At 37.6% G+C, this 144,179-nt stretch overlaps 6 protein-coding genes across 12 annotated transcripts; 2 read left to right on the plus strand and 4 right to left on the minus strand.

Annotated features, from left to right (window-relative positions):
* Positions 1-3,191: 3,191 nt before the first annotated feature.
* On the minus strand, positions 3,192-12,404 carry LOC577231 (sideroflexin-2). The gene is made up of 10 exons (XM_030986257.1): positions 12,327-12,404; positions 11,094-11,318; positions 10,180-10,350; positions 9,286-9,384; positions 8,579-8,654; positions 7,462-7,608; positions 6,943-7,009; positions 6,342-6,441; positions 5,604-5,651; positions 3,192-4,895 (listed from the first exon to the last, which is right to left on the minus strand). The coding sequence occupies exons 2-10, from the start codon at positions 11,270-11,272 to the stop codon at positions 4,796-4,798; spliced, it is 987 nt and encodes a 328-aa protein (XP_030842117.1). The 5' UTR covers positions 11,273-11,318; positions 12,327-12,404; the 3' UTR covers positions 3,192-4,795.
* Positions 12,405-16,082: 3,678 nt separating this feature from the next.
* LOC756804 lies at positions 16,083-25,360 on the plus strand. The gene is made up of 3 exons (XM_030986258.1): positions 16,083-16,535; positions 23,816-24,105; positions 24,357-25,360. Exons 2-3 carry the CDS (start codon positions 23,869-23,871, stop codon positions 24,546-24,548), a joined length of 429 nt encoding a protein of 142 aa, XP_030842118.1. The 5' UTR covers positions 16,083-16,535; positions 23,816-23,868; the 3' UTR covers positions 24,549-25,360.
* Positions 25,361-29,715: 4,355 nt separating this feature from the next.
* On the minus strand, positions 29,716-56,182 carry LOC577168 (acyl-coenzyme A amino acid N-acyltransferase 1). Of its 3 annotated transcripts, none has more exons than XM_030986261.1 (10): positions 55,946-56,182; positions 53,293-53,546; positions 52,301-52,582; positions 51,244-51,407; positions 35,074-35,097; positions 33,820-34,034; positions 33,174-33,279; positions 32,197-32,277; positions 31,330-31,465; positions 29,716-30,625 (listed from the first exon to the last, which is right to left on the minus strand). In XM_030986261.1, the coding sequence occupies exons 2-10, from the start codon at positions 53,495-53,497 to the stop codon at positions 30,456-30,458; spliced, it is 1,383 nt and encodes a 460-aa protein (XP_030842121.1). In that variant the 5' UTR covers positions 53,498-53,546; positions 55,946-56,182; the 3' UTR covers positions 29,716-30,455. The 3 variants fall into 3 exon arrangements, with proteins under 3 accessions (XP_030842121.1, XP_030842120.1, XP_030842122.1); XM_030986260.1 differs by lacking the exon at positions 55,946-56,182 and adding an exon at positions 54,400-54,518; XM_030986262.1 differs by lacking the exon at positions 55,946-56,182 and adding an exon at positions 54,425-54,516.
* LOC115924245 lies at positions 37,289-50,912 on the minus strand. Its single transcript, XM_030986259.1, has 9 exons — positions 50,765-50,912; positions 48,999-49,151; positions 47,239-47,402; positions 46,062-46,192; positions 44,961-45,054; positions 43,704-44,045; positions 42,948-43,122; positions 41,303-41,436; positions 37,289-40,442 (listed from the first exon to the last, which is right to left on the minus strand). The coding sequence occupies exons 1-9, from the start codon at positions 50,856-50,858 to the stop codon at positions 40,119-40,121; spliced, it is 1,611 nt and encodes a 536-aa protein (XP_030842119.1). The 5' UTR covers positions 50,859-50,912; the 3' UTR covers positions 37,289-40,118.
* A 4,645-nt stretch (positions 56,183-60,827) lies between the features above and the next one.
* LOC577105 (T-complex protein 1 subunit eta) lies at positions 60,828-77,787 on the plus strand. 2 transcript variants are annotated; one of them, XM_030986263.1, is made up of 11 exons: positions 60,828-60,905; positions 63,195-63,348; positions 63,902-64,008; positions 64,596-64,774; positions 65,731-65,902; positions 67,794-67,958; positions 68,762-68,895; positions 70,680-70,832; positions 71,328-71,479; positions 72,202-72,390; positions 73,936-77,787. In XM_030986263.1, the coding sequence occupies exons 1-11, from the start codon at positions 60,900-60,902 to the stop codon at positions 74,163-74,165; spliced, it is 1,641 nt and encodes a 546-aa protein (XP_030842123.1). In that variant the 5' UTR covers positions 60,828-60,899; the 3' UTR covers positions 74,166-77,787. The 2 variants fall into 2 exon arrangements, with proteins under 2 accessions (XP_030842123.1, XP_030842124.1); XM_030986264.1 differs by having other exon boundaries at positions 73,939-77,787.
* A 467-nt stretch (positions 77,788-78,254) lies between these two features.
* LOC100889714 (transcription factor COE2-like) lies at positions 78,255-96,840 on the minus strand. Of its 4 annotated transcripts, none has more exons than XM_030986266.1 (9): positions 96,469-96,840; positions 95,911-96,031; positions 94,023-94,153; positions 91,547-91,762; positions 90,602-90,773; positions 88,569-88,748; positions 85,184-85,429; positions 84,504-84,551; positions 78,255-82,897 (listed from the first exon to the last, which is right to left on the minus strand). In XM_030986266.1, the coding sequence occupies exons 1-9, from the start codon at positions 96,481-96,483 to the stop codon at positions 82,785-82,787; spliced, it is 1,242 nt and encodes a 413-aa protein (XP_030842126.1). In that variant the 5' UTR covers positions 96,484-96,840; the 3' UTR covers positions 78,255-82,784. The 4 variants fall into 4 exon arrangements, with proteins under 4 accessions (XP_030842126.1, XP_030842125.1, XP_030842127.1 ...); XM_030986265.1 differs by having other exon boundaries at positions 94,023-94,195; positions 96,469-96,839; XM_030986267.1 differs by lacking the exon at positions 84,504-84,551 and having other exon boundaries at positions 94,023-94,195; positions 96,469-96,838.
* Positions 96,841-144,179: the final 47,339 nt, after the last annotated feature.

A 144,179-nucleotide genomic window follows, 5' to 3' on the forward strand; every position in this document is an offset into this window, starting at 1 on the left:
GAGTTCAAAGTACTTTTTCATCAAAGTCTTGAGAAATGAATTTGCTTTTCACCCAAGTGATCATTTTAGGGCTTTCTTAAGAGGTGAGATTCATCCGAATCCGTGGCAACTTGAATTGCAAAGTTGCAGTTGACCATCTCTCATGTACATTGATTGAGTTGCACTCAAATCAGATCAGTTGCAATCAGTATGAATCAATGGAAACTCGTAATAAGACGACGCCCCTTGTTTTTCTTTCAAAGAAGAATTGTTTATTCATGATATTTGAGGACTTTCTCTCCATTTTGCATTTATCGTATGTTGTAATGTCTAAATACTGCTTTAGCCAGTGACTACTGTTTACAAGATATTTTCATGATGTATAGGGCAAATTAAAAAATAAAACTTGTAACCTAGCTAGATAATTTGTGACAGGTGCACTATAAATTATGTCATTTGAATACTTTCATGCCTTTTATGAATCCATCTTCATGAAATCCCATCTTATTTGATCATGTTCAACCAAAGATACATGGACCGAGATAAGGAATGTTTTTCACAAGATTTTTGTGACGTACTAGGATATTTGTAATAAAAGTCAAGAACTAAGATTATTAAAAGGGTTATAATGTTTTCTTGAATAAATTAAGAGTGGCTCTGGAAAATATTTTCAACAACTAATTATGATATGAATATGACTATTTTACCATCCATGAAAAAGCTTGCTGAACTTTATTATTTTAAGAACCTGAGTAAGAAAGTTATTTAAGCGGATTTTACATGCGTGATTAACAGAAATGTGTTCAATCTTATAATTTGATGAAATGAATACTTACCAAACCATGCACTTACCGTATACCGGTAATCAAAATTTAAAATTTGGAAGGAATTGTTGATACAATGAATCAGAATGTACTGTAACTGTAAGTGAATGTAATTTCCTGTTTATCGTCATGTCGTAAGAAGTAGTACTTCTAGACAAAATTGACAATGAAAAGTAAAAACATGCAACTGATTTGTGCTTCGATAATAATTTGTTTATTTTATTTCATTTTTTCTTTCTATTTGCTCGTTTTCTCATTTTGTGACTCTTTGCAAATCCGTTCAACAGACAGAAGTGACTGTTCATTCAACAAATAACGATTTGTTTCTTTGTTTCTTCAGCTATTGATTGCTTAAACTGATCTTGCATTGCATGTTTATTCAGGTTTGTTAATTTGTTAAATTCATGTTGCTTTTAATTTAGTGACAAAAAAAAATCATTATGCAGCTTACAATTGAAAAAGAATACAAGTGAAAAAAATTGATGTACGGTATGCTGTTTGTTTTGTTTCTAGTTCTAAGATGTTTATCTAAGTTTTTGCTCCCTCCTCTCTGTCTTCACTCTCTCTCTCTCTTCTTCTTCTTCTTTTTTGGGTTAAGTCTGCCTCCTACACAGTTGAAGATTCTTGCAGACTGACTAGTGTGTGACTACTGTATGTGTGTGCTTACGAGAGCCAGGTGTATGGTGCAATGCTATTAATACGGTGCAAGTAAAACTCTTCTCTAATGTGAATCCCTCCATGCAATACATACGTAAGAAATCAAAATAAGAACAATAAGGTCAATGTTTCATTTTACATTTGAAGTTCATTCATACAATTTAATAATCATTATCTGTCCATACTCACGCCCACACACACTTGATCAATGTGACCATTATGAATCAAATTAACTCCCAAGGCTCGTTCAAGTACATTTTTGTATGATGCGGTAAATGTGCTGTGAAACAGCTGCCGCTCTTTTGTTAACATGTGAATGAATGGCAGGCGCAACAAAGGTCCTACTATCCTACGCATATACACTGAGCGGTTTTGCTGCATTATATCTGAACAAGGCTTTACATGTACATGCATAAATCAGATTATAAAACTCATTAACTTGAGCTAAAATTTGCTTACCGGGTAGTTTGCCTATTTTGGAAACAATTTTAGTTATGGTCATGCGATTGCATTGTGAAAGAAACATTGTGAACTCGATCAGAAATGGTTGATCATCTTGCATAGACGTACCCCAGGGTTCTGGAATCATCAAAATGATAAGAAATTTGGCCAAGTCTTCATAAAGTTAGAATCACTGTACACAGAAAGATGTATATGGGACTACACACACGTGCGCGACACGTGCATGTGTATCTCTCAACAGGCAAGAGATACACTAATTCACCAAATATATCAATTAGTAGGCGGTTTCCCATCAAAATTTTTATCATCATGAATTATTCAAAACATATTCTTTCACATGATTGGTAATAAGAGCTTCCATTTCATTTTTTGAAATTGGGGCGTTTTCAATACTGGTCTTTACCTTTAACGTCCAGGTGATGACCCCACAGTCTACATAATCATAGAAACTACCTCTTCATTCGGCAATATAAAGGTGCATTTCTGGATAATTTCACTATTTTTTGTTGATTTTTTTACCATCATAGTCATTTTTAATGATTGAATTCAGCAATAAATTAAGAATACAGTGCAGTTGTGACCAGAAAAGCTATTAACAATGAAGAGTGAAATATGATGACACAATGTGCAGACATGTTTCTCTTTGTCTTTTATAGTATACTCTCACTATCTAAATAGAGAGTATACACATGCACATGAATACCAAGACGTTGTGGGTCAGGACAGGTTGTGCATCCGGACAGTTGATTTAAAACGGTAATTCAAAGAAATTTACACACAATATTTCACCAATCTTTTCAGACATTTGATAGACAATATTGTAAGGGATAAATATTTGTGATGGTTCATGCTATTTGATGCATAGAGATTTTGGATCACTATTGTACCTGATAAATATCTCCGTCCTGTCGCAAATGTATATGGAATTCGTCTGACCATTTTAGTACTTCATTTACTAATGAATTATCTCATTCACATATGCTTTATACACAAACCACTTGCTCCCTGCAGGTAATGGGTAAAATAACAGTTCTTTGAAATGTCCTTGGGCCAACAGGTATGTTATGTTCTATCTGAAGTAGTACTGATTGATGATAGACCTGCTCAAATTTCCTCACAACTTATCAATAATATCTTTAATTAATACATTTGTGTAGATAGCATGGGCAGTGACAACAATGTAACACACTTTCATTCAAATATACATGACATAAATGCTGTTTTGACAGTAAAAATATGGTTATAAACATCATAAAACAAATCAAGTGTTGAGATTTTGTAGTCCAAAAGAGAGATGAATGGTCACATTTTCAATGTAAAACCAAACCTCTTTTTATAGCACACATAGTTTTGAAAGAATAGAATTTTAAGAAATGTATATAATCATTTCTTTCAGGAAGCATACTTTAAAGCAATGGGCGTCATGAATAAAGAAACATATTGTGAGGTACGCTTGCAATTTATTGATTCATAGTCATTGTGGAAGACTTCATAAATGCATCAGCTCTCACAACATTACTCATAAATTAAAACAGCACATTGCGAACATGGTACCCAACTTGAAAATGTTACAGAGATTGTTTTATAATAATTTACTGTAATAACAAAATTTCAATCTTTCATGTTTTGTCCAGTATTACAGATTACAGTCCCATGATCTAAGTTTTAGACAAAATATAACATTAAATGGACATGGTCTCCAAATTAACCATACTTTACTTGTAGGAATAGTTGTGTTGAGGTCAAGGCAGGATAATCTCGTGGAAACTAATCTTGTCAAAATGACAACAGATTATTCACTTTGAAATCTACATTACACAATTTGAGCCAAGTCAATTTTTCTTTTCACATAAAAGAAAAAGAGTTTTGATCATAGTTTCGTTCACATATAAAATAGTAAACTGTAGCTTTCAAAAAAAAAATGACATAAGAGCAATATGCTTCATGTTTCTGTATGTTTTAACCAGGAAGACTGAGTTTTTACTAACATCTCCCTGTTATACCACACATACTGAGTGAATGTTATAACAAACAAATAGTGAATACACATACAGCACCTTAATCTTGATTGTGCAGCTAACTTTTCTTCATCCCCACTTGCCGCAAACACACACAAAAAAACGATGCAGTTTCCCACATTATTTACTCCTTTCAATACACAATACAATAAAGCCATTGTGACAATACTATTTAATGGGTATTGCACTGTGAGGTATTTGTGGCTAATTCCCTGCAATGTGCCCTGTATATTGTGATACATATGATATTTATTTGTATATTCAATGAATAAATGAAACATCTCTTGATATGGCTATGACTGGAGGTATGGATTCTAGACAGCACCATAATTCAATGGTCGCATCAAGAGATTCTGCATTTTTGGTTGAAATATTGAGGGTTCAGTGACACAAAGACGTAACTCCATATTTCTCCACAATGAGTATTTGATATCAAAATGCTCAGAAAATGTGAGCTTTCCAGGAAACACAAAGACTTAACTCCACCTAACATCCCATTGAAGTCAATGGCAAGTGAAACATAGAGTTACTCCTTAAGGCCTAAGAGCTCAGTGACACATAAACCGCTTTTTCTCAAAATGGCCAAAATGGAGTTGCGTCTTTGTGTCACTGGCCCCTCGATATGTATAAAAAAGACAATTGTCATCGGGGATACCTTGCAAGGAATGGCTCATTTGTGCATCATATATTCTTTGATTTTAAAAATCAATTGTAAAATCATGTGGAATGCATGACAGTTTTTTTCATTCGCAGGGATAAATACTTTGCTCCCAGATGTCACAATTGATAAGAGCTTTTAAAAATATAAAATTTGTGAATAATATCTAATTTGACTAACTACATTGGTTGTTTGAATCACAAGCCCTTGTTATAGAAGACATAGGGTAGCGAGTCGCCATATTTGTCTTGTATAGCTTTCCTTGTGTCAGGTTCCAGCTTGGATACAGCGATGGTGCTGCAGAGACAAGTGTGAATCGAGAGAGAGAAGACAGAGAAGAGAGAGAGAGGGAGAGAGAAAGAAAGAGTTAAATAGAGTGTGAGAAGTAGCCGGAAAGTGACAGAAAGGGGGAGGTGGATTGTAAAGTTCGTAAAGAAGTAGAATGTAAGGAGAGAGAGAGTAAAAGCATGAGAAAGAGTGACAAAGATGGATAGAGTAAACATGAATAGTATAAGAAAAAGAAAGTATGAAAGAGAGAGACAGAGACAGAGGGAGAAAGGAAAAGATTACAGGAAAAAAAGAGAAAACAAAATGTGTTATGAATAATATGATTTGATTGATCTACATTTGCCACACTCAACCCAGGTGATGTAAATGGGTACCTGGCAGGAATTAATTCCTTGAAATGCTAGAGTGCCACAGTGGCTGCCTTGCTAAAGCCATGGTAATAATCGGGGCAGCGCCAGGAGCGTCACAACGTGACGGACATGTGCGCTATATAAGAAGCCACCATAATTATTATTATTATTCCCTCCTTTGGAATTGTATTACTCTGATGTATCAATTTGACAGTTATATTAGAGACAATGATACAGTGTACCCAGTCATTTGTTTAGCGGGGCTGATAACTGTCACAGTGATAATCTTGAGATTTCCTAAATTCCATTACAACACACTGCATTAAAAACAAATATCATTCTGTTAGGAACTCAAAAGCTGACTTACCTCTTTTGAGGAAACAAGGCACATGCACATGGTGTCATGAAGACCAGACTGCAAGAAAGAAAAATTGTATAGTTAAAAATAAAGTATGTTTCAGTAATGTATTGTTCCAAAAATGTATTGTTCAAAATATGTATTGTTAAAAGCTTACCAAAGATTTAGTTGTTAAATCGTATCTGTCTCCTAAGACCATGGCAATTAGATTCTTTGAAATCAAGATTAGAGTTCTTCTAACAGATTTGAAACTGGGTATGATTCAAAGTTTAGGTTAAATTGCTATAAATGTTACTTTGGGATTACAGAAAAAACTTGCAACAATTAGAAGTAAGTTCAATGCATAGTGATAGATAACTTGACATTTTTCATTGGTTTTTCCTGCTGCCTAGAACACTTATAAAAAACTATACACATAAAACCTTTGATTCACTTTGGAATACATGGTTCAACAGTGAGGTGTCGACCATAACAATATCATTCTATTTTTACAGATATCTCAATAGAGTAACAAATTCCCAAACACTTTCTCAAACATGAACGTACATGTATTTTGTAGCAAAATATTTAGTAAAGGATCATTAAAAAAGAGAGCCAAATTAAATTCATACACTCTACAAGTCTACAAGATACTTCAATAAAGACAATAAAAATGCCTAGAACCTTCCTGAGGCATTAAATCTTTTGGTATTATTATTTAAAGTTTTGCTTTGGTTAAGGAAAGGCAAGGAAGAGAAAATGACTTACAAGCATCCTACACCCAAGACTTGGAACGGAGCATGCAGTACAGGTACTTTGTTGAACCATGGGTATTTTATCAAGCGTTCCATAATAACTGGTAGCACACCTAAAGGTAAGAGAGAAGATACATTAATACATGTTTGTAAACCTGATCATAATTTTTTTTTCATGGCAGGCATTAGCATAGGCATACAGACAGATAAACTGAAAGAGCAGGCTAGTAGTGAGGCGATATTAATTTTGCGTCAAATACAGCTCCAGCATTTGCACCCCAAATAATTCTGAAATCATAATCCAGAATCTCTTGAGAAAGTACACACAGAAGCAATATCTAACAGGTGTGAACCAAAAATCAACTTACACAATGTCTTACTTCAGATAAATTCTATTTTTGTTGTAGACATTTCAGTAAACATACATGGTCCTCTGTTTACCAAGTCAGGACCGGTGATACCAGAAGGGATGGGGGAATTTCCCTGCAAGTTTTTCATAGTGATCATTGCCCCCCTCCCCCCCCCCCCCTTGTTTGCAAACACTATTTACCTGATACCAAGATAGGAAAGATATAAGATAAATGAACAAGAGAAAACATAATATTTTGACTTACACATGCCAGGAGCTGCCATGAAAATTCTAGAGAAGACTACCTGAGAAATGCCTTTTACTGCTGCTTTCTGTAGAGATTAAAACATATACTGGTATATCAAATGTTTTATTTAGAGCATGGCCAAACACTTAACACAGCAAATGGATAAGCAAAAACATACCTACATATATTAAATCGAATCTTATCAAATAGGTTGAGTAAAACAAGAAGCACTTAACAGCCAAGTGACCATTGTAAACACAAAGCCTTCTTTAATTTCCCTTTCTGTTGAACTTAAATCTTACCCATCACTTACAGGTATAGACCAGTTCTGGTCATGTGATTGCATTGTGAAAGAAACGGTGTGGCTTCCAAACCACAATGCAAATCAGTCGACACATTAGTACAATTAAAAAAAAATTTACCTCAGAGATGTTTTCATCTTCCATTAATTGACAAAGTCAAAGAGATGAAGAAAAAAAAATAATCACAATTATTGAGTGCATTAGTTCCAACTTTGGCAAAAGGGTTGAGACTTACCCTTGATTTTCCGACCTCTTTGCCCTGGTCGTCATAGATGACGATACCGTTGATGAGCTCCTGTTGTCTCATCATGGGAATGTTCACACAGTTAGCTGCAGCTACAGCAGCAAACGGGACATACCTGGCTATCAGAGGAGGCGCAGTCTGAACGGTAGGTAGAGAGAGAATAACTCATACTCATACACATCAATACTTGTGGTAATGCCAAAACAACTTTTGGAGAGGTGTCATGGACGAGTGGATATGTCACCAGACTGTGGATCACAAGGTCCACGGTTCAAGTCCCACTACGTCACAAATGTCCTGTGGCAAGACATTGATCTACATTTGCCACTCTCCACCCAGGTGTTAAATGGGTAACCGGTAGGATGCGAAAGCTAATGTGCTAAGATTAGCAAGTGTGCGCTTGTCAAAATGACGCCTGGCTGGAATGCTCTCCAGGGAGTGGAGAATATGCATACATTGTGTGCGTGTAAGCCTTAATCCGATGAACGGGAAATAATATATACATATATTTGTAAAACGCTTTGAGAGGGTCTTCAGTATATAAGAACTAGCTATTATTATTATTTGTCAGATTTCTTTGAAAAATCTTTCTCACTATAAGACACTTCGTAGATACTGTACGCGCATGGGCAGATAAAGGTCATTTTAACAAAACTGTGAGACCCATCAATACGGGTACCTCTATGAGATCGCATTATGACTGAAATATTGTAGATATGTCATACAAATATTTCAATACAGGTAAACTTGATTGACAGTACACAGGCAAGAGGTTACCGTGTTTGCTTTACAATCACAGCTACGCACCATGATAAAAGAGTTCTACTGATTACGCATGATTCCATTTTTTCCACATGTATACATATTTCATGATACTTTGCACTATGCACTAAAGGAACACTTTAAACCATATAGTCTGTTTAAGCATAACATTATGTAAAACAAAGTAAAGTATTGTCTCTGTTGTGTGTACTGTAAATTAAAATTATACAAAGATCTTCTCTTCTCTTATGATTAATAATTTTGGTAGGTATAACTACTAATAAAATATAATGAATTCCTTAATTTCTCTTGTACAGTCTTGTTAATTTAATGTACATGTACTTACTTTGGTTAATGCATTAAGTCCTATAGCTGTGACCAGAGCACCCCCAGTGGCTGTGGCATAGGCTGTGCCAATTTGCCTGTTTGTAAAGAAATTCATGAAAAATTCAAGGTCAAAATATATCTACATACCTTAATTAAATTTAGGAATTTGATATAAAGGTCGGATGGAGCAATGAATTATAAAAAAGATTATCTGTAACTGATTAATAGACTTGTGGAATTGCATTCATATATGCTTTCCATAGTACATTTAGAGCAATTATACTTAAATAGAAATTGCAAAGATGAAACAAAGTTTCTTTCATTTACAACATACTAGATATATTGAGGTCATTTTCATCATCACTTTTCTATAATGTAAGCTTGCACTTGCATGATACTAAACTATACAATCAGACTTTTAAAGTTACATTTCTGACTCAGACTAGGCTACTGCCTGTACACCCGGAGCAGTACAAGGTGGAAATTAATACAAATACAGGTGTATAGACCTTTAAAGAAAAGAGGATGATCCATAAAACAGGAAGAATACAACTTAAATGTGCTGCAAATTTGCAAAATAGGTTTGAGCACTTGGTAGTTGGTACATTGGTTCACAGAAAGAATATTCTGTCCTATAGTATTGTTTAGGCAGAGTATACAGAAATAATATAGTTAGAGGTTCATTAAATAAAAATACAAGAATGAGTAAATAAAACGAGTAAATACCAATTAGTTGTTGACGATGCTGCATTTCTGTTTGTGTAGTTAACTAGAGCATTGAAGGACTGGTTCACCCATTGCCAGAACACTACAGCAGGTACAGTTCTGATTGAGAGAAAAAGTGACATCAACAGAGGATATAAAAGAGTAGGTTGCAGTCAAACTTGCTTTAGTTACCATCTGTCTACAAAGACCACATTTTTTGTTTCCCTTGAAAATGGTTTCTCATTGAAACATGTACTATTAAAAAGAAACCTGTACATAAAGACCACCTGCCTATAAAGACCACTTTTCTTGTCTCCCTTGGGTGGTCTTTATAGACAAGTTTTACTGTATTAATATCCTTTTGTGTAATTTGCTGGCAATGTATGGTATTTTACAGAGTTAAAATCCTTCTGTTCCTCAACACACATATCATAACAATTTGGCAACCAATTCCCTGTCTTTTACTCCAAAACTTTTCTTGACAAGCTTTAAAAAGACAAAAATGGTAAGCATATTTTCAGGTGCACTTTTGGTTGGAGTTTTAAAGGGGCACATAGTCTTCAGACATAGACTCTACTAGGTTCTTTGACACTTCAAAACAATTCCATAAAGTCTCGAGATGTTCCCCCCCCCCCTGTCTTTCAGATGGTGACGTTAAAGGTCGGTCCCCAAGCGTAAATAATCATATCTGATTGATACACGTCTGTAAAAACCCAATAACACACACACACACACACACACACACACACACCTGCCCCCCCCAAAAAGATACAAAAAAATAATAATAATAATATGATAACAATAATAAGAATGATAATCAAAATATATATTAAATAAATAGATAGAATTAAAAATTAAATTTACAAATGCCTACATGTAAAAGGTGTCCAAAAACAGGGTTGTGAAGGCTCTTACCTATAGAACTGCATCATGGCACCAGTGATGAGCATACCACCTGGAACTTGAAAGGACATCCGACCAATGAAGTTCTGTCTGTCTCCTGTGTCTGGGTGGAAAGCGGACATGTAGAGTCTCTGAGCGTATCGAAGCTGCTCCTCTTTGGTTCCTGGAGGCTCCATTCCAAGTCTGACGAGTGAATGAATTCAGAATGATAAAAGAATATATAATTTTGTATCGGTACCTCTGTTGAACTGCATGTATGCCTGTTGCTATCAGTAAATGTTTGCAGGTCACCAATGTTTCAACTACAGTACGGTACATGATCATAAGAAAAATTGAATCATATATGTTGAATTGAAGTAATAAAGTTGTATATAACATATTATAAGAATATTTATTGACAGCGTCTCTCTACTTATATCATATAATTCATTTTTAATAAATGCTCTTTTCTAATAGATTTCATTTTATACACTTATGATCTAACACATAATGTCATTCTGTTTAACAAATTCTGTTTGGTTGAACAGGTCAACTTAAATGTACATTGTTACCCACAACTTGTCATTTACTTTATGATTTGATTGATACTAAGTAATTGGACATATATCTGATTAATTTGAATTTCATAACACCCACTGTTCCCTAGCTGCTAGCTCATATACATACATGTATATTGCACATTTATGCTAGTAAGTTACTTTCCTAAATATCAAGGCAGCATTTCAAAAAACTGTCATAAGTACAAGTTTGTGGATAACCAACTGAAGTACAAATACTAAATTTTACACCAATTACATGGGATGTCTGTGAACTTGTACTTTTTACGGTTTTGTGAAACTATGCCACGATCTTCTTGCCTAATATAAATTATATAGTTGTACCATAATGCCAGGCCACATCTCTTACATCATCATTAATTTACTCACTTGTAGTTTTGTACCAGATCCTTAGCATCATCTAGCTGTTTATTGGTGCTGATTGCTAGCCTGGAGTCTGTAATACTGAAGAAGTGTTTGAGTCGACCCATGAAGGTAGTCTGATCCCATCTTGGAGAATCCATGTCGAAGCGTGGCTTAGCCACCTCCATCACAGCTGCTGAAGTCATTGTTTGTCTTGTCAGACAAACTCCACAGGCTATCTGAAAGTTTACCCTAAAAATGTTTGGAGAATAAACAAATTAGTTTCATCAACTTAAAAAAAAAGTGAGTAGAATGCATTATCACTTGAAATGTTGGGCAGAATGCACAGAATCTACAGGAGTACACCATTTTCTAAAACTTCAGAGATTGTTACATTTCAAATCAAATAATTATCCAACGAACAATTAGGAAGCAGGAGAGGGAGAAATAGGAAGCAGTTTTACCTGACCTCATAACATCTAATTTTACAATTATGCTTTTTTTCTTCTGCTATTACCATAAAGTATTAAAATATTTAAACCTATGATGAATTACAGGAGTGTTTTTAAGAATTCCTTCTTTAAAATCTGAAGACTTTCTTAGACTTGGCCAATAAAAAGTAACCTGCCATGCCTGTGACTGAACTACCTCCAAGATACTGTTTTGTGAAATAATCTTGGCTCCATTTGCTTAATAAAAAAGTTTTTGATCCTCATAAAATGATAGATAGATTTTGAGGCCTAGATCTAGACTAGTACTAGAAGTTTACTAGATCTAGATCTAGAACTTTGTTAGAATCTTCTTCTATGATTCTTGACTTGTTATGATTTATTTTCATCATCATTATTAGTTACCACTATTATCAACATGACTTCACTATGACACTAGGTCTACATCTAAATAGACCTCTATTATTAATTTGACTAACTAGTGCCTATCATCCTGATTAAGATTATTTATGTATGATAATCATTATCATCAAAAATATTAATTAGGCCTAGAATCTACTATCAACCCAACTCTACTAATCGCTGAGCTGAGCAGGCAAGCCCACGGCCCATCCACAGCGCGGCGGCCTCACTGCTCCGCCCGCTATGAAACCAGTGGCAGTGGCGGGGCGTGTCGAAAAGCGAATACGGTAACCCTAATTCAAGAGCTTAAATATAACTTATATTCGAAGTTTACAATAAACTATTAATACATTTTGTATAAAGGTACAATTATTTCTTGAAATATTAAGAATTTCTATAATTTTCTTACCGTTTCACCACAAAATCAAAAGAAACCTCAAAATTGTCAAGACGGGTCGCGTCGATAGGACCAGCATATATCTGCGTTGTTTTTGTTGTTCGTTTGGTATTATAATGGCTATTAGTCAAATTTGACTATTGTTGCCAATTTCATCGCATCTCTTTCTTTTAATGTCTTGGTAAAATTATTATTTCTTTCTTTCTTTTTCCAATCTCATTTTAATATAATATTAGTCATAGTCTATAAAAAATAAAAACAAAAAATTATTTCAAATTAAACCACGATCCGCACACAGTTCCAACTCACGCTGGCCCTGTCCTTTCATGATGCCTTCTTACCACCCTTACAAAAAAAATCTATGATATTCCTATGGTACGGCTCTATGGTGAATGGTATTTCTATGATATATTATATGGTAGAATATATTTCTATGGTATACCACACAATTGCTGAATGGTGGAGTTCTATGGTCAATGGTATATCATTGATGCCGTCCTATGGTGTATGGTATTTCTATGATATATTATATGGTAGACTATATTTCTATGGTATTTCTGTTGAATGGTATCCCTATGGTGGAGGATATTTCAGTGGTAGCTCTATGGTGGATGATGACTTTATGGTATATCTATGGTGGTTATGTGACTCTATGGTGGCTCTAAAGTGAATGGTAGATCTATGGTAGCTCTATGGTGGCTGTATGGTGTATGGTATTTCTACGGTATGTTATATGGTAGAATATATTTCTATGGTATTTCTGTTGAATGGTATCCCTATGGTGGAGGATATTTCAGTGGTAGCTCTATGGTGGATGATGACTTTATGGTATATCTATGGTGGTTATGTGACTCTATGGTGGCTCTAAAGTGAATGGTAGATCTATGGTAGCTCTATGGTGGCTGTATGGTGTATGGTATTTCTACGGTATGTTATATGGTAGAATATATTTCTATGGTATTTCTGTTGAATGGTATCCCTATGGTGGAGGATATTTCAGTGGTAGCTCTATGGTGGATGATGACTTTATGGTATATCTATGGTGGTTATGTGACTCTATGGTGGCTCTAAAGTGAATGGTAGATCTATGGTAGCTCTATGGTGGCTGTATGGTGTATGGTATTTCTACGGTATGTTATATGGTAGAATATATTTCTATGGTATTTCTGTTGAATGGTATCCCTATGGTGGAGGATATTTCAGTGGTAGCTCTATGGTGGATGATGACTTTATGGTATATCTATGGTGGTTATGTGACTCTATGGTGGCTCTAAAGTGAATGGTAGATCTATGGTAGCTCTATGGTGGCTGTATGGTGTATGGTATTTCTACGGTATGTTATATGGTAAAATATATTTCTATGGTATTTCTGTTGAATGGTATCCCTATGGTGGAGGATATTTCAGTGGTAGCTCTATGGTGGATGATGACTTTATGGTACATTAATGGTGGTTAGTGACTCTATGGTGGCTCTAAAGTGAATGGTAGATCTATGGTAGCTCTATGGTGGCTGTATGGTGTATGGTATTTCTACGGTATGTTATATGGTAGAATATATTTCTATGGTATTTCTGTTGAATGGTATCCCTATGGTGGAGGATATTTCAGTGGTAGCTCTATGGTAGATGATGACTTTATGGTACATTAATGGTGGTTAGTGACTCTATGGTGGCTCTAAAGTGAATGGTAGATCTATGGTGGCTGTATGGTGCGGGGTATGGTGTATGGTATTTCTATGGTATGATATATGGTAGAGTATATTATATGGTATTTCCGTTGAATGGTATATCCCTGTGGTGTAAGATATTTTAGCAGTAGCTCTTTGGTGGATGATGACTTTATGATATATTTCTAGTGGTTAGTGACCCCATGGTGGCGCTAACGTGGCACTTTTTACATAAAAAGGGCCCCTTTACTTTAAAAAGTGCCCCTATTATTTTTTTTAAAGTGCCCCTTTTTCTTCGATAAGTTCCGGTTTTCCTTTGCAATAAGTGCCCTTTTTCCATCTCTAATAAGTGCCCCTTTTCAGATACGAGAAGTGCCCCTTTTCACTTTTGATAAGTGCCCCATTCACCTCTGATAATTTCCCTATTCAAATCTGAGAGGGGCCTTTCCCCTTTTAATAACTACCCCTTGTTTAACTCGGATAAGCGCACCTTATATTTTCACATGTCCCCCCCTATCCTTTCTAACAAGTGCCCCCATTTAAAAGAGAGCCCCTTCCCTTTATCATAAATGCCCCCTTTCCATCTATGAAAACAGTTACTTTTCATTCTTAAGTCCCTCTTCATTCTCATAGTCCCGTTCAATCTCTAGTAAATGACCCTATTAAATTCTGAGAGGTACTCGTTTTATTTTTGACAAGTGTCCCTTTTCCTCCTGATTAGTGCTCTTTTCATCTTCAATAACTGCCCCTTTTATTTTGCCCCATTTAAAAGAGAGCCCCTTCCCTTTATCATAAATGCCCCCTTCCCTTCCTAATAAATGCTCTTTTTCCTTCTTTTATAAGTGCCCCATCCCCTACCCATAATTACCCCCTTTTCATCTCTCATAAGTGCCCCGTTTATCTTGACATGTGCCTCTTTTCTTTTTAATAATAGCCTGCACTTCCCCCTTCTCATAAATCCCCCCCCCCTTCCCCTTGTATTAAATGCCCCTATTAAAAACTGATCGGTGCCCCTTTTCGTACAACAAATCAACATTTCCCCTTATTATTAGTGCCCCTTTTTCATTCTCATAAGTGCCCCTTTTCTTTTCACCTCAGATAATTACCCTTTAACAATGATACGTACGTGCCCCATTTTCACCTTCTGATAATTACCCGTTGTAATTTGACATGTGCTCCTTTTTTTTCTTCTAATAAGTGTCACCCTTTTCGATAAGTGTCCCCTTTTCCTCTCATCACGTGCCCCTAATTTCCAGCTACTAAGAGCAATATCACCCAAACAGGCGCGTACGCAGGATTTTTTCAAGGGGGGGGTTTTAACATTTATATATCGGGCCGAAAATTTCGCAACGACTCAGCCAGCCGCTGAATAAGCGGGGGGGGGGGGGGGGGTAAGAGGTCACTTTTTTTTTGGTCCCCAAAAAATCGCAACGACTCAGCCGACCGCTGAATAAGCGCGGGGGGGGGGGGTAAGAGGACACATTTTTTTTTTTTGTGGTCTCGAAATTTGAAAATTTGACATTTTGCTCTGTTGGGGGGGGGGGGTAAGGTCAGCTTTTTTAGGTCAACCATGGGAATTTTTTTTTTTATTTTTTTTTTTAAATTAAAAAAAAAAAAAAAAAAAAAAAAAAATCCAAAAGGGGGGGGGGGGGGGGTTTTAGAGAAATTTAGGGGGGGTTTACACACTAAAAATTACCAAAGGGGGGGGTTTAACCCCCAAAACACCCCCCCTGTGTACGCGCCTGCACCCAAAGCACACCCGCATTTCTAGATGTTATAATTATGGTACTTATCAAAGGTCTTTTCAGTCTTCTGTTTTGATAATGTAATAAACCCATCAGGATTGGGTTTTTCTTCTTTATAATTGATGTAATTTTTCGCACTGCGACCTCACAAATCTTATTTATAAAGATAAAAAAAATATTGAAATCATCCCTGATAATCTAATCACAATATAGGGGGTATATACAAATGTTTTTTTTTTAAATATATATTTTCGCTGTGAGATTTCCCTTTGTAGGCGCCCTATTTATTTTCTCCAGAAAGTGCCCTTTTTGTTGGTGCCCCCCCCCCCGGCACCCCCCCCCCCCCACTTAGGAAGTCGCTCCACTGCCTCTGTTTGCACTCAATTAGTCTCAATCAATTAAAGAAATCATTAAATAAAAAATTCTAAACCAAATTGTAACAAGTAATGTATATCAGCAGAAAGTAGATAACAAGGGCTGTTTGCTGCCACCTTGTGCCCAAGATTTGAATAACTCTTCTAGCCGTTGGTCTCCAATTTCTACTCACTGAAAATGCTTCGCAAAACTCCAAAATATGTGAGGAAGAGGAAGGTGTTCAAAGGAGATCATTACCAGATATTACAGAAGAGTAACATGAATGCTGGAGAGGTGCCAGAAGAACTAACAGCTAATTCAGAGATCGAGGAAGCTTTCCCTGAATAAGTGTTTGGACAGCCCTATTTTTGGCCCTGGTCCCACATGTGAAGATCCGCGTCATTAGTGGCCCACAACTTGCAGCTGCTTTGCAAAAGGCTCACGTGTGTCTGGGAGGTATGTACTTACTATCAAACAATATCTTTAGTTTGCAAACTGTTACTTCGAGATTGTATTGCATGCTCAAAGGGTGAATGGCTCAAAAAGCCAAATCAAATGATTAAGAATAGAGTAAAGGAGGGGGTAATCGACCATCACCAGTTTTCGGCCGATCCGTTGGATGCATGGTAAAATCCCTGTAAAATCCATCGCATAACAGCATATTGGCTTTCATCGAAAGGGTGCGGTGCGGTGCGGCGCGGTGTGGTGTGCTCAACGCACCCATTCGATAAAAGAGGGGGGCCTTTTCTCGAAAGGGTGCGTTGAGAGCGGAGTACCGTTTTAACACACCCTTTCGATGAAAGCGGGGGGGCTTTTCTCGAAAGGGTGCGTCGACTAGTCTTTCGCATCAGTCGTTTAAAATGAGGATCTCGGACAGAAGGTTTTGTTTTTTTTGTTTGTTTTTTTTTTGTTTTTTAAATAAATCTTTATTCAGGTAAAATCATGGATAACATCATAGTACATAAATATTCATAACAAATCACTGAATCACATGTCTAAATGAGGTCAAATCAAATTATATTTCTATTTACTTAATAGCAGATTTTAAATTAGTTATAGTTTCCTTCCACTTAATAATATTCAAATTTGTTGTTTTAGTTCTGTTTTCCTCAACTTCTATTTTGTATTCTAACATAAACAAAAAATATTTGCTTATTATTCTCGTCACTACATTTTTATTAAATTGATTTCCAACACTCGCTTTATAGATTGCAAATAAACAGAAGGTAATAGTTGCCAATTTAAGTATATCGAAAATGTATTAAATAAAATGGAATGGTCTTGATTACAGAGTGGTCTTTTTCGTTATTACTATGTTGATTGGGGAGACAGAGAGAAGGAAAAAAGGGAAAGGGAAGATAAAAGGAAAGAAAGACGAATAAGAAGAGAAGAGGGAAAGGTGGGGGGGAGCGAAGGACTCTTGCCCCCCCCCCCCCCCCCCGCCAAAAAATAAATCAGAGAGAGAGAGAAGGGAAAGGGAAAGAGAAAATAAAAGAAAAGAAAGAAGAGGAAGAAGAAGAAAAGAGGTAAACGGGGGCAAAGGGCTGTTGCCTCTCCCCGTCAACAAATAAATAGGAGAGAGAGAGAAGGGAAAGGGAAAGGGAAAGAGAAGATAAAAGGAAAGAAAGAAGAGGAAGAAGAAGAAAAGAGGGAAACGTGGGCAAAGGGCTTTTGCCTCCCCCCCCCCCCCCCCCCCCGCCAACAAATAAATAGGAGAGAGAGAGAGAGAGATAGAGAGAAGGGAAAGGGAAAGGGAAAGAATATATAAAAGGAAAGAAAGAAGAAGAAGAAGGAAAGAGGGAAATTGGGGAAGGGCAAAAGGCTCTTGCCTCCTCCCTCCCCCCCCCCCCCCGCCAAAAAAATAAATAAGAGAGAGAGAGAAGGGAAAGGGAAAGAGAAGATAAAAGGAAAGAAAGAAGAGGGAAAAAAAAAGAGGGACACGGGGGCGAAGGGCTCTTGTCCTCCCCCACCCCCCCCCCACCAAAAAAAATAAATAAGAGAGAGAGAGAGAGAGAAGGGAAAGGGAAAGGGAAAGAGAATATAAAAGGAAAGAAAGAAGAATAAGAAGAAAAGAGGGAAACGGGGGCGAAGGGCTCTTGCCTCCTCCCCCCCCCCCCCCGCCAACAAATAAATAGGAGAGAGAGAGAGAGAGAGAGAAGGGAAAGGAAAAGAAAATATAAAAGGAAAGAAAGAAGAAGAAGAAGGAAAGATGGATACGGGGGAAGGGCGAAAGGTTCTTACCTCCCCCCCCCTTCCCGCCAAAAAAATTAATAAGAGAGAGAGAGAGAAGGGAGAGGGAAAGAAAATCTAAAAGGAAAGAAAGAAGAGGAAAAAGAATAAGAAAAGAGGGAAAGGGGGCGAAGGGCTCTTGCCAACAAAATAAATAAGAGAGAGAGAGAGAAGGGAAAGGGAAAGAGAAGATAAAAGGAAAGAAAGAAGAGGAAGAAGAAGAAGAATAGAGGGAAACGGGGGCGAAGGGCTCTAGCCCTCCCCCGGAGCCCCCCCCCCCCCCCCCGCCAAAAATAAATAAGAGAGAGAGAAGGGAGAGGGAAATAAAAATATAAGAGGAAAGAAAGAAGAGGAATAAGAAGGAAAGAGGGAAACGGGGGAAGGGCGAAGGGCTCTTGCCCCCCCCCCCCCGCCAAAAAATAAATAAGAGAGAGAGAGAGAATCTGTTCCGATCCTGGTCCTGATCCTCAAGAGGGATATAAAGATGACCAATAAGAACGTTATCGTTCGAGAGAGAGTGTTTGTTGCTTCTAGAACATTTTAGAATTAAGTCCCATCACATTGCAGTTGTGGGGAGGGACTATGATTATATTACCCCCTTGGATGGCTTCCCAGAGTCTGGCTTTGAAGGTTTCGACTGCGTCGCAGGCAAAGTTGCTTGGGGGGGGGGGAGTAAATTCCAGGCCCGTATGGTTCTTGGAAAGAAGGTGAGTCGATATATATCCGTCTTGCATCTTATGTTGGAGAAGGAGAGGGAAAGAGAAGATAAAAGGAACGAAAGAAGAGGAAGAGGAAGAAGAATTTGTGTTCTGCCAGTGTCACAAATAGATATATAAATATGCTCATCTGACGATAATTTGATGTATAAAACCCCTCACCTTCTTGGGGCTCCGCCCCTTGGATGCAACACCAATTTGTGTCCTTCCAGTGTCACAAATAGATATAAAAATATGCTCATCTGACCGTTATTTATTGCCCAAAACCCCTGAGCTTCCGGGTGCTCCACCCCCTGGACCCCACGCCAATTCGTGACCCCTGTGTCACAAATAAGGTATAAAATAATAATTATTTAATGGACAAAACTCCTGAGCTTCTGGGGGCTCCGCCCCCTGGGCCCAACACCAAATTGTGTCCTGCCACTGTCACAAATAAGGTATAAAATTATGCTCATCCGACGTTAATTTTGATGTTTAATACCCCTGAGCTTCTGAGGGCTCCGCCCTGTGAAAAAAACGTGTAAAAAAACACGTTAATTTTTACCGTTTTTGGGAGATACCCCCCCCCCCTTGGCGTTCAAGGGGGGGGGGGGTACGATTTTTCAAATTTTTGAGGGCCCCAAAAAAGATTAGTGCTCTCTAGTAATTTAGCGACTGCTCCGGAACCGCGGCAGATATAAAGTTTTTCTTTCATGACTTTTTTCTTTCGAGTCTTACGCATCTTTTGAAACATTTTTTTGTTGAAAATCGGACGTCATAATTGCGGAGTCACGTGACCTTTTGTTTTTGCATGTCAGCCCTAAAATCGCTCATTTTTGTGATTTATGTACCAAACATATGGAAATACCATTTATTCTTTTTAAAAAAGAGAAAACATTGGTTATTTGGTCTTGTTTCAGGTAAATGTGTTTGATTTTGGGTAAAAATAGTTGAATTGTGGTTAGAAATGAAATGGAATAACAAAATATAATATAATATAATATAAAATATAATACATAAATACAAATTATCAAAACAAGAGATAACATAGGGATAAACTGGCTCTTCCAACTTTGTTGTCGTATTGTTATTCTAACGAATATATGAAGTGAAAAAGAACGCTCGAATATGAATTATATATGATTTATGGGTAAAAATGTGAATTCTCTGACCTTGTTTGCATAAATTACCATAAATATGCATTTTCGCGGCGATCGGCTGTGAAACGGCCGAGATCTTAGGGGGACCCCCCCCCCCCACCCTCAAGTCCACTCCAATCACATTGAAAAAAAAGTATGACTTAAATCATCTCTCTCATCATTATACCGCTATAGTATTCATGTTTTTAATATTATTTATTGTCCATTAAACGAGTTCATAGAGAAAATACTTATCTCTCTGCAACATTAAAAAAGAATCTTCATTAATATGTCTTAATTTGTATTGATAGCCTTGTGGTCGCCAACAGTGGCGAAGGCAGGGGCGTCTCCAAAGGGGGTGTGGGGTGCGACACCCCCCCACCTGTCAGGATATTGTCGGTAAAATTGCGCTGCCGTCGGGAAAAAAGAGAAAAGGGGGAGGGGAAAAAAGAGAGTAAAAGGGAAAGAAAAGAAAAAAAGAAAAAGAAAAGAAAAAAAGAAAAGAAAGGAAAGAAAAGAGAAGAAAGAAAAGAAAGAAAGAGAAAAACGAAAAAGAGGGAGAATAGGAAAGAAAGGAGGCAAGAGCCCTTTGCCCCCGTTACCCTCTTTTCTTCTTCTTCCTCTCCTTTTTTTCCTTTTATCTTCTCTCTCTCTTATTTATTTTTTGGCGAGGGGGGGGGGAGGGAGGAGGCAAGAGCCCTTCGCCCCCGTTTCCCACTTTTCTTATTCTTTTTCCTCTTCTTTCTTTCCTTTTATATTTTCTTTCCCTCTCCCTTCTTTTCTTATTTTTTTTTGGCGGGAGGGGGGTAAGAGCCTTTCGCCCTTCCCCCGTTTCCCTCTTTCCTTCTTCTTCTTCTTTTTTCCTTTTATATTCCTTTCCTCTTTCCCTTTCCCTTCCCTTCTCTCTCTCTCTCTCTCTCTCTCTCTCTTTTATATTTGGCGGGGGGGGGGGGGGGGGGGCAAGAGCCCTTCGCCCCCGTTTCCCTCTTTTTCCTTTCCTTTTATCTTCTCTTTCCCTTTCCCTTTCCCTTCTCTCTCTCTCTCTCTCTCTCTCTCTTTCTCTCTCTCTCTCTCTCTTATTCATTTTATGCCGGGGGGGAGGAGGCAACAGCCCTTCGCCCCCGTTTCCCTCTTTTCTTCTTATTCTTTTCTTTCTTTCCTTTTATCTTCTCTTTCCCTTTCCCTTCTCTCTCTCTCTTATTTATTTTTTTTGGCGGGGGGGGGGGGAGGGGAAGGAGGGCTAGGAGGCAAGAGCCCTTCGCCCCCGTTTCCTTCTTTTTCCTCTTCTTTCTTTCCTTTTATCTTCTCTTTCCCTTTCCCTTTCCCTTCTCGCTCTTACTTATCTTTTGGCGGGGGGGAGGAGGAGGAGGCAAGAGCCCCTCTTTTCTTCTTATTCTTATTCCTTTCCTTTTTTATTCTCTTTCCCTTTCCCGGTCCCTTCTCTCTTTCTCTCTTATTTATTTTTTGGCGGGGGGGGGGGGGAGGCAAGAGCCTTTCGCCCCCGTTTCCCTCTTTTCTTCTTCTTCTTCCTCTTCTTTCTATCCTTTTATCTTTTCTTTCCCTTTCCCTTCTCTCTCTCTCTCTTATTTATTTTGTTGGCAAGAGCCCTTCGCCCCCTTTCCCTCTTTTCTTATTCTTTTTCCTCTTCTTTCTTTCCTTTTAGATTTTCTTTCCCTCTCCCTTCTCTCTCTCTCTCTCTCTCTCTCTCTCTCTCTCTTATTCATTTATTTGGCGGGAGGGGGGGGGGGTGGGGAGGTAAGAATCTTTCACCCTTCCCCCTATCCATCTTTCCTTCTTCTTCTTCTTTCTTTCCTTTTATATTCCCTTTCCCTTCTCTCTCTCTCTTATTTATTTGTTGGCAGGGGGGAGGCAAGAGCCCTTCGCCCCCTTTCCCTCTTTTCTTATTCTTTTTCCTCTTCTTTCTTTCCTTTTAGATCTTCTTTCCCTCTCCCTTCTCTCTCTCTCTCTCTCTCTCATTTATTTTTTTGGCGGGAGGGGGTGGGGGGGAGGTAAGAACCTTTCGCCCTTCCTCCGTATCCATCTTTCCTTCTTCTTCTTCTTTCTTTCCTTTTATATTTTCTTTCCCTTTCCCTTCTCTCTCTCTCTCTCTCTCTCTCCTATTTATTTGTTGGCGCGGGGGGGGGGGGGGGGAGGAGGCAAGAGCCCTTCGCCCCCGTTTCCCTCTTTTCTTTTTATTCTTCTTCCTCTTCTTTCTTTCCTTCTCTTTCCATTTCCCTTTCCCTTCTCTCTCTCTCTCTCTCTCCCTTTCGCCCTTCCCCCGTTTCCCTCTTTCCTTCTTCTTCTTCTTTCTTTCCTTTTATATTTTCTTTCCCTTTCCCTTTCCCTTTCCCTTCTCTCTCTATCTCTCTCTCTCTCTCTACTATTTATTTGTTGGCGGGGGGGGGGGGGAGGAGGCAAAAGCCCTTTGCCCCCGTTTCCCTCTTTTCTTCTTCTTCCTCTTCTTTCTTTCCTTTTACCTTCTCTTTCCCTTTCCCTTTTTTCCTTCTCTCTGTCTCCCCCATCAAAGAGACCACTCTGTAATCAAGACCATTCCATTTTATTTAATACATTTTCGATATACTTAAATTGGCAACTATTACCTTCTGTCCGAGATCCTCATTTTAAACGACTGGTGCGAAAGACTAGTCGACGCACCCTTTCGAGAAAAGCCCCCCCGCTTTCATCGAAAGGGTGTGTAAAAACGGTACTCCGCTCTCAACGCACCCTTTCGAGAAAAGGCCCCCTCTTTTATCGAATGGGTGCGTTGAGCACACCACACCGCGCCGCACCGCACCGCACCCTTTCGATGAAAGCCCAGCATATCATATATCCCACACATACCATACCATGCCAGAGTCACTGAAGAACCACATTTGCAATGGAAAATATGTCCTAAAATGGCTGCCCCTAAAATATCACATTTTAGCGATGTAATCGGCGGTCCCGCTCCCCGAATCTGAAAAATTAAGTATCTTAAGCGTGTAAGGAATATGGGTACCATAAAATGAGCTTTATTTCAAGTATTTTTCAGATTTAGAGTCCGATTTTGTGTGAGTCGCAAGCTCAAAAGTATCTCATCGCATGTATTTAATCAATGCAGCCGGATACCGCAGCGCACACACGATATCTCTGTCTAATTCAGATTCCAATTTCTGATCACCGCAGAGATAGTTTTCAGCACGGGAAGCTCCGGCTTGGGATACCTGCTCCGGCCGCTAGTGCTATAGATCAGTGGGGAAACGCATGGCGCGCTTGCTTGCTTCCTATTGACTTTGTACATGCGGCCGAAAACTGCCTCGCTAGGCCGAAAACTACCTCCGAAACAGTGAAAATTGAAATGAATGTTGTCATGGCAATTCATGATTTTTTTTCTGGGATTCTTTCTTTGTTTAAATAATAATAGTATTTGCTTCATGATTTGAACAAGAAATGATAATAAATAGGAAGTAAAGAGTCCAAAAAATAGGATTTTGTCTTAAGTGGCCGAAAAACCCCTCCTTTACTCTATGGTGAATCGAAGTGGGGGCATCGGAATTGTCGTGAAATCTGTGAACATGTGTATTTGTGTAATATACTACATGTATGTCATAACTAGCACTTTGTTATTATTTGGGGATTGTGCTTTTCAAAATATTTTCCCTGTTCCATAAAGTGTTTTGGATATCTTTTACAGGGCATCTCATTCCTCTGGAGAATTTGTCAAAGAGGAATGGGTTGAACTGCGCCATGGTCCTTGGTTGCTTCATTTGCAAGAAGGAGAGGACATTCTCTTCATCAGAAAATGAATGCGAAGGACGTGGAAAGTCTGCAGAAATAAACCGCAGAGCTACTCTGGCAGCAACGGAGGTTGGTTTGGCACGGGATAGCTTGTGCGACTTGCTGACCATCCTCGGAACAGCCCCACTAGTCGAAGCCCCTAGCTACAACAGGCACATAGCCACTTTATCTTCCTTATCCCAAGAGGTTAGTCACCAGCCTTGTGTTTTCTTCATTACATTATCTTAGCTGTACGTACATTTAATCCAAACATATTTTTATTTCTTAGTTATGGTCGATAGACAGTATAATACATGTACATCAATATCCCTTCTTGTCAAATCAAGGGATGAAAATTAATCAAATCTAAATATTTGTAATAGGGTCTAATAAGTAAGGGGCCTGAGGGAACTTGAAATTTACTTGTTATTTATTACAAACTCTTTTTTTTTTTGCAGACCAGTAAGGATCAGAAGAAGAAGGTGGCAGCATGCCTACGTCAAAGGGCCATGGACAAGGATCTGACCATCAGGGAAAATGATCATGTGGACGTGGCAGTGCCCTACGATGGAACATGGCATAGACGAGGTTACACATCGAATCATGGGGTGGGGGTAGTGATACCGATCGATACAGGGGAGATTGTTTGACACAGAAGGTCTATCAAAATCATGTAAACAGTTTGAGTATAGAAAGGGTTGGGTCTTCAGTATTCTCAGCCAGAGGGACCTTGATCGCCTTCAGAGACTCCAAAAATGAGCAGCAAGGCTTGTATTTTCTGCTCCTCTTCGAACTCACATATACAACCTCTTTGACTTGAACTTCATTATACATGTTTATACAATGTTTTTGAACATTTCTGTGCTGCAACTCAGTGCCTCAGTTTTTATTGTACATGTTTATATATTTTTAACTTGCCTTTCATTTTAGTCATGTTTACATACACACTATATATGACATTTTAGTTATTTAGAGGAACTAGGGTGATATATATGGGGGTATTTATTACACCTTAGTAGAATAAGTCCAAGTAATATGTGTTGCAATTATGAACTTGCCTTTCATTTGAGTTTTTATTGTACATGTTTATACAATGTTTTAGAACAATCCTGTGCTGCAACTCAGTGCCTTAGTTTTTATTGTACATGTTTATATATTGTTAACTTGCCTTTCATTTTAGTCATGTTTACGTACACACTGTATGTGACATTTCAGTTGTTTCTTTTTAACTTGCCGATTATTTAGAGGAACTAGGGTGATATATATGTGGGTATTTATTACATCTTAGTAGAATAAGTCCAAGTAATATGTGTTGCAATTACGAACTTGCCTTTCATTTTAGTTTGTAGTGTACATGTTTATGTGATATATTTTTTTACTTGCCTTTTATTTTAGTTTTTAGCATATGTACATGCATACAACTTTTGATATAAACCAAATACATCCTGCCACTTTCATTCAATTCATTTTTTTAATAAGCATCATGTGTGTATTGTAAGTTAACATTTAAGTTAAGATTTCTCAAAAATTCAATATATTATAGTCACCATTCTGTGTACTATAGAACGCACTACAGCCACCATTCTGCTAACCATAGATCAAGATCCAAACTACCATTCTGAATATACCATTTCAAAATGCTACAATTAAGCGTAACATTTTGTTGCGTATTTTGAATGGTAGTGAATGGTAGATGAATGGTGGCTCTATGGTAGATGAATGGTGGCTCTATGGTAGATGAATGGTGGCTCTATGGTAGATAAATGGTGGCTCTATGGTAGATGAATGGTGACTCTATGGTAGATGAATGGTGGCTCTATGGTAGATGAATGGTGGCTCTATGGTAGATGAATGGTGGCTCTATGGTAGATGAATGGTGGCTCTATGGTAGATGAGTGGTGGCTCTATGGTAGATGAATGGTGGCTCTATGGTAGATGAGTGGTGACTCTATGGTAGATGAATGGTGGCTCTATGGTAGATGAGTGGTGACTCTATGGTAGATGAATGGTGGCTCTATGGTAGATGAGTGGTGACTCTATGGTAGATGAATGGTGGCTCTATGGTAGATGAATGGTGGCTCTATGGTAGATGAATGGTGGCTCTATGGTAGATGAAGGGTGGCTCTATGGTAGATGAATGGTGCCTTTATGGTAGATGAATGGTGGCTCTATGGTAGATGAATGGTGGCTTTATGGTAGATGAATGGTGGCTCTATGGTAGATGAATGATGGCTATATGGTAGATGAATGGTGGCTCTATGGTAGATGAATGGTGGCTCTATGGTAGATGAAGGGTGGCTCTATGGTAGATGAATGGTGCCTTTATGGTAGATGAATGGTGGCTCTATGGTAGATGAATGGTGGCTTTATGGTAGATGAATGGTGGCTCTATGGTAGATGAATGATGGCTATATGGTAGATGAATGGTGGCTCTATGGTAGATGAATGGTGGCTCTGTGGTAGATGAATGGTGGTTCTATGGTAGATGAATGGTGGCTCTATGGTAGATGAATGATGGCTCTATGGTAAATGAATGATGACTCTATGGTGGCTCTATGGTATATGAATGGTGGCTCTATGGTAGAATATGTAGGTGTGGCCTAATTTGAATAAATGAATAAATTTGTCCCAATTATTTTAATTAGTTCTATGGTAAATGAATGGTAGATCTATGGTAGATTTGCTATGGTGTTTGTATGGTAATCTATGGTAGATTTGCTATGGTGTTTGTATGGTGTACCATAGAGATTTTTTTTGTAAGGGCAGCCCAGCGAGTTATGTTACGCCGTACGCTTCTCGGTTGAAAAACTCAACCTAGGTCACTCTGGCATAGACAAGGGGGCGTCGTGTACCTGTATGTTTAGAGGGTTTATTTATTTATTAGGAGAAAGACAACTGCATAAGCAAAACACTTGTGGGCTTTATTAGTTTATATGAGTTAGTTCATGAGATTATATATTGTGTCTTTCTATGGTATCCACAAACATTCAAATAAAAAATGCAATACCTTGCATGTGTTTGGGGATGGGGAGGGTGAGGGGCGGAACTAAAATTGAAACATAACATATATTATAATATATCATATTATATGCCCTTTTACTGGTCAACGGTTTAAGAGATCGGGATAAACAATTAGTTTCATTGATCCTTTAGCTGGAACTCGTCTATCCCTAATGGTTGTCAATTTCCAAAAGGATAGCTCAGAGCTAGACAGCTAGTTAGTTAAATTCCAAGAATGGACGTGGGTGCGTGGCAGAATTGGACGTTCGTGGATATTACTAGCAATGGCATAGATGGCAAAGAAGTATCGTTTGTTCGGGGAAATTTTACAGAGACAAGAAGTACGATAGGAATAAATTTTTACAGATAAGATTGAGTTCTGATGAAGATAGAAATGTTTGAGCGAGCATTTTCATTCTTTGTGTGCCAGTTTAAGAGAATATTGTTGTAGAAATATCCCAAGAACACTATTTTTCTTCTATTGTTATTTTTAAAGGGCTATGCAGCCTAGCTATTACGAAGATCTGTGTAGCTTACCAGAATTGACCGAGAAATGAAGTGTGTTCCCCTGAATTTTGAGCCTGCATCGAGAATTGATTGTTCTCGGGTGTGGTTGTCCTTGGTTGCCCTTGGTTGTCCTTGGGAGGGGGAGGGTTAAATATCCTAGGGTTATATTAAGGGGGAAATTTCCGGGGGTTATTATCCTTGGGGGGGGGGGGGCTACTTTTCCGGGGGGGGTATTTTTCCGGGTGTTTGTCCAGGGGGTAATTGTCCTGATACGAGGACAAAGTCCACGATTCAAATTTATCTTTTAAATTAATATGTATAATGTAGATGGTACTTTTTAGAGGTAATGTAAAATACATGCCATATTTCGATGATAGCATCGAGATTAGAAATGATTCTCGACTTTTACCCATCATTTTAGAATTTCGAAGCAAATAAGAAAAATCACACAAGACAACATTTTTCAACCCAAATTTTATTCAAAAAGTTAGTTTTACACCTGTGAGGTCTTGAATGAAAAAGACAGTGAAAACATGGTACGTTTTTTAAAGATTGTACTGGTAATTTCTGCGGATATTTTAACAGAATCCAGCAAATTGTCAATAGAATCCATGAGAACTCACTGGCGTGAAGGCTGATTCAGTTTATGATGTAATCAAGTTAGAATATGTTGATTGATGTACTATTACCAGTCTCTTTTTTATGTAACAGATTATATCATGCTTTGTGTGGTTTTGAATGAATAAACTGAACTGAACTGAACTGATACAAACCATTAAAACACAGTAACCATTTCTGAATTGGAGACCATTAACAACAAAAAACAAAAACAAATTCACAAAATTATGGTTTTGGTACAGAAATTAGAGCCAAACCATTTGAAACGAAAAAGTAAACAGAATGTTTTTTTTGGTGTGACATGGGGGTGTCGATCCAGCAGAAACCAATTAGAATCAGTAGATATTAGAAAATTGAAGGACGGTGTCAGAATACCGAGTCAAAGCCAGCCTTTTACTTCTTCAAAAATATAAGATTATGTACGGAAACGTTTTAATAAAAAAACAAAAAGTCATAATAAAATGAGGGGGAAAAAATGAATTTCAATACATAACAAATGTGGTATACAACCTTCATAATTATTACTGAATCTATTCATAGCCATAGCCGTTCATAGTCATGATGACAACCTAGTAAGATTTTCCATTCATTCACCTACACTTGACCGTTACTAATATTTACTCTACATTTGTACAAAAATATCAATTGAAATAACATCTGTCTTCTTTGTGTTCGGCTTTCTTTCTTTTTTTAATTATCGTTTTATATTCATGATTTATTGGAAATCTACGCGTATTAAATTTAAACCTGATCGCTAATACTCTTCACATGTGTATAATTCAAGCATGTAAAGTATCCCTAGAAAAGTTGTGAATGATCTCATCTTAAAGCAACTACATTATACCGGTGTATTGGCTCAGTTAGTAGCGCGTCCGCCTCACAACCGGGAGGTCGTGGATTCGAACCCCGGCCGCGTCATACCAAAAGACGTTAAAAGACGGGAGTTGCTGCTACCTTATTTGGCGTTCAACAATAAGGGGATAGAGCAACGTCGATCTGGCGCTGCTCAGTGGCTGCCGGGCTCACGATCAATTGGGCAAAAAGAATTTCCATTTTCGGTTTAACTTAATAAAATTTGGAGTGAACTTTAAAAGATTATTATTATTATTATTATTATCCACAAAACGAGCATGGTAACAAGTGTTCCAATTCACGTGTGAAATGCATGCTAGTTACAAAGAGACATAATATCGGCATAATGTACACAGGAAAACTAAATACTCCTCTCGTAATGTTGCAATGCATACTTTTATCTTTTTATTGTCAATTCATATGTAATTTTTAATTGTTGGCAAGATCCCCTTTTCTCTCTCCCTTCTTTACCTCTTCTCTCTCTCTCTCTCTCTCTCTCTCTCTCTCTCTCTCCTCTCTCTCTCTCTCTCTCTTTCTTTCTGTCTCCCCTCTCTCTCTCTCTCTCTCTCTCTCTCCTTCCCTCTCTCTCTCTCTCTCATTCCTCTCTCTCTCTCTCTCTTTTTCTCTCTTTCTCCATCTCTCTATCTTTCTCTTTCTTCACTATTATATCTCGGTCTCTTATCCTCTCTTTCTCTTTTTCCCACTTTCCTTTCCCCTCTCCCCTCTCTTTTTTTTCTCTCTCTCTCTCTCTTTTCCCTTTTTAATCTCTTTTCTCTACATCTTTTCCTTCTCTTTCTCACTTTGAATTCATATTTTATTTATGTACATATTCCCTTTTCTCTCTTGTTCGTATGTTTGCTTTTATTTTACATTTGGTACAAAATTTAGGATAAACATGTGACATATACTTGTACTTATAATTATGTAAATGATACTGTTTTAAATTGTACACTCGTTTTTAAAATGTAATGTATATCCATGTGCAATTAACTGCGATGCATGATTCAATAAATACCATACCATATGTCACATTTAGTTGCATAACATAAAGGCTGCCTTTCGAGAGTACATTAAACGGTAATTATTATAAAAATACTGAATAAAAAGACTTTAAATTTCAGTCATGCATAGGTATTCTATAGGAGCATCCATGCAATAAATTAAGCGCGTTTCATCAAGATAAGAGCATGACAATAGAATATACCTGCATCTTAAATTAGTTTCCATTTCCATTACCTTCCGCAATTACAAGGTGGATAATGTCATATCGATACGTGACCTTTACCATTGCGTCAATTTTAGGTATGTGCGAACATCATAATGTCGTATTACGTAATCTGAACATGAATTCTATGAGATATACAAGATTGTATTGAAATTGCCCTTGGTTAGATTTCTCTAAAGTCCTTAGGATCGTGTAGAGCCCCCTTTCCCAGATAAACTTATTCTTATCCAAATCTAAGTGATGTGTGAGTACGTTTGAATGACACCCTGTAAGCAATCACGATCTTCAGGAGCAAAAGCATTTAAAATCATGATATAAACGCATTATGGGTAATAACCTAACATTTAAGTAAATATCAAAGTCTCGATGATACATATGGAGTTGATGAAATTGAATCTAGCCAGTCCAAACGGTAAGTTTCTGTGATGTTCAGTTGACCCCGGAACCAGTTGATCGTCTTCCGCCAAGCCTTGTTGAGCGCGTAGCCATGGAGCCGCGGCTCCCCTCCGTTTACGCCACAAACAGCTAGACGACGAATTGGGGGGGGGGGGGGGAATAAAGGGATCATTGTATGTTAATATAGTCATGAAAGTGAAAGGTTTCACGGCAAAGAGAGTGAGTGAGAAAAAAGAGAGGGAACAGCGAAAACGCGGTAAAAGGAAGTAATGATGATAGAAATAAATATGGGAAAGAAAGAGAAATTATGTTACATAATAAAGAGAAGTCGTGATGAGAGAAAAAAGAAGGAGAAAAGATGTGGGCATCAGGAGCACAAATCAAAAGGTAATCAGTATATGAATTAACAGGCAATCATATCTACAAGAAACTAATAAAATATGTTACATTTGTGATTCTCATCACACATGTGAAACATCTGAAAACATCTAACTCTGCCATTCTTAATTTGTCCTAAAACTATAGGTGACAGCACCTTCTATCCTCTGGAAAAAGGGCTGTATAATCGAGTTATTAATATTATAATGATTTTACTCGCATACAATTTTGTAAAATCTAACATCATTTTTTTTTCATAATTCACGACTGACTCACTCACGACTCAACTCATACACAATTTAATCCTCACTATATTATGTGCATGCCTTAGAAAATGAGTATTTTCATCAAGAGCAGGAAAACTCCAATATCGTGAGAGCCAGTCTACGTATATATTACTTTTGCTAGTTTATAGTTCTATCAATCACATTTGCGCTCGGGAGGTGATGACTTACGATAAGGAAGAGTTGGATCCATGTTGTTTTTTCGACATAGTGGAAGATATGGAGCGTCAATGTAATGACCAGCGCCCTCAAGATGAATTGTTTCTAAGAGATTACCCTTGCCAACTCTCTCTATCCTCTCCTTCATCTGTTATGAAAAATATACAAAGGTACTAGTAAAGAAATCAATACAGAGGTTTAGATTACATGACCGTCGATTAAGGTAGTGAGATAATTCTTACCTCCGCTTCCTCCGTAACTTAGGCCCCATTGCCATTACGTTCATTTTGCTGCAATTTTCAGCTTCGTGCGCAAACAACCATACCCCTTTATCTTTTCTGTCATATAACATTATGACCGGGCATCATGATAAAAATATTCATCAAATTGAGAAGCCTTACAAAAATGTACGCTAATTTCTTTATACCCTCTTATCATTAGTATACGTATTATCGTTTGAATTGTTATTAACAGTGATAAGTAATCTTCACCCAAAAAAATTAATCTAAAGATAAAATATTATACAGTATGCTTGCGGGTGCACCATGTGAGAGAGAGGGAGGATTGAGGAGTCCTGAAAAGGACTTTCGGTAATCTTTCTTGAGGGTTTGTTAGACCTGAAAAGGACTGTTGGTATAGTCTTGAAAAGGACTATTGGTTATCTTTCTTAGCTTATAGTTCAAAGCAGAACTATAGCGCTTGGAGAGAGAGGACGAGTGGCGGGAATGGCTCGACGTTTCGAACAGGTTGACTATCCGTCGTCGTCAGGAGGTAAAATATTGGCATCATCCTTGTCATCATAAGCATCGAAACTCGAAAGTTATTTTCATTATTAAAAGTACATGTATGTGTCAACTTGCCTAACAGTCAAATACTTACGGCGGTCATACGTTTGTATGACGGTATGTGTTGGTCGTCTCCATTCGTGATGAAAAGCATTGGGCAGGATATATCTTCAACCTTCCGTGCGAGAAAATATACAGAATCGAAAAATGTGCTTTTAATGAGACAAGCTTAAAATCTCAAACAGTTTGCAAACGTTGTACTCTGTTGTTAAAATATGGGGTAATTCACCCTAACTCAGAAGAATAAAACTTTGAATGATAGTCACCACAGGCAGTGTTTTCATTGTTTAATGGTTTAATTTCATTTTGATAGCAAAATTTCTTGATTTGACCTTTGATTAACGATACTTTATATATCATCATCTTTAATCAACGATCACACCTGAAGATTGTCCTTGTTTTAAAAAATACAAGAAGAAAAGACCTTTATCAATCAGATGATTGAGATCTGTAAAAGCAAGAACTATTCGCCGCATTAATTCATTAATTCCACTTTCCATAAGAGTTGTTAATGAAATCCAGTAAAGAGAAGAGTTCTGAACGAAGGCGAGAACGGTAGAGAATGTGAAAACAATGCAAAATACCTTGTTGACATGTTACACGAATATAATTTTTGTTTCAGTATACTTACTTTACTGTTGTATCCCTATTGTTATACCATACCAAGGAACAATTTTTAAACAAAATACCTACTCCAGATTAGAGCATATAAGAAAAGGGAGCTGGTATGTAAGAAGAGAGAGAGAAGAAGAAGAAGGAGAAGATAAGAAGAAGAAGAAGAAGAAAGAGTATTAACAAGTATATTCATCATGATCATGTATATTATATCAACTGTATACTAAAACAGGGCCCTATGATTGTCAATTACATGTTGGTTCCTATATGTTCATATGTTAAAGTAAGATTGTTAATGTAAATGTAAACATTTATCCTATATGGACACAATAAAGAAATGAAGATACTGTACGGGAAAATGCTCGGAAAGGCACCGATGATGTAAATACTCCTTACCGGTATTACGAAATCGCCTTGCAGATTATCAAAAGCGTTGAAATCACTCAGTTGCCATATATATCCGCCATCTGTATCCTCGACTACTTCCTCGTGATCAGAATTCCTGTTTTTACGCGGAAATACACGAGATAGAGGGAAAATCGTTATACGGAACTACAAGAACATCATACAATGGATGGAATGAATAATCGTATTTCGTCACTGTTATGGCCTGGCAGCAGCTTGCAGTGTCAGGACACTTCCTAGGCACGAAGAGACAACCCCAACTATATCTACCGATCCACTGACCTGTCCACTGTTGTTCTGTCAAGTATCTGAATGGTATAAGGGTATTTTGGGGGTCTTATACCCCCAAAAGTAAGCATCTGTCTCACTGTCTGTTAACTAAAACGTAATAATATATCGTTGTTTTAGTCTGGTAACTTAAAAGTAATGATATATCGCTGTTTTAGTTTGGTAACTTAAAGGTAACAATATATCGTTGTGGTAACTGAACGTTAAACGATCTATCAACTTTCGTAACTTTCGTGCTAAGAAACTTTATCAATGTTTCGCCTGATAAGATTGGTATTTGTCGTCTCTCATTGTGTTTTTTTTTTTACTGACAAGAACATATAGCGATTTGCTTGGTCTAAAAACTTACTTGTAAGGTTCTATCGTTGTTCCGTCAGGTAACCTGAGACCAATCTCGTAACCGAGGAAGTCCACACATCCGGTAGCCGCCACACATCGGATAGGGACCATATCTTTCAGCCTGGCAGCAGCTTGAAGCGCCAAGACACTTCCTAGGCAAGAAGAGACAATTCCAACTCGACTGCTATCAAGACGAGGATGGTTTGCGATAAACTCGAAGATGTCCTGGAAGAAAATATTAAAATATAGCTTATTTAAGAACCGAACGAGTATACTGTATAAACACTATTAATTCCATAACGAGGTGAAACTTCGGTGCCTGTTTTTAAAGATATTAGAAAGGCATAATTGTCTATTGAAGATTTGATGAGAAACAGAGCTAAATTTAGTTTATTTTACCAGCAATTGCGGATGGAGACATACTTTGAGACTTTATTTCGCCATTAATGTGCAGTAGTGTAGCAACGGGAAAGCCACTGATGGAGTGGGGTGGGGCATTGATCAATTATTATTGTCATCGAGTAAAATTATACAAAACATCAAAACATATTTATTACTATTGAAATATATTTGAGACTTTTCAATAGTAAGTATACCATTTATACTATCTTCGCGGTCAATAATGTCATTCGAAACCGATTATAATTGTTTTGCACTTTAGTCAACACTATATTCAGTTATTATTATGGAATAGAAACTATATAAGCCGAAATTATCTTTGTACTTTCCTGGTTGTGCGATGATGAAATTATTCGGAGCAGAATCGAAAGTATCATGACTATTAAAGGCAGGCTTGATGTATCAAGTATTATAATCTTGCTATATCTTACTGATATATCAAGTGGCAAACTTATTGAAGAGATGAAACTAAAAAAGACTTATTGATTCTCTATTTCCATTTGTTCAATGCTCTTTATTTCAGATTATAAATTAATAGCTAATTGATCACAAAAGAATAGTACTATCACGCTTTAAGTGCTGTCTATTAATCATGAAGTCAACTCTCTTGTTATGTTTTTGATTGAATAATCATTGACCACTAAATCTAATTATACATTAACACATTTACCCTTATGCTTTCATCATTTGCAAAAACCAATTTTGATATCAAGCTTTAGTCTTCATTTTATTATGAACCCATTTTATGCTGAAAGCCCTTTCGAACCAGCACAAAACTGAAAATGTACCAAAAATGTCATGACATATTATGGTAGGAAAGAAATGTGGACTATGCATACAATTAACAAATTGGAAAATCACGTACCAGGAATATCTTCAGATCAAAGTACACTGCAAAAACAGTGGTGTTAAATTCAACACCATAGGTGTTAATATTAACACCATTCCGGTATCTATATCGGAAAACACCAGTTGGTGTTATTTAACACCAAGGTCTGGATTTGAATGATTCAATTCTACTCTTGGTGTTGCAATTCAATTCTATTTTTGGTGTTAATATAAAATCCTACACCATTTTCTGGTGTAACAATGAATCTGATTTCTGGTGTTATTTAACACCACCGCCTGGAATGAAATAATTTTAATTCTACTCTTGGTGTTGCACTTCAATTCTATTGTTGGTGTTATTTTACACCAATTCTAGAATTAAATAGTATAATTCTGCTCTTGGTGTTGCAATCCAATTCTATTTATGGTGTTAATATAAAATCCAGCACCATTCTTCGGTGTTGCAATAAATCCTATTTTTGGTGTTATATAACACTAAAGGTCTACTACTTTTCTACTCTTGGTATTGCAATTCAATGCTAGTCTCAGTGTTTAAAAAACTCAACACACCATTCTTTCAACAACAACAATTCATTCCAGCTCACTCCATCTTAACACATGCACAGAAAATATTCAAATACACACAAGAAGTGAAAAGAAACAATTTTTTTCGTAAACAAAAACACATGGTGCTTGTTTAATCAATAAATTAAACAACTTGTTTTCATTCATGTTGAAATCAATGATGCTTAGCGTTTTTATCTTGTATGGTTCAACATTAAATCCTTTTGTCATGTATTCAAAATCTGTGACTCATTTGTCTGAATACAACAAAACACACTTTTTTAAATCATTCAAAATCTGTTATTATGAATCCACCCTTATAAGTAAAAAAAAAAGGATGAAACAAGTAACTAAAAATCATTCAAAATCTGTTATTATGAATCCACCCTTATAAGTAAAAAAAAAAAAGGATGAAACAAGTAACTAAAAATTTTCCAATATAAAAACTTTAAACAATGTCATAATTCCTTTCAAGGAATGAAAAATCAAAGTCGTTTCTAATAAATAGAAACTAAACAGGATGCAAAATGCATGTATAAATGAAGACAAAACAAAAAAAACAACAAACATTATGCTTCTACATCAGAGTGAATTATGTAGCTAATAAGAATTTTGACACATTTCACCTTGAATCCTAGTACATGCATGCTGAAGGAAAATATCACAGAATCTTTTTCATATGAAATATACAGAGCATGGGTGTCGATCCGTAACTGATACCTATTCATCAGGGGGGGATGATCTATTCATTCATCCCCCCCTGATGAATAGGTATTACGTAAGTATCGACACCCATGATACAGAGTGCCCCCCCCCCCCAAAAAAAAAAACCTTGGAAACTGCTAGTATAATCTGCAGGCAGACTCTCGGCTTCGGTTTTTCGCAAGTTTCGTAGTGCATATTTCAGAGTCTGCAGTCAGAGACTACTTTCACTCATATCATGATCCCTTAAAGGGAGCATAACTGTATGTGTATATGTAGTCTCTAAATGCAGACTCTACATCGTGCACTATGCAAATTGCAAAACCGAAGCCAATGGTCTGTGCCCGCAGACTAATTATAGTATGACTTTAATTTCTTATGCTAGAACAATAGCAACACTAACAAATCTCATCCAGCAGTTTTGTTGAACAAGATTTTTTTACCACAGGCCTGCAACCATTGAGATTCAGGATGATTTAATTATTTCAGGGGATTTTTATCTCCTAGCTTCACTGCTTGTAAAGGGTTAAACAAATGTTTCAAAAACATTGAAAAAACACTATAAATTCTACATTCATTCTAATATAGGTGAACATTCTTTTACAGCTTTCTGTTTACAAACATATTCCATTTTACATCGTGCACTATGCAAATTGCAAAACCGAAGCCAATGGTCTGTGCTCGCAGACTAATTATAGTAAGGCTTTTTAATGTCTTATGCTAGGAAGCAGCCTTCAAGAACAATAGCAAAACTAACAAATCTTATCCAGCAGTTTTGTTTAACAAGATTTTTTTTTACCACAGGCCTGCAACCATTGAGATTCAGGATGATTTAATTATTTCAGGGGATTTTTATCTCCTTCACTGCTTGTAAAGGGTTAAACAAATGTTTCAAAAACATTAAAAAAACACTATAAATTCCACATTCATTCTAATATAGGTGAACATTCTTTTACAGCTTTCTGTTTACAAACATGTATTTCCCATTTTACTCCTGGGAGAAAAAATCAAAAAGTAAAATTATGCATTTCTATATCAACTAATTCGCTGCTCGTTTTTCCAACAGGATATAAACAACAACAACAAAAATCAGTCCATGCACTTCTAGTTCACTGGCTTTCATGCACAAACATCATAGAATTGTTTTTCTTGTAAGAAAAAAAAAGAAAATATACAACAGCTATTTGACTTCAATTTGGTTTCGAATTAACCAATTTAAAGATGTTAACAATTAAGAGTCCAAAATATTATTGATCAAAATTATTTTTAAAACCAATTGATACCACTAAGCAAAACCAGACATTAGCTTGAAAGCTTTAAATTACTTAAAAAGTACATGCCTTGGTGCTACATACTTCCTCGAGTCTGTCTTCGACAAAGTTGTCATCAAATCTAGTGGTTTGTAGTCAACAAGTTCCTTTTGATTCTTCACTACATGACAACGTGGAAAACTAAATTCTACTGCATAGGCATGATAGTGTGAATTGTAATACACTGTATCTAATTGGACAAGTACAAAAAATACAGTGCTATTGTGTACAATGATATGCTCTATTTGACCAAACAGAGGAAGCTCGCTAACATCATGGCAGACCAGAAGTGACAACTGATAATGTGTTCCATGTACTTTAACCCAGTTGGCATCAAATAATTCAGTAGAAAGATCCTCTACTTGGATTTGCTCTTGCACAATCTGTCCAATATTTTCATCTAAATCTGACAAAAGTAGTGAACTACCTGGCCCAACCTCCAGATATTCCAAAGGATGGTTTGACTGAAGATGGAACGTTAGTGCTGTCTGATGTTTTTTGGCAAGTGATTTACAAATGTTTTTGTAATTACGCACAGATTCTGCAACACGGCCAAAATAGTGATGTTTCGCTTCGTACCTCATACACCATACATGTATGAGTGGCCCAACTTCTCTCAAACACGTTGGATAATGCACCATAAAGTGGTGTTTTGGCAACAACCTTCTGTCAGGAAAGGTTTTCTGGAAATGTGTGTGATGTTCTTCAGTAAGAATAGACAATTGGGCTATCAAGCCTGCTGTCAATTGAGGAGCAAAAATAATGTCCATACAATCTAGTAATCTAAGTAGCAATTCCCAGTAGACATTTCCTTCTTCAATGTCTTGAGCAATTATGAATGGCAGATTTCGAATCAAGCACCATGCTTGCATAGCCTTCTGTCCAACATCATTCCTAGCTGACCTAAGTTTAATAAAGGATGGTTTGTTCTTGTTATCTGTACGGTTTAAGCAATGGCTGGCGACTCTCTGATTCAGTTCATCTTGGGACAAGAGGGGCGGTTGCCTTTCATATATGAAATACTCTAGAACAAGTTTCAGCTCATACTGAACTATGCCTTCCAAAAGATCATGCATTATATCTAGTGAAAAGTTTGCCAAGACATGAAAGTAAATACAATCATTCAATACAGTCTTTTGTTTCACTCCAAACACATGTGACTGGGTAGTTTGAGCTTCAGCTTCTTCTAAATGTTGCTCATAAGTCTGCCTGGTGCGCATATCCATTGAAACCTCTTTGAATTTGTTCTGTGCCTCTTCCTTACTTGTAACACATAATCGACAGTAATAATGAGCAGAAAAGCTCTCTACAAATCCCAGTAGGGAATTAGCACCAAGATTATCAGCACTTATTTGAGTAATGGTCCCCTTCTTCACAATTCCATTAGGGAGAGCAATGCCAACTGTTGACAGGATATTAATGTCTTTTACAATGTGCTTGAGAATAGCATTAAATCCATATTTCTTGGCATCTTCAGCATACCATAGAGCTATAAGATTGATATTGGAAAGATTGGAATTATACTTTGGTGGCAGATTTTTCAAAATGAAATATAAAGCACCTATCTTGTGAATTTTTGTTTTTGAACCAATGGGGTTCACAGTCTCGAAATCATCATAAAAACAGTGAATTTGGAGGGCATTCTCATCTTCATGGAAAAGAGGGGTTTTCTCAAATTGTGAACCATCACAATAATCTCTCATTACACCATCTGTGCTCTTATGGTCATGAGTAGCAAAATGCAATATATCTTTATTGCTTAAAAGCTGCTTCAAAGAATCTAAAATGGGAACGTAAACAAATGTATCTTCAATAGCAATCTGTTCATACTGCTTAGTTCTTTTATTGAGACGACTATCATATCGGATGCCTAACTTGATTTCTTGTGGTTCAACAAGTCCAATTGATTCACAATACTTTGTCCGCTTATATTCTGAATTCAAATTTTCAAAGGGCTTTTCAAGCATAGCAAAATGTGTTTGAATCTCCTTATAAGCCTCGGATTCTATAGGCAGCTTATGTTTTAAGAAAGCAGCTGTAACGGCTGCCGATGCACTTTTTACTACATCACCTACAATCGCACTGGTTGTTTCTACTACATCATTTACAACTTTTCCAGAGTTTGCACTATTTGCTGAAAATTTTGAAATTACATTTACACACTGCCTGTTCAAGGTATCTACAGATAAAATGTCATCTTCATATACATCCTGATCTTCAACAATCTCATCATTATTAATATTGTATTCTTGAAGACTTTCAAGACTTTCTTCAGGAAAGTCACTCACTTTATCATTTTCATTAGACTGCTCTTTATTATCTGGAAAATCGGTTTTAAGGTGAGTCTGCAAATGTCCCCGAAATCCTCGAAAAGTATGAAATGTTCTCGCACAAGCTCCCTGCCCACAGGTCAATACTTCTTTACCATCTTCAATAACTCCATGTTTCAATCTCAAATGTTGAACCAATTTGGGTATTGCAAACTGTTTGTGGCATTTGAAGCAAATCATGGTGCTAACAATTTCGATCTAATTTCACGTACTCTTGGTGTTTCCCGGGACACTCCGATATCGATTTCAAAAATGGCAGTCTGGACAAAAGTCCAGAACTGCCGCAGAGACAAGCAGTACTGCAGGCCAAAGACAAAGTGGGTCTTGAAGAGTAAATCTACTGCTGCTTCGACCGTGCGTGCCGAACATGGAATGGCCTTGTGATCCACAATGATCATGTAGTTGGTGATTCGGGCCTTGGAATTGCCAATTGCCAGAAGGAACGGTTGACTCTTGGTCTCTTTTGTGTTGTCGAGGAATGCTTGAATACTCCCTCCTGTCTGTGTTGAAAACAAATTATTTGTATAGAATGTAACTAGCACTCAACGCATTTCAATACTCAACGCATTTCAATGAACAACATATTTCGATCAACATTTTTAAAAGACAGCCTTACATGTAGTACTGGGGGAAATTGTGTTTTTACAAAAGGGTTATTGGACAATAATGTAGGACATAAAACCAAATCAAATTTACATCAAAGAAAAGAATTGGAATTGGTCCATCAAATGATATAACATCAAAATATCAGATGATATTTTTTGTAATGAAATACAATTTTTCTTACCCTGTAGAGGGGTAAAAATGCAAGTACTTTCAAAGCTTGTTTTATGTATATGATTAAAAAGGGTCTTTCTAATGTGGTCAAGACATTTCAACTTCCACAAAAGGAGTACGAAAAATAAAGATACTGCAATTTCTGCACTATTATTAACTTGCAGCAAATTTGTGGCATGAAATATTCCTTTTCATTTATTGATTCTCCATGTAGGGCTGTGAAAATCAAAGGCAACATGCCTGATATATCACACAAGTTGTTACTATGTTTTCATACACAACATGTTCCTAGTATTTGTTTGCAAATCTTGATGTCTACTGTTCTAGTTTATTTTACTCCGACCAATTTCAAGGCGGGTGAAGTTTTTGAATAGGCCTAAATTTCTCGAGCACCTTCTCTGTCCAAATCAGTCTAAGCCTCTTCATGTAAGAGATCATAAACCAATATAATTGTTCTCTTTGAACACACATCACGATGCTTTCTGAAACTTTTTTTTTAATGCAGCAAGAATGTGTTTTATGTGACAGGGTATTACCGGTACTTAATATTTACAGTTCTCTTTCGTAATGAAAAGCTAAATACCTTCTGAAATTGAATAACCCTCGAGAGAGCTGAAGAAATGGACACTTTTGCTGACGCAGCTTTGGACTTCCCTTGGCTTGCAGGAGGCAATAGGCACAAGAGGAGGAGGATAGCAGATGTGCTGGAATTCCATCCTGTGCATTACAAAATGAAAATGGTTATTATTAAACAGGCTTACATGTTGATCAAGGTGAAAAATAGAAGTTAAATGTACCAAAATAATTACAAACTGACCTGCTAAAATTTGAATCAAAATAGCCTGTAACAAGAAACTATTATAAGAAATAAGTATATAGTCGAGGACTTATCAATATTATAGCCAAAGCATGCAAGTGGCTGTTAATGCAGTTTAGGGGTACTAAACCAAAAATCCAATTGATGCCAGCTTGGCACCCTTGGAGAAATTTTACTGACACTTATAGCAACGCCTTCTTCTTCTTTCTTATGAGAATTTATACAAAGGGGGATGGGAAAAAAGAAATCAATAGGAAAATAATAAACGGGATATTTATGCATGGGAGAAGGCAACATTCATGGCAAAGCACCTAACCTAGATTGTTCTCTGTTGACACATATATAACAAACTCTTTAGTAGCATAAGTTCATGTTTTTTTTTTTACAATTTTTTTCTTGTTCTACTGAATTTAACATGCTTCTACCCAATTTGACATCCTTTTCATGATTAAATCACAAAAATTGCATCAATACTGGAATCAAATGTTGCAATTAACAATTTATCAAATATGTCCCCTATGGGCCACCATATTTTTCAAAGTTAACTAATGAAGAAAAACAAAAATATCATGATTTTCTGAATTCTAAAGCATTTATCTTCAAATAAAGACAGAGTAAACACAAGCAAGCTGCTAATATGTAAATGCAGGGTCCTGTGGGGTCGATTCAAGTTCATATTATAAGATAATAAGCCATGCATATCATATCTGAGGAAGAAAAATAACAAAGTGAACATATAAACATGATGCTTTGTTTCAAAACAGAAGCTCATTCTATTTCAAAAGTAATGATTGGCAATGTGATAATCCTTATAAAGATTCCACAATGGGCCATGCAACAAACTTTTTTCTTCATAATTATATAAATTTCTTCTTCATAATTATATAATTAATATAATAAAAGAATTATGGAGAGCATGTTCCAACTACAAATAACTTTGCCAAGTGGGCATGTAATGTAATTTTTTGTAATTCTCATTGCAACAAGAGTCCACATTATTTGAGATGCCCAATAACCCTACTGTATCCCAGCCTTCCAGATAAATATAATTTGTTGGAGGAGTTGACAAAAAAAAGGGGGGGGGGGAATTGTTTTAATTGGGATGGGTCATTTTTTGTGATTTCAGCATACTTGTCCCTTAATATACATTTTTAATGAGACTGCAAGCTCTTTGGTGGAATTCTCAATGGTGGTTTAAGACCAAGGTCTAAACTTGGTTCAAAACCATGGATTGGATTAGATTTGCATGTATTCTAAAACTTGTCCAATGAACATGCTTGTGTGAAGCACATATATGCTCAAATTTAAACTAACCTATCAATGGTTTATCCATGGTCTCAAATAAACCACCATCAAGAATTCCACCCTTTATGACATCGGAGGGTGCATTCAAGGGAATGTGCAAAAATACCTTCTTTATTTTGATCAGAACTGTCATAAGATGACAGAAGCTCCATCACTGTCAAGTTTCCTTTCTGCTTCAGAAGTTGTCTTGCAAGTGTAACAACCTTGGGCTTCAACTCGGGCCATTTGGTCAGGAAACGCGAGTGATTTTCAGGAAAAAGTTTCCGAAAATCTACCTCAATCTGCAAGAATACATGTAAAAGGAAAACGGGGAAAAGAGAGAAAAAATAAACTATGCATAATTTTACAGTACAGATACCCCAGTTAGACTAAATCAGCAATATAATAAGGTACCGTCAAAGCTCAGACCCCCATATATACACACCCCAGATCCAGGAAAAGGGGATTCTTCAAATATTTATCTGAATAGCAACCACTAAGAAGTACTTTTGAAGGTCTCTCTACACAAAATCCATACATGAATGAAACTTGCTGGACCTTTGAAATAGATTAGATTTGCTAGATATCACTCATGTTGATGCTCACTGTCCAAAGGTACATGACAACCAGTAATGGTGATTGTTCACCAACAGACAGTCACATGCGGTAAATACAGATACAGATTGAAGGATAAAACTGGCAGAATCTTCGGACTGATATTTTCAAAATCTCAAACATATATAATAAAACAGAGAAATATGAATTTGATGCCTCAGTGCCAAGTAATAATTCTGATGCTTTAATTCCCATACACATAATTTTGTTGCCTTAGGCCTGAGAGGCTAAATCAAGAATTAGGAGTAAATTTTTTTGTAACACTTACCAAACCTGGAACAGTTTCAAAAGGAAACTGTTCCAAAATATCCGATGCGGAGCGTCCGTCCCTGACCATATGCTGTCTAACAGGAAAAGTGGATTTCATCTTTTCAACAACCAGGGTAGAATCACGTTCTAATGTTGGACAGTGTCGTAACCAGTTGAGGTCTTCATCATAGGTGCAGCCTGGAGCAGATTCTTGGTCACCTTCTCGGACCTTCCCAGGACCACCATCTCTGCTTGATGGCTTGGGTAATGGGTTGGATGTCTTCTCCTCTGTTGTGCGGTTAACATTTTTTATTCTAGCAGCCAGGAATCCCGTGTTACTTCTTGCATCAAAATAAGCTTCCTAAAGTGAAAGAACGAGATGAATCTTTGACCGCGTGGTTGAAAATGTATGTATAAGCTTTTTGTTGATAATATTAACCTTGAAATGATGCACAAAATGATGTGATGAGAAATTGTAGTTTTCAAAGAAATTTTAGCAAAGTAGCATTAGTGTCATATAATGCAAGCATCTTGACTTTGATACAAGGAAGCAGCCATCACTCTGCCCCACTTCAAGAAAAAAAGAGTTTTGAGTGGTTGTGAAGGAGAGTAGAATGGTATCATACATTTCTTATTGGATATTGTGCCAAAGATGGTGGAGTGTGACCTACACAAGATAAAATTTAAAAAAAAAAATTCTTCTCAGAATATAATTTAGAGAGATTTTGAGGGTATTTTTATCTTATCAGAGTATCATAAGTTTTCTTTTGATTAATGGAATGCAATACCTTCTTATCAGAGAGGACCATGCAGGGCCCATATTCAATTAAATACTTCAGTCAGAAAAATAAATATTTTTTCTTAGATTTTTGCTCGGATAAAATACTTTGCAGATTTTGGTATTCAATTCATAAATTTGGCTAAGTATTTTACTTTAAATTTAAGACACCTCTAGAGGAGACTTAAGCCAAAGCATTTACAAATTTAACTGGTAGATGAAGGCTTACATGTATGTGCGCAGTCACTCTCAGCTGCGGAGAATTATGAAGTAGCGCATTTTTGGTGCAATGTGTTGATTGCGCATCATTTGGTCACAAAATCGTGATGTCACAATGCCTCTCAATAAGTATTTTACTTAAATTTTGACTTACTAAAGTAAAATGCTAAGAACTGAATTGAATACAAAATAAGTAAATACCTTAGCCAAAATACTTAGTAAAAAAACTTACTTAGTCAAAGTATTTATTTGAATATGGGCCCAGATTATAATACTTACATGACCTGTGCTAGTAAACGGATCCTTGAGTCTTGGAAACAGATTCACTATCCCCATGGCATATTTGGTTTTCATAGCTGCTTTTGGATGTTTGCTGTGAAATAAGAAAGCACATCTCCTGTATGAGAATTACAGTCATATGGACTCATGACTGGCTCTATTAAAACAGAACTTAGTATGTTGATAACAAGTAGCATACCCCTAGTGGTCTCGTCTGCATCATATAATTTGCTATAGTTTAGTATTTTTTTATTACTTTAAAATCTCAAAATATCACATGGTTAGTTCATAATACATTTATAAAGTGAGGCCTCATGACGATGAGGCCGCTAACATCTACGGCATTAATCTATTTTAACGTAATGACCCAAAAATGTCACTCACAAGACTGGTAATACCTGATAACCATCATGTGCAAATCACATTTAAAACTAGATGAATCTTCGACCACGCACGGTCAAAATTTAAGCCTCTGCCATCATGCGATCAGAAAGATATTATTGCTTGTTCCATGCCATTGGAAATCCGAAACATTTTGGGTGATTTTACAAATTTTGGGCACTATGAACTTTGACCCCGTGAACCCAAAATCTTCTTCCTCCCATGCTAATACATAATTGAGCTAGGTTTGAAAGAAATTAGTTCAATTTGTCTGAAGTTATAGCAATATCGAGCTTTTTTCGGGTAATTTTTTACAATTTTTGTTTGGCCCTGTGACCTTTGCCCTTTGACCCCCTAAACCCCAAATCTAATCAGTTCATCCTCACATGTATATAAATACTTGTGTCAAGTTTGGTAAAAATCCGTCCAGTAGTTCTGAAGTTATCGTGGTAACAAGTTTCCGACGGACGGACGCACGGACGGACACACGGACGCACGGACGGAAGGACGGACGGACAACCCCGAAAACATAATGCCTCCGGCACCACCTGACGGTGGCGGAGGCATAAAAAATGAATATTTTGAAAAATGATTTTGAAGAGACAACAAATTCCTTTAAAGTTGACCATGTTACCTCAGTTTCTTTTCACATAATTGGTAGTACCTGATAATTATTATGTGCATTTACACAATCATAAAAGAAAATTTGCTGGCACTTACCCATAGTGTTCTTGCATGTGGGCTACCAAAAGGTTAATCATCTGCCGTCTAGTTTTATCTTGAAGTGCTCCAGTCAATTCATACTCTCGGAGAATGGCATCACCTCTGTGCCGCAAAATTTCTTGTACAAACTGCAAACAGGTAAATCATCCCATTAAGTCATAAATAAACATATTGAGTTTATAATGCACTTTCAGGCACTTTAATTCATACTGACCTTTCTAAGGGCACGAAATTTTATGAATGACTATGAATTTATATAGGTACATTATGATATTAAAATTGATATATGGCCAATAATCATAAATTCTAAATAATAATATATTTATTTATAGAGCTTGAAATAGTTTAAATATTGTTAAATACACACTCCCACAAACACCCCAAACACACATATGCACACACGCACATACACACACACGAGGGGACACATGAGGCTACAGGTAAATTTGTGTTTATTGTAATGAGAGTTCCTTCTACTTAATATAGACATGCAAGCCCAATGCCATGGGGAGACCGTCTAAAGTGCCCTGAACAGTGTTCATTACTTTCATATCCACAAACAATACAGCAGGAAACTATTCTATGTTTGGGATCATCATGAACACTACAATAAAGGTTATGTAACAATCGATGCATCTCATCTTCAACTTTTTAATTTTGATATTAGTCCTTTTCCTTGATACCCTCAGAGGTCTATATGGAACCAGATCATGAGATGTATTATTCGATGATTATTTACCTCATTTCTCTTTCCCATTTCTAAAACATTTCATAAAATTTGGCAATTCAATTTAAACCTCTAGACATAATATCATTTGTTTGAAATCATACCACCCATTGGAAGAAAATGAAACTGTAAAAGTTTATGGAAAACTTATGACAGATGACGAAGCAAAAAAGATGGCCAATATCTTACAGGAGTCGTCAGCTTAGATGTACCAAAAAAGAAATCAAATTAGTTGCCTAATGTTAACCTATACCATTACAAAAACCTTACTACAGGAAATATTAATTTACAATGTTAGTTCTAACTACACTAGATGTATTTTTTTTCTCCCAATATCATTTTCAATTTTAAATAATATGAAATCCGTATAGGTGATGAGTCCCTTATATTATGTTGATTATGATAGCTGAGATTGAAATGAAGCAAACAATTTTTTCTTAACCTTACCTCACAAGAGTTGTCAGTGATTGCACCTGATTCACTGAGGGCATTTAATCGTGGCCTCTTTCTACTGGAGCAAAAACTTGAATCAGATTCTGAGCTACTCAGGGAAGAGGAGCTGGTATCCACCTTGATAGTGTCTGCACTTGTGATGCTATGTACATCTGAACCTTTAATAAAGAAAAAAAGATATAAAGCCATGAGCACTGTTAAAAAACAATGAATACTGGCATCTTAAACTTTGGTAGAATTGAATACAGTTGGGCCTCCTTTATCCCCACACTTGGGATCAGCACTAACATGCATAAGGGAATCCTATATTCAAAACATGCAGTTGCCGAGTTTGAATGAATGCATGTTTCTGATCATGAAAAATTGAATTGAATGTGTAATAACAATGTTGGGAATAATGTATATAAGTAACCCAAATAGTTTGCGATATTACGAGTATGCTTGAAATCTTTGTTGGTTCCGCTAATTATTTGAGTAAAATAGGCAAATTCTCAAGTGATCTGGATAAAGGAGACTGGATAAGGGAGGTCCAACTGCATATAAATTTCTATTAGTCTAAAACCATCAGAAACCAGCTAAGTTATATTGGTCTGACACATTTGTTAATTTTATAATACTTGAGCATTTTTTAATGGACAATTTGTTAATTGATGCATTCATTCATGTCTAAGTGAATTATAATACTAGCATTTAGAAATGTTCAATTACTTTTCCATTGGACTGTTCCCAATGAAACCAATAGGTCTGTCCAATATAATCCAACAGAATTCTTTCATGATGGTTTTCTATAAGTATAAGACTAACAGAAAGAAATTGTTGGATTCCTATTATTGGATCAGCAAAAATTTTCTGATGGATTTCTAATGGACCAACAGAAGTATGTGTTGGATTTCTATTGGAGCAATATAACCTTTCTGCTGGTTTCTATGGGTCCTTTATTTCCCTTTCCCTATTGAAACCATTAAACTTATTGGTTTCTATGGGTCCAATAGCCCTCACCTCGTGCTATCACACAAAGCAAACAGAATCAAAATCAGATGAGAAATGGCATAGGAGTGGCCTTTTGTAGGATTTTGAAGCAAAAGGTCAAAGATCATACACAGACACGCACAGAAACACACAAGTATGGCGCCCGTTTCACAGTCCCCTCCTCAAATTTGTTCGGTGGGGTCACAATTTAAATTAAAGACATTTTTTTTTTAAATGCAAGTTTGCATTGTTAAAAAATTCAATTTGTAAGAATCTGTAATTTTTATAATCTTTAGACTTCGAATTTAGATCATTGACCGCCCACAAATCACGGCTCTTGTGGCAAGGTTACGTCATCAAAAAAGGGTAGGTTTTTTTTTCCTCCACCAAGTTTTGAGACCTGTGCCTGTAATTTGAACTGCACATTCATTTATTGCTTATGAAAAGCAAAATGTTAATTCCCTAGACTCTATACAGCATACAAGCCTACACTGTACCTGCTACCAGACGAACGCTGACTCATTTTAACATGCATGCACATACAATGATCAGTGGCGGATCCAGCAGGGGGCGCACCCGGCATGTGCCCCCTCTATATTTTGAGAATTACCTCGTGAACATACACATTACTAAGGTTAAATTGTGATCTGCGCCCCCTCTTTATTTTTAATATGCTCTTTGCACCCCTCTAACTCTATTTTAAAATCCTGAATCCGCTACTGATGATATCACATTTAGCAGGGATTTGCAATTTTGTATTATAATGCACTTTATCCAAAACTTACCAGACCATTCTTCATCTTCTTTTAGCACCATGAGGCTGACTGTGGGATTGCTGGTCACCACATCTCCTAGTACGTCATCGTCTATACCAAACCCTTCTTGTTCATCCACAAGTACGAGATCTTCCCCATCCCTTATGTGGAATTTTCTTCTGACTGTAGGAGAGATTAAATAAATGAGAATAAATATCACAGTGCACTTTTCAGTTTCTTACAGATTGATGGCTCAGTCATAATAAACGAATGCTGCAAAAACTGCTGCTACAAGCCCAACTGTGCTATAGTAATTAGTATACAAATAACGCACGTCCCAGAGTGCAATAGCGGTGAATGCAGTACGCGCGAGGTTTCTTTATATTGGTGCCGCTCTGTGCAACAAGCCGCTTGCGGCGAGTTGACAGTGCGAACCATCTGAAGAAACCGAGCGAACACTGCATTTACGTTTCGCACAACAGGGTCAAGTGCGTTATTTGTTTTATAAAATAGCGACACAAACAGCAACAAACAAAAGTTTAGATCTTAAGTATACGAGAGTTCGATCTAGATCTAGAGTTATGTTGGTTCTAGAAATAAAATGAGGGTCTAAGACCTTGCAGGCTTACCAAAAAGTCTACAGGATTCATTGTTTGATTAAAAATAAAATGCATAGGGTGTCTAGAGACGAGTCTACATCAGACAGCTGAAATTCCTGGCTTCATTATAAAATCCAAAAGTCAAAACGGGTCTAAATCCAAGGCAAAAGTAAAACAAAAATTTGCTTTCTAATAATACCCCGCTCTAGCTAGAGCTAACGCGTACGCTGCGCTGGGGATCATGGTGGATCTTGGAGCGTACAATATTAGCTACGCGTAGCCTATAGCCTACAATGCACTCGAGGGAGCGTACTAGTACTACGCGTACGCGCGCGCACTGGATCCCCATGGTCACGCGTACGCACCGTGCAATATAACTTTTTACTGCGCTTTTTCTGCACTCATTTCTGCAAAATCGTGCTTGCATCAAAAATTTGTCAATGCCATGTGACGCGTATTGACCAATCACGATGCTTAAAATACTAGGCTAGATCTAGAGCCATTTTATAATACACCCTAAAACTGTTAAATGGGACATCAAGCTCAACCGGGGGTGGAGTTTGGACTGTTGTGTGCGCTACAATTAGTCTAGATCTAGATCTAGATCTAGAGATTGAATTTCCATGTTTATTATTTTTGCATTTTTTTTATTACATGAATGGGGTAGATCTAGTCTAGATCTAACGTTAGATCTAGATCTAGATATCTAGGCCTAATGTCAATGCAGATCTAACGTTAGAACTCTAGATCTAACTGTTAGGCCTAGAAATCTAGAGTCTAGATCTAGTCTAGACTTCTAGATCTAGATCTAGATCTAGCCTAGACCTGATATTTTTGCAAAAACCCAGGATTAGGCCCTAGACTAGGTCTAGATCTACTGATTTTTCCTTTACATTTTGAAACAAATATGTATTAAATAACAATATATAGACCTAGAATCTAGATCTATCATGAATGTTTGCCCTTTGGAGTATTTATCAATGATAATTTTTCAGAAATCCATAAAATATTAAATGGCATCATGCTGACCGGATACCCAACCCGGCCGGACAGCCAAGGCATAGTAGGCCTAGACCTCTAGGCCTGGGCTACCCAACGACAGGCGCGGCTAGCGCCAGCTGACGAACACGTAATACTATAGGCTAGATCTATAAAAGTTTATAACAAACAAGAACCATGTAGGCCTAGTACACTTACTGAGTTCAAAGAATCCTACTGTGTCTTCTGGATCTATAGGCAGGTATTTTCTAATACTTCGATCCGCTGAACAGACCCTGACGCTTAATGGCATGGTTGCATGCACTTCGATCACTTCACATCTAGAATCTAGGCCTAATTTGAAGAATTACTAGGGCCTACTCCAGAATCAAGACTTCAAGTCAGTGCCAGTGAAATTCTCTAGCCACATGCTCTCGTCTAGCTGTGCGCGCGCAGCTGCAGAGGCGCATATCGGATCATATGACAACTTTCGTCCAATGATTTTCGTCGAATTCTCTAGCTTATGCGCATGTGCGATTTTATAACACCAAATATGACACCATCAGCCTGTAATTGAATATTTTCACACCGTTGGTGTTATTTTTCGCCAATCGGACATGAAATGAACACCAAGGGTGTTGATATTTTTCTATTCCATGCTGGTGTTGAATATTTAACACCCTGGTTTTTGCAGTGTATCTGCATTTTTCATTGAAGATTCTCCTACCAGCCATCATCTTACGAAAGTAATCGATGGAGAAGACAGCAAAGCCATGAGATGCCATCAAGGAGGGTCTGTCTTCTACCAAGAAAGGAACACCACCCCTGATATCAAGAAGCACCGGCATCGGATCAGAGGAACCTTTGATTGTGAATAAAGTGGGAACATCAGTTTTCGAGTGAGTGAAGTTTGCTTACATGGCACTGGGACATTTAAACTTTGCTTTCAGATGAAAATGGTTTTGTTTTTGTATGCAGACAAGCCTGTTTATGAAGGTAACTTTCAGGGAATGCAGAAACAAGTGGCCCTTACAGGAATGTGTCGTTTTTAATTCTAGACAGGTTTTGCAACACTTTGAAGGTAAATTATAATGTGAAAACTAGATACGCATTATATTTGCCCCCCTTCTCTCTCTCTCTCTCTCTCTCTCTCTCTGTTACATCTTTACATTGTTTTAAACCCTATTTCACAATCTTTTAGGTGGCGGGTTCCTCTTTATTTACCTTACTCTTAGTGTTTTTATCTTCAAGTACAAGATTATGCGAGTGTTTGCCCAATTCGTGCTAACTTCGATCTTGTCTAGTTATTATGAGTCATGTCGCTTTAATTTTTAAGTTCGAGTGTTTACCCAATTCATGCTAACTTAAATCTTGTCTATGTTATTATGAATCATGGCGCTTTAATTTTTAAATTCGAGTGTTTACCCAATTCATGCTAACTTAAATCTTGTCTAGTTATTATGAGTCATGGCGCTTTAATTTTTACCCTTTTTAATCCAAGTAATGAGTTGAGAATATCTCGAGGGAACTGTAGACTGGTAAATCTGTCTCTTGTCAACTTGAAATTTACTAATTAAAATATTAATTGAAATACATCAAGCACCCATTAATCATTTAACAAGTACATTATCCCAATTTATGTATTATATTTTACATGAAATTGCATGTTTTTACTTTGTAAAAATGTTTTTAAAGATGGAATTCAATAAACTGAACTGAACTGAATAAAGAATCACAATTTTGTGGGGTACATACCCTTCTTTTTCGGAATATACAAGCACCCATCTGCAATCCCGTGTTGTACCAGATGCCGTTCCACATAGCTGGCTAGATACCATCTTTCAACCGAAGTGGAATGCATCACTACATTGTCTACATCATCTACCAGCTGGAAGGTGTAGATGAAAGGCTTCTGGATGTTGCGCTTGACCAGACGAGGTCTCTTGTGAGCGATCTCTGGTGCTGGTTCTAAGCTCCAGAGCAACCCCATGGGTTCGATACCCTGGTAGCTACCACCGAGTGATGGTGCCTTCTCAACTGAAGGAAGCAAATATTGGTTTAAAATAAGCAAGATGAATAATGAAGAAAAAGAAAGACGTGGATACTATAGTCAGACATTTCAAAGGGATACCAGGAGAGAGGAGATGGGTAAAAGCTTATGATGGGAAGCCAGGTGCCGGGGGTAGATTTAAAAAAGATCAACGAAATACTAAGAACGGATGAGGAAGAGTTGGATAATAAGGAGAATATAATAAAACATTAACCTTGACGTTTTTCATACATTGCACCCCATTTAAATTCCTGGAACATTTTACAGTTAGCATGTCTATTTTTTTCCAACCAGATACCTACTCTAGATGAGTACCAAGGAAGAAAGCTTACAGACGAACCCTATAACCCCCAGAAAAACACACAGTTGAGAGATGTCTCGCCAAACTGTGATCCCCTGACTAACTAAATATAATCTACTTTGAAATTCCAAGATGATATACAAATAATACACAGCTGTGAGGGCATTTAATAGTAAGAATTACCCACACAAGGTACCTTTGAACTGTTTCGAAGGCGCCAAGTGTGGGTAATTTTACTAATGCCCGAACAAAATGATGTGTATTATTTGTTTTCTAAGATGTTTTATTTGTTTTATAACATGATTTTACTAATGACCGGTCATTAGTAAAATAAATTACGTGTTAAATCATTGATTAGGATCCGCTTCATTATCTTATAACTATATCCATAGTCACCTTCCACGATCCCTCTGTCGTCCGCCTCGTACTGAGCATGGGATTCGAACCGATACTTTCCCGATTCTGTGAAGACGTGAGCCCTGAGGGTGACACGCTGACAGGGTCTTAGACCAGTTGCCTTAATGTGAAGATCCTCGTCGTTTAGACTATACTTCGGTAGGACCTGGACATTTGGGACTGGATTTCTCGCATCTAGATCCATTTCACGATTTGTAGACTTGGATTGATTACAGCCTGATGATGGACGTCGACTGGATGAAAGATAAATGAGACGAATTGTGTTGTACATAGTTATCTTTGTTATCTACGGATCATATAGATTGGTTACTATTGAAGAGCATTAAGTCCGGCCGAAATTCAACCTTGGTCCGAAAAATACATATAAATGTATGTAATATGTATTTACATGTGTAAAGTAATACATGTGTAAAGTAATAACAATAACCTCTCACCAATATAAATCAAAAACACCATCCATCCAAAAAACACTGCCAAACTCAAATAAATCCCCTCTCCTAAATCTCAAACTCAAATTAAGTAGCAGGGCCCTAATTCAATGCAACTTACTCAGAAGATGTCCAGTCTGTCTGGGTTTTTGAAAATTATTTTTGTAGGCTGCTATGCAGCATCGTTTGGAACATTTTTAAGCAAAGTATATTCAAATGAAATACAACATAAACCAATAGCAAAATAGGATTTAACAGTAAGATTGAATATTCAAAAGGAATAGGAGAAGAGAACCAATGATAAGTAAGAAGTGGAAATACCTAAGACCATGAATAAAGAATGGAAGAGAACAAAGGAACATATCAGGTGAGATGGGAGAATTGGTATGCAGAGGAGATGAATGGAGGAAGGAAGGTGTAAGCAAATGATGTGAAATGAATATGTATAGGAGAAGAGACAAAAAAAAACAAATAGTAATTGCACCAAATACAAGTATGAAAGGAGTCTAATTTTAACTCTTACACATTGGTGAAGTACAGTAAACCCTGAGTGTACAGTTAACCCTGAGTATACCGACGCAACCGAAACAGAAACAGAAACATGTATAGGCATTTATATTTATAGATATATATATACAAAATAAAGATATATATATACTTAGATTTGGTCTATTCCTCCGTACAGTGCATAATGCTTATGGGCAGAGCAAAATATATATTGGATAAGGCAGACTAATGGAACATGGTTGCAACTCCGAGTTTCACGCCTTGCGAGCGATCATCTACAATACGTTCAAAATAAGGCTTAACTAATACAATACAATACAAAACAATAAGATTTACTCATGGGTGAAGGGGCTATTGTAATTGCTCAGGTACTGCGGTGGAATTTTAAACATGGGAGGGGGTATCGCAAAATAGTCTCCACCAAGGTGCTAGTACATAAATATATATATATTTAATTAAGCATAGTCTCTTTTGAAGTTGCAGAGGTAGAATTTGTTTTCATGGCGGCATTTGGAGATGAGTTCTGGTCTTTTGTTCAGGAGTGTCTGTTTCTCGGCGTTGGTGATGGCAAGCTTCTCAGTTAGGCACAGGTTGCATTTCTATACTTAATTAAATATATATATATATTTATGTACTAGCACCTTGGTGGAGACTATTTTGCGATACCCCCTCCCATGTTTAAAATTCCATCGCAGTACCTGAGCAATTACAATAGCCCCTTCACCCATGAGTAAATCTTATCGTTTTGTATTGTATTGTATTAGTTAAGCCTTATTTTGAACGTATTGTAGATTGTAGAGTAATCCTACCAGTTGCCTGATGATCGCTCGCAAGGCGTGAAGCTCGGAGTTGCAACCATGTTCCATTAGTCTGCCTTATACAAAAGAAATCATGACTCTCCATACAAGAACATATGCAGTGTTTCGACTTGATATATCGTTTGCCATTCTAGTCAATCCAGTGTGCCTACGTGTAAGTGTACACAAAGGATTGGGTGAAGGGTGAAGTTTGTTCAATATTTATTACAAAGAGCCTTTATAAATCATAACAAATGCTTAATTTTGCACGCCTGATGAGGTCTCAGAACATGAAGTATACGCATGATGCGGGGCATGATGAGGAAGTAATATATCGCCAAGAACGCGATGGTAAAATAACTTGAAAATCAACCGAAGGCAATTTCTATATATAGCATTGTCCATCACCTAGTACAGATTAGGTCACAAGATGAGGGTGTCACAATATTTAGGGTGGAGTTTAGCAGGTCTGAGATTTTTTTAAAAATAAATATTAAAAAATGTATGAAATGTATTTAGATGTTAGAAACTTTGAACATTAAAATATGAGTTGTATGCAGCCCTGCACATTAACAATAATCAACTTATATTTGGATGTCACCCCACTTTTTATTTAGATTTATTTCCACATTAACTGCATATGAAAAGAATTTACAAATTAACGCATATAACAAGGTCACAAAACATGAGCATATTGGATAGATGGGTGGTATTACAACAGTAAGAACGATTTTATGCAAGTCATTGAATACAAATGATGAAATGATGCTAAAAATAATCTACATTAATAAGGGAGGAAACCTTGGAAGCATTATGCTTGTGATTAAGGTTCCCTTTACGTGATACGTTTGTCACATAATATATAAAACAAAAACAAATCAAAAGAAGGTTAGTACTCACCAAACAATACAAATATTATTATGCTGTCCTCAATTCCCTCCTTACGCGTCTCAATAATTCATCAAAGTGCTATCAATGAATTCCTGTTGTATTTTCGCGTGGAAACCGTTTCCTGCAATGTACTTGGAAAGACATACAAAATTAATGCTCTGCCGTCTGATGAAATACCGACGATATACAAGATATTATGACATTGGACTTTGTACCCGTATGACTTAATCAATCACGGTCGGTCATTCTTATATATGTGATAACTGTATGTGCGGAGCGGATGGATCAGCGCTGCTAGCGTATCAGCGGACGGCAACATGGGAAGCGTTTCCCTTTCTGACATTAATACGCTAGAGACCTCGTTATGAAATATACCCTGACCGGCTGAACCTCATTACAATGAGTCTGTCTTTAGTAGATCTGCCATGCAAACATGATAATTATAGGACGTCACATGACCTAAAAGATAACGGAGAGGGAGTGATGATGGTACGACTAGATTTGCCAATATATAAGTCCTCTTTTAACAATGTACTTTGCACCTTAATCAATGGCGATCAATAAGTATGGGTCGGAGGCAAGGTCTCTCTGGACGCTGTTTAATTTGTTCATGATTATCCACATCTGATATTTGACATTTTTATACATTTAATATTTGATAATCATGTTGAAAATTGATATGTGTATTTGATACCAGATACTTGATTTATGAAAATGAAATTATGTTCTTCCAATTACTTTGCCAATTCAATCTGCTTATATTATATGAAAAAGCGCCATATAAGAAATAGTTAATATTATTATTATTATGCCCAAATTACCGACCTCATGTTGTATTTTTTCTCTTGTATATATATTTGTAAACTCTTTTTGTTGTTGTTGATAGGCCTATTTTTTTTAGATATATTTTTTTGCCTTTATACATGCATGTTGACTGCCTTATCATATATCTTTTGTTGTATAGATAATTTATGTAAACTAAGCAAATTTCATGTTTGATATGGGAAGTCTGAATGGATTGAACGGTCGAAAGACCGACAACGTACCAAACGAAACGTTACATAATAATAGCACCGAGGTCAGATTATCTTTACTCTTCACATATTATGCAGCAACATTTTCTATTCTTCAATTTCTCTCTTTCCTTGGTTTATTTTCTGTTGTCTTATATATATTTTAAAAATTATTATTATACTTTTGTGTCTTATCTGTCAGTCGTCATTATCTCTATTGACCTTTCCAGTGTTCACGAGACTACACTCTAAAAACTGAAATGTTAAATTTCAGTTTAAAAGGGCCGAGGAGTGAACACTCTTTCAAAATGTCAGATTGTTTCTTTTAACCTGCTAGATTCAACCTTTATAGTGTTGGATCCAGCACGTTCAAAGTGTTAATCTACCATTTTGAAAGAGTGGTCACTCCTCGGCCCTTTCAAATGGTGATTTAACATTTCAGTTTTTAGAGTGTACGTATCGTAACAAGATTTCAAATTACAGATTTATAATTGTAGTATTATTTTGCCACGTTTGGTTAATCTGTATATATTTTGTTCGAGTCAATATTTTGACATGTTACAAAAATTATGTTTATCATTATTTTGAGGCATCCACATTTTACAAGCTCTGCTTTTCAGTGGATCCCTCCATTTCCACAGGTTAATCTTAAAAAACTTAAGCAAACTTTAAAAAAAAACATTATACTGGATATTTATGTATAATTTCTATTTCATAAATTTAAACCATGTAAAATAATTGAATGTTGAATTGTATATCTGATTTCTTGTCAAAATTACTGTTCTGTTGGAAATGAAGAATAACGACTGAAACTGAAACTGAAACTAAATCGGTTTGAAATCAGTTCTGCTGTGTGTCTAGTGTCTGAGTAGTAAGGTCACGCCTTTTGTCCATGATTATTCAGTCTTGTTTGTGCAACGTATAAAGATCGAGCCACATTGTAGGGTAACATATACCAATGAGTTACTAGCTTATATGCCAATCCATCCCGGGGGGGGGGGGGGGAGGGGTCGTTTGACAGCTGTGACATGTAGGCCTTTGAGGGGAAGAGGTAGGATTACGTGCCTGACAAAGCATTTCAATATTAATGTAGCTGAAACGTAACAAGTGAACTGCACTTTAGAACTTAAGATTTGCCTACTATATATTTTGAATTGCCGGGGAATGTACGTCACAACTCGATCCAAGATGAAGATAGATTAAGAAAGAATTAGAAGAAGAAGAAGAAGAACGCCGAGTCTAATTCAAAATTACACACAAGGCACTGCTCCTTCATAATTGTCAGAGTTCATCACTCCTAATTAAACTCATACTTCATCCATTCGTCTTCTCAGTGAGGAGGGGGGGGGGGGGGGAGGTGGGGGGCTGGGGCGGGGCGGGGACGGGGGGGGGGGGGGGGAGGGGGGGCTGGGGCGGGGCGGGGACGGGGGGGGGGGGGAGGTGGGGGGCTGGGGCGGGGCGGGGACGGGGGGGGGGGGCGGGGGTAGTGAGCACTATTTTTTTTTGAGGCCCTCGAATATTTGAAAAATCGCACCCCCCCCCCCTTTGAGCGCCGGGGGGGGGGGGCATCTAAAAAAAAGGTTAATATTAACGTGTTTTTACACGTTTTTTTCCCGAGTGGGGGGGGGGGGGCCTGGATCCGCCACTGGTTCATTGAAAAAACTTCCCATGAAATACGCAAGTCCCCATTTTTAGAAACCTTCAAAAATAAACTTAAAACTTATCTGTTCACTTTGTAATGTAATTTATATTTCGTTTGTTAATTTATAAAGCGCTATGAAAAGATCAGTTATTTATGTTATTATTATATAATTGTTGTTAGGATTTTCTAATATAAAATTATGTATCATATAGTTGTAGGTTAACTTTTTATTTTTGTTAAGCGCCTAGAATGAGTCCAGAGGCGGTTCTCCCGGGGGGGCAGGGGAGGCACAGTGCCCCCCCACTTTTTCAGATACCCCAAAAGTGCCCCTTTTTACATAGGAAAAGTGCCCCTTTTATTTTGTAAGAAGTGCCCCTTTTACATAGGAAAAGTGCCCCTTTTACTTTGACAAGTGCCCCTATTACTAAATAAAAGTGCCCCTTCCCCCCTTTTCACCTCTGACGAGTGCCCTTTTTATTTTTGACACGTGCCCCTTTTCCTTCGACATGTTCCCATTTTCCTTTGCAATAAGTGTCCATTTTCCATTCTCATAAATCTTGAAATTATCTTTAATAAGTGCCCTTTTTAATCTCTAGTAAGTGCCTCTTTTTAGGTACGAGAAGTGCCCCTTTTCATTTTTGATAAGTGCCCCCTTCACCTCTGATAATTGCCCTATTCAAAACTGAGAGGTGCTCCTTTTACTTTGACAACTGCGCCTTTTTTCCTTTGTAAGAAGTGCCCCTTCTCCTTTTAATAACTACCCCTTTTTTAAACTCGGATGAGCACACCTTTAATTTTAACATGTGCCCCTTTTATTTTCTAATAATTGCCCCTTTTCCTTATGATAAGTGCCCCCATTAAAAAGAGAGAGCTCCTTCCCCTTCTCATAACTACCGCTTTCCCTTTCTAATAAGTGCCCCTTTTCCTTATGATAAGTGCCCCCATTAAAAAGAGAGAGCTCCTTCCCCTTCTCATAACTACCGCTTTCCCTTTCTAATAAGTGCCCCTTTTCCTTATGATAAGTGCCCCCATTAAAAAGAAAAAGCTCCCTCCCCTTCTCATAACGGCCCTTTTTTTTAATTTGAACGGTGCCCCCTTTTCATTCAACAAATGCACATTTTCCTTTATTATAAGTGCCCCTTTTACATTTTCATAAGTGCCCCTTTTCATATCTGGTCAGTGCCTCTTTTCACCTCTGATAATTCCCTTTTTAATAATGATACGTGCCCCTTTTCCTTTCTAATAAGGGACCTGTCCCCTTTTCACCTCTTATAAATGCCCCTATCAAAATCTGATGGGTGCCCTTTTTCCGTCAACAAATGCCTATTTCCCATTTTCGTAAACGCCTCTTTTTCATCAGGTGAGTGCCTCTTTTCAGGTGAAAAAATGCCTCATGTTCACCTCTTATAATTATCCTTTGTACTGTGACACGTGCTCCTTTTCTTTTCTAATAAGTGTCTTATCCCTTTCGATAATTGTCCCCTTTTCATGAAATCATTAAACATGCCCCTTATTTAAAGCGACTAAGAGCAATTTCCCCCAAAGTTCGCTCGCTGCGCTCGCTCGCATTTAAAGATGATATAATTATGTTAGTTATCAAAGGTCTTTTCAGTCTTCCGTTATGAGAATGTGCTTATAACCCCATCACGATTGGCTTTTTTCCTCTTTATAAGATGTAATTTTTCGCACTGCGACCTCGCAGATCTTTAACATTTTTCTCGCTCGCTTCGCTCGCTCGTAAATGCATATTCAGACATCCCACCCAACTGTAAAGTATGATGCTTAAGCGATATCTTGTATGATGTATGAAGAGAAACAAATATTGAAATCATCCCTGATAATGTAATCACAATGCAGGGGTATGTACCAATGTCTAAAAATTTGTATATTTTTGCTTTGAGATTTCCCACTGTAGGTGCCCTTTTTTCTTCAGAAAGTGCCCTTTTTTGTTGGTGCCCCCCCCACTTTGGAAGTCGCTCGACCGCCCCTGCTAGAATCATACGTATTAAGCGATTTATAAAGTAATACACCATTATTATTGTTAAGAAGAAGAAGGAGAAAAAGAAAAACAAGAAGAAGAACTGGGTATAGTAGAAAAGGGATAGAGGAGGAGGAGGAGAAGGAGGAAAGAAAAAAGCTCTGGAAGCCGAGCTGGCTGAGCTCTCGCTGATGCGCTGCCAAGATAAAATCGTATACTGGATCGAATCTCTTTGCTGGGTAAAGTATAGAGCGCCAGCTGGCGAAATTTATCGTCCATGGCAACAATTGCATCGCATCTCGAAGATTCTATAGATCCATATCCACCAAGATGATGGTAAGTAATATCAAATCCGAAGCAATCTAGTAAAGTTGGACAAATCTTACATTATTTTCCAAGTATTATGATTTTTGTAAATATGTATTAGCATTCTCTTGGTTCTCAATTGTTTTATAACTTTTAAAAGGTGACTATTTGGGGAGTATTTTCACGTGCGACTTATGATTCTATGGGCGTTTGTGTCCAGTCCGACATATACATGTTTATGTCCTGTTTGTGTAGTAACTGGATCATCGATCTAGCTCGTTCTCGTAGGAGTGTGAGATAATTTCGTATTATTAACGGTATAATTTTATATATTAGAGATCAATCACCGACTACATGTAGTAGGGTGTCTGATTGTGAATTAGTGATAGATCTAGTGTATATGCGAAGAGACGCATCATTAAAAATATGGATGTTCCGCATTTTTGTGGACGATTGTTCATATTCGCGCGTTTGTGATCCTTAAAGTCAAAAACGGATTCTGTGATAATATTCAGGGCTGTCAACTAATTACTGTCAACCCTCTCGCATTTTGAGGGAGTCTCACGACACCGCACTCACTCTACCGCTGTCCCACCCGACCAGCTCGTAGTTGTAGTGGGAGACTCCCGCCACCACGCCCTTCCTCCCGCTAGCTCTCGTGCAATCTCCCAGTTTATGAAAAAACCTCCCACCAAACGTGTAAAATGAACCAGCATATGGTATCGTATGGGGGTAGTGAGCAATTTTTTTTTTCTTCAACCCCCTCCCCCCCCCCCCCCCCCTCCCCTCCTCGTTGAGCCAAAGAGAATTGCATACAATATCCCTCGAAGCAGTTTTCCAAAGTTGACAGCCCTGGATACTCCTTGATGCATTTTACGCTTTGCACAAAGACTTTCACGTCATGAACGATAAATCCTTGTTTGAACTGAGGCTTTGGGTGTATTTTAATACACGGCATCCTTCGCCGAAGACACAAACGCATACAAGCAATTGGAATGCACACGTACACACAAGCAGTGTGTTCAAGGGCTTGCAACACGGGTAGCATGCACAAAGATTGTTTTGCGCCACTGAGCTACTGAGCGTGAAATACATGCATGTGCAGATTCTAGCGCTGTCACCATGGGTTTGGGTAATTCCAGAAAGGCGTCGGAGCTTTTGAGGCTGCATAGGAAAACGATTCAAACAGCGGGTTGGGCGACATTATCTTAAAATATTCAAAGGGAGTAATTACAATTTTGACTTGCTAGGTTGCTTGACTCCTCTGGGCATCTCGCAGGCCACTTGAAATTATAATTTGAAGAAGTCTTCGATGGGAAAAAGGGGATGATTCTTCGGTATCGTTGATTCAACATGGCGAAGAGAAAAAGTATGCATGCGCGGTAGCGGCGCAGCAAATATGAATGCGTGCGTACTTTCTCTTTGCCATGTTGAATCGACGATACAACATGGAAGACTCGTGGGGATATATATATTTCTTTAATACGACTGGGCCTACTTATTTCGTGGGGCGTTATTTCTCAAAAGTGGGAAATCTCGAAGCTACGATGGAAACGATGTTGATGTTTAAATGGCCGTTTGACCAAAATATCTTTAGAATTTAGAAAAAAACCTGCTCTTTCATATGGCACCTCATTTATTAAGTATCACCTTCAGGATCAGGAGCAATAAAGGTTAAATCTCGATTTGGTAATAAAATCATTGACCAATTTTGCATGATCACGCAATGCACGTAGACTGCATAGGAATTCGTGCAATATCTATGGGAAGGATTTTAGCACCAAAAAATTGAGTGCGCAACACCCTACTACGTGCATTGCGTGCTCATGCAAAATTGGTCAATGTTTTTATTACCGAATTGAGATTCAAACTTTATTCTCTTTGATCCTGAAGGCGATGCACAGCAAATGAGGTGTCTATGAAAGCACTGTCACCATGGATTTGCGCCGAGCAGAGTCATGCCTCCCCATTTTGCTGATTCAAAAAGTGGGGGAAAGGGTATTTTCAAACTGTAATCGCATGTAATCCCTTTGGGCTAGCGAAAAAATAAGCGCATAGACATCTTCCGTACGTTTGGAACTTCTTATCCCGGGGGGGGGGGGGGGGAGTCAGTCAGTTCAAGAAAGTGGGAAATCTTGGAGCTACGACGGAACCAATGTTTTAATCAGTGTTTTGATCAAGATATTATTAGAGTTCTGAGTCGACCTTTTATGGGCATATGGAGCAAAACCCTCTCTTACATATAACAGCTCATTTGGCCTTCAGGATCACAAGCTATTCCAGCAAACCTAATCATTGAAACTGTACCTCTCATTACAGCAACCACAGATAATCGTGTTGAAGGAAGGGACGGAGGCTTCCCAGGGAAGATCACAAGTGGTAAGCAACATCAATGCTTGCCAGGTTGTAGCTGATGCCGTCCGTACCACCCTGGGCCCAAGGGGTATGGACAAGCTCATCGTTGAGGGAAACGGTATGGACACATTTTCTTTCTCTTTGTACATTACAACATTGGAAAATCTGTTTAGAACATTGATATTTGTTATGAAGAAAATTGACAGAAAATAATTACGAGACACATGTTTGAATATTTTTAGTAAATTTACAAGGAAATGTCAGGTATAAATGTCAGTCATATTTGTGCTGCCCTATTCATACTTTGCAAGGAGTTGCACCTGTAGAAACTCTACCCTTTTCAAATTTATTTTTAGGTTACAGTTATTTAGTTAATCTTTTCTTTTACCAGTATCCATGCGACTATTTTCCAAATGTACTCTTGTTTTGTATTCAATGATTTTTTTTGTTTTTGCCAAATAAATAATAATAATAATAATAATAATTGAGAGGTTTCATCTTTTTCTAGGCAGTATTGAACAAACTCTCTAATGTTTTGTTACAGAGAAAGTTTAAATACTTGATAAATGGTATTTGGCTTTTATCAATAATTATGAACATTAGAAAAGATCTATGATTTCTTCAATCATTCAAGTCTTTTGAGAGTTCCCTTATTGTATGTTTGTATGCAGGCCGGGTAACAATATCCAATGATGGAGCCACAATAGTCAAACTGCTTGACATCGTTCATCCAGCTGCCAAGACCTTAGTAGAAATCTCCAAGTCACAAGATGCAGAGGTATGTCAAAGAAACATTTCTGAAAAAAGAGAAAGGGCTGTTGCCGAAAAGACTTTGGGACAATTTTTTAAAGTACTATTAGTTTCAGAACATGACTGCAGAGGCCAGTTGGTTTCTGCATATAACATCTGCAAATAACACTTATTCTATGCTGCTGGGATTCATTTATAAGTGTTCATGTAGGAGGCTGCTTATGAACACACGACTTGCCCTGTTGTCAGTTTTATTGACAGCCTCTTTGGATAGTCAAGGGGGAGGGGGGTGCACGAATGCCAACCTAAATAATTGTAGAAGGGCATGGGTAATGTGACCCTAAGCTTTATCACTTTGAAAGGGGTATTGCAGCAAAAGAGGAATTCTGCACTTTGTAACAGAGGGAATCTGTAACCCCAGCAGTTAACTTCCATTGAACCATTCAACTCTGTATTTTAATGTTTCAATGACCTGGTAGTTGGAGCCCCTGCCTCTGATCAGCCATAATCTGTACGTCTCTCTAGTCGAGTTGTATAGAGGAGGATTATTTGATAGTAGGAGGAGAAAGCCAAGGAAACCTTAGGATAGTTGATTCACTTGTCCTTTATCCACAGGTCGGTGATGGAACTACCACAGTGACCCTGCTAGCAGCTGAATTCCTGAAGCAGGTGAAGACCTTTGTAGAAGACGATGTCCACCCTCAGGTGATCATCAGGGCCTACAGGAAGGCCACTCAACTAGCTATGGACAAGATCAAGGAGATAGCAGTCAGAGTACCCAAGGAAGATGTAGAGTAAGTTGCGCCCATGTGTGTGTTTGAGAAAGGTCAAGGTAACGGGGAAAAAATACACTGGGGCTTGTGCAAATTTGCCCCTGAAATGCCAAGAAGAGCCCCCAAAAGTCTTAAAAGAGCCCCCCACCCCCAAAAAAAATATTTAAAAAATAATAATTTGCATATAGTTGCAAAACGAATTAAAGAGTGTTATTTTCGTGCAAGCAAGCTTGAAAAGTAGCCCTCAAAATGTTATAAATATTTTTTCCCTGCAAGGTAACTTGTCCCAAATTGCACATACTACAGTGATGACATGATTGAAGAAAACAAATTATTTTCATGGTTCACCTGGTATTATTATTAGGTGGATAGAATCTTCTAAGAAATAAGTAAAATAAGGCCCTTTAAAAACAGGGTGTGGCGTTATTGTCCCCCTAAACTCTTTAGATGAGACGAAGTAAAATGATAACAAGAATGTAGAAAGCAGTGTTAAAATGCAAATTTTAGTTGTATTTATTGTGCTCAAAATCTGTAAACCTAGCATTTTTACTTTTATTAGCCCTTACAAATGTAATCTTTGTCTTTGCTTGAATGAAGTTGATAACATAAACTGTTAGACTATTAACTATAACTATTTGAGTATCCTGCCATGGGTGCTGAGCGCACACGTTTATTTAAAGCCCCACTGTCCTACTTGTAGCTTCTTGCTCCCTCTATATAGAAAACAATGCCTTATCAGTGACCATTGGTCTCCCATTATCCTCTTTTTCTTATGTTAATTGAGAGCTGAGTTGATGAGATAACCACCTGTCCAGTGACCTTGCAGTGTGGTCTAATCCCTCCTATAAAGTATTACTGATAAGCTCATGTAGCTGACATTTGTGAGAATTTCATATCTAGCCTTTTCAATGTTCTCCAAGAACTTTTTTCACATTCTGGAATGTCCATCACATTCAATCCATCATTTTTTTTTACAGAGAGCACAGGAGTCTCCTCAGGAAGTGCGCTGCCACAACCCTTAGTTCCAAACTGGTCGCTAGCCAGAAAGATTTCTTTGCTAACATGGTGGTGGAAGCGGTCAGCTGTCTGGATGACCTACTGCCCATGGACATGATCGGTATCAAGAAGATCCAGGGTGGATCACTAGAGGTAGGCTTCTGGCTATTTTTGAAGGGGTTAGAGTAAAGTTAAGGTTGCTCAGTCTGCACATATGAACACTATATTTTATTTGTGTTCCAGGAACATACTTTTGTCATATCACACAGATTTTAGGTATGGCATAGCATGTTTTATAAAGTGAAAGGCTTATATTCCACTAAAATATAAACTCACACTGGGTTAAGGCTTGTGTTCAAAATCTGGCTCGACAAGGGAACTTAGACTGAGATCTAACTTTTCTTTTTTCGTTAATTGTTATTTTAGACTCATTCAGGTTTAACTGAATTAGCAGAATTGTCTCATTCTGTGTGCAAGACTTAATTCCAGAGTATGGTTTATTGAGTCATGAACATAAAGTTATGTCTTTAATTTAATTCCAAAGAATCATATATATGTCAATAGAAATTAAATGAATTTGTAACTATTACTTTAATTGCATAGGGAAACAGATAACAGATATTCAGCTTCGTTCCATATCAAAACTTTAATTTGAAAATATAAAACTTTGCGTTCTCCAATATTGTGAAACAATCTGTGAGAGGGTTGACCACATTTAAGTCAGCTGAAGAGATCTGTTCGGTATCTCTCTCGGCGTTACTAATGTGGGATATTAAACAGACCAATGTTCTACCAAGGCTCGCAGTGGACTGTTCTAGTCTCTGCTCTCTTGGACCAGGCGTTGGTCTATAAGTCTCTTGAGAGTTGACCTTTGACCCCTTTGTGGCTGAATGTCAAAGGTCATAGTTTTAGAGACTGACATTTTGTTTTTGGTATCTAAGTGTAGCATGAAATTTTAAAACTTGATATTAGAGGTTAAAGTGTGATACATTCATTCTGAACAGCTCCACATTGTGATTGCTTTCAATTAGGACAGATCTATGTTTTTCTTGTGACCCAACATTTGCTTCTTTAACCCTTACTGTACTGGGGGGGGGGGGCCTGGGAGGCCTGGGAGGCCCCCCCCCCCCCTTGACATTTTCGGAGATTGTCTTACGCACATTTTGATACCATTTTTCGTCGGAATCGGAAATACCTGTAACGTGTTACATAACAATTAGTATGCGCATGTCATCAAAAATATGCTATAATTTATGCAAATTTATGCAAATTTATGCAAATTAACCTATGTATTTTCAAATATAAAAATAATGTAACCTCATGAATTTGAGATGAAGGAAACATTTATTCAATACATTTTCAACATTCTTCACAAGTCTACAGACAAATATGTAGAGTTTTCTGTAAAATGCATAAAATTAGCTTTTTGCATAATTAATTAGGCTATAACAACAAAAATGTGCATATTAGGAAAAAACTAATTATACCATCTTGTCCCTTACGTAAATATCTACAAACATGCAAATTTTCACGTTCATCGGACTTTCGACGGCCGAGATCACGAGGTGCTAAAAATAGCCCAGTACAGTAAGGGTTAAACATTTACTCCAGGGTTATTTTTGTCAAAGGTGCAGTGTTAAGGTCACAATGGTTTTTAAAATCTATTTTTAGAGTTGAGATTCAGTGTAGCGCTGAGTCTAGGGTTGATGTTAGGAGTTTATGTAGTGTAGGATTTTGACCACAGAGCAAGAGATGGCTCAGTGGTAGAGCAGTGGTTTCTAAACCGGGAGGTCCAAGGTTTGAACCAAAGTCGATGCGCTAGTGCCCTTTGGTAAGGCATTAATCCTCATTACCAAGTCCCTTCAAGAGGACTTAAAGCCGTCAGTCCCCTAGGTGCTTACTTACAAGCTCACACTTTCTTAATAGCAGGCAGGTTAAACAAACCAACCAACCAATAGTCAATGGAACATGTGTCATAGAACCACCTTTTCTTACTTTCATCAGGTTTATCACTGTCTCCTGTTTTTCTTCCTCTCCATCCCAGGATTCCATACTGGTAGCAGGTGTAGCCTTCAAGAAGACGTTCTCCTATGCAGGGTTTGAGATGCAACGCAAGAAGTATGCCTTACCCAAGATTGCCCTCCTCAACGTCGAGTTGGAGCTCAAGTCAGAGAAGGAGAATGCTGAAATCAGGGTAGAGAGTGTTGACGTAAGTATTACAACACAAAAGTCTTTAGCATCTTGAAATATCGTTTTTTATGTTTCAGTTTAACTGCTGGTAGTTGTGGTATGGAATTTTTGGATTCAACAGTATACAAATATTATCTACTTTGAGTGGGCACAGTTAAACCCATTGATCAAGGTGATCTTGAAACTTAACTGTGCCCATAGACAAAGTCAAGGAGCTATAGTTTAAAAGTATGCTGTCAATATTTGTTTTAAATACCGCAGCCCCCATGTTTTACTTCTCTAAGAGCATTGCGCCTGTCTCACTAAGGGTATCCATTGTTAACTTCATGCTCAACCATTCCGTTCTTGCTTTCATGCACAAATAGAACTATGCCCGGTCTAGATTTTTGTTCTACTGCCCAGCAGTTGGTAGCAAATATCATGCCTGCAGATTCGACAAATAAGAGGTTTTGAATCTTCAAAGTGGGTATAGAATTTGTGATATTTTTTATTAAAAACTCTTCAAGCAGTAAGTCATTAACGAGTATAATTGTAAAAGACAACAATAAGAACACTGATAAGAATGAAATGCAGCTTTGATTGTACATCGCTTGTGCTGCATATGATACAGGTTGATATTACAAATATGACCGCTTTCTTGTCCTGATATCTTATCTCCCCCTCCCCCTCATGTCAGTTTATCATATTTTTATTGTAGTAGTACATTAGTATATAGTATTTTTTTATGTTTGAAATTGGTGCTTCAATTGTCACAGTTAGTTCATAGAGATCTGTCCTAGTTGCATCATAACAATGTCACTTTTTTTGTCTTCATTGCTTTAGGATTACCAAGCAATTGTAGATGCTGAATGGACCATCTTGTACAACAAACTTGAGAAGATCCATCTGAGTGGCGCTAAGGTAGTCCTCTCCAAGCTTCCCATTGGTGATGTAGCCACTCAGTACTTTGCTGATAGGTAAGAAGACACACTTTATATGTACATTTATCCACATCTCCAAGCTTTAACTCTGTCTACATGTATGTATAAGGAACTGTTGGTGGGAAGAACTTTAATATTTGTTTACTAAAAAAGAAATTTACTTATTTGTTCAAATACGACTAACCATTGTTAGTAAGTCATGGTCAGGGATCTAAGTGTTACATGTTAAAACATGGAATATGAAAAGTGCCTTCCTTTTCTACCAAAATTGGGGCTCATACTGTTCATAAAGTTTTAAGGGAGAGGCTGATGATGGCAATTTTCATTCTGTTCCAAAGAGTGAGATGTAATTTAGACTAGATCATAAACTGTAGTAAAAGTGTCGTAGTCTAGTGGTTTAAGCAATTGACTTGAATTTTGAAGGTCGTGGTTCGATCCCCGACACGACACTCCTGTCTTTTGGCGAGGCATTAATCTACATTTGCTACACAACCCAGGCGAGGCAAATGGGTACCTGGCAGGAATTCATTCCTTGAAATGATGGAGCGCGGTAATGGCAGCTAGGCTAAAGCCAGGGTGATAACTAATTTGTGCGCCTTGGAATAGAATTGTCTAGATAGACGGCGCTATATAAATGCCTATTATTATTATTATATCTTCCTATTTGTATAATGTGACTGTTCTTATCTTTCTGTCCCCATTGTTCTCAATAGGCGGTGTCACACAGAAAAATCCCTTAAAAAATCCTTTCAAGGGAGAATTTTCTTGCTTCGTTAGAGGATTTTTATTGGGATAATTGATGACAGACAGCAATTAAGAGGATAACTAAAATCTGGATTTTTGACCTCTGTGTGACACCGCCTACTGAGTACTCTCTAATAATTCCACATGAAAGCTATTCCAAACTTGGGGATAATAGGGGTTAGCCACATTTAAGTCAGCTGAAGAGATCTGTTCGGTATCTCTCTCGGCGTTACTAATGTGGGATATTAAACAGACCAACGTTCTACCAAGGCTCGCAGTGGACTGTTCTAGTCTCTGCTCTCTTGGACCAGGCGTTGGGCTATAAGTCTCTTGAGAGTTGACCCTTGACCCCTTTTGGGCTGAATGTCAAAGGTCATAGTTTTAGAGACTGACAATGGCCCTGCAATGTTACTCCTATATGAACTGTCCATTGTATTTCAACCATTAAAGATAAAGTTGAGTTCTGGTCATGCGATTGCATTGTGAAAGAAACGGTGTGGAATCGACCAGAAAAGGTTGATCATCTAGCATATAAGAATTTGTGTGTATTGTAAGGTTCTGGAATAATCAAAATGATAAGAAATTGGCCAAGTCTTGGTAAAGTTAAAAACACTGTACACAGAAAGATGTGTATGGGACTACACGAACACGTGGCGTAAAAATCCTACCCCCCGAGTTTTACGAGTTACATGACATATTTAGAATATGAAGGCATTTGAAGAGCCATGCTTTTCAGGGAACATGTCTTAACTGATGTTCTTCCACACTTGCATAATAAGAATGAGTAATGCTCACAAATTATTTTTCACCTCTTCCCAGAACTCAACCTTCTCTTTAAAGCTTATGCACTTGGTGTGTTAATGGTCAGAATCCCATGTGCATGTGGACATAATTTCATTAGTATTTGCTGTGCATTTTTAGAATTAGAAGGATGCTTAAAATCAGTTGAGATGATCACTTGCATTAGTTATAGAAGATGACTCCCTTCTGGTTCTAAGCAGACGACATGTCCTTATCCCCTCTTTGGTTGGATCATTAAATATGGAATTCACAGAATATTTTACTTTTTGATTCAGGGACATGTTCTGTGCTGGTCGAGTGGTAGATAATGATCTCAAGCGTACCATGCAGGCCTGTGGAGGCGCCATCCAAACATCTGTACAAAGCCTGACGGATGATGTCCTAGGAACGTGCGAGCAGTTCGAGGAGAATCAAGTTGGTGGGGAAAGGTAAGGTCTTGAGATTGTGAACAGACGGTTCTTTATTTGATACACCGTACTGTGATTATTTTTTTCTTCTCATAAAAGACTTGCCACATTTAAAGTCAGCTGAAGAGATCTGTTCGGTATCTCTCTCGGCGTTACTAATGTGGGATATTAAACAGACCAATGTTCTACCAAGGCTCGCAGTGGACTGTTCTAGTCTCTGCTCTCTTGGACCAGGCGTTGGTCTATAAGTCTCTTGAGAGTTGACCTTTGACCCCTTTGTGGCTGAATGTCAAAGGTCATAGTTTTAGAGACTGGCACTTTATGTCAAATATTTCATTTTGTAGGGGGAATTATATTTCATTTTGTAAGGGAAAAATTTCCTGATTAACAAAGGAAAATTCGAAAATGCTATAAACTTGTGTCTGAAAAAAAGAATAATGTCGTCATATTTTGCTGTAACTAAAAAACAACTTTATATAAAGACATTTTTTGATGTTCATCTCTCTCCTTTCCTAGGTTTAACTTCTTCACAGGCTGCCCCAAGGCCAAGACATGTACTCTGATCCTCCGTGGTGGAGCTGAGCAGTTCATTGAAGAGACGGAGCGTTCCCTTCATGATGCCATCATGATCGTTAGGAGAGCTATCAAGAATGATTCAGTAGTTGCAGGTAGGGAGATTACAATCTTGGAATCATTATGTAAACTCGTGTAAACTTATATTGAGCAGCAATTGTAGGGCAAATTTCAAGAAAGACCCACCACTTTGGTTTTGGTAAAAGCATGATAGGATTAATTTCCAGTCCGTAAGTTTCGTCTTCACGCAGTTCTAGGGCCGTATATGAGATCACGAAGACTAGCAGCAATCACATGCATGCAACATACGCAAAACCGAAGCGTGAAGAGAACTTTGATCTGTTACGCGAAGGCTGACCATTTAGAGATTTAGTCGCTGACTACAGTTAATCAAGTCCGTTCGTTTACGTGCAGTTGTCTAAAATGTGACGTAGATGATTTTTCCCTGTATACATCAGTTTACACCCCCTTTAAGCAAGATGCAATCAATTCAATTTGTAACATGATCCTTGCAGGCTCAGGATAGGACACTTTTTACAGAACCATCTGGGATGTTTATGAGAATAACAGTCTACTTGTTTAAAGAGCCGTTTAAACCGTTTGTGCTCTTTTCATTGGAGGGGAAGTCTCATTCAATCTATTTTCTTTGAATTTATCCCTTTTTATCTTGCAATGTTTGAGATTTTTTTAATAAGAGCTGTTTAACCTGTTTGTGCTCTTCTTATTGGAGATGTAGTCCCATTCAATCTATTTTCTTAGAATTCATCCCTTTTTATCTTGCAATGATTTATCTATTACCTTCTTGTTTTGTGTTTAGGTGGAGGTGCCATCGAGATGGAGCTTAGCAAGTACTTGAGGGATCATTCCCGAACCATCGCCGGCAAGCAGCAGATTCTCATTGGTGCATACGCTAAAGCATTGGAGATCATTCCTAGACAGCTCTGTGATAATGCAGGCTTCGATGCTACCAATGTACTTAACAAGCTCCGTCAGAAGCACGCACAAGGTAAGGCTTCGTTATATCCTCCTCTTGACCCGCAAAGGCTCTTTCACATATAAAGTGGTAAAACGCAGCTTTTAAAAAAATAATTTAAAAACAACTTTTAAATAAATGACAACTGCATGCAACAAAGATCATATGCATATTCACTGAACACTGTGTGTGAAGCGTATAATACAATAATGTCATTTGGTTTTTTTTATGCCTCCGTTACGAAGTAGCCGGAGGCATTATGTTTTCGGGTTGTCCGTCCGTCCGTCCGTACGTCCGTACGTCCGTACGTCCGTCCGTCCGTCCCGTTCTCGTGATCGCGTTAACTGAAGAACCGATTGATGAATTCCTGCCAAACTTAGGTCATGTATGTATCTTGCAGAGCCGATGAACTGATTAGATTTGGGGGTCACGAGGTCAAAGGTCAAAGGTCACAGTGCTCATTATGTATGCAAAAACAGCTCGTGATCGCGTTATCTGAAGAACCCATTGATGGATTCCTGCCAAACTTTGGTCATGTATGTATCTTGCAGAGCCGATGAACTGATTAGATTTTGGGGTCATGAGGTCAAGGTCAAAGGTCATGCGGCTCATTATGTATGCAAAAATAGCTTGTGATCGCATTATCATTAGAACAGATTGATGGATTCCTGCCAAACTTAGATCATGTATGTATCTTGCAGAACCAATGAACTGAGTAGATTCTTGGGTCATGAGGTCAAAGGTCAAAGGTCATGGGCTCATTATGTATGCAAAAATAGCTTGTGAACGCATTCTCATTAGAACTGACAGATGGATTACTGTTTAACTCGGGACATCTTGCGGAGCCAATGAACTGAGTAGATGTTAGGGTCATGAGGTCAAAGATCAAAGGGTCATATATGTATATGAGAAATTGCTTGTAATCACGATATTCTGAGAACCTGTTAATGGATTACAATTGAACTTGAATTTGAAAAATTACTTATGTTTTGGTTTGTAAATTGCTCTATGACGGAGGCATCATTTCGACTGCGCGCAGTCGAAGTTCCATCTAGTTTTTTTAAACGTTGGTGTTTACCTCTTTATATCTAGACAAGGCTAATTGATATGATCAGTCTGAATGCTTTAACCTAGAGTATGTGTTCTGAAGGGGAAAAAAGGGGGGGGGGGGGATTACAGCTTATTTATAGGAAGTTATGGCATAAAATAGTAATTCAAACTCAAAGATTTTGACGATCTGCTTTGAATTAATACTGGAAAAAAAAGAGCTTTTTGAGAAGGATTTGTTAACTTGTAAGGGTATTTTGATATTGGTGAAAGTCATCAAAATAGTATTGTGTTATTGACAGCTAAACCATATTACCTTTGGTATTGAAGGGACTGCTCCTAAATTCTGTAAATTATGAATTACACCCTCCTCAATTAATGAATCTTCACATTTACTGGTATTGGGGATTAAATTGTTATTTGTAAATGCTACATATTTTATACTATCTGAAAGCGTGTTTTGTCCTAATTCTTAAATTTTTAAATGTTGTCAAAATTCTTAAAAATGTTGCGTTGATCTTCCTACACCAGCAGGTGGTACGTGGTACGGAGTGGACATCTACAACGAGGATGTAGCCGACAACTTTGAGGCCTGCGTGTGGGAGCCCTCTATAGTCAAGATCAATGCATTGACGGCGGCTTCGGAGGCTGCCTGTCTTATTCTCTCCGTAGACGAGACCATCAAGAACCCTAAGTCATCCGCACCCTCGGACGACAGACCATACAAACCTATGGGTAGAGGCAGAGGTCGACCACGCTAGTGTATGGTAGACCTTAGAAAATTGTTCAGTTTTTTTGTTGTCAGTAAATATAGCGATCGATGTTGAGTTTTTCACAAGCAAGCAATTTTTGATGTACGGCATTGTTTATGTACAAGCATGATTGGTGTTTGTCATGTAACTTAAATGGAGGAAATGGTCCAAAGTAGAACATCTTATGATAATAATATTAATGAATACTCAGGGAGGGGAGCATGTGCACTATGAGTCCAATGACTGGGTTAATAATAATTCTAAAGTAAAGCACTAACAAACGTGACATTATGTGCTATACAATTGTGACTATTATTGTTGTTGAAGTTTCTTATAAAGCACTTTACTAGTTCACTAACCAATGCGCTTACAGTATTATTATTACCCATTCAATGGATTTAATTACAATTCTGTACTAAACAGTGCACACACTCTCCACTCCATCAGGGAGCATTCCAGCCATTCACCTTCATACATGGGCATTTAGTTCCTTTAGTTAATTGAATATCCACTTTTCACATGATGCATTTTGAGATGCAATTTCATAGCCTCTCTTACTTCCACTGTTTTAATGGTTGCATAAATCAGTTGGTTTAACAACAGTAAAAATACCATTAGGTTTGATTCCGAAAGAGCTTGATGATGAAGAACTTTGCTGTTAATGCACTCTTACAATGTTATGTCTAATCCTGAAGTAGTTTGGAATGCAACTACAAAGATATAGAAATCTCTGATAAATTTGTATCTAAATGCATAGATCTAATCATTACACAATTCATTTTGTGTAAGTTATGTGAGTCTGCTGTGTCACACACTGCTCAAAGGGTGCTAAATGTTCGAAAAATAGTGAATCAATGGGTAACCCTCAGAATCCAGTAGAATTAATCCATTTCACCCAATTTGAATATCAAATAATATTGAGAGGAAGAACAGAGGGTATTTGAGCAAAATATGATATAAATGGGTTAATGTTCAATATATGTATGTTTGCAGAAAGTACAAGTGTCACATGTATTTTGTTTTAAGTGGTCCCTTTTCTACACATGGTGTTCTTTCATAAAAACCATGGGGGAGATCCCTTTTCTCATTTGTTACTGTAGCAACAAATTTCTCTGTTTGTGGTTAAACAAACATGAATGTGGGAAAGCTGTATATCAAGTTTGACCAACTTGCGTTGCTTCAAAACCTCATAAAGGTCTGTCTTCGTGAGGCCTCTAATCCACATGGGACTATGTAAAGATGACACGCCTGAAATATGATACCGTCTTTCCGAGAAGCCTACTCAATGGAAAAGTTTCAGGATTGTCGGGGCAGGGTAGTCAGCCCATAGACTTGGGCCTCCCGAAAAGATTGAAATATGGTTTCCTGACTATCGAGAAACGCACCTGAGCCAAGAACTTGATATTGTTTACTTCATCTCTTTGTGAATCGTCTCAGATTCATCCTGACCAGATATTGTCTCAACTGTCAGCGTTGATTTGCGTGAGTGGGACGGGGGAAGTGACAACCATTCCGAATCATTGGGAGTCAACTCCCGAGGGTGAATGTATGAGAGCTCGGCGTTTCATTCCGATAAAAGAGCGACAACATTCAGTGAAGCAATAAACATGTTTGTTTTGCAATGAAGTTCAACATTCATATTAATGCTGAATCGTTTCCTACAAGTTATATTAAAACATAGTTGAAGCTTTCCATGTTTAAGATTCAATTCAAATTGTTTACTTAATGTTTTTGCTGAACATAAATCTTGATGGAACCTTACAAGTTGAAATTACAAGAGGTACTGCAGCAAGTGTTAATGTGACAAATCAGTTGCTATTACATGTACCTTAAAAAGGTAATGGTGTGATTGCTAAAAAGCAATTGATAATTATAACCTGAAAGGTTGCACTTTTACATTGAAATTTTACCACATTTTATATTTTCAAGTAATAGAAGGGAAAAATTGTTAATGTAAGGATGACACAGCAAAATACTGACACCCCTCTCGCCCACTTTGGTCTTTTGGGAGCTCTTCTTGTTTGTTTAGCTGGGAATGGAACTCTGGTACAGGGAGATATGCTGTTAATACTTGATTAGTGTAAGATTAACATCACTTGCCCTTTCAATAAATTGATCTTTATCTAAACCACGTTATCGCAGCAATGTTTGAGAGACTCATCATGCACTACTGAGAAGCTACGCCTTCTTGAGCCAGCCACTCATCTCAAGATCTGTTTATAACATAGGAGATAGAGGATGAAGAGAAACATATCTGTCATCCTGCTTTGTTCTGCAAACCTCATGCAATGTCCTCAAAAGTGCTGATTAAGTGAAAATCTAGGTGGGTGTCACTGGATGTATCCTTGCTAAGACTTCTTCCCTCCATTAATCACTTCATGGCTGCATGTGGTTTGCGTTTGGCAAGAAGTGCACTTGACGGGGCCGATTAAGGCAGTTTTGACATGTGCCTCTTTCTGTTACTCCTGATTAGGCTGAGCCGCCTCGAGCTGGCGATGAATTGGCACATTAGGCGTTGTGACTATCCTGTTGTCAGTGGAGGCCCATTAGTCGTGGCACTTGCAGGAAATTGAATCAAAGTGCAACCGCCCAGTTGGATACTCGCGAAAATTAAACAGGCTGAGAATTAGCCCCACCGACCATGCCTCTGATCTTCACCAGCCTGCCTCACTCCCTAGCTCTCTGGCTTGTAGGTTGGTTGTGCAGTCAGCTGCAAGGAGATGGGGGAAAGAACACGATCCTTGCTGGCACAGAGGGCTGAATTTGATTTAGGAGTGGCGCACAGGGCTTGTGAAGACCTAGAACCCTTTAACAGGGAGTATTAGACCTGGAGGAATAATGATCAATTTGGAAAAGTCTGCACAGTCATGCTGTCTGGGTTTATGACCATAGCTTTTCTCCCCTAATATTTATGTTCTTTTGTTTGTTATGTCATATAAGAAAATGACTTCACAGTTATGTCCTGTGTTTTGTTTATTTATTTGAAGGTGTTAAGTCGGGCAGGAGAAGAGGGACTTCTCAAAGAAACCCAGTTTAATGTGACCTTCTTTCAAGGTCATTTGCCGGAATGGACCAGACAAAAATAGTCTCAAATGCAGACTTTCCTGATTTCAAATTGTATGAAATAAAACTTCTCTGAATTCATAAAATGTTTCCACATTCAGCTTAAGATTAAAGAGTGAAACCTGGAAATGTTCTGTATGGAGAATCCCTTTGGCTCCTGGCCCACCGTTTGTTCATGGATGAGATAACTCGTTTTTAAAGAGGAATATGTCCAGAGATATCTACCATATATCCGGCTTCTCACCCTGGATAGTCTTTTTGGTCATTGAAGTAAGAGAGTTCCCAGTATAAGCGTTTATTGACTTGAGAGGGAAGACAAAAGTAAATATGCATGTAATTAAAATAATTTATGTAACTTTAAAGAATCATTGTTGCTTGTTCTAAGAAGAAGAAAACAAAAATGTGCAAATTTTTCTTTTATATTTCGTTTTTGTACTATTTACATAAGAATACCCAAGTGTAAGAATTGCAGTGACTGTGTGTACAGTTGTGTGGTTGTGTATGTGTCCAATGCATTTAATCAAATAAATGTGGCTACTACATTGTGTGTAATGCCATATAAGAATAACCCTGACTAATCTGGATTTATTTTATTTTGCTACATTGGCTAAAATTGTGGCAACAAGTTGAAAACCGAAAAATGAGATTGGTGACTAGTTTGATTTATGAATGCTTACCTTTTAGATGTAAACTGCAGACATAAAATACTTTTAATACGTTTAAAGTTGGGTGGGGAAATTATATTTATTTAATTTAAAAAGAGAAATGTTAGGATAGGAGTATGGAAAGATAGAGAGAGAAAGAGATGAAGGGAAAAGGAGGGATAGAGAGCTTGTGTAATCACCCTTAGATTATTACCAGAATATAAAATCCTCATCATCAACCTTATTGTTATTGTCGTTCCCATAATCATCACCATCATTCATCATCATCTTCACCATTTATATCAACCATCAATTCCTAGATATCTTTTTTTGTAATGTAACACTTATTTAAAATGAAGAATTCTTCAACATATGAGCCACACACTTCTAGTTTTGTCTTGATATGTATTCACCATTGAATTTATTCATCATTAAAACACCAAGACATAAAGACACATACAAGTATGCAAAGTGAGAAGCGAGTTTTACATTTCTTTCCTTCCCTTCTCTCAAAACTCATAATTATTAAAGACAGCCATTTTTACAAGCATGATCATATTTTTTCTTAACATAATTCACAATACTTCTCATATCAAAATTGGGAAAATGGTGCAAAAGAAAAGGACTAAACTCTCCACTTTGGCAGCCCAGTAGATCGATAAACCAAGGAGAAAGTGTTATATAAAAAACTATGTACATTACAGTTAAACAGAGTAATCTAAAAGGAATACTGAACATTTCTTGTCATAGTCTGTAACTACTCGTCAAACGCACATAACCCATCTCCTGTATGTGAACGGGTTAAGGCATTCTCCATGACGTGGTCTATTATGGTACACTACAAACTACAAGCTGTCTACAGGTGGTGCGCTCACATATGGTTAATATTTCAAACACGGACACCTACTGCAGCTCTGCTCTACATCATCCAGCGAAGTGTAAACAAATTTGCAATGAAGGTGTCGGTGTTCCGTGCAATTAAAAGTCCCATATGGGAACGCAATCACAGGAGTTGCCACCAATGTAATTTCACTACCGAAGTACCCTGTGTTTATATTAAAACATCAAACATGGAAAATATTGAGACAAATGAAACATCTCACTCACTCTCACTTTCTCTCCTTTCACTTCGTCTCTCTCGTGTTTTAATAAACGAGATAATAGGCGAGGTTCATTTGGTGGGTTAAATCTGTCATATTTGCATCAATATATATGACTATCTACTCATTAATTAAGCATAACAATATGATGTTTGAGTCTATGAAGTATAAAGAAATACAACACACTCAACTCCTTACTATCTTCTACAATTAATCAAGTACATTGACATGCACTTATAGGGCAACAAGGGCTTCACAACATTTCTGACAATTTTAAAAACAATTGCAATTTTCGATACAAATCACATTTTAGACAAACAAAATTTAGAGGAAAATAAGCATACAACCCTTGCTGCCCTAATGTTGAATTTTTGAACTGTTATACAACGACTCTAAGAATGTACAAGTTTTGCCATGGTGACACAACGTTGGCCCTGAGCATGGAATTCAATAGTTTGTTTTTTTGTATTTCATTGACACAATCATCTTGATTCAAACTAGAGCGAAAACACCAGTTTAAATCACTTCTTTAAACAAAAAATAACAACATAGAACACGATTGTCCATTCCAAATGAATGGACGTTAAGTAATACTGAATTCTGTCTGCATTTTAGTTTTATACTTTTGATATATATTCACAAAACTAAACAAAAATGGCAATGAAGTGTGTGACATTACATAAAAAAGCATAGGTTCAAAGTTCATCATACCGGTATCTAAATTTAGGATAACAATTAAACCTGTAATGTGGTGATCAAGGAATTAATGAAAGATTTACTGCTTTGCCTTCCCTCTTTAAATAGAAAACTCCTATCCCTTATGAATGAGTTCTCATGAAATGGGTGAGAAAATTTGATTTGGTTAGTAAGAAAATTTAATAGAACCTTGCATTTAACGAGGTTTCCTTACTTTCTAAGAAATGCCATATCTATATTTCTATTGAGACAAAGGGGTCAATGGGGATTCACAGGTTTAATTTGGGATGTTGTTTATGATAGCGAGCTCTTAAAGTGATGATGAAAACTTTACTTGTGTTTGACATCAATGACACTACAATGAAATTGTCATGTTGGAATGGTTTTATCATGTGATAGAAAGGAAAAAAAAGTTTATCAAAAAATCACATTCCTTTTTAAATTTCCTGTGAAAACTTACCATACATTGCAAATCAGAATAGGTATGCATATGTCAGGGATTGATTTACAAGATTATTAAATACAAAGTGAGAATATAATCTTGAGACTTCAATATGAAAAAATAGTAATAATAGCAATATAAATGTATTGCATAAATTGAAATGAGCAAGTCAATAAATAATGAATACTACATTTATTTCACCATCAAATTATCCTCATTCAAAAGAATAACAAATATTGGATAGTTAGCATGAATACCACAGATTGAATACAGCTTATTTGGGCTATCTATCAATGAATACTGTCAATGGCATTATTCTTTCTTTCTTGTGTTATTTTTACTGCTTTATCACCCTGATTGTTCAAATCGTGTGCAAGATATTCAAAAGAGGAGTTAAAAGATTTATTATAATGCACCTATTTTTACTTATCTAATAATCCTGAATCTATTTATAAGTGTTTAAAATAAGTGGGAAAAAATAGATGATGTAACTTGAATGAAAATGTTGGAATAGAGAACTATGAATTTGGAATAAAATTTGACAAATGTGGACATGAAATATACTGTTGTTATTGAAACGTACAGAAGTGTTTTTTTTTTTAATCTCTGAGTTGATGAACGTCATACCACTGTACGTTAAAAGGAGTTTTGTCACTAAGTACGTTTTTCTCATCTAGTTCATCGATTTTGAGCATCTTTTGGCAGATATCTAATGACAAAAATAATGAAAAGACATAAAATGCAGCACTTTGCTTTGATTTAAGAGGTTGAAATATATATTGGTACGAACTCGGAATGGACTTTAGATATTGAACTCTTCAACACAAATAAAACTGATGCTAAAAAGAGACATATTAAAAAAAAATTGAACCACATGATTTAGAGATTACAGGTTTACAAAGGACAGGTATACATTTATAAATCTTCACAGATTACGAAAGCAAAATAACAGGATTGAACCAACTCGATATATAGAATATATATAAATATAAATATATACAATGATTTTGGTGTGTCTTGTCTCCTTCAGAGTTCTATGAATACACAAATCCTTTCTAAAAAAATTGACTGATTGTGTACATGGACAACACCTATACCCATCTACATGGCAATATTACTACACAGATATAATCGTTACATTTCACAGGTTGATTTTTCTTCCGTCATAACTACAAGATAAAACTTTTCTTTGTACAATTCGGGACAACATTGGGCTAGCTAGAAATGCAGCCTATCGTCTTTCATTTCATTATCATCTATCAAATGCATTTTGCTAAAAATCTTGCGTCACCTCTCTCGCTCTCTCTTTCACACTTGTTTCTATTCATCATGCTTTATGTCCTATTTACAAACATTACCTTACAGTATAAATACCATTTTTGTACATTTTGGCAAGCACCAGTTTTCATGATTTTTTTTTCTGTCCACATTTCCCCTCTTGTAAGCAAAAGCAATGGAGGCAGTATTAATAACAAACATAATAAATAATACAGATGCACATTTGAAACTACAACTATTTTGGTCATATCGTTTTCATTGCCTTCTCTCATCTTGCTGCTTTCAACTTTGCTCCTTAATATTTTGGTCATGACTATCTAATTCCGTTCACAAGGGTAATATAATCAAACAAAAATTACACCTAATCATTTAGATTAGATCATTGAGACACTTCCAACAGGAATCAGATATCAAACTACATTTCCATTTTCAGTCCAAGATGATTCCAATCAATTTAACATTTGCTTTATGACACTCCATCTTCGTTCCCTACGTAAGTTTATTTTGTTATAATATCATCATAAGCAGAATAATGCTTGTGTTTCAATAAATGAGAAGTTCATAATCCCCATAATATGTCTGTTTGGAGCCAGAAGGGTGCTAATTTTGTGTTGAAACTTCGATTAACCCCCTTCTGAATGACTTACATGTACTCTTGACCACAGAGTGACCCCACAAAAACCTGCCATGATTACCATTGCTGCTGAAAATGCCCCTCAATTTGGAACCGGCTCCCAAACTAGCCAGCATTTCCAGCTGGTAATCAGCAGGGTTTGAGGGTTTCGGGCGTGGCCATACCCCCCTTGTACCCCTTGGGATCACCCCTCATCATTCTCGTTAAGCTCGTTCAGCCTTGCCCGCATTACTAAATCACCAACCGGTAAAATGAGAAAACTCTGATCTCAACACAAGCCTCTGCTCTGCTCTGCCAATCTTGCTTCTCAAAAGAACATACTTTAGTTGGTCACATGCAAGTATCTCAGAGTCTTTTTGAGAGACTTGTTTACTTGTTTGTATTGGTGAGTTTAGTTAAGTGCACATTCATGATATAAAGATATGAACAAGAAGCTGGGAATGAGTTGATTCCAGTTGCACTATCATCAGAGGAATATTGACGATAGCCTTATAAAACCTAAAGCTACTTTCTTTTGTAAATTGTTATCAGTTGGAGGTATAAGGTATTTATGGTTGAGAATACCATTTCGTTTCCATTCAAGTATGGAAAAAATGCTTTCCGCTTCATTCTGAGCTGTTAAAATCATCTCCATGATTATCCACCAGTCTCTTTGCAGTTCAAACTTTGTCGTCCGCGCACTGCAGAAAAATGTCAACTAACTGAGTCCTCTCTTTTCTCCTGATAAGTTTGATTGTTCCATTCAGTCTGCCTTGCTGTTTTTATCGGTTCTCATTTGCCTGGACTATCGATGTGACTGCTGTACGCCGATGCGCTACAGGTCGGCAGAGCGAAGGGGCCTCCTACACTGCAGAAAGATGGCGGTGACATCATTGCAGCGTTTCCTAATGCACAGTCAAGAGAAACAAGAAAGCGAACGTTGATAAGTGGGTTGTTGTCCACCAGAACAAAATAATGGTTTAGCAAATAACATTCCACAGATACGAGTAGAATATTGGAAACAGGGTTTGATTTGATCTAAAGTTCAACATGAAATTTCCATTTCTAGAAGGAACATCCTAAACTATAAATTACCAACTGTAATTTGTCAAATGAGCAGGAAAATGAAGTCAATACTTGCATTTGTGCTCAAAAACATTTCAATAAATAAAATAATAGATGTTTTATACGCAGAAGCTATAATGTGTATTTCATATTGAACAATATACCAGTATGTACCGATGATGGAGGGAGAGAATCCCATGGCAAATGAGATGTAGAGTAAATCTTGATTCAGATTTAAGGGGAAATCAGACAAATATTGTGAAAGTTATGAGTTTTTAAAAGTTGTAATCACTATAGGTATGGGCTCTCCAAGTTGGCTGAATCAGTAATGTCTCTGTGATATAGTGGAGGACAACTTTCACATTCGTTCCAACACACAAAATGACTAAAATGTCAATTTCTCAAAAATGAATAATTCTGTAGAATCGATTCTCTTTAGAGTACCTATAATAATATGCTATAAATAATAGATTTTGAGTAGTGCCACAAGGAAGAAGGCATTTAAGAGAAAAACAGAAATTTATATTTTTGTACACGACAAATGGTACAGTTATCCATGACTACATCACAATCCACTGACCGAACTGCCAATTTAAGATTTGCAGAGATTTAGTGATTTCATATTTAGAATATTCATAACTTTCTTATTATTGGTCTGATTTATTTCAAACTTTTGCCATATGTATCATATTTTCAGCTCTCATACAAATGAACTTATTACAAGGGTTGGATTGCCCTTTAAAGTATATGAATGATGTTAGGAGTTCCTTGCTGTGGAAACTAATGTATTATATGATGAAAGAAACAGGAACAAGACAGAGAGAAGGGTGGCTGGAACAATGATGAAAAGCTTCCAACTACTAGCTGCCCGATAACTATTGGACTAGGATTACAGAAGTCTATGAAATGGAAACATAATGGATGAAATATAATATATGGACTTTATCAAAGCAAAGTGATTTGGAGAAAAGGGGAGAATTGAGCACTGAATTGACCATAGCTCGAAATAAAGTGTTTTTGGCAGGGAGAGAGAAAGATACAAAGCAACAAACACATAAATATACATAGAGATAGAGAAAGGCAGTCTTGAAGTTGAGGTTAAAACCAAAGGATGTATTTTCAGACTGAGGTTGAGGAGAGAGATAGAGAGAAAGTTTATATATCTATTGCATGTGTACCGGTACTACATGAACTAAATAAGATATTCCTTTTTTGTATTCTTAATATCTAAGTGCATGATAATGTTAGTAATGCTCTATGTTACTGCTGCTATATGTATACCACATCAACTGTGCCCCTCATGATCTACAGGATATAGAAAACTACCATGTTTCACCAAAAATGACCAAATCTGGGCAAACTGGGTAAGTAAAGAGTATGAAAATACCAATATAGAGAACAATCAAGTTTGAATTCGATTGGCTGAGAGGATAGGAAATAAATTACTTTTCTCTTTGACTTCTTCATCATGGTAAAACCACGCACAGTAGTGTTCTGAGAAAAAGAAGAGAGAATAACAACAATGGAATTGGGACTTAATTGCAATTTTTATGTTTTAAAGAAATAATATTTATCCAAGGTTTATGTGAGTATCGTATCCCTCTTGCATAACTTCATTTGATGGTGCTATGGTGAGGTTAAAAGCTGGCATGCAAAGAATAGTTGGGCTACATGTATACACAATGAGAGAGAGCATTCCACTTGAGAAATGGATGCCTTTTGACGGAAGTTTGCAGTGTTCTTTTCTTTTAATCTAATTTAAATGTAAGTTTGAGATTTATGAAGAAAACAGCATAGCCTAATGACAAATCTCTACTTGAGCCATCCTAAGGTATGTACAGTCAAACCTGCTTTAGTGACCACCTGCCTACAAAGACCACCTGTCTACAAAGGCCACATTTATTGTTATCCCTTGAAAATGAATTCTTATTGAATCATGTACTAAATGAACCTGTCTACAAAGGCCACTTTTTGTGTTTCCCTTGGACGGTCGCTATAGACAGGTTTGACTGTATAAAAAGAGTATTTGAACTCTAAATTTTTACGTGAGAAATGGGTAACAAATAATGGTTAAGAATAGGTGATTTAGGCATGTGAGCTCATAGCTACATCAGCAATACACATACCTTGGTTGATAGCAGGCCCTGCCCCTCCTCCACCGCCCCCAACCCCAATCACACCATTGGTGGAGGGGCTTGAAGGGGAACGAACTACGGGGGCAAAGGCACTCCTCTGCTTAACGGCAGTGATCATGTTGGCGGGAGAGAAGGAGAGGGGGCCAGAGGCAGAGCCCTGGTTGCCCCCTGCCGCGGTACTGGTGGGGTGGTGGGGGGTCGGGAGGGGCGGGGAAGCGGGGATGATGGATACCGGAGCTAAGGGGTGTGGAACATACATGAACAAGCAAAGGGGTGTGGTGATAATGCAGCACATGGGGGGGGGATGATGGGACAGCAAAGGGGTGTGAATATAGTGTTGTTTGAGAAAAGAAATGTTGGTGAGAGAACCATAGTTCAGTAATGATTGTGATTTTTTTTAGTGATGATTAGTGAAGTGCCAAAAGGTGTGACGTCACCATGAATGTTAAGGAGTTTTAATGAAAGCAATGGTACAGATAAGAAAAGTATTATTGAGACCAAAGAAAAGAACATCAAGAGTGAATTGATGAAAGCCATAATTGAAGATTGCAGCAAATCATGAAACAGAATAGATGTCAACATCAGACGAGAAGAGTAAAATTTAATGAGAATGAAGGGGAAGTATTTAAAAAATGATAAGAATAATGAATGAGTGATATTAATAGATTAAATCATAGGAAAAAGGGAAGTATGAGTTAACAGTTAGTTGAAAATTCATTTGCAAATGATAGGGAAAAGGATAAGATTATCAAAGGGAAGCAAAGAAAAACAAACAGAAAAGAGCATTAAGCTTTTGGTGAGAAAAAAAATAATGAAGCCTTAGAAAGACCCAACATCAATCAAAGATGGTGAAAAGATGGAAATTACTGCATAAATTCTTTCTTTAAGAAGTATAAGAATGATTAGAATTATGAGGAGAATTAGACCTTTCCACCATATAGATACAAGTATAGAATGTGATAGATTATTTTGATGGAATTCCAGGTGCGAGATTGAGAATATTATTAAATTATAACACTCAATACACCATTGGCAATAAAGGGGTTGTATGTAAGTTCAATTCTGAAGAGAAAAGAAAGGAGGACACATTTTTGTACAACATCACTTCTTAAATATATCATAAACATATGACCGAAGGAAAAATTGTGTTTCTATGTCTTAATATCTTATCAAGAGGAAAAGATCTAGATAATCAGTTTCCGGGGACTGATTAGAAGTGTGAACTTTTGATTCTCATCTGCAGCTGGCACTAATTCAATGGGTTTAAAGAGACGGACTCTTAATTTGTGGGAGCTGTTCCCACGATTGGCATTGACACACGGGGGATGTGAATCAGCTCATATTATAGCTAGCCAGGGGAATTCAAAAGATTTCTATCACGTTCGCAAAAGGGCAAACAGAATAAGAAGTTTGAATTAACAAGTCTAAGATCACTTCAGATGCAAAGCAAATGCGAGGAAAAGTGGAAATAAGATTGCCTTCGGCTCTCTGTGAATGAACTTGATTCGAGGTTTTAAAAATGAAATAGAAAAGAAATCATTGACACCAAATTATAAGAGATAGGACAAGCGTGTATGTGGATGAATAAAATCATAGATTAAGGGGTACATATGGAACTGTGAAAATCTTAGATTGATTGGAAAGATAAATTCACCTTTGACACAAAAGGAGAGAAACAGGAAGTAGGGTTGATGGGGAAACATGGCCACAAGGATGTACGACAAGTTTGTGGGGGAAACACGGGTGCTCTCTGATCAGATCTACCCCTTCCCTGACCCATACAGAAGTTCAATCAGTCCAAATAATTTTTTTTTGAGACCTAAAGCCAGTAGCATGGCCAGGGTTTTTTTTTTACGAGGGCATGGCTGGTAAATCGTAGGATTCCATTGTATTGAAACAATGAGGTATGAAAAGGTCGTATTTATTGTTAAACCGACAAGTAACCAACTATTTCAGATCACAGAGGGTGCCAAGACCCCTTTGCCCCTCACCCCCCCCCCCTCCCACCAGGCTACGCCTTGACTACACAATTTTATATTTTAAGGCCACTTCTACAGGAAGCAAAAAGGTATATAATCTACATTTTCTTGTTCTAATGCTTCTTTGCTATATATGCCTGACTTCAAAATGTTTTCATTCCTGCCCACCAACCGAAAGTATCTATCTACCTTTTTTCTAAGTATGACCCCCCACCCCCAACCCCTTCACTAAGAATAAGAAAACAACATTTATATTTTAGCCAACCTACTAGAAGAATAAAGAAACATGTTCTAAAACTTTCTTGTTGCCGTTGTGCTGTTGTTGTTTGGTATTATCAGCGTTTCATTCTTTTTTAGAATATTTACGCCTTTGACTTAAAAAAAAAAATCTATTTGTAAATTTGTACTCTTTAAAATCATAGTTTTTTGATAATATAATCTCAGATCCACTGGTCCATGAAAATCCCTCACCGCAATTGGCACCTTCCTGCCAGACCGGCGCGAAACGTTGCGCAATCTTCTCCCCCTTCCCCCCTCTTCTCTTATCCCTCGCACCCCTCCCCAGCACTATTTATGCAACACTTTTCACCCTTCCCTTTTGTTGATTTCTCTGTCATTCTGTGACCCATCTCCTCCCTGCATCCCAGGAGACATGGCGCAACTATTTAAACAAATCTAGCTACGCATCCTGCTTGGTAATGGTGTGTCACACACCGACCGACCGAGTAGCTAGGAATCGTCATCCCATCCAAACTCACGTAAGGATTGATGTCCAAGACTGAGCTTTACTATAGTTTGTCTGCGAGTGCGAGATTGGGACTCATTGCTTCACCTACCTGCACTATGTTCTTATTGTGACTATTTCTTGTAGAGCGAACAAACAAGCCCATTTATAAAGAAAGATGCCATCCAACAAACCTTACCCCGAGCCTAACAACTCTAAACAAATTTTCAAAGAGCATTGTAAAAGTTTTGAGGAGATAACTAATTGCTGCCACCTTTTAAAGATGTGATGGGAGTGCAATTAAAGTCTCATTTAGTTCACCTGAATTCACACAAAAGGGTTTAAAAAATAGTGTGCAAAGCGGTATGTGATTTGTGATGTCTTGCAGGTAGTAGCTGAGGAAAGAGAAGTCAAAGACTTCATCCCGGTGTCAATTCCTTACAAGCTTTTAGGAAAGGTACATTTCATCTGTTTAGAGCCAGAAGGTTGTTAACTCGTATCATTCTACAAAGAATGAACGCTTTTCTGGCTCCAAACAGAAGATTCACCAGTTGTTCCTTTAGCAAGTTTGTCTGTTTGCGTGTGACTTGTGCAATTTCATTTTTACTGATGACATCTAGCAATGGTAATCACTTGTGAGTGAGAGAAGTTGAGAGAAGTGGTTGTGACTTACTTGCAGCACCGTTGAAGATACTTGAGGAGGACGGGACGCCCATGTTGGCGCTAGGGTACCCGTTGAGTGCCGATGACCCGGAGTAGGAACTGGGGCTTCCCCCGCTACTGTGGGGCGTGGACAAACCCGAGGAGTAACCCCTGGGTGATAGCGTACTGCTTGGCTGCACTCGTGAGAAACCTAGCAGAGGATGACGTGCAAAGGAGAGAAAAGATAGAAATGTAATTATTTCGGGCTTTGGAAAGAATTTAAAGTGCCAATTATTTTAAACATCTGTTTAATGATCATATTCTGCAATAGCCCCCGCTGAACTCATATGCCTATAATTTGGTTTGATTTGCTTTTATATATCTTACAGTCATTATTTATCTGAACTGATATCTATCAACATTGTACATTTTATGGATTCTGATTGGCACAAAGTTTTGAATCTTTATTTAAATTTCAACAACAATAGAAATATAGGGAAAGACAACTAGAGAAGTTAATAGTATCTTTCAGATAAAATGTATCAAAGAATATGACAGAAGAGATATCAGGAAAGGGGTAAAGTATCTCATTGATATAAAAGAATGATAAACACGATTGGTAAAACAACGTGGCATAGATGTATCTACTTGTCAAAGGGCGAATGAGCTCAAACTAAATCAAGCTTGATTCCAAGAAAAAATGATTATTCACATTAAGCTTGACATCAACAAGTCATGACAATACAGTTCTGAAAGTGTGACCAATGCTGAAAGCACAAAAGAAAACTATGGATGTGGGGGGGGGGGGGGGGAGAGGGGGGGGTAAGAGACGGCAATCAAGTTGAACGGTAGGGGAGAGGAAGGGAACGGGAGGCCCCCAACAAAATGGCTGGAATAATACAATGGCGATTCCCAGTGGAACGGTGTGACAAGCGCCAGAGTTTGGGTTTTTATACAGGTATCTTGACTCACTTCCCCCTCAAATTAAATCTGGGGCTATTATGTTCCTAGCAACACTGGTTTCGCATCTTGCGGGCCAAAGCGATGACAAATTTGTTCAAACATGAGTTCTGGTAATGGAACTTGGCAAGGCTGGCCAGATGGAGGCTGCGACAAGAACGCGCCGAAAATTACAAACACGTTTTTCTGCCACCGATGCGTAAAGTGAGAGAAAAAAGGGGGAATCCTTGACTGAGAGGAGTCTCTAGGAAAGGAGAGGGGGGATTTAAGATTACTCGAGCCACAAGGAAATCTAACAGCTCCAAGCCCTTAGTACGGGGTAAAAGACCTTTCATCGGTTATTCTTTCCAAAGTAACAAACTGCATGAGTCGCGTAGGCAAAGGCCGGACCTAAGATATGAAACCCATCACTCTCCTCTTTAGTGATATCAGTTCCTGTCTTTTAATTGATTCCTGTAACCATCTTAGGACCATGCCAATGTGTTTCATATAACATGCTACGTCTCAATCATATCAACATGAGGTCATCGGGCGTATGGTGGATTATCAATTATCGTTTTGTCTCCCGACAGCTCCGATGTGACTATGAGAGCCCCCGTTCTTCGACAAGGGCCATAAATTAAGTTTGATCATTTAATTGTGTACCAGCTGTACTCCAAGGAAAGCAAAATGGATCAAACATGTCCAGATTGTCATCTCTCTCTCTCTCTCTCTCACTCCCTTGCGACAATTAATTTGTCAACAATGACTACTTGTTGCCATCTCCAAGCTTTGTCATGTAATGAGAAAAGGCCACGATATGACCTAGAAATTGGAGCACACCTGTACAGACAGGTGATGAGACAGTTTGACGTTTTAAAGTCCTAGTAAGATTTACAAAACTGATAAAATTGGCAATCATGATACTTAGCTTCTTATACAAAGTTCTATCTAAAAGTACGAGTATAGGCTAATTCTTTAATCTCTGAAAGCAGCGACTGTTTTACTTTTGAAAGATTTTACAAACCACAGAATTTGAGTTCGTCCATTGCCTTTGTAATCATTCTACTTAGGTTTGCTGACATAACACCTTCTTAATCTCTGTATGATTCCCTTATTTCTCACCTGAATGTTGGTCACTTTCGTGTTCTAGCTGGCTACCGAAAGAGTTCATGGGTACTAGACTACCGGAGCTGTTGTTGAGGGCGGGTGATCGGGGCGGCCCAATGGGGAGTTGATTCCTTGGCATACTATACAAGGCCTCTGCCAGATCCGCTGCTCGCTTCAGAATGATTTCCTGCATTCGGGAGGAAAAGGAGAAACAATCCACTATCTGGTACTGATTCAGAGAATCGCAAACACTAATTTGGTAGTCACTTTGCATAAATCGTAGAGGCCTATTCGAGTCAAATGTGATTCTAATCAGTGGTAGATGTAATCCACAGATTTCGAATCTGGCATTCAACAATAATATCCGGTTGAACTGGAAATCCGTTTTTTTTTTCCTCCAAAAGTTCAAACACTTTTCACTTAATAATCAAAAGTCACTACCATAGTTTTCCAGAACTAAATCACTCTCTTCTCAAGTGTAGTTTTTCCTACTTACAAAACTTATTTTAAGTCTCAATCGTCTGGATAATCAAATAAATATACAAATCTGAAAAACATTTTCCTGGTTAACGGTCATGAACATACATGTTTTATCATGCCATCATTGCAACAAACCTTACTCCAGAATAATGGAATTGTATAGTCCCAAGTTAGCTTAAGGATGGAAAGTTTCAATGGTCGTTTGGTGTGTGAGGACAAGACAAAAGTGTCTGATACTTTTCTTATTCTTTCATCTAGTAGAAACTTCATTTTTCCTACCTTCGCAAAAGTGTCTGAAACAATTCTGATACTTCTACTTGTCAAAACCTTCTTTTTTGCTACCTTTGGACAAGTTTTCAAAACTTTTTTTTATTGTTCGACTTGGAAGAAACTTCCATCTTTCCTACATGAACCTTGGGACAAGTTTTCAAAAACTTGTTCTGATTATTATACTTGTTATAAACTTCCTTCCCCTCCTACCTTTGGCAGTCTATCTGGATCGCCAGGATGCCGCGGGACAAGCTTGCTCAGTCTTTGGAACCCGTAATCTATTGTCGGCTCTGTCAGTGAGACGTAGACGAACCTGCCTGGCGCCCCCTTGCAGAACTGCTTGGACTTGTACGACAATGTGACCTCCACCACCCCGGGGATGTGTCGGGGTGGGGTTTGTACTCTGATGGCGTGGGGGGTGATGAGCTGAGAGAGAAATGGAAAGAGACATAGAGATTGAGTTTTTTATTGAGTTTGATTGCATTTTGAATCAATAACTTTATCAAATATTAAGATGACATACAGTATTACTGCTGCATAAGAGGTATAGGATACAACCTGTCTCTTCCAAAAACCAAAACACAAAAAATATCATATTCATTCCGACATTCAAATAAAGTTTGAATTAAGATTAATGTAAATCAAAATGGGAGGATAATTAAAATATTAAAACATCAAAAAAGCCTTGGATGGAAATAACATCACCTAATCTAAGGCATTTATTTAGTATATATGTATAATCTGCTTTTGTAAGAGAAATATTGAGCTCATACTGGTACTAAAAAAAGTCCCTATCCCACACAAGGAGGTCATTCATTCCTCTCTGTTCTTCTGGGTGTTATCTACAAGGGTGGAGGAAATTTCATAAATTAGCTAGATGATTATGAGTGGGAACTGTGATCTCCTAAACAAGACGTTTTAACAGGATAAATGACATGTCACCTATCCTTTACAAGCAAGCCCTGTGTGTGGCTTTGGGTTGCCTGCCTGCCCGTATCCTCTGGGTGGTGCAGGTCATTAACGAGGGAGGAACAAGATGCACTACTCAACGAGGTCACCTTCCCTTCTACAAAACCACAACACCACCGTCACAGCTAGGCAAGCAATGACAGAGCTCAACGTGAGGAACGTTATGAGTAAGTGAAACTAGCTCTTAATGAGACAAAATTGGGGCATTTTTTATTTGTTTGATTGCCAGCCTTCTTTTGTATCCTTGATTCATCCTTACTCTTGTCCTGAGAACTTGATGGGGGAGGGGGAGGGGGAGTCATCCCCTCCTTAATGGAACTCCCTTAGCCCTTCAGAGACACCCCACTTGGGAATGTCCTTAAACTTTCCATCCCCCGCCTCCAAATACTTATGAAACTTTAAAATATTTCTAAATTTATTAATAAAATTGATATACACAGATATATATTATTAGAAAGTCCAAGGCAAGACAATGTGACATTTATATATACACTGACCTCAGATTAAAAAGAAATCAATTCCAGGTCATAAATTATAGTTTGAAGACAAAGTTGTGTCAATTGCCCATGAATTTTTTCAAATATTTATCTCATTTTTTGGATGATTGTATAAAGTTAAGGTAGATAAATGATAATAGATAAGACAGGTAGATAGATACTGATAGATACAGGTCGATAGATATGGGAAGATAGACATCAGAGAAAAAGACCTAGAGAAGAAGATATAAATGCCATATCTATCAACCTACAGATTTAAAGATTTGCAGGCAACTAGATATAAATAGACATACAGACAAACATTTACATAGGTAAAGATAAAACTAACAGACCGGAGAGATATATTACATTTAAAGTGTCTTTAAAATCTGTCCTTCCCCACAAAGATTCTTCTGTAACAAAACGTTTCTTCTAGTTCCTTTTACAAGTTTACACTCTCCCTTCTGACTAATAAACTCTCCATTTCCTCGCTATCAGACACCCAGAGACAAACCTCCGCCCACTAGCCCTTGCCCTTCTTTCTCTCTCTCTGTCTACATCTCTCTCCCTCTCTCTCTCTCTCTCTCTCTCTCTCTCTCTCTCTCTCTCTGTCTCTGTCTCCCTGTCATCCTCAGACTTGGTCTTGATCTCGTTAATCACTTATCTCGCTCCTCTTGCATGTCTTCTGGTCTTCATTCACCCCCTCCCTCTCTCTCTCTCCCTCTCCCCATTTTCTTCATTTAATTTCTTCTTTTATGAGTGGCATTTCTGACCTTGCCAGACATACTAACTGTCAGGAACAATTACTGCAATGTGAACGGCTATGATTGTATTAAAGAGCCGAGTCACTGGGGGCAATGCTCTGGTCCAATGGCACAGTCTTCATTTCTCAGATCACTATGCACACTTTGAAGTCATTGATTGATCATTCAAAGTATGTTCACGCACACACAAAACATGCGCTTAATTCTTATCTATTCTTTAAATTTATTTTTAATCATTTGACATCTTATAAATTTTCATTAAGAGGGATTATACCTAACACCTTCATTAATCATATCACTAAATTTGTGGGCAAAAAAAGATATATTCAGGCTACATCCGATGTCTTCATTTTTATTGAGTGTGCGTTTTTTGTTTGTTTTTTGGTCATGTTTTAACTGGAATTACATAGAAAATGTATTTTACCCAACCACTTGAATCAAGTTTATAATCCCTCATCATCCTCTCAGCATCCTTACCTCACTCCAGACGATCATGCTGCCAAAGACGACCTGGAGTCCGTCGAAGAAGTTGTCGCCGACGATGATGACAGTGGCGCCCCCTGTTGTCCATCCTTCGCTAGGGCTGATTGCCTTGATGCACGGCGTAGCTGTGGGGTACGCACAGTTCCAGAGAGGGTAATGGGAGGTACCTGTTTATATTTACACAACGTACGCCATGCTCTAAAAAGTCTTTTCATGCAGAAATCATAACAATGTTTTTGGTTTATGTTTATGGTGTGCCATTCGGTTTAGTTTGGAAGCTGGTTCAGTGGAAAGTACTTGTTAGCAGTGTAGGGGTTAATTTAAACAAAGATCACCATTGCACATCACCTGGGGAGAGCCAGAAAGGATTTATTTCTGTGATAAAATGATACAAGTCGTCTCCCGGTTGGTAATTGTGCAAACAATGTAATGGGTGAATTAGAAAAATATGTATATAATAGAATATGATTTGAAGGTGAATAATAGTTGTGGAAAATGATTTGTTATATAGATATTAAAGATGTAAGAAATTTGATATATATTTATGCTTCCATTAGTGTTTTTATATGATTAGCTGGTGAAAAATATTCTATTCCAGGATGATATTATTTGGACAAATTATTTTGTTTAGAGGACGTTTTTTGTTGAAGTGGTAAAGGATTAATGATATTAAAAGGGAAACTATTAAGCATGCAAGAATTGATAGGGACACAAGCAACTTCATTACATGCTTTTAACACACCACTGAAACATATTTTTTTCACCTAAAAGCACACATTTTTATGTCATGAACAATTATTCTTATTATTTCTATTTAGTTCATAAAACATAATGTTCTCTGGCATACCCGTATATAAGTTCTCTAGCATATAAGAATTGTAAGTACAACTATCTTGGCATGTATAACAACTATTTATAGATTATCAATTTTGAAATCATCAGATAAATTCATTTTGACACAATAAACTTCAAACTTGATCAGAATGCCGAATGATTTTCATATCAATTTTTGTGAAAATTCAAATTAAGTTAATAAAATTTGTCCAGTAATCTTTAGCTTTTTAATAGCGATCACACATTCACTTTTCATACTTGGCTTAAAGAAAGATCTGAAGCCTACAGGAATAGTTTTTATGGTAGTGGAAAAGAGAAGACAGTAAATAGATCTTTGGATAAATCTTCAGCTTGAAAAAGTTACAAAAGAGAGCAATCTACCACCTATGTTAGAAAAAATATGAATGTTGCTTTTAAAAAGAAAGTAACGATATATTACAGTATCATAGATTTCATCAATCATCAAAGGAATTTAAGTGTTCTAATACGATTAAGAAATGCTTAAAAGGTAATGTAACGTTGGTTCTTATATTGAATAATGTATTCTGAGTTCTTTGAAAAAATGAAATGGTAAGAAAAATCATCTTCTTTTTGTCCTTTCTCTTTTTATAATTCTCTTTATCCTCTCCATAAACCATGATTTTGGGGGGCTTTTTTGTTACCTTATTTATCTTTTCCTGATCAAATAAAAGTATTACGTTCATAATTTTGTTTTATTTCCTATGTTCTTTGTTTATTTCTTCTAGTTCTTAACTTTCTTATTTATAATAATATGCATATATGTATCTAAGCAAACAAGATACCATAAAACCAGAAACATTTGCATGCATAGAAATTTCACCAAATTTTGGAAGTGGATCTGATTCACCTAAGATTCATGCCATAAAACTATTGAATCATGACTGACACCACACTCAATTTGCAATTTGTGTAGCTTCCTGCAGAGAAAATGGTTGTTGTTGAAATTGGTGAAAGTTTCATGCCATGAGGGTTTCTGGTTTTATAGTAGATGGCGCTTTCTATGTCCAGCAATGGTCAGACTACATACCTCCTTCAGACGGGTCAAGTCTTCTCGCTCTCCGGCCGTGTTTGGAGTTGTTGTGTACAAACATGTTATCGGACATGGCCAGCACATGACCATCAACATTTGGAGTTGTAGATATAACCACCTGTAAGATATTATTTGAGTAAGAGAGAGCAAGGGGAAGGGTGAGGGGAAGGGTGAGGGGAAGGGGGAGGGGTGTGGAAGGAGGGGGTAGAAAGGGGGACGGAGGGAAAGAAAGGTAGAGAGACAGTAAGAAGGAGGAAGAAGGAGAAAATGAAGTGATCATAGATATAAAAATATAAGATAAGGTATCAATTTTTCATTGCTTATATGACTTCAAGATGTAAAAATTTACTTTTTGACATCCATGACCCTCTATTATTATATTTGATTTTAGATTTTTTCGTTAAAAGAATTTTCTATCAAACTTAATTATCTTTAAAGGAAAATCCTGTGAAGTATCATGATTTTTTTTTAAATTTCAGATTTATCCTGACGAATTACATCTTTATTGTGGACAAGATTTATATAGTCTATAATATCATAAGATCTCAAACTTACCTGAAATCGACGCATATCTCTTGGATTCCCTGCATTTTTCAAGCAGTTCTGGTTGCACTTGAGGAAGAACTTGAGGAAAAATCTGCATAAATGACAAAAACAGAAAGAAACAATTAAATTGTCATCATCTAAATAAAAACAACTCTGAGGAGATCCACTAGGTAATATACAGATTTAGGGATATCTTTCTAACATGATTATCATGTTCATGACATTGGCTGAACGCGATACATTGACAGGATGTCTTCCTTTCTGCACTGGGACCTAACCAAAAGAGGATTCTCTATGTCTATTCAACAAATCCCTCTCTTGGCACCGAAGAACAGGGGGGATGATCTTGCATTGTTTCCACACACATGAAAATGGCAAGTCATCCCCCGAAAAAACTTCATGGACGTTCTGGATATATCTCCCTCCTCCCCCTTGCTCATCATCTTTTTCTTGTTTCATTCTTTCTTGCCGTGAGAGGTATGATGATGGATATGACCTTTGGATGATGCAGCTCCCAGGAGAAAGTTAGCTCAAACAACTGAATCATCTTTGCTTGGATTCAATTATCTATCCAATGGGATCTATTATTAAAACTCTGACACTCCTGCACCTCTAGGAGAGGGAGGGAGAAAGAAAGTTAAAGCGGGGAGGAGGAGGAGGCACGACGATATGATGATAATGACTTGTGAAATATTGGTTGGGATTGGGGGAGAACCCAAGATGGTGTGTTGATTAGGAACAGGAATCAGAATGTTCTTGGATTCTGGGAATAAGTGAAGAATTATGTAGTATGATAAAGAGAACATAAGTTTACACTACACTTTAGTTCACACTGGTCATTCCTCCAATATTGAAAATTGACAGCTTTTATCTGCGGCAAAAAACATTCAATATGGCACAATGTCTGCTGAGAGTCAGAAGTATGTAACTCTACATTTATGACTCTCATCATACATTATGGTTCTATAATAAAAATCAGATAAATCTACCATACTGTAATTGAATGAATGAGGAATTAAAGTCATTACAAGATAACACTTTCTCCTAATAAGATGACACTGAAGCAAACTATGTGTCCAAAAGGAGATAGATATATGTAGACTGGTCAGGTTAAAAAAAAACACCCACATCACCCACACACTTCTTCAAATTCTCATTACATTATCATAATCAGGAGTCAGCATGAAACACAAAAATTGAGAACATGATCGAGGCACAATTTGAAGACAGCTTAGTAAGAGACAATATCTATCTTGATCTTGTTTTTTTTTCCTATGGAAGAAGTGCTGAAAGGTAACCTATTTTGTGGCGTTATTCCTGCCCCTATTCCCCCGCCGCCCTAAGTTTTCCAAGCGTGCGAAAGTGGGAAATTATCTTTATCTCCCCGATGAGCCCCTATTGACATTGTACGCACACGGTGGTGACAGTTGGGCCGGGGGAAGGGGGAGGGAGGGAGGGGTAGGGTGAAAGAGAACATTTCCATTCCTCTACTGACAATTTATGAACACGGGGGTGACAGTTGAGCGGGGGAAGGGTAAAGCTTGGCTGGGAGGGGGTGGGGTCATTTAGGGATAAAACATCTTCATTATCTGTGGAGAGGATAAGATGTTGAGAAGGGGCTTTATTCCAATGGGGAGGGGGGGGGGGGGTCTTTTCATCTTTTCATATCTGGAAGATTAAATGAAACAATTTTTAATCTTAGCTGGAAGGGTGCATGCATAATGCTAGCATTTTTCAAGACAATATGTATTGGACTATATTTGTTATACAGTAGGAATAAAAATTAAATTATTTTTCAAATGATTTTTGTTTAACACTCTCTTCCTCTACTTAATTTTGGGTAACTGCATTTTCACACTGATTTGTTTCCTAATTGTATTATACTGCTTTTCCATATTTCGTAGATTGTGCCAGGTTCTCTGTTATTTATATGTTCTCTTCCATTCTTTGATTTATATTCCACTATAATATTCTAGTCATACTCTTCAAGCCTTGCTCCAAGTTCTAGGTTTCAAGTTTTGACCTTGCCAATGTAAGGAGATACCTTTCGTACAAAAGGCGACCTTGTTTTTCTTATTCATCAATAAATCAGTTGTTCTTTTTCTCATCCCTTTCTCTACCTTTCTTCAACTCCATCTCCAAATCTCTTCCTCCATTTCCGTTCTCATTCATTCATACCGTCCATATCTTTTTATTTCTTCTACCTCTCCTGCTTACTTGATGACGACACCTCCACCTCCATTCGCTCCCATCCACCTCTATTATATTCTCTCTATACTTCTCTGCATTAGCCTCGGGCCTGCACTGATATGCATTGTATCTGTTTTCGCCGCCATTACTGAAAATTAATGAGATTTTCTCCTCTGTTCTCTGATATCTCTCTTGTTAGATCAGGGGCCCAGTCAGATCAAAATCTCATCTAAATTTCATGGCAAATGAAAATCTCTACCTCTATGAAAAAAAGAAGAGAATAGTACGAGAGGGAGAACAAAAATTGGCACAAGTGTTTTCCTCCACCAGAATGATCCGAATTTGTACGCATCTCAATGGTTTGCGGGGATGCATGCTCGCGCAGAGTTTCTGAGAAATTCTTCCACCATTTTATTCAATCCTGCGACAGAAGAAGAAATGTCAGTAAGACTATGCCTCTCTTTCCAGCGAACGTTCGTAATAATGACATGGAAGTAAATGCCCGCAAAGCAGGAAAAAATGAGATGACACAAAAGATATTGTTATAATTTGACTTCATTTCCATCCATCTGCCTTGCTCAAAATCCGGACTTAGCACACACAAGTAGCAGAGCCGGGGGCATGAATATTTTAGGTAAAGGGCTTCAAGCAATACATGAAATCTGATATGTGGGACCACTAATAGAGAGGAAGAGAGAGGCATCCCTTCTAAATACACACTGCAATAAGGCTTGCAAATGAGTTTCCCATAGAAGCGATGGATTTTGGAAGGATTTTCACACCAGTAGAATTCCATTATTTAAGATACTCCATGATTCTGTGCCGATGTGAATATAATGAGCTCCTATACTGCTTCAAGCCTTGTAACTTGAAAAGAAGATGTACGCTTTAGTGCAATCAGCCACCTTATCTAAGTATCTGCTGCCTAGACTAGTCGATGTGACCGAATTATGCTTCCTAGTTTGAATAAATTTAGCCCTATCTCCAAGATCAGTGCTCCACTTGGAATGCAAATTGCTAACAAATCTGTTTTAGGGAAAGTATTCATACAAGTATAAATAAATATGGAAATGTAATATGGAAATCTGTCATCAAAGAGAAAAGTATAATATTGGATCCCAAAACTAAATTTGTCTGCTGAGAACCAATCCTTCCAATGGGTGTTAGATCAGAGTTAAATGAAATGAGTTAATGTTCTTTTGGCTCTCAACTGAAGATTTAATATTGGGTGTCATATATAGTGCTCCAATTCTGGGGGGGGGGGAATGGGAAAAAAGAACTACATAACATTGACAATTTTATCATTTGAAGTGTTCCATTGCTGAGAACCTTTGATTGAATGTATGGTAGGAAAAAATTAAAACTTGATGATAACAAAGAATGATCAACCACTGGAATCAATAAACATTTTGAAGACTTCCTCCTCTCCTGTATACACAGTTCTAAAGCTCGGAGACAGGCAGAGGGGATTCTGACAATGCTTTTGACAAACTGTCAGAGTTGATTTATATTTTGCTAAGATAATTCAACCTGCTAAAGTATAATGGTGTTAACTGGATACACTCATCTCTACTGGAATCATCATCATCATCATCATATACCATGTGCATTTAACTGGAGGATACTCCACCTCCCCCTTTATAAACAAGCTATCCCATCCCCAACTTCAGCCGGCATTAAACTTGATACTTTAATGGTTAATGTAGCGCCCATTACAATCCAGATTTTATATCCATCTGTCTTCATAGAGCCCGTTAGGTGGCGACCACTTCCAGGCCGGGGCTATCATCATAAACCAGGCGATGCCTACCCATTTTGTATACGAACTTGTCAAAAGTGGTTGGCTTTTTAACCAGGGCCTTGCTGAAATGTTATCAGGTAAGGATGGGTTGCTCGTGGATGCAGCATGCCAGCCCCGGCTTTTCCAGAGCAGGCTACATCGAGCATGTCATAAGCGAAACAGGACGGACAATTTTTGTCCATTATTTGCTTCCTGGCAGCGGTGTAAGGTGTTAGATTTATGGAAATTGCCGGAGATAAAAAAAGAAGAGAGATAGACAATGAATAGAAAAAAGGGGAGCAAACTGGAGGCCGCGGTGAGAGCGAGTGGCGTACTTATGCACAAGTACCTCCAACATCTGATGAATTTTGAATGAGGCATGATGGGTAGTCAAGCTTCGTTTATTATCGAATTACGGGTAGGGAAAAATGAGAAGAGGGAGAAAGTCTTAGGATTCTGAGGTTTCCACGTCGCTCTTAATTCACTATACTTTCATACATCATAAATCACTCTGGAAAAATTAGAGATGGATTAGAGCCTTAGATGGATAGATGCTTGAAGCACTTGAGGTCAATGGGCGCTTTGCACTGGACGTGGAATCAGACTCTTCTTTCGATTTAGGAATCGCCATGACGATGACTAAAATGACAATGATGAGAAGGATCCTGGGTAAAAGCTGCATGTAACTATACATTTGACATTGTGCACAGAAGGAAATAGCGGATGTCATTAACTGATGCGGCTTGACAGAAACACTTAATGTAGAAAACACACAAACAGACTGTGACTCGCTGAGGCGTGGAGTATGAGAAGAGGGCGTGAGGAGGGGGTTCGCCTGATTTCACCCCGATATGAATATCATCATGCCCCAACGACCAGGGGGGTAGAGGGAAAACATCAACCTCTTACCGAAGCCCCGGTCCTCCGTCAAAGCTCTGTGAAATTAAAAATAAACAGATTTACTGCTGGCCACACACCTGAGAGCCTGGATACTTGTAAAATGTCAGCGCTTTATTTCATCCTATTATCTTACCATCACATCCATCACATGCTAGAAATCATAAGAAAATAGCTTTATGAGATGATATAGATGATGCTTCAAGTCCTTTATCTTGGAGTAACTTTAGAGGCAGGGCAACACATCTGGAATGATTTTTTATTCCAAAAATGATAATCTTATCCATATTAGAGTTTAAGGGCTTCAAATGTCCCATGCAGTGTGGTCCTGAAAAACAACCTGCTTTAAAGTGCCAAAATACCTTTTCAAATACCTTTTTAATTTTATAGAAATGCTACTGATATAATGATATTTCTTTAAGGAATTGATAAGATATACCGCATTTATTATTTTTTCAGAAGCCATTATTTATGCCTAGCATGCAATATTTAAAGCTGCAAGAAGTGATTCTCATCTGAATCTGATAATGTGAGGAAATATACTAGCTTATCATATTCCATCTAAATAATTTAATTTAATCAATATTCTTGATGTCAAGTGACAACAAATGGTGAAACTTTAGAACTAACATCAAATGTGCACATGATAATCAATTTTGATGACAACATCACCGTACCACATGCATAAGTTTAACCTTTAAACGTGAAGTGGGGCATCTCAAAATGGAAACGGACCTCAGACCCCCAAGATCAAGCATGGCCGTTGTAACGAAATACACCCTCACATCGGCAACAAAATGGAGAACAGATGGTCTGAATTTGGGGGGACCCAAATCCCCACTTAGGGTTGCGTCACGCATCGCTGGTTGGCAATTCGACAGAGTCAGAGCTCAGATATTGGGGGCTCAAATAATCAGAGACGTGACACGAGTTTGTAAGTGGCTCCTACCTAACGCCGCTTTGAACCAATAGGTATATAGAGACCTTTTTTTTTCTTTATAGCTAAGGCTATGTTGACCTAGACTCGTCCACCAGTCTTTTCAAGACATTGATAGGTAGTGGTTGTCTATGAAAGATGAAGTTACCAGCAATAATTTAAAAAACAGTAAATTAGTACTGATCATTTAGATTTATCAACTGTTTTTACATCTTATTGTACAAACAATATGTTGGTTTTACATTTATTTACATTTTAAAACAATTACCATAATTAAATATAACAGACAGAAGAAATAGGGCTGCTGAACTTTTTCCCCAAAGGCATATGGGTGTGTTTAAAAAAAAAGAATATTTGTGATTAAAAATGACATGTTAAAAGATTTGGATTGACTGTTATCAAAAAAATGTTTAATTCATAAAAATTAATTGCACTGTTTTTTGTACAGAAATATCCTGGTCCCTAAATTAGACAAAAGCAAAGTTGCAAAAAATTCTGCATTGATATGTTTTTATATACAATTGTTTTTTTACGCCATAGAAATTAGCTTTAGTCCGAACTCATGAAAATAGGTGATTAAATGAAATCAATATAACAATTAGTTGTAATCTAAAGCTGGCATAAACAACATTCTTTTCAATGGGACACAAACAAGCTAACTCATCCATGGTGAGATAGATACTACGTCGTTGTGGTAAAAATTTCTGAATGGCAGTATAGTATGTGAGGTGTGGATATGAATGAGATGGTGGCTAGCTTCCAGGCCATGGAAGTCATCCGAGGTAGTGTCTCTTCCGTCTCTCAGGACGGAGCAGCAATGCCATGTTTGCAAACAGAACCCTAACCCTAACAATCCCTCTACGAAGGAAGGACCCCAGTAGGTTTAACATGAGAACACCCTTCAAGCTAAGTTTGGAGAGGACGATTAGTCGTGCATGACAGATATGCCAACTCGTTCTCAATGTCCTTTTTTTCTTCATGCTTATTGGGAAGAGATGGTAATTTTAATGGATTTTTGAAGGGGGGGGGGGGGTGGGGGTTTCGAGGAAGAGGAGAAAGGATTTCTTAGTTTGTATGCAAGGAAGTGTGTATGAAGTGCACTGCATATATATGAAGTTAAAATCGACTTGCAGACTGATCAAATTTTGATGAGGTGCGGCGACAGATTGATATCATGGACTACAGACAGGTCATCACCACCGAGATGTGAGGAAGATGTTACGTCTCAGGAGGACATTATATTTCATTTCTGGGCAAGAAGCGGGAAACCTGAGCAGAAATCTGACCACTTGGAATGGTTATGGAGTGCTCTTTGATTTGGCGGAGAGTTGGAGAGAGAGTGGAGAGAGTGTGAGGAAAGGATTTAGATTGGTCGGTTTTATGAGCCTAACAATTATTGATCTCTCCATTAGAGATTAAGGGTGAGACTTTACCAGCCAGGCCCCCCCCCCCTTCCACACACCATCTCCTCTCCAACTGAAAGCACTCAAAAGAAAAGCTGGGATTTACGCGGCTCACACGGCCAGTCTTAATTTGGCTGTGTTCCGGGCCGAACACTTTCAAGTGGCCATCCACCAACACTGTTTGCTGGTGCTCGATGTAAAAACAGGTCTGTCGATGAATATAATACAAGCGAGCATTGATGTCTGAGGCTCGATCTACCTGGCTTTCTGCAGAAGCCTTCTCAAGGGGGTCTCTCCACGTGCCGGAGTGTTAATGCGTTGCCTCCCTGTCATCCAGGTCTACACCAAAGCTATGACTGTGCAAACATTATGTCACAGCCACAACGCAACCCACCAGGGTCTAAACACATCATCACCACACTTGCCTCAAAGACACCATCACAAAATTCCTCACCACGCGCACGCAAGCCAATTCACAGTGGACCCCGAAAAACAGATTACAATTACATCCACCCCAGTAAGTTGTAAACCATAAACACGTCAAAGAATTCCCCTGGTTAAACGCAAAACGCGCCCATACATGGCAAGCCAGTAAAGCAGGCTGCATCAATCTTAGGGCATATTGTGCCCTAGATGCAGTTTACTTCGCCAGCCCAAATTGTCCAATTTAACCACTTGTCTGGGATGATGACAGTGAACGTCAGGAAGAGCAGCAGAAAAAGCGAAAGATGAGGGAAAATTGGGAGAGGAAGACAAGGGGAAGGATGGCTATTGATTACAAAATGTTGTCGGCAGAGATGATCTTGCCATTACCATTAGTAGCTTGTTAATAACACACAACAGTGAATGAACCTTTAGAACAGTGAATGCCTCACACACCAACCCTTATCCTCCTCCTCCTCCTCCTCTCACCCCATCTCATCACCCAAGAGACCTCCCAAATGACTAGTTACTCCTTAAATCCAGCTAAGTAGATCGGTTTGGGGGCAATCAGGGAGTAAGAGCTGACCATCAATGGCAGGGTACGAGGAGATCCACTGCCCGCAGGATCAATCTTTTAATTTCTATGCCATTAGCGTTAATTTCCACTTTCAATCAGGGGCACACCTTTTCAGCTGTCATCCCTTCTACCGATCATCCCCGCATCTCCGTAAGCCAACAGTCGGAACGGCTCCGTACAAAGGCATGCAGTGCGTTGACTCACCGCCGTATTACATCCCTACAAATCCATTCCAATGTCGGTCGGTTGTCGTACCTGCTTTTACTAAACCAATGCCTCCTCCATGTACTTTCTCTTTCCCCTGCACTTAATTTGATTACAGGTATTGCTCTATTGTTCGACCATCCAACTCATCTTGCGTTTTCATGTACTTGAGTTGGCAATAAAGAAATGACTATAATTTGATAACATGAATTAATGGAAATCTGTGATTTCTGTTCTTTCATCAGTCTTAATTGAGCAAGTATGCACTTTTTCTTTCTACATTCTACTCAATCCATCTTATGCATGAAGTACAGCACACAATACCTATCAGCAATGTAATTCATTAATATATTTTAATTGGACGAGGGAAAATTCATTTAAAAAATAATTCATTCATTGCTTTTAAAAATCTTTTTCAAACCCTCTCCGAAACATTATGATCATCTACAGGAAATATATACAAATCAATTCTTTTGAGAAATCTTATCTTTTTTAAGAAATCTTATTTGGCGAAATTATTCACTTTTGCATTTTGAAAAAAAAATATTTGAAAATTTCAGTATGAAGGGAGAAAAATCATCCTACCTTCATACATTCAAGGGCACAATAAAATTTGTTTGGATTTACACAGAATTTAGTTATTTCCACAAAACCCAACATAATCAAAATTCATATGAGAATCACAGAATAAACCTTCTCTCATCAAAAGCACATAATTTTTCTTCTGAATGAACCGCCCCCTCACTATTTCACATGATATTGTATACATCAAATGTACACACATTTGCATCTCTCCGAGAGTGGGTAATTTTGATGATTTGAAAACAAATTTTGTAGTTTTGAACTGTCAGGAAGGTATTTGATTGAAATACATCAAGGATTAGAATTCTATTCCTATTGTCCTTCATTATTGGTCTAAATGTGACCACAAAAACCACGCTATTTCTGGAGGACTTGACCTCCTTCTCTCTCTCTCTCCTGTCTAACAATTGTTCTCTATTCCATTATGGCCAAGAAATTTGAGAATTCACACTTAAAGAAGGGGGGACTTAAAGGGATATAGAAATATAAAAAGAAAAAGAAATTGAATAATTTACACAATCTTATTGATTATAAAGTGACTTATCCAAACTTTCATTTTCCTCATCCTACAGAAGTAAGGTTTATATATTATTTTTTTTACCATTCTGCCATTTATTTTTCAAATCAAAGCTATAATTTTCTATCCAGAAAATTAAAAAGCAAAAATTACAAATGTTATGTATACCAAGTTTTTTTTTCATTCAATTAAGATTTGATAGTAAATTTCCTGCAGATACAAAATTGACTTAACAGATATTTTTGGAATTCATGATTTTTTAATTTTTACAATAGGAAAAAAAAAAAATATTGTGTATGGATGTACAAAGAATAAGCAAATGCAAAAATCCTGTGAGAAAATGCTCTTACAAAACGTGTTTTAATCAGATTTTATTAGGAAAAAGTTTACGAACTTGCAAAGTGAGAATTTTTTTCTTTTTTATTCTGAATTTTGTCCATGGAAGACATAACTTGTAAGGACGGAGAACAGATGAGGTTCGTCGATGCCTAATGCCAGATGCCAATCAAACACAGGAGTGATCCTCCTTCTCAACTCAGGTTTCATAATCCATATTGACACTTTCGATTGAAAAGGGCTGAAAAAATCGGAGACCTAAGCACTCTGGAAGATGGACAGCTAGCTAGCTCACCCCACTAAACAGTGTTCGTCAATAGGAGGCGCTCTTTAAAAAAAAAAAGATTGTCTCTATCGTCTTTATCAATTGAAATACTTGTGGGCTTGAAAGTTGTTCTATATTTGTCCAATGCTACTATTGTTTGATTTCTGTAATGCTAAAACTGCAATGGTGAAACAAAGAGTTGACAGAAAAGGAAATATTTTGAAAATAAACCCAGATATCTAAGGAAGATGTTAAGAAACTATTGAGGTGAAAATAAGGAGAACAAATTATTGGTCAAGCTTGAAAGTTTTCTTTTTCTTTGACACACAGATTTTGGTGCTCTTTTAAAATGAAAAGAAACTGGTTTGAAACAATTTTCCACCTATACCGCAGTTGGATCCTGAGCCAAGGATGCTTACATTTATCCTCTGTTAGCTCCAAAAACCACCAATAAAACATCATACACAATCCATCATCCATCTATCCTATGGTGGATAAAACAATTTGTCTGCTGAGATCCATAAGGGCATTAACTTGTGCACCTTTTAATGGAGTTTACATCCCTTTGGCTCTTAGCAGAAAAATGTCTTTACACAAGATTCACCAATACGAGAATAAGCACACATAGAAAAGTGTGCTACTCACACATACAATCATTTATGAAATGATTGCAGTGTTTTATATGTGACCTAGAAAAAAGATGAAGTGTACTCATAGAGAACAAAAACCAACAAAGAGTTCTGACCTTTCTTTAGAAGTGGAGATTTCTTTGAAGACAATAAACCCACAAGAAGGGGGTAAAAACGAAAGAGGTACTTGGATTTAGAGGTGAGGGGATGGCCGTGTTACATACATGAGGTGCTAGCGGCAAACAGACACGATTAAAGCACAAATATTGATCTGGGGGCACAATGGAAAGCGGCGCGTCTTTTTGTTGGACGGAAAGTCAAATGAACGATATGTCACGCAGTGAAACAATCATACTCGCGGCTATGGTGTGCTTAACGCTACTTGAACATTCCTTGCTATGAGGGGAAACGGAGAGAAAGGGGGATGTGAGATTAAAATACAAAAGGAATGTTTTGCAGCGAGTGTATGAAAGTTTGAATTTCAACATTTCCAGAGTTGGATGTTTTACAGGGACCAGCAGCCCTGGAGGGGTTAAGGGAAGATACTTTGAGAGGATAGCTCCATATAGGAACGATGTCGTGACCTGGGTCGAGGTGTGAAAGGGGAGAGGTCAAAGGGTTAAATACAGAGGGGCTAAAAGGAGAGAGATGTGCACCGTTGGTTGGCTATTAAGTGAAAGCTTTTAACCTATATCAATAGAAGATTCTATGGTAATTGTGCAGCTAGTAAGTAAGAATAACACCGTGGACTGAATTAGCTCGGCTGGCTCGGCCGGGCCGGGGATGGAAGAGAGAGAGAGAGACGGGGAACGGGGAACCAAACCACGGTGCTGCTGCATGGAGCCCTAGCTCTGTGTGCCTTTAGATCAAAGGCTGAACAAATACAGCCGCGATGGGTTTATACAGTCCACAAACCGTACACTTCTCCATCGCGTCAATCATACGGCGGCCGGGCGAGCGAGCGGCCGGGCGCAGGCAGGCAGGGTGTGAAGCCTCAAGTTCAATCTACTTTTGGTTGTACGGGAGTGAACCCTGCGGCCATTACTGCTTGTCTGCTGCCCCAGGCTGCATCGATATGAATGAATGAATGAATGAATGAATGGATGGATGGAGGAATGGAGGGATGGAGGGATGGAAGAATGGGTGGCTGGAAGGGATAAGATACAGAGATTACAATTATAACGAAAAAATTAAAATAACATGAGAGTAAAAAGAGAAAAATGGACAGAAAGAGAGAGAAATTCTAATTTTTATCTTTTCTTAAATATTAAAAAAAAGAGAGAGAAAGAAAAAGAGAGAGGCTGTATTGTCCAAGATGAAGAAACAAGGAGAGGTAGGAAACAAGGAGAGGTAGAAAGCGAGAGAGAGAGAAAAAGAAAGAGAAAGAGAAAAAGAGAGAGAGAAAAAGAAAGAGAGAAAGAGAGAGAGAGAGAGAGAAGAGAGAGAGAGAAATATCAGAATTGAGAGAAGCATTACAATAGAAGAAAATATGTGTAATGAGGAATAAATCATGAGGTATTCAAAGAAATCAAGGCAACTATAAGGGGGCTCCAAGATTCTTCCCCTGCTTACCAGAGTATGGGTGGTGTTATCTGAAAATGTTTGCCAGAGAAATATAGCAATATTTTGACATAATCAAAATCTGACATTTCACATGGAAATCTGAAGAAAAAAACAACATTTGTATGCATGATGAATGACCACAAAAAATTGTATTCATGATGAATGTCTACATATAGTCAGCAAATAGCTGTTTGAAATAATATAAAGTGATCATGAATTCCGTAAATAATGCACTTTGGATAAAAATACTGCACTACTATTTGTAGAATTCAGCAAAGTTTCCACATTATGTTACTGTAAGCTTGCTAGAACACTATCGACAGACATCTCTGGTTTGTTACAATCCCATAAGTAACCGATACGCCTACTAAGGCTTGTCACTGCCTCGGATCTCTGAGGAATTGTGGGAATGGAAGTCAAGAGGTCGTGAACTCTGGATGATTTCTTTCTTCGTGTCCCGGGTCATTACCCTAGAAAACTGGAGATAAATGATGTTTATTTCTGGTACTGATGGTATCGCCTCCCACTTCCACTATCCCAAAACAAAACTGAATCAAGTTTGACTGTAGACGGCAACCCCCTCATCATCATCAAAGTGTATGACTACACATGCTCCGGCGCCGATTGCTTTACAGTAATTTTTTAAGGCTAAACTACATCAACACGGGACTAAACACTACTTCTTACCCTAACCCTAACCCAAAACCTAAAATCATCATCATCATTATCATCATCAATTGTGCTGACTTTTTACAAACAATTTTGCTTATTTTTTCAGAATACATGTGTTACAGTTTATATCTGTATTTCTGGAATGGTGCCAACAGATTTAAAAAGTAATAATTCAACAAGAGTTTGGGAAAACATTTAAGAAAAAAGTATTCCTCCATCAGTAAATTTCCACTTAGACTAACATCTGAACAACAAAAGTAGTTTTAATGTCTTATTTTGAATATAAATTTCCCCCTAATATATAAACAATTATGTAGAGGGTTAGATACCGGTATACACTCATTTTCTTTTTAGAGTTAAAAGCTACAAAATCTAAACAGCATATAATCATACTATTCTTAGACTTAGATGGAGATATGATCAACCATTCTGCCAGAACGATATCAGAAATTGCCTTACTTGCTTATCTCTGCACACGACAGTTATGCTACCTTTAAGAAAATTGCCAAAGCCGCTGCCAAATGCATTGCTACTCCGCCCAGCGCTCAATACAGGATATGATCTCAAAGAGACGCAAGGAAATTGAACTTTCCTATCCCTGCCAAAGAAATTATCCTCAAAGTAACGTGTCAGGATCAATAGCTGAGATAATGAGCCGTGCTCAACGAGGAGGCAAGGCAACTAATGGCCCTATTATCACCTCTTTTAACAAGCAAGCAGGAAAGTCAGAACTTTTTTATTCACATTTTGTTTGTATTACTATTTTTTACCAGATCAAGAAAGTTAATATCAACAAAATTTGTTGTAAAAAAATGTTATCTCAACTACCTTCTTATTCAGGGATTCAAAGTAAATTTTACTTTCAAGAAAGTGTTTTTGAAAATGAATGATACCAGTACAAGAATGCGCCATCAAAAACTTTTGTACCACAACTTTTTTGCCCTTCAAAATAGACATTGAATTAAAGGTTACTTCTTCTAAGCACAGATGTTAACTTTAATCTCTACACTAGATCGTAATTAACTGTTCTGTCAATGAAGGTTGAGAGTGCAAGAAAATATCTCACATACCAAACATGAAATGATCTGATGCTATTCAGTTAAACAACAAAAACATTTGGAACATTAGCACACAAAATAATACAAAAGTCAGTCTTCTGTAGGTATCAAATTATGGAATATGTATCCATGAAAAATTGACTCTGAATTATAGGCCCATCAAGCACTTGCCGTCACTTCAAAGCGGGCTGGTGACTCACAACATACCCCTTCGTCTCTGACCCTTATCAAGAGAGAGAAAAACTGATTGCCCTCCGAAAATCTAAACCATCTTGAGGTTACCATGGGGGCGCCATAGGAGAATGAAAGTCACAACGTGTAAGGCGAAGAGAGGCAGGCAGACCAGACAAATGGGGCTGTAAATGTACCGTTCCGTCCCTCTTGCTCTTAGGGCAGAAGGAGACCCTCTCACCCTAAGGGCGGAAGAAGACGTTGGATGGGGATGATTCAAGAGGTGTACATATCTCAAATCCAAACAAAAAGATAAAGATATAAAAAAAGTTGCAATGAACGGAATACTATCGATGAAAGAGAGTTTGAAAATATTAGAGATTGCCTCTGATGGTTATTTAGGCAGTACAAGAAAAAATACATGTAGTTGAATGCTCAATATTTCATACACAGCCTTCATGAATGGTATATTATTCTATTTTCATTATTTATCTTGATAAACAAACTGTGTACCTGGTAGATGGTATTAAAATTCAGGCACAATTACAAATGAAAGACCCTCTATTGGAGGGTGGGGGGTAAAAATTTCAAGGGTCTGATGTTAAATTGTATACAGTATTGACCATCAACAGCACCAAAAATTATCAATAAATAACAATTAGTTGGAGATGATCCTTGTAAAATTAAGTATTGTTTCATATCATCATTTGACGAGGGGGCAGTGCCCCTGTGACTCTTTCCATTTTGGATGGGGCCTGAAAGACGAAAGTGGTAAAGGCATTGGAGGTACAGGGGTCAGTCACCCTCCTTTTGTAATGCAGATATGATTACGCTCCATCTGTGGTTGTCAAAGGGTTAGACAAACACCAGCGATGAATGATTACTTTTATGGAGACCGGAGAAATCACTTCAAGAACAAAATATAGAACGAGATGGAGATGGAGGAATTCTTGTTGTTGATGTTGTTGTTTGGGAACGAGGAGGGTCGGGGTTGAACTTCACGATGGACCAATTAGATATCTGGGCGGAGGAACCCAAGACTTGAGACAGGGGTGATTAATGGCATGGCTGGGAGAAATGGACCAGGAGAACAGGGCAAGATAGATGGTTCCTTGACAGAGGATGGGGTTAGGGGGTGGGGTGAGGCGGGCGGCATGGGCCCTTTGATGTCTACCCCTCAAATTAAAGTCTTGCTCTCCCCCAAACCAACCAACAAAAAAAGTTTCAAATTCAATTCCGATTTAGAGCAAAGATACTCCAGGAGTTGCATACCAACGGCTGGGCCGAAGGGTCTGCATAACTTAGTGCCGCTGACAGACGAAGCTAGCTTGAAGGAGAGCAGTCCTGGCCTCAAAACCATAAACCCCCGACCCACGAGGATCTATTTCCTATGCGTCACTCATCAATAGCAAACTTTACTGCCAGAACAAGGGGAGAGAGACAGAAAGAGAGAAGAAAAAGTCAAGTGCAAAACCCTGGCAATGGAGCCCAATTGCCTGGTGTTGGTGGCTACAAAGTCGGCAGGGAAAGAATTCCACATTTGTTGGAACGACGATGGAACGAGCCAGCGAATCCTCTCTTGATGGGCCGATGACTCTGGTCCCGGTCTCTCTCTCTCTCTCTCCTCTCGTCGAAGAAAAAAAATAATGCATGACTGAGGTTCTTTGAATTGTTACAAGCCATTTGCCTCACGGCCAAGTTGGTGGGTTCAAGAACATTGGAGCTGGGGTTTGGTTGTCCTCTGGCAACCTTGTTGGAGTCAGATACACCTGTTATGGACTCAATTTATGTGTCTCTCCTGTGGACTGCTTTCTTAACCCCTCCCTTCAACCTCCTGGCTATCAACCCCAACATCCAATATTACAACGACCCATTTATCATTTCATCATCATCATCTCTTGCTTCCTCTCTCTCTCTCCTTCTTTCTTCCTTTCTTCCTCTCTCTCTCTCTTCCCTTTCCCTTCCTTTCCTCTCCTCTCTCTCTCTCTCTCTTCCCTTTCCTTTCCTTTCCTTTCCTCCCCCTCTCTCTCCCTTTCTTGCCCATCTCCCTTTCCCTCTTATAATTTCACATATTCAGTTTTTCCCTCTAACCTTTCCCCTTCCCTCTTTTCGCCTCTCTCTTTCTCTCTGTCTCTCTCACTTTGAATAGACTGTATCCTTTATCTCTTTTGCCACTATCCCCTGAAAAACCCCTTATCCTTTTTTCTTTATCTACTTGAACAGCAATCTGACAAATATACAAGCCCAAATTAAAATATTATTATTTTGGGATTTTTGTGGTTGTGGTTACTTCTTCATTTTGAGGCAAACAAATATAAATGATATTTAGAAAACTCATACTTTAATTTTGTTTATCGTTTAGCACAACAAAATGCTATGTCACGTACATGCAGAATTTAATGCTATACAGGTAAAGTAGGGAAACAGCACATAATCCACATGGTCATAAACGATATGATAGTAATGCTACATTACTTGAGTGACATGACAACTGAATCTCTCATGGAAAAAGTCCTTTTCCCCCATCTCCCTCTTCTTATTCACAAAGGATCGTTTACAGAAGTCTCCACAAGTCACATCAAAAGTAATCAAAGAAAACAAGCATTGACCTGCTCACATTAATTATAAGAATATATTTGCAATCAAACCTCAATACCCTAAACTATTGGTTTCTTTCTCAGGACAAGAATCAGTCAACATGAAGGGAAATCAGAAATGCAAGGACTGGGAATTCATATCCCTCTTTCAATTATTGTCTCTGATTGCAGAAAAGTGCAAAATCACTCCGCAGCTTAAAACCAACCAGGAGATATGAAACAGTTTGAATTTTCCATTATTAAACAAAGAGAGGACTTTTTAAAAACATTGATAAGCGAGATTGAAGGTAAGAGTTTGCATAGGGAATGCGTAGATCGGCCAAAGAGGTGATTTACAAATCGGATGTCTCGGTGGGATTTAACTGTTGTTACTAAGTACTGACAACAAAATGCCAAATTAAAGATGAAGGAAGAGACCTGATAGAAAGAAGAAAAAAAGAGAAGCACGAGAAAGAGTATTCCGGGACAGTACGGAAGGGGGTTCTGACGGTGATTCTGCGAAAATCTGCACCTCTACGTGAGCAGAGGTGGCAGCAGCCTTAGGCGCATTCGGCCGAGGAAGGGTGTGAAAAGCAAGATATAAATGCAAAAAAAGAAGAGAGAGAGAGAGAGAGAGAGAGAGAAAGAGAGAGAGAGAGAGAGAGAGAGAGAAGGTGAGCAGATATGGATGAAGAGAGGGGAAAAGCATCCGCAGACAACTCGTATCGAATCTTTCTCGCATCGCTGCTCGCTGGCCGTGCTTATCATGTTGGGCAAATCAGTACAAAGTACAGGAAGAGGGAAAGATATCGTCCTCGCCAAGTTCAGAAGGGTGGTGGTAGATGGACAAGTGATGGTAGATAACATCATAAATAAGCTGTTAGCAGGCATCGACCAGCCAATCCAAAAAAAGTGCATCTTTAGAATGGAATGTACAGGTTTTTGCACTTATTCAAAATATTATGTCCTCTCCTCGTAGATTTTGTTTTGAATTCAATTTTTATTTTCATCAGAGAAATCTTCTGACAGGCCTATTGTTATAAGACAATAAGGAGAGCTTTGTTAATACTTTAAGTCATTACATTTCAATTTTAAAACAATAAAACAATCTAAGCTGATGTTGTTATATTTTCCATTATTTTATTTGAACATCATTAATAAGCACCCATACTAGCATATAAGCAACTTTCAACTTGGTTTTAAACCAGGGACTTTTAAACCAGGGACCTCCAGGGTAAAGATACGACTGCTCTACCATTGACCCATATTGTAGATAGAACTTATGGTATAATCTTTTAGAAAAATAAGGGATAAAATAATAAAAGACAAATAGTCACATTAGATTGCCATTATCTTTATACTAGAGAATCTATTTCAATGTAATTATTTGTGAGCAATATCCCTTAAATTGATTGAAAAAAATCAGGCCAGTTCAATGACTTCCTAAGTAAACAAGCAGATAATACCACCTTTTGTTCATCAATTCCATTCATTATGAATGACCATAATGGATTATAAATTGCATCCTTCACAGAATAATATCTTTCCAGATATGCTGAAAGATTCAACATATACATTTTGATCACTTTCCATTACAGTGTATTAATGATTTACTAATGCATTATAGAATGGAATAGCTTGATTGAAAAGGCAAATGTGTCCTAAATAAATGGTGATAGAATGTCATTAGTTTTCTAATTATCTTGCAATCTCGTCCTAGACATAGCACCTTAAAGAGATGATAAACTTGAGGAGGACTGCGTGCCTTGACGAAGGCCCTGTACCTGCAGGCTCTACGTAAACCCAGAAACTGTATAGTTTTCATTTAATTGATTAAAAATTGCCATGCAATTGATAAGTTTGGATGTAAATCACTTATCCTTGGGCTATACTTGCGGGGGTAGGGATGCATCTTTTGTAGAGCACACGCGCACCCCCGTTGGCAAAAGGAAAACAAGTTTAGTGAGGGATTCTCCCCGCATGAGTGCAGCACCTCACACCTATGGTGTGTGGAAGTGAGGAAGAGAGACTGGAGGAAGAAAGGGTGGAAAATGGAATGATTTTGTGATAGGATGAGAGCAGTTCATCCATCTCCTCATCTCTTACCCAGCTCTTTTAGAATGCAATTTGCCATATCGCAATGGGCTGTTTGCGTAATGCATCATCACTGAGCCCTCAACCCCTCCGATAATCCCCCTTCATCGTATCAACAACCGATCTGCTCCGCGATCGGGGCAACAGCCAGATGCGTAATTAAAAAGATAAGACGGGGGAAGAAGAAAATTGGGAAAAATGTATTTGGGCTTATACATACAACGGGAAAGGTGAGGAAGTGAGCAACATGAACTCGTATAAACCTGCGAACTTGTCTCCATAGGGGGTTAGGTGTACTTTTAGGCTGGGCAGGCAGGCGCGTTAGTTACTTTGACACTTTGCAGAGTGGCGATCAGACTCTTTTCAGCCTTTATTTTCGGCATGAATGGGCACCTAATTGCATTATGGGTAAAGCGGTTGCCATTTGCCGATCTCCCTGGCACAGTCATCACAGGCTTGGGAAGAAAGAAAATTGGAACAGCACTGATTTGGCTTTGGAAATTTTTCTAGGCCGAAGTGAAAGGCACTGTCATAGACTGCGTACCTCGGTAAACAGTCAAAAGCACCAGTATCTCCAGTGCCAATGATGGATAAAAGAGAAAAAGAGAAATTTTGCTTTCTGGCTCGCTCCATACAGCTGGCGCGTACAGCAAACTTGGGTCTTGTAGACATTAGCTAAATGAGTGGTTTACTTTGGGAACACAGAATGCAAATGAAGCAGCTAGCAGCAGCAGCAATCTTCTCCTACAGCCTTCTCTCTGAGTCCCGGGTAAACTTTGTTAGAAGTGAGGGACAGGTAGGCTGCCTTAGAAAGATGGGGTGGGGGTGGGGAGGGTGGTGAAGTAGCTCGGTATAGAGCTGGATGCTTGGCTGGGTTTGCTTGCTGGCTGGCTGGCTGGCTGGCTGGACTGAAGTGGCATAATAAGTTCAATGGCCGTCTTGCCAACATATACACCCACCCAGCCAGCGCTCCCGAGGAATTGTGTAAGAATTGCTGCAAATTTGAGCCAACAAAGACGGGAGGGAGAGAATGAGAGAGAGGACGGGGAAAGTGAGAGATGGAGGGAGAGAGAGAGAGAGAGTGGGGAGAAGAGTTTGCCTTCCAGAGACGATCCCCAAAGCCTCTCAAAAGCTCACATAAAAAGCCCCCCAAAACCAACAGCCCCTAGGAGGTAATTCAATCGTTGGGATCGACGGTCAGACCACTACTATGAATGCCAGTCATAGAGGCAGGAGGGTGCTGCAGCCAATGCCACTATTGACACCACCTAAATACCCCCTTGTCAAGTTTGTGGGCATTAGGGTTACCCCAATACAAAGCCCAAATCTCAAGCAATTTGTAGCTTTTTCAAAAGCAACACGAATACCACTTTATCACAATTGTTCGCAGGCTGGCACACGGTTCTCTCCCGGGCACAAAGCGCTGTATTCAACCGCATAAATGCCAATAATTATATTCCAAAATGGGGGTACGTAACTTGCAAACATTGCCAATGCCATTTTTCTCCCATCTCACCAAAGTTTGATTTCATGGGTGTAACTCATGAAGAGTGGGGGGGGGGGGCACTGATGGTTTGGTAAAGGACCGGTTTCTAGCCCCCCTTCTGACGATGACAGCTTCATTGAAGCAGTGCAGTTAGCCTTCGTTTGAAAAGGTTTACGAGTGTATGTATGTGTACGCTGTCTGATTGACTCCTATTATGTACATAACCCGTTTTTTGCCTTTCTCACACTCTACCTCTAAGTTTGCCCATGCATCCATTCTCCCGACTGCTACCGGTGGAGCTTCTTTTTTTTTTTTTATCAAACAGTACCAGCTGAAAAACTTTCTGATAATTATAAACTGTTCTATGGCTGAAGGGCAGTTTGAACCATTCTGCTAAAACATTTAAGTAAACTTTCGTTTTCAATATTGAATATTTGCACAGACAAACAGGGAGAGAAGAATTGAAAATGACAAGAAAGAGTATATTTGTAAAATACAAATTGAAATATTAAACATACATACAAATTTTATAACTAAGACAAAAAAGTTGGTAGCAAAAAATGAAAAATATGAATCATGAATTTCTTAACACCTTCCATATTCATATCACTGAATACGAAATTAATTTGTTTAATTAATTATTATTAAGAAGAAGATTATTCCTCTGCTCCTGAGAATCCTGATGAATTAAATCATGTTAAATATATGGAAGCATCAGCAATATTGAGAAACTGCAAAATTCATTCCCACTCATAATTCTAAATAAAAAGAAAATTGTCCTGAATGTTGAAGATTTGAAGAAGTGCACTTGAAGTGCACACTGCACATTAGTGTTTATCACAAATTTCATCAATTTCAAACATGAAATGATGCAGGCTGCGAGATGAAAATGGAATACCTGTCCATCAAGATCCTTTGCTAGAATGGCTGCTCTAGCTCCTTGTAAGAGTACCTACTTCACATTGTAGCGATCTTAAGTGACTAAAATCAGATAGACACTGAGATTGTATCTTCTGTCATGAAAGCATGTCTCCAATTCCTTAGAAAAAGAGTTGAGAGAGAGCGAGAGGGGCAAAACAGGATAAAGTACACAGGACCCAGACTGACAAAAGTACGACAGCACACACCGAGAACCAGACAAGAGCACGAAACGACACTATCTAGTATCCCCTTCGTATAAAAAACAAAAGCAATATAGTAGTTTCTGAATGTAAAACCTTTAGTACTGTAAATAGAACAAACCTTTGAAATATGAAATTTTGTGAATTTTTAAGGGCAAGAAAAAACTTTCACAAATTGCAAAAATTTAGTGTTATGATTTGTGATTAAATTATTTTGCGGCATGAAACATTAATTAATTTGAACTACTAGCAAAATAACATGTACACAAAGTTTAGGGTTTTATGGTATTGTTGTTGAGATTGAAGAAAACCAACATTGTTAAACCACTAGCAACATCAAACTCACCATCCAGTGCATACAATTTCTATAAACCCACTATAGACGGTGGTTATCATGAAAGAATTTTAAAAGCCACATCATACTCTATAGGGAGTGTGTTTTAGCTGAAATGATTTAATAAATGAAATCAACAAAATATTAGTGTTTTTAAATCACAATAACCATTGATGGATAAAGAATTTTAAAGATTTTACCCCTCTCCATGCATTTCACTTCAAAAATATGATTGTGGTTACAATGTAAGACTTCTCAAGAAAATGGTTTTTATTAAATGGCACTAAAATGAAGAAAAAACTGAGAAGAAAGATAGAGGGAAGGGATTGAAACGTGAGTGTATAAAAATGATCTGAAAGTGAAAAATCATGGATTTTTTTTTCTTCATTTTTTTTTGGTAGATGCAATCATTTTGCTTTTTAAGTATTTAAAATATATATATTTATATATAGGTAGCAGAAGCTTTTTATTAAATCCCTACCAATAAAATTAATTACAAAATTTATGTGACCCAAGAATCTCATTTGTACTTTTAACAAGCTACGATAACAAATTTAAACACTGCACTCTTTATCAGTAGCAAAACAATAAACATTTCAAGAACTTCATTGATACTCAATAAAAAACGAAAGTCAAATATTTGGCTCCTTTTCAGTCTGGCAAAATAAATTGCATGTCATTGCCCTTTCGAGAGGAAACTCAAGGAAAATATCACATAAATATAGTTCTGGATCATAAAAATTCTTTTCATACAGCCTGCTCCTTCAGTCTGTCTGAGAGGAACAAAAGAATCGTAGTTTTGATTTTACTTTCAAAAGGGAAGGGAGAAGTCTTCCTTTATATATTTCTGTTTTCTCTCTTTCTCTTGCTATGTCATCATTTAAAATCTCAAGAGAAAGCTCCCCCTTTTCCTCCTTTCATACATCCCTAAAGTACTGATATGAGGACCACACCCAAACCAATTTTAATAAAACATATTCTACATTTTTTTTCTCCATAATGTTAGCATAAGTCTACTCATGAATATTTTTCAAGAGTTAGAATAATGTATCAATTTATATGTGACATGATGTGGTAGATTCATATAAGAATTTGATGATGAACTTATTTGTGCAATGTGCAATGTTTTTTAAATTCATCTAATAAATATGTAGTACTTACAGAAATGTATGTCATGCTCTCTATCAACAGTAAAAACTCATCATATTGAGAGGAGGGGGGGGGGGGTCTCTCTCTCTCCTCTTCTCATTCTGTTTCTCTGTTGTTGTTTTTTCTTCATCTCTGATAGTGTAAGCTAGTTTGAAACAAATCATAAATCCTACCAATGCCCCCATTTTCTTTCTCTCTCTCTCTCTCTATCTCTCTTTCTCCAGCAACTCATCCCAAACAATATACTTGAACTTGTCTGAATGCTATTCCACTGGAGTCCCCCTCCCCTCCCCCTACCCCTACCCCTCCCCCTCCCCCACTAGAGAAGGAAACCTTCAAACACTTGAAGAGCAGGAAGATGCTTTGTCATACCTCCTTCATACAGACCAAAAAATACAATACAACTTCCCCTTCAAATCTAGAATAATCCATTAGTTTATTTTGAGTATGCCCTAAAGAATAAAGCCTATTTATATCTTCCATGCATATGCTTTTAATACATATTTTGACAAATATTGTCTAGACGTACATCACATATAAAAACAACAATATAATATCACTAAAGGAACTGACAACCTTTATTTTTTTAGCTCAACATCACCTATTCATGTGCATTTGTACAATACTTTCAAGAGACTTAGTCCATAACCTTATTTCTTGCTAATAATATATTTCTTTGATATCTTCATAGTAGTTTTTCAAAAATAGACAGGTAAAAATAACTTTGCAAAAACATTCCAAGAAGGCAAAAATCTCAATCTCTTTTTTTTATTCAAGAAATGTATAGATACCAACAATTATAATTTTTTTAAATTGGACAGAATAGATAGAAATGAAATATGAATAAGAAATATTTGGAGGATAACAAGAAGCTAGTGTGGATAGGCTGATGATTGAAAGAAAACTGGGGGAAAAAACACCCCTCCCCCCCAAAAAAAAAAATAAAAAAATAAATAAATAAAAATAAAAATAAGAGAACCAAAACAACTATGTTAAAGAAAAGAAATAGGTTTATACTATCAAAATTATGAAGGTTTTGCAAAGAGAAATAACAATTATGACAATTGTAATAGGATAAAGCCAACAATATCAGATAACACATCACAGATTGGTGTGATAAGCAAAACACGATTCCTGATTTCATACCAATGTAAGAAAGAAAACTAGATGATAAGAGAGACAACGACAAAGAGGAGAGAGAATTTAAGAAAGTGAGAAAACCCAAGAAGAAATGAAGTGTGAAAAACCGAAGAAATAGAAATAGGAGAAGAAAAAAACCATGGCCGTATGTAGCGAAAATGAGAGAGATTTGGAGCTGTATCTGAGGTCAAGCTCGGGGTAGTTGTGAGATTTATAGAGTATTTCTGGTGCCTATTTTATGGGGCTTGCCTTGGCTTGAAATGGGCCCAACAGATGCTGATCTCTGGCAGTCAGGCTCCGATCAGACGGCATGTGATACCCTTAACCATCAAAGGCGGCGTGTGCATTCAGTGAGTGATGAGCCACAATTCTCTTTCTCCATGTTTTCTCGCTCATATTTTCCACATTTTTCAACTCATTTTTTTTCTTCCTCGTCAATGTTTATGTCCCAATTTGATGTTGGAAGTGGTAGACTCGGAGAGAAAAAGAAAAGGACTCTTCTGTCCCTGAACTCTATGAATACGGACAACACTAATGAGACATTTGAATGTTAATCATAACATAATACTGGCACCATTGCAAATGGTGCTTTTTAATGAGGTGATATTTCATATGTAGAACATTTTTTGAAAAATCTATCACATGTTATCTAGTTTGTTTATTCACATTTCTTGTCTACAGATATGAAAGAATTATCTCTTCTCAAACATGAGAAGGCTCTTTTTAATATATTGCCAGAGAATGATATCAGCAAGACACAATACTGTGAACTCACAATCACAGCCTTAGTTGACACTTTAGACGGTGTTAAGGTGTGAATATTCCCATGTATAAGTATGTTTTCAAACTCTAAATGTAGCTAATTGAGGGTAAATTGAGAGACGCTGATACGATTCCACACACACGCATACAACGATTAATATCCTAAGCCAATATACCGTTAGGTGGGAAATTTCTCACCCCACTTCACACGTGTGAACAGCCCAAGATTTGCACGGCTATTCCAAGCATCTTAAAAATAGATCATTGCTTTTGAACTTCATAATTTATTTATCTTGCTGATTACATCACACTACTGACGATTCCCATGATGGTTCACCAAACAAGTAACACAGGTGTCCAATTTTCCCTGCGGCTGTCCCCTCATCCTCCGCGGCCTTTCAAAATGTCTTTCCCTTCCCAATGTCTCTCCGTCCTTCCCCTCTTATCCTCCTTGTTTTTCTTACTCTTCTTGTTTGTTTGTTTGTTAAACACATCTTAAGATTTGGACTTGCTATCTGGAGTGTCAAATTGCATTATGTGTTGATGACTTTCCCAGTGCAAATTAGCTCCCACCTGAATAATAGATACAAGGCCACTAACTACATTGGAATTTAATGAAGCACAGTTGTAATGCAAAAGGAGTAACTTTAGGAGTTCATGCTCTGCATATTACTTGTTGTGCTGCCCTCTATTGACCTGCATTATCTAACAGATAATATATAACACATAATACTACCAAAGGACAAATTTGCTATCCCCTGTGTCTTTTCTATATCGAATCTCAATACTTATGACAAAATAATTTTATTTGTTTTCAAGGAGCTCCACCCACAAGGGGAAAATCCAAAATTCAACATCCATTTAGTGAATCTGAACAATTTAATGCTAGCAAAAGAGGAATGCATTGGAGAGGATGAAAAGATATCCAATACACAAAGTTCAATGACATTTTGGTCATAAATGACAATGTGTTGTAAGAAGTAATAATTCCAAAGCGGTCACAGATGAATAATGTTTTATATCCAGAGCCAAAACATACCAAAACTACAAAGTAAAAGAAATGTACATCCAGATAAACATTGAACTGATTTAGATTTAGTTTTTGTTAAAAAGAATCAAGATGGAGACATTCAACAAAGGACAAAGAATAATTCAATCATATTCATAAAGACCACAAAATGGAGTATACCAAAATAGAAGGGAAGTGTGTCTATGTCTGGGCCAAAATGGGAGGAATGTCAAGTTTGTCGATGCCACTTCTTACCAAATACTATACAGGTCCCCACTCTTCTCTGTTTATTTTCATGTCCAAATTGAAGTACCTATTACCTATGATATCATCCTGTTTTCTTTTATCTCTCACCCTCCTCCCAAACATACGACCTCAGAAATAAGGCTCGTCTTCACTATCTCAAGATTGCCAAATATCCAGCTAATTTGCGTCTTTATTAGACCGAAGTAGCAAATTAGCTGGATAGTTGGTCGGGATAATATCCAAAGATATCTCGGTCTAGTTTGCAAAATATCCCACTATTTCCCAACTAGCGGGATAGTTTGCGACCGTCTTCATTAGACCGAAGTACGGAGTCAAATATCCCGATCCCATCATGCACAACGATTTCCGGCGCACATGCGATCTATACCGCTCAGCGCGCTAGTACAACTAGTAAACACGGAAAACCGCAAATCGTTGTGCATGATGGGATCGGGATATTTGACTCCGTACTTCTGTCTAATGAAGACGGTCGCAAACTATCTCACTAGTTGGGAAATAGTGGGATATTTTGCAAACTAGACCGAGATATCTTGGGATATTATCCCGACCAACTATCCAGCTAATTTGCTACTTCGGTCTAATGAAGACGCAAATTAGCTAGATAGTTTCGATCGGGATAGTTTAAATAGCTGGATATTTGGCAATCTCGAGATAGTGAAGACACGCCTATAGAGAACGGTTCGGTCATCGGAGGCATTCCAGTGGGGAAACTGGAAAGTGTCAAAACTTTTAGGGAAAGACAGGGAAAAATTTATGGTCTTTTACTGGTCCACAGGGTGCAGGCTCTTTAGAAAAATGTAAACAGTGCATAAAGTAGAAGCACACCAGAGGATAGCAAAGTGATGAACAATGATGGAACCTTCGGGGACTGATACTTCAAGATAAATTCACAGATTTGAGCAGCAACATCCTAAAAACTACAGATAGAGAGGATAATATGGATGTAAGGTTCATTTGATTGAATATTTGAAAAGTGGTATCTTATAGTAAGTCCCACATATTTCTATTTCTCATACAACTTAGAAAATTCAGTCCTTTATAGAATATGATAATTTACCTTAGCTAATCAATAAGACATTGTTGTTGTTAGTCTTCTCGTTTTTAATGTTTAACAAAATACTTTTATATGGGACTTCATGGGAATAAATGTAACAACAGTATCTAAGGAGTTTATAATACAATTTATTGGTAACATGCAACCACACTATTTTAGCTTTAAAAATACTCATGCAAAAGGTGCATTTTCTTCTGACTTTGATCAGTGATTCATATTTTTTTCCCATTTTATCTTGCAAATTTATCTATGCATTTAAATCTTCTCTCTCTCTCTCTCTCTCTCTCTCTCTCTCACTCTCTCTCTCTCTCTGTCTCATTCTTTCTCTCCCATATATCTTCTGCTCTCACTCTCTTACACCGCCCCTGCCCAACTTTTCCTTGCCTCATCTTATCCTCACAATTGCTACTGTGTTAAGTGGAAATAAATACAAATCACCCATCATGACATTAATTACTGTAAATGACTCTATCCTATTAAAACCATCCATTCTGTTTGATCGAAGACAGTTCTCCCGTGCTTTCAGGCCCAGAATAAAGAAAGAAACTACAAAGCATGCCGATTAAACAGAGTCAATTGAGATGATGGCCGCAGACTTTCCCCCGCAATAACTTAAAGAGTACCTGTTTTCTCATCTGACTTTCTATATGGTTGCTTTGCGGCCGTATCATCTGCAAAATGTCATTTTGTTACATAATCCACATTTGCACATCAAATTTTCATGCACAGAACATCATAACAATACTAGATATTCATAATTAAAATTTGGTTCAAAAGTTAGAAAGTCTTTAAAATCAACACAAATAAATCGATTTCTATCATGTAAATACACACTAAATCGAAATTGCACTGCAGTGATATTTTGACCTGGTTACACTATCAATAAGAAAATAAATATATCTTACAATAAATTATCTAAATAAGAATGAAAGAGTTCATGGCAAGAAAGAATATAATAATGAAATTGTATCAAATTTGATGAAAAACAGAACGCTATCAAAATTTGTTTGCTCCGTGAAATATACATAATTCATGAAAGAGTTCTTTAATGTGCAGTCAAGAATTTCAAGGAAACTTAGAAGAATTGAAACTGAAAGGTACTAAGCTAGCAGTAAATATCAATAGAAAGGCTGGGATAAAGAAAAAGAGAAGGGAACCAACTTTGAGAGAATGGGAGATATAAATCACAGGATAGAAGATGTTGTCGTTTCATCCTCTTATTCAGATGTCTATTATCCTGAGAGGGAGATAATTGGGGGGCAATGATAGCGGCACTTGTTTGAATCTGAGTGTGAATTCTGAAGAGAAAAGCCAGCCGGGATAAAGCAAAGTAACGGATTCCCCAGATTGGGAGCAATTACATAGAGCTCCATGTTTCTCTCCTCAATATTGAAACCGTAATTACAGGTAGGCAAAGAATGCCCAAAACCCACAAATAAACCCCAGCGTAAAGTGATACAGATAAAAAGAAAAGGGACATTCTATCCATTTTCCTTTCATCCTTATCTTCTTGCTTCTCTTTTCTCTCTCCTTTTCAATTCAATCCTACCCCCATTTCAGTCCCAATCTGCCATCAAGCCCGGCTGATCCGTAAATGGCGAGCTTTTGTCCGTTAAATTTGCCTTTGTGGAAGGCAATCAGGGGAGCCTTTTGGCCTGTGGAACGGAAGCCCCTATAGTTCGCAGTCGGCTAACTGTTCATGAATGGTCTGCCCACTCATTAACATGTTGATAAGGTCATCTGTTACGCCTGCTGTCAAGTCGTTATAATGATACCATCCCCCTTCTTCTCATCCCTGGACTCCTAAGAAGATCCTCCCCAGCCAGCCAGGACAGTTATTCTAAACCCATTCATGCACCAACTGTTCAATACCCTCCACAATACCCACTAACGCTATCATCATGCTTTCTATTTAGACGTCTTACATTATACTCATAATAACACTGTCTAAATACTGTCTCTAGGGTCCTTAAAGGACCGTTCCAACCACCCTTATCGCATCATTATATTTCTTACAAAATAATCAATTTCAGATGTAACCTTCACTTTATCTTCTACTTTAACATCTCCAAATCTTTTTTGATTTCTTTTCTTGTATTTCTAGATTGCTAAATAATGAAATGGGAAATAAGAATGGTTTTCCAATCAATTTTACCCCACCATCAGGTCATTAAAGGCTGTTTTTAGATCCGATGGTTGTTGTTAATAACATCCCAATGAAAGTTAAAGATATCAGACATTTAATGTGATGTTCTAATAACAATTGATAATAAAAATCAGTGCAATGGAAAAAATCCAGTCAAATTAACAGTTAGGCAAGTCTGACCACAAGGGGTTCATATTCTTTCAGATAAAGTGGTTGCAATTAATGTCTTGATATCAGTTGTAGAGACTTGATTTTACCATCATTCCTCTATTCATGCTTAGAAAAATACAATATGATTCAATTTGCATCATTTCTTCCAAACCACCCTGATGCCCCCCCCCCCAAAAAAAAAAATGCAACATTACAACTATAATATATAATATGGTGCTTTTTTATGAAATGTGCACAAACATTTCTTGTCAAAAATAATAACAAATTTGAATCACTGCTCTCTTACATTTAACAATAAACAATTTTTTCCATTCTTAACCTTCGAATATAGAAAAAAAAGAATCCTCCAAATGTTGTGCTGAAAAGACCAAAGGAGAGAGATAGAGCCAGCGGAGTAAAAAAAAAAAAAGATACAAAAAAGAGCTGTTTAATCCTATAAGAACAAGATGATGTTTATTGGGACTAGGGCCGTAATCCCCCTATAGTCTAGTTATATTCTTCATCCTCTCAAGTGATACATAAAAGGGGCTTCCTTGACTTCCCAAAGAACCACAAAAGCCTCGCCTCCTTTCAGACCCCCCTCAGACCCCCCAAACGATGGAGAAGGGGGATAATGGTCCCCCTTCCTTCAATGAGGACTCACTTAACCGAGTTATAGCTTCTTAGGTCTGACGCAGATAATTAGTTATTAATTCTATCCACAATGCCCCTTCATCCACAAACGGAGCTGTGTAAATTGAAAACTCTCAAGAATCACATTAAAATAAATACCTCTACAGTTATATTGCATTATAAGGATGTGGAAAAGACATTATCTCATTACAGTTACAACCTAAATATTTCTTGTATATAAATACATCCCAAACACACCCAAACTCAAATTATACTTTTGTATTTATCAATGAAACATATCCATCTGGTAAAAAGAAAAAGAATAAAATCAAACATAAAACTAGAAAAATATGGCAATAGAATACCTTTACCAATTTACTGATGTTCTGAGATAAACAGCTTAAAAAAATAAAAAAAATAAAATGTCAATGGATTTATTGGTTCCCTGCAATTTTTTAAGTCCATTTGAATATTTATGGGGTTATATGGGTTCAAAAGACTTACAAGACATGGCACTATGATTTACTCTGCTACCTCAAAATTGAGAACTACACTACAAATACTGGTAGTTATCATAGAGAGCCTATATCAATGAAAAAGGGACAAAACAAAAACAAAGGGACATGGATCATTCTAAAGCTTGAATCCTCCTATAATTGCTATCAATTCTAAACATTATTTTGGGAGGTGAAAAGATCAACAGACTATCCTCCGCAACTCTCCATGGAGAGTCGAGACGTCAGATTGTTACACAGCAGAAGCAGCAGCAGCAAGCCAAGCTCATCCAGCCGAGTCGAGCTTTCTCCTGGGGACGCTTAGGCATCCGTTAGCCTGTCACCTCCCATAGAAGCCACGCTGGGTAGGCCGGGCTAGCCGACTCTCTTCAATTCACTCCCTAGCTCAAGCTTGCTACTTGTAGCTTCATCCAAATCCAAACGCAGAGCGCCGGTGAGAGCCAATAGGATTTTTTTAACGGCATTTAAAGGTATGGAGTGTCGGGGAGAAACATTTAGATTTAGAGATAGTGCTCAATCTTTTTGTTCTTCCTAAAGTAGATCAAAAAGATCTTTGCTAGGTATTGCCCATGACGTTGCAATATATTGTACACAATCATTTTGTTTTTCTAAAAATATTGAAAGAAAAGGGAGCATATACAAGTAAGCAAATGAAACACATAAAGCAACCCTTCATAAGGTTATCTTAAATGAAAGTACTTTTTAATATGAGAATAAACTTTCTAAATAAAATCAGAATCTACATTATCTAAGAAATTCCCAAATCCTACACTTCCAGTAAAATGTTTCTATACTTTATTATTCACCAGGATAAATTTGAAGTTAGTGATACACAGACTTTGTTTGACATTTTTTTTATATGCAACTTCAATATCTTTTGGATTGCAATACAAATGAAAATACAATTGAAGGAGAGCTATAGCTGAATTTAAGGTGCTAATATTTGTTATATATAGAATGCTCTAGTAAAATATCAAACTGAAAACACTAATTCATGTAAGCATGAACTAATCAACAGCTCAATCGCTAATGATCTCAGATGCATTCTCATCAAGAAATTAATGAAACGAGAAGTACCTATAAAATGTATTGGATCCATCAAATAAATTGAAGGATAATTACTTGTGTTTTAATGCAATATTCTCTATGCATTTCTCCACATTATGCAGCAAACCGCATTAAATCGATGAGCTATACCTACATGGATACTACTTTCCAAGCATTCCATTTTTATTTTTTCCCCTAAGCATACCAACATGTAAAGCAGTCATGCTGCTGTGTTCCCATACACATTCAACATTCTTTTGCCTGCCTACCTACGTTTCAAACGCATGATAATCATGTTTTTTATTCACTGTTTTCTATAAGAAGAGCAGGAGGATCATACTAAAATGCAGAGGTGTGAACAGCTCTCAATTGTGACCTCATCAATGCAGTTTTCTTTAATGACAGCAAAAAATGGCTTGTTAACACTGCCTTGACATTGATGCACGCTATCATCTAACCCATTTAAGCCAATTACTCCATTCACATTGCATAAAGTATTATCAATCACCTTAAAAAAATCATTTGTGTACAGCTATAATGTATAAAATCAACCTTAACAAATAAACGCATTCTATAGATTCTAACATCAAGAGCAGATATTGTTATGGTTTTTTGTGCACTTTAACTCGCATCAAAAGGGGCTGTGCACTGTCCAACACCCCTTTCACCAACTAGACATCAAGGATAGTGGAAACGCATCCGGTAATGAAATTCATGGCCAGTGAAGTGCACAAAACATTACAGAATCTGCTAATGATCCTCGGGGGACCCAACAAATTCAAATTAAAACCAATAGATCAAGCTCGTTGCTACGACTATCTGCCAAATCTATCATATTTTATTCCATTTTTATCTTCCATTGCATTCAAGTCATGAAACGATATACTTCTACAGTATACAACTATACACACTTCCCAACCATCTCTTTTGATGCTCCTAAATTCTGCCATAGCAGTATTACATGCTACTCTCTATTTACGGGAGAGTGTCATCCATGTATACTCTTTAGTCTTTTAATAGATTTCTAAAGAAATGCAATTTCATTTTTGACATAACCATATACCTATATTATTTATTCACCGTTTCACAAGGAAAAGGAGAAATTGTCTAATTCAAAGAGGTAGCATAGATAATGTGTACTGAGTTTTTTTTCTCAGTTTCTGTTTTAAAAGAGTTTAAAGGCGCACTTACTTACAATCATATAATGATGCCTTTCCTATCTGTCCTTTGTATAGATTTTAACTCCGTTTTAATAGTCTTAGTTCACCTTATTTAGACACGATATTACAGTTTACTAAATATTCCTCAACCATGCCTAGCCTAGATATCACATATTTCTACTCAGTCATACAAAAAATTGGACATCACATTTCCCTGCGTAACTCCTTCCTCCATTCCTAGACAATTTTTTGATGATTTTAGTCTGATTTCTTCATTCTCATTGTCATTGCCGTCGCGCCACTGAGGCATCTTAAGCGCGGAAGGTTCAAGGCGAATTTTTATTGTGAGCGTATCTCGGAGCCGAGAAACGCCACACATAGAAAATGGACTGTATAATCTGCTTTGTAAAAGGACGGTGTGAACCTTTTTAATCGGATTCAATGCCCTTTCATTCCTCATGCACTTTTGCGTCAATTAATAGCTGCTCCTTTTTCAAAATCCGCTAAGAATAGGAGTTAATATAAGGCCCCCTGTGACTCTCAACTCTGAGGAAAAGGTTAATATTCTTCCCGTTTTTGTTTTTGTTTAGGAAGGATAATTTCTAAGACCGTATTAAAGGATTTATTTAATTTTTTGTCGTGTGATCCTTGACATGGACCACGCATCGTAAAGTCATATGAAAATTATTGTCAGACACTCAAGCACATTCGCCTTTTCATCCCACTAATATTTGTTCATTTCTAATCTTCAAATGATCAAATACTTGAGGAGTATGTTATACATTGTGACAAGAATAGTAATATCAAATATTGGTGTGATTAAAAGAATTAAACTCAACATATCATTCTCAAGGTCTCTAAAAACCTGCTATTGATGTAAGCCATTTTTTCCTCCTCCCTTTTTTTTTACAAACATCTAGATGAAAAAAAGAAATATTTGCCCATTTTTGCATGAAAGGTGTAATCTAATCTTTTTGCCCACAAGTACAACTTGTCTCTCATCAAAATCCGTTGAATGAAAATTGACAATTCATGATCTAATGAACACGGACAGTTTCATTAAGCTAGAGGCAAAAACAGAAAATCTTGTGAAAATTTGATCCTGGGGGTCTAAGCGGAGTAACACTCTCAAATAATTGAATGAGAAAAGTAGATGCCACTCCCTCCCTTTCGCAGCCTGTATCAACGGCGACGACGATGTACATGTTGAATAGAGTTTATAAGCTGCTTCTTCTATGAGCATTGCTGCTTAATAAGCTCGGACACGCAGGAATCGCAAGCATAACTTGCCTCGGCGGATTCAGAGAAAATCATTGCATCGATTGCCCTCAAACTGATTCTTGAAGTGTACCTTACCGCGTTATCATGCGGAGAAGAGCTATATATAAATACATTGGAAGGCGAGGAAAAGATGTCAAAAGTTGAAATATCCATGTCCCAGTTAGAAACCCACACACAGTCTTTAAAAGTCATAAATTAAATGATGGGGGGTATGCTTGGGGCAAAATGGTCAAATTTTCATATCACTGTTTTAGATAACTATTGTTTATATCCAGAGAGTATTCTTTAAAAGAATTCAATTGTAGCCCCTACTTTTACTTTAATATTAAAGTGCCAATAAGCCTGTAGGTATTTCTTATAATGTTCAGCAATCTTACGTACTGGGTACTGTCAATATTGAACTCTTCATAAATGCCAATAACATGTTTTCCCCTAAAATATCTAAAAAGGCAAGGTTTAAAATTCATTGAAATATATGAAATAGGATATGAATATTATCTGAGGGCCCCCAAACTATGCTTCATAATAAATATGCAAAGGTGAGACTTTGTCATAAATCTATTCATATTTAAAAGGAAACAAAATTCATCCAGAAACTGCAAATACACACTTTATACAATATAATCTATAGACCTATTCATGAAAATATTAATCTTTTTAAATGATTTTAGAATTTGGCAGGTGTTTTTATATTTCATATTACTGTTAAATTGTAATATATATTTTTTCACCATTGAATTTCAAATTACTAAAATTAAAAATTGAATCGCAACCTACAAACAGGAACCTACTAACAGAATAATCTCAATTTGAGAGCCTAGCCCTTTAAAGGGGCTTTAGGAGGCTGACTGGGGCCTGAATTCCCCTGGCAAATTCTGGTCAATTTGGCCCCTAGTGTGAGCATGGTGTGAGTAACTGGAGGTAAGTACAGGCACAGTTTGGTCCTAGACCACGTAGCCAATTGAGTAATAAAAAGATTCGCAGGAGAACATATCTGACACCGGTTTCATCCCTATCACACCTGTCAACCCCAATTACTGCACCCGCTAGAAATACAACATTTTCATCACTTTCATCCACTTTAAAAATGATTCTTTTTTTCACTGTGCTGATGTCCCGGTCTTCTTTATCTCTTCACGTATTCTCACACCGTTCTTGTGTGCATTGAAATCTTTTTCTGATTTATTTCAATATTCACAATTGGTTTCTGTTGCTATTCTTGAAAGGAAATATAACAAGTCCATAGCAGGGGTTGCCCCCCTACAGGAAGGGTGAATTTCATATACCTACACTGTTCTGGTGCGCATTGATTGATATTATTTCAGTCTTTGTTATCATTCAGTTTCAGTGACCTTTCACCCCACAGTTGATTTGTTTTAATATTCACAATTGATCTCTGTTACTATAATTGAAAATCATATTACAAAGTGAAGGGGTTACCCCCCCCCTCACAAAAAGGGGTAATTTCATGAATTTGTATTCTGTTCTTGTGTAGACTGATTTTTTAAGATGTCTAAGAGTTCAAACCCTTGGCTGTGATTAAAATCTTGAAAAAGTCATCTCTAGAAGGGGGAAAAATTTTCTGCTCATAGCCAGAACGGCATTAACTCATACAACTTCACACATAATTAGCGCTTTTCTGGTTCTTACAGTAGAGCGATGTTTGAATCTTCTCAAGAAAGGTTGCATATAAGTCAATAAGCAGTTCCGTTTTTGTTGTAGACATTAGATAGATTTACCATTAATCCATCTCATTGCATAACAAGTTACCACAAACACAGTCAATTGCGAAATGGGAAATTAGGTAGAAACATGGAGGATTTGAAAGAGGTTGGTCTAATTATTCCCAAGGAAGAAGAAATGCAAAGGTTTTTCAACAAAATGAACGTCCCTTCATGCATCTCAATTTGCTGAATTTAAAGTGAATTTATCGGGTGGAGATTTCAACTTGAGCTTGATAATATGATTGGCAGGGGTTTTTCCCCCTGCACATTTAGACAGTGTCACAATAAGAGGTACGGCTTTACCCCTACCCATCTCCCCTCCTCCCCCCCCCCCTCCAACTCTTCCTTGGCCATCATCTTCTGTTAGATGCATGGGATATCTATGTGTGCCTATGGAAACCGTCCGTATTATCTTGCACGGCTTTCGATCGAGAACTGAATTGCGACAGCTAAACCTTCCCCTAGGCACTCTCTATGAGGATTTGGAACTCAATACTTCTCCAATTAGCGTACAGAATAATGGGAATTATTAGGATTTGCATCCATATGTTACAAATACTTCCATCAATTTTGGCCCCCATTTTTTTTCTTCATTCGTGCAAAGGGTCTCTCCTATTTCCCACTCAACTTCAAAGAGAAGAGCAGCAGAACTTACACGAAAAATAGGAATAGAAAAGAAGACATGATGGGAATGGATAGAAAAAACACACACAGAGTCTATACAATATTTGGGGTAAAAGTAAGGACTAAAATGTATCTACCCATTCTTTTTTTAAATAATTGACAGGTATTCAGAGATCTCTATCTGCAATAACTGTATTTCAAAGATAATAAATATAAAAAAAAAATAAGCATACAAAGAAAGTAATTTAGGCAAAGTACAGTAATTGATTTTGTGGGTGTTGCAGGGTTTCCAGATATAAGTATTCTAGAAGATGCATCACAATCAGATACAATAGTTAAAAGAGTTTAAAAAATAATGAAAGATTGAATTCTCGTACTGAATATATTACATGTTGAACAAGAATACAAAGATGCCCTAGCCATCATTTTTTGAGTTGAAAATTAACCTTAAGAAATAGCACATGACTGCTCTTCGCAGTTTGATCAATTTGAAAAATGATAATGAACTCTTCAGATGTCAATAAACATTGGTACATAGTTACTTTTCATTAATATGATAACATTAAGGGGTGAAACTTAATGCCACCCCCATTTAGATGCATGGGGCTCACGTTGCTACGTAGGGGATGCTTATGCAAACAGTTGCCCAGGAAACACTCCTAGAGGGGAGGTGAATCGCAGAGTCTCTGTTATGCTCCAAAACAACATCTTATCCCTCCAAGTTTATTTGTTGTAGATGAAAATATAGCTGGTCAATTTGAGCTGTCACCCAACAGATATACTGGGGAGTTGCCGATAAAACTGTTCGGGGGGGGGGGGGGGGGGGGGGGTTACTGCTGAATCCTTCGTTTGATTTTGATTGCTTCATTCTCAACAGCTAGAGTTTGCTATTAATAAGTTGTTTCTTACGCATCTTAATTATTAATTTTTCTCATTTGCTTATCATACATATCGAGAGCCAGAATGCTGTTATAACCCATATACAGATCTAATGCCCTTCACGCTCTCAACATATATTATCAACACAATTTCATTCACAAATTAATATCAATACATGATTACGGTCAGAACAAAATACTTAATTTACATTTAGCAATTAATAGACAGTTCTGATTTAAAACTGGAATATTTTAAAGTAACAGGTTATACAACATGTCACAAGTTCAATATGGCCTGTGTACAAAAAGTACTAGATTTCAGATAGCAGGGTAGATAATTTATCTTGTATAATTATCAAGTGTAGGCGTCCAGACTCTTAATCACCTTCAAACAACGTTGATCCCTAGTCCCCGCCAATTCTGCACGCCTGTCACAACTAATAAGCACAATTTCCACACAAGCTTAACAGGTAGAATCCAGGGGATATTCTAAGCTTGGGATTTTCGTCTTTGGAAGATATTGCTACTGCTACAAGCTCTGGCTATCTAGTTGCAAGACTCTCTTCAGAGGGGGGCAGGGGTCAAAGTTGGCAATATCTGTTGCTAATGATGTATCAACTCAACTTCTCCTTTACCCCTCCCCCAACACCAACCTTCCCTACTCCCCCACCCCCTTCCCCATCCTCTCTCTCTTCCTTTCTTTTTATCTCTATCTTTTCCTTTCTCCTGTTTTCTTTAGAACTCTTACCTTCTGCATGTTGTCACTCCCTTTCCACCCTTTCTCGTTCCCCCCATTTTCTCCTCTTTACATCTTCACCTTCTCTCTATATGCTCACCATTCGTTCTTTCTTTCTCTCTCTCTCTCACACACACTCTCTCTCTCTATGTCTCTCTCTCTCTCTCTCTCTCTCTCCATTTTATTTCTCTCTGGAGCACTATATTCCTCTGATAGAAGATATTGAACTTGTGGGACTATTTGAAGTCCTCTGGTGATGCTCACCCCATGATGATGAAGAGGGGGGGTGATTCCCTTGGGGGCGTCGGTTCACCGTCAGCTGTAGTGATCAGCATTCAGCAAGGATCGCTTCAAGATCACCACCCCATCATCACCCCAGCGCCCATGCTAGGCGTCAACTCATTTCCCTCGGCCCCATTTTCATTAAGCATCCCTCCTTCCTAATGGGCTAAGGATATCAAACCAATAAGAGGCAGAATTGAACCTTTAGCATTGAAATTATTGTGTAAAAATCAAAATAGAAAAGGATATGATGATGACAGAGATTAACTCTGATTGACTAGGTTTAAAAATAAGCATTTCACGCCCGGTTCCCGACAACAAGATGACTTTTACATGTCACATTGCGGTAGCTGAATACCATCCCTGCTAAGCAAGCACTTTAATTTATACCAAACTATGAGTGCGTTTAATAGCCCCAAGTTAATCATTAGCGCCACCAATCAGCAAAAAGACAAAATCACAAATTTAGAGCGCATCTCCCTACTCCCCAGAGCCCGGCGATTCCCCCGCTTGACGCCGTCCCACGACGCACCTCGCTCGAGATTCGACGGAAAATCGCCAGCAGCCACGGCAGTCAATCTTATTGCAGGCACATAAACGTGAAGCGCTAACTAATTCACGTAGCCCAGGACGAGTTTGACGGGCATGACATCAATTCCAAGCGGGATTATCCACCCTAATCCCATCTCTGTCACTTCAAACAAAGCCTTCAGGTATTTTCAACCCAAATATTCCGGAACCCGTCAACGAATTTTTGCAAATCAAAAAATCTTGCATCCATTAATTTAGATAGGCCTGTTTATAGAGCCAGAAGCCTCTCTTCTTCTCTCCCTCTCTCTCTCTCTATCTCTCTCTCTCTCTCTCCCTCTCTCTCGCTCTCTCTCTTTTGCTCTCGCTCTCTCTCTCTCTTTCTCTCCGTCTCTCTCTCTCTCTCTCTCTCTCTTTCTCTTTCTCATCATCACCTCACTGATACAAGTGCACGTTCAATATCTCACCTTTCTGTTTTGATTAAAAAATGAGACCAAAAATTTACCCGTCAGAGGGGATAATTACAAAAAAATATTTTCACTATCTATAAGAGTTTCCTATTCCGATCCACTTATCACGTATGAAACATTCTAAATCTATTTTTAAACAGATTTGTTTAGAATAATATTATCAGCAATTCTATGAGGTTTTAGACAAATATTGTTGGTTCGGAGGCAATAAGGGCGCTTATTCTGTCCAAAGCTCTTTCTCTCCCGGCTCTGATCGACGATAAATACCCCCTCAATTTGAATATTCATCGGGCGCTCCATCTCCAATGATGTTGGATGACTTTGAGAAGATGGCACTGTTTGTGATTCTGATTTGTTTCTGGGCAAATTCACGAGTCATTGTCCCCCTAGGAACAGAGGACAGACACGAGATAGCCATGCCTATCTAATCAGACATCGTAATGTATTCGCCTTTCGGGCTACTCCATCTTTTTGACCAAAATGGATGCCATGCCAACACACTTGACTGCAGTGATGTGATACCATCAGAATTATACCCAATCTTTGTTTGCCTAATCCAATAAATATTTATGCCACTCATGCGTAAAAAGGGGGTAATGCAACGCTGATAATATTTGTAGCTTTTCCATCTTTTTTTGAGCTATCCGTCTTCTTTTGATTATTGTGTGGTTGCTTTAGATTCATCAATCTAGATATTACGAGTTTGTTTTTCTAGCTCATTGATTCCACAATATTTCTGTTCTTGATCAACATCTTAAAAAGAAAGATTAATTAAATGTTACATCGCGTTGATTACCCTTCTTCCATGCAGATATATGTACCAAGCGATATAATAATAATTTGTCAGAGAAAACTACATCTAAAATAAATCCAAAATAATGAAGACGACTCGGACTGAGTTAAGAAATGTGTCTACGAAAGCACAAGGCACTTTCCCAACAATGAGCTTTTCACTCTGTTAAAAAGAATCTATCTCTCTGCGGAGATAATACAGAATGACTTCACTCACATTGACTACATGAAAAGAGTTCATTACCGGTACATTCAAGTTGGATTCCTCTATTACCCTGATTAAACCCTGCATGGGCTGCTGCTTGGAGCTTTACGTTCCTTGACCCTACAGTAACCTGTTGCTATGGCAACAAAGTAAGACGGTGCTACACCTAACCCCCAATGACAACCAACTTGAATCCACGTTATGCCTCCATTAGTCTAGTTTTTACACATCCAGCCAAAATGTTGAATGCGTCGGAGGGGTCTTGAGGGAACCGGTTGCTATATACCAGCAGAAGATAGGTTAGCAGGATCCCCTCTCCGCTGAGACTCGATGGTGTTTCTTCCTCGATTAAAATTTCATGACACTCGTGGCTTCGCACCACTGATCGACGGTGACAGCATATTCCTGTGCACTTTAACGCGGACTCCTGGCAGCCCCATCGTCAGCAGCACGCGGTCCACCGAGAGTTTCCCCCGACTGCATTATTTAGCACGTTTGAGACTGCTTAAACCCCTGGTGCAATCACCAAATGCCTTAACTTGGCCCTTGTGTTTCCCGGGGATCCTTAATTTTCTACCTCACTCTCTCTCCTAACTCGCCGTCCCAGAGGTGACGAAAAATGAGAAGGAGGCTAATTAAAAATTCAACGCGACTCGGCATGCACGCCAGCGCTTCCCAACACCGCATCAAATTAGAAGCTGCTCAAATAGATATCAAGTCGTAATTTCAGAGCTGCGATGAGCGTTAGCGCAGCTTGGGCGAAATAATTCATGCGTGGCAGGGTGATAGGTATGAAAAAATCAAGTAGATAGCAATGAATAAATCTGATATGCTCATCGTTAGGCAAATGGCTCTGTGGATCATGACCTGTTTAGTCTTGGAGCATGTTTTGATCATTAATTGGAGCTGGGGGAAAGCTAGACAATGTCATAGGCAGTGGGTTTTCTAGACAGTAGAAAGGTAGAATTTACTTGTATGGATTCTGGTTGAAAGAATCCAATGATTCCTGCTGAGAATAGAACAAACCTTTATTCGTCTTCCTCCTCCATGACTGGTAAACTTCTTTTCTTCAACAATGAAAGGCAAATTTGTACATACGGCTTGGATTTTAAAAAGTTACTTTTTCCACACACATGAGTCATCCTTCAGATGTAATTTAATGAAAAAAAATAGACTATTCAAAATAAAAATTAAAGAGCTACAAAGATAGTAATTGACTACAAAACTTGTTTTGTTCACATACAAAAGAAGTCCTAATGTGTTACATATAGTGATTAATTTAAATGGTTATACATGTACACCCATATTTTTTTTTTTAATGATCTAGAAAATGTTCTCCCTAATACAAATTAATTTATGAATAGTATATCTGTAAAGTGCTTAGAGAAATTTGTATTGAGCGCTATATAAAAGCTGAATATTATTGTTATTATTTATAAGTGTAAGGATTGTAATAGAAATATCAAACAAAGAAATATATAGCCCCTAAGGGTAGAAACCAAAGACAAACTAAAGTCATGCGGCCAGGTCATGCCATCACCAAACCGTGCCTAAATTTTCACTTAGGTCTTACTGTGTCTTTGGCATAGAGTATTGGGGATCCAATTAGCTGGTGGATTCGGTAATGACAATTATGGTTCCCTGAGGTGACATTGAGCCTACCAATGGAGAACACTTAGCATCATCCATGCACTCCTCCAATACAGCAAGATCGACAGAGTCACAATCTAAACTATACTCAGTTAGCTTCAGTTCTCTGTCTCTCTATCTCTTTCTCTCCCCCTATTTTTCCATACCTATCTTTCATCCTGTCTGTCAGTGCAGTGTTATGAATAAAATAGTAAGTCTACTTCTTTCCCTTTGAATACATTTAACCGCATTTGACTTCCCCACTCTTCCAAACCTTCAGCTGAATTCATTTCATGGCTCTTTCCATCTCTTTCCCTATTTTTCTCTTCCTTTATTATTTTAGTTCTATATTTATAACCATCTTCATTCAAATCCCCATCCCTTCTCTTTTCATTCCATCGATATCTTTCTAACTATACTACCCCCTTATTACGTCTCAAATCTCTGTCCATGTTTCAATATATTTTCATATTAAAATCTATTTTTCTCCATGAAGTCTGATAAAATCTCCTCTACTGCCTGATCACATTCCATAGAATATATTCAAAGAAAAGGTGTATATGATGAGGTATTGAATTATTTTCATACAGGAGTTAATTTCTAGATAATAGTGGATTAAGTTTAAAATGTCAATAAAAACTCTGTGTTGGTATGGGTGAACCTGAGATACAGGTCAATGCAAAGTTTGTTTAGAGCATCACAGTCGGACGTCCCCAATGGATGGCATCATGTGAATGGATACCACCACTCAACCCAAAGCCCATCATCATCATCATCCTCATCATCATTCTGTCCAAGCCAGATTAGTTATCAGACTACCCTCAATAATTGATTCGGCAACTGCTTTTGCTATTGCTTTGTAAGAATATGCCGTGTTGAGCAATTAAAGTTCATAATCATTCCAATCCTTCTTGCTGTGTTTGTACACAGATAGAGCATGCTTTATTGCGCTCAATACAAGAAGAAAGTGATCAATTTTGTAATGTTCATTCCAAGAGGTTTTAATTTCGTTTGTTTTGATACTTACCTAAAAAGGGGAAATTTTACTGGTGGTAATAGCTATCCCACACCTCGGTCATAATTTGCTGTCATTTCCACTCTGGGTCTGAATGAGAGGATTTCTCAATTTGCTCCAACGACAACTGAAACTCAATTTGTTTCAGTTGCATTCTGGGTCCCATTACTCAGGGAATTTGCAGTCAAAGGTCACGCCAGGAACATTGTCCGATCGCCGTGAACCACGGCAGACCCAAAGAGAGAAAGAGAGAGATGGGGAGAGAGTTGGTCCCCCGCTCGATAAAGAGCGACAATATTGCCCGTGGACTACTTATTGAGAAAACAACTTCCAAGTTTGTACTGCCGCTGGACAAAACCAAATAAAAATGGATTAAGAAATTGGTGCAAGAATGGATTTTGTGACTTCTGTTGCCAATCGTTTAGATCCAGCCTCAAGTTAAGGGGCAGGTATAGCCGACTGAGAGGGAACTTTGGAAGCGGGGATGGGGTAGGAAGTGCTCCTAGCCTCCACATTTCGCCGGGATGAAGGGAAATATTCCTATACAGATGGCTAGGATCTCTAAAATTTTGACCTGCGCCATCTAGTTATCATCAAATATCAGAATTCAACACCAAATCCCCTCCGGCATCAAATTCCAGCGCACAGAGACTTGGGAACCTGTAAAGTCTTGAGCTTGTAAAGTTCCTTTTTGAATCTTACTTGACTGCCTCTTTTGTCCCATTACCATCCATACTGAATGTTTTAAAATCAAATGCTTTTGTATTAGTAGATTATTTGGGATATACATATTTTCAAACTGAAGTTAATAGATGTACAAAATTATTCAATATGAAAAAAAAAAGAACAAAAAACTAATAAACTATCAAAACATTCTTAAATCCTTGACATAAAAGGCCTACATGACAATGATGATACAATTGTTGGGGATGCAAGAACATTGCTTTCCATAAGTTTAGTATAAAAGCTGTTAAATTAAATGATGGATTTACTGAAAACAAAAATCTATACTTCGAGAAGACAAACTGCAAAGTATAAATGTCTGTGTCATAAGTAATCAAAGATTGTCATTTTTACAAGCCTATCCAAATAATAACAAATATGGATGTACCTATAAGTGTTTAAGAAAACTATCAATGTTTTTTGCTTCAAATATTAAACATCACAGCATCCTTCTTCAAATCAGCTCCCCTGGAAAACACACTTTGTGGTTTGGACACGAGTAGAAACAGCATGGCCTGTCATAACACATCAAATGGGAGACATTAACAAGGGGATCAAGATGGCCGCTTATACACAGTATAAGACTACCGGTACATCAAATGTACGATTTTAACAAAGGTTTAGTTTTCTAATACATATGCCTTCAATAGACAAGACAAATTAATAGCAATTAGTGTTGATGATTGTGTCTGCTATGAGAATTTGTAACAAATGCCAACACAACAATCATGGAAATCCACAAGAATTATCTTTAATTTTGTTACACAAGCTTCAAAATATAAATGAAGGGTTTGATGGTCCTATAAGTATAAAGTAGCATTTTAAGATTATTTTGATCTCGGTTTCCTTGAAAGTAAATATTTCAACCTTCTGGAAACTCTAAATGACTTATCTATGACAGTGTTATTTATACTTCTTACTAACAGGCACAAGAATAAGTAAATGCAACCGTATACCTGTAGTGGTTTTGAAACGTTTATATTCCTATTCTTCATCTGTTATGAGTACCAAGGCAAGAAGACCTATCGTGGCTGTGTACAAATGCTTCTCAAAAAAGACGGCTCTTTTAGAAGAGCCATTTAATGAAGCTGGCAGAATGCAAGGCACTTTAGGGGGCTTCATTGGTGCAAGCTATTACTATTAGCTAACTTTTTTTGACACAAAACTTTGACAATCTCATCAGAGCGTCAATGGGTTAAATCAATTATCTTCCTAATCACTGACTGAATCACTGACTGAACCGACTGAATCACCGACTGAATCACCGACCGAAATCTTCCACATTTTTGAGAATGCGATATTCATGTGTCCACATTTAAAGAGCTATTGCACATGAAATCAATTATATGGGTCATTAATCATGAGATGGTTATTGAAACTGGACATAGTCATTTGGAACTCATTTGATTTTCGTCCACATCTTTACAGTTACAACTTAGATAAGCAACACAAAGAAGCCTGAGCATAGGAGTAATTAGATTGATGTTTGATTCGAAAAATAATTGAAAAGGCAAGAAAAGGAGGAAGTTTTTTTTTTTTTTTTACTCAATACTTTTCTTATTAAAATCTTCAATCTTCCAATATAAACCTAGATGCATTTCCATTTATTTATTTCTCCCAGAAACCAAGCAACACCTCAATCTATTACATTCAGTGATAGAGCATAGTGGCATTAGAACATCTTCAATTTCAAATCATTACTACAGAACTGAACCCTTCTACACCCCTCCCTATCAAAGAAAGAGACTCTGTGGGGGGGGGGGGGGAGGGGTCAAAGTAAGTTTTCAAAGAAAAGTTCAAATGACATTGAGACCATTTCAACATTGTCATGGCAATAATACATTTTAGTCCTACACTTAGAGCCTATATTTCTGGTTAAATGCTTAAAGCTCATACATGACAATATATAAGCCTATTTATATAGTTCCAGAATTAAAAATAGACACCTTTTTTAACCCCTATGTTCCCCTCCAAGCCCCCCTCCCCTAACGGCTGGGCCTTGATTCTCCTCCTCCTCCTCCTCCTCCCAAAGAGAGTAGAGCTGGTGATGATGGACCAACCCCTGGGGTCTTAACATGCCAGCATCTCTGGGGAGGTAAATGGGCAGGGGACCCCTGGTGAGCATTCCAACCCTCATCCAGGGGGCCTTGGGGAGTGGGATTTGGATGGGGGTGTTCAGTGTCGGGAGTATGGATGGCTTGGAAGCCAGAAGGACAGACGGACAGAAAGACACTCATACAGACAGACAAACTGAAGGTATGAATACATATAAATAGAGAAAGCAGAAATACGGACACAAGTCGACATTATAACATACACTGTATAGAGAGAGAGAGAGGGATGGATGGGAAGAAAGGAGAGAGAGATAGAGAGTGTGAAGGGGAAGGGGGGGGGGGTTCACTTATTCGCTCAAATAGAAATAGGAGTCCTTAGGACCTAGCATTCTTTTCAAATCTGATAATTAATTAATTGAAAAGCAAGTGCGTGTAAATCAGTCTCTACAAAGTATATTTACAAAATTAGAGGAAGCCGGCACATTTCACCAAGTTACTTTTAGAATCAATTTTAACCACAAAATATGCATATTCGAAAACACATCTATCTCCCTCTGGGGTAATTATCTCAAGCATCAATTTATGTTTACCGCATTATCTTCATCATCTGGGATATATATCCACAAAGAAATCTTAGTTGGAAGAGTGCAGTTGAATCGGTAATTGTTATTTTGCGATGTCCCATCAATTCAGATTATCGAAGCATACACTTATTAGGGCTTAAATCAGATCAATACGATTCTTTTCTGGTTGCTTACAATTAGCAGCGATGTAATCGCTTGACTTCTGTCATTCCTAATCAAGAAGATTACGCAGTATATAATGGATTCTCATCGCTTGGCTGAGACGATTGATCTAGAGGATTGGTTTTATAAGAAGGTCCCAATTGTTGATGGGCAAACATTCCACATTCAATCTTTTCAATCTTTCCAGTCATGCTACATACCTTTAAGTATGTATCACAGCCACAGCAGACACACCACAAAGGACATTACCTATAATTATAGCTTCAATCGTATCCGCACTCATTCTGTTCCTATTGTAAGAAAACTGGACATTCCTTTCCCTTTATACGCTGGTATTATCATTAAGATATATCCTAAACATGGAAGTTGTGAGATATCTCAATAATTTCATATACACTCCAGTTAGTAAATTTCAATACTGTCATATGTCATTTCTCACACGCTTCTCCTAAACTAAGAAAATTAACAGATGTATTAACGATGGGTTATAATAATAATAATGGTTATAATAATCTGTTTAAAGACCTACATGTTATGGGAGCTGGTATACAGGAAAGGAAACAACTGAATTGTATTTCTCTTTAAGAATCAATTGACCCAGATATGAAAAGGCTTTGTGGTTCTGGAATCCATGGAGATGAATTCATAATGGAATTCACTTCCTAATCCTGCACATTAATCAAAAGAGTTGACCACTTTATCCCTTCCTTTCATTCCTGTGACCTTTCATCTGACCCCTTCATTCTGTCATAATTCTGACCTTCCACAAATGAAAATAACTTTAAAAGAAATTTCTCTAGAAGACTATAGTCTGGAAAACACGAAGAACCTCTGAAAGAAATTGTAAGACATGAAATGGCTTGTAGGACAATAACTGTATATTTACTTGATAAAGGGACAGAAAAACAACATTTGTTGATAAATTGTTTTAAAATGAGAACAAGCGTAGTAAAAGAGAAATAGAATTGAAAAACATACATTGTAGTCAGTGGGAAGAAGAAGAATTGAACAAGGAAAAGATAGAGTAAAATGAAGATGTGGTTAAAGAGAAAGAGAGGAAAGAAAGAAAGATTGAAAGAAAGATAGACAAAATAGAAAGACAGAAAGCAAGTAAGAAGGAAAGAAAGAAATAATAGAAGTTATAATTAAAGATAGAAATAGGAGAGAAACTAGAGAATGAAATGAA

This window comes from Strongylocentrotus purpuratus, unplaced genomic scaffold, assembly GCF_000002235.5.
Source record: "Strongylocentrotus purpuratus isolate Spur 01 unplaced genomic scaffold, Spur_5.0 spur5_scaffold_15, whole genome shotgun sequence".
NCBI lineage: Eukaryota > Metazoa > Echinodermata > Echinoidea > Camarodonta > Strongylocentrotidae > Strongylocentrotus > Strongylocentrotus purpuratus.

What these genes read in the sequence shown, in the direction of transcription:
- LOC100889714 (XM_030986265.1), bottom strand. An exon ending in AGGGCCTGCTATCAACCAAG is followed by an intron (nt 84,552 to 85,183) that starts GTATGTGTATTG and finishes TCTTTTTCTCAG; the next exon opens with AACACTACTGTGCGTGGTTT. An exon ending in TGAAGAAGTCAAAGAGAAAA is followed by an intron (nt 82,898 to 84,503) that starts GTAATTTATTTC and finishes ACTGTGCATTAG; the next exon opens with GAAACGCTGCAATGATGTCA.
- LOC756804 (XM_030986258.1), top strand. Translation starts at nt 23,869, where the DNA reads ATGGTCCTTGGTTGCTTCATTTGCAAGAAGGAGAGGACATTCTCTTCA. An exon ending in TATCTTCCTTATCCCAAGAG is followed by an intron (nt 24,106 to 24,356) that starts GTTAGTCACCAG and finishes TTTTTTTTGCAG; the next exon opens with ACCAGTAAGGATCAGAAGAA.
- LOC577168 (XM_030986261.1), bottom strand. Translation starts at nt 53,497, where the DNA reads ATGGATCTAGATGCGAGAAATCCAGTCCCAAATGTCCAGGTCCTACCG. An exon ending in TTGATCTGAAGATATTCCTG is followed by an intron (nt 34,035 to 35,073) that starts GTACGTGATTTT and finishes ATTTTCTTCCAG; the next exon opens with GACATCTTCGAGTTTATCGC. An exon ending in GGATCCAACTCTTCCTTATC is followed by an intron (nt 30,626 to 31,329) that starts GTAAGTCATCAC and finishes TTCGTCGTCTAG; the next exon opens with CTGTTTGTGGCGTAAACGGA.
- LOC577105 (XM_030986263.1), top strand. An exon ending in GCTCATCGTTGAGGGAAACG is followed by an intron (nt 63,349 to 63,901) that starts GTATGGACACAT and finishes GTTTGTATGCAG; the next exon opens with GCCGGGTAACAATATCCAAT. An exon ending in AATCAAGTTGGTGGGGAAAG is followed by an intron (nt 70,833 to 71,327) that starts GTAAGGTCTTGA and finishes CTCCTTTCCTAG; the next exon opens with GTTTAACTTCTTCACAGGCT.
- LOC115924245 (XM_030986259.1), bottom strand. Translation starts at nt 50,858, where the DNA reads ATGCCATTAAGCGTCAGGGTCTGTTCAGCGGATCGAAGTATTAGAAAA. An exon ending in AGTAGGATTCTTTGAACTCA is followed by an intron (nt 49,152 to 50,764) that starts GTAAGTGTACTA and finishes TCTCTCCTACAG; the next exon opens with TCAGAAGAAAATTCCACATA. An exon ending in AGAAGATGAAGAATGGTCTG is followed by an intron (nt 47,403 to 48,998) that starts GTAAGTTTTGGA and finishes TCTTTATTAAAG; the next exon opens with GTTCAGATGTACATAGCATC.
- LOC577231 (XM_030986257.1), bottom strand. Translation starts at nt 11,272, where the DNA reads ATGACTTCAGCAGCTGTGATGGAGGTGGCTAAGCCACGCTTCGACATG. An exon ending in GCCATGATGCAGTTCTATAG is followed by an intron (nt 9,385 to 10,179) that starts GTAAGAGCCTTC and finishes TCTCTCAATCAG; the next exon opens with AACTGTACCTGCTGTAGTGT. An exon ending in AAGAGGTCGGAAAATCAAGG is followed by an intron (nt 7,010 to 7,461) that starts GTAAGTCTCAAC and finishes TAATCTCTACAG; the next exon opens with AAAGCAGCAGTAAAAGGCAT.